Source organism: Mirounga angustirostris, unplaced genomic scaffold (assembly GCF_029215605.1).
Source record: "Mirounga angustirostris isolate CCGP_5_RB_7025 unplaced genomic scaffold, mMirAng1.0.hap1 SCAF_15, whole genome shotgun sequence".
NCBI lineage: Eukaryota > Metazoa > Chordata > Mammalia > Carnivora > Phocidae > Mirounga > Mirounga angustirostris.
Genome location: NW_026991723.1, coordinates 12945377 through 13089555, shown reverse-complemented (window position 1 = coordinate 13089555; position 144179 = coordinate 12945377). Strand labels below are relative to the sequence as shown.

Genomic DNA, 144179 nt, shown 5'->3' with positions numbered 1-144179 from the left:
CAGGTGCCCAGACGGCTGCACCAGGGCATCTGTCTACCAACACTGGAAACTGACAAGATCCTTGTTGGGGGAACTAGACTGGCTTAAGAAGGGTCACAAGAGAGCCCCACCATCTGTAGCACTTTATGTTGCTTTCCTGGCATTCTCTCCTGTGGGAGATCACAGAAATATGTGGTGTCTTGATAAATATAATAGGAAGTCAGAAAAAAGATATAATGCTATCTTGTAATGATGAAAAAAAAATAAATAAAGCCACCAAAATAACCCCTAAAAGTTATTACAGCCCCAATAAGAAGCCCATATGGTGTTGGCCTTTGAGAACCATCTGTGGTCCTACATATTCTCCTTAGAGAGATTTCTAATTATTTTTTTAAAATATATAAGAAAACGCACATGAATCCAATAATGCCCTTCCGGAGACAGAAAATAATACTTCAGGTCAAATTGAATTTTCACCCATCTGTATATGGCTGACAAGATGGTAGATGACAAATATTCTTGATTCTGCTAGCCAAAGCCATGAGATATATAAAGAAGCTTCTAGAAATGTTATTGCTGGACCTGTAGGATCTGTCATGTTGGCACCCAGTGAGATACATCACATGGTTATATAACTAATGAAAGAGGTAATGTCAATTGTCAGGAAAAGAACTGAAAGCAGGAGACAGTAGATGACAGGTTGTCATATAGTTCCAACCTCCTAAAGAGCCCTGCTGAAATTTCTCCAAAGAATTAATAGATGAGGAATTTAGCCGGTTCCCATTTTTTGCCCTCATCACAAAGTCAGCTGGGCTGCTTTTTCTGTCCTCCCTATGTGTCACCTTAGGATCGCAAAGTATTCCTCAGACTGGGAAGGATATGTCAGTCATGATCCAAGAAGCCTTGGTTGAGTTCCTGACTCATATTTAACAATTTCCTTACTGTGACATGACTGAACATGCTGAAGAGCAAAAAAACAAAAAAAGAGTAAGTCTCCAAAGCTCATGTTCACCAAATGATTTCATTTGCACCTTCCAGTTATTTAAGCCAGCACTGCCCTGAGACCAAGGCAGCAAGCTAAGAGCTAAAGGAAACATCAGGAAAGGGAAAGTAGGAGAAAGTGATGAGGTCATTTTGTTTTTCAAGACCCCTTTTCCTACAAACAAGAGCCGGTTGTTGGTAGTGTTGCAAAAAGAGGGCAGACAAGAGCTGATCCCGCTCAGAGCTCCTGTGTCTCCAGATCAGAAGGCTGCGCTGTGAACATGGAGGGTGTGGGTTTCCCATTGCCACTTTGTACAACGAGCTTGGTGAGAGTTGTCTCCCTCTGTCCAGCACCTTCACTGACTGGGTTGGATGCCATTTCAGCAAATCTGGTTCAAGAACAACACGAGTGCTTTTTGTTGTTTTGTTTTGGGTTTGGGGGTTTTGGTTTTTGTTTCTGTTTTACTTCAACTCCCTTATGTACTGAAATACTCATTTCTAGCTGTGAGACAATTTGTGACAAGGGATCCAAGCTTTTGGCAATCTATCCTGAGGACAGAATGCCACATACAGATCAGGTTGTTTTTTTTGTTTTTTTTTTTTAAGATTTTATTTATTTATTTGAGAGAGAGAATGATAGAGAGCACATGAGAGGGGGGAGGGTCAGAGGGAGAAGCAGACTCCCCGCTGAGCAGGGAGCCCGATGCGGGACTCGATCCCGGGACTCCAGGATCATGACCTGAGCCAAAGGCAGTCGCTTAATCAACTGAGCCACCCAGGCGCCCCAGATCAGGTTTTAAATGATATTCATCCCATTGTTATTTATATTAGACATTTAGACACAATATAAATGTCCAACAAAGAAGGTATTGATTAAGTGAGCTATTCACATCTATTGGACAGAATATTCTATAGATACTGGACATTATGCTTTTAGAAGAGTTCCCAATAATACAGGAAAGTGCTTAGTTATCAGGCTAATGGAAAAGAAAATGAGAATACAAACTAGTACTTCACAAATATGCCCACCCCCCAACATACACCCACATATATACTGTGCCTATATGAAATATACCAAGGTATCATTAGTAGTTATCTTTGGGTAGAACTTGGGATTTTGGAAATTATTTCTCATTTGACTTTTTCTAAACTTTCTATAATTTTTCATGACAGTCATGCATGGTCATGCAATGCTTCTATAATAAGAAAAAGATTATTTCTCATATTGGCACCAGTGGGCTTCTGACCTCTGAATTGTATTTCTTAAAGGGAGAAACAAACACTAGTGTTCTTAATTACAGTGGGAAAAAGAGAAAGGGGAGTCAAGGGTTAGAGTCAAAAGAGCAAAACCTCCTCCATTCTCTGGCACTCAGGTAATTGCCCAGTTGTGCATGCATGAAGGTCCCTTGAGAGAGCATGGCGTTATGGTAATGTGGGTATGCTTTAATCTACTAAAAGCAACCTAAACTGAATTGTGTCCCAAAAGTAGAGAGAACACACCCTTAAAATAAACTGGCAAATCAAATCAATCAATACACTGGCAAATCCAATGTGTAATAAAATATCCTTTCAAAAGTCAAATAATCGCATATTTTATTTGATGTGTAAATTCATACATCTGAGTGTTTTGAAAGTAGGGCATCCTAGACTTACAGTAATTCATCCAATTTCTATCTCCATAACATTGCTTTTTATTCAGCCACTTCAATATGAGACTGTGAATCTTTTCCAAAAATATTACATGGAGAGTCAATATATAGTTTATATGGAACTCCATAACAAATAAGTATACTTACTTGATATTAATTTTCTCACAAAAATTTTGACTCACTTTCCGCTGATCTTTGGTTTGCTCATTTCCAGATGTGTTTGAATTTCCTCTGATTTCCTCCTCTCCTCCATATAAATCAGCATGTGCGTTTCCAGGCCAGCACCTTTGGCACAATATTACATTTAAGAACTTTGTCAACCAGGAACGCCTAAGTGGCTCAGTCGGTTAAGTGTCTAACTCCTGATTTCGGCTCAGGTCATGATCTCAGGGTCCTGAGATTGAGCCCTGTGTCAGCCCTGTGGTCAACACAGAGTCAGCTTGAAGATTCTATCCCTCTTCCCCTCCCCCTGTTCACTCTCTCTCTCTCTTTCTCAAAAAAATAAATCTTTAAAAAAAGAAAGGAAAAAAATTTTGTCAACCAAGAGGAGTTCTTTTTTGCAGATGGTGGAAATAAAATGGGAGTATGTTTTAGGTGCATAGGATCCTATTCATCAAGTTGCATTGTTGTCTTCCCTGTCCCAAGTGACCTTTAGTTGTGCCAAAGTGAAAACTGAAGCCAGTGTCTGCTCAAAGGCCCTTTGTTACCCACCACAATTCCTGTTTAGATCCTTATTAGGGGTCTTGTATCATTCTGCATCTTGATGAACATAGATTTTTGCATTTCCTATTAATCACTCAATTGTTTCAAATTATTTTGAATATTAATATTTCATCAGGGAACTAGTCTGCTTAGCTGGTGATTTTCTTAAAGATTTATTTATTTTAGAGAGAGAGAGCGTGCACGCGAGCGGGGTGGGGTGGGTGGGCAGAGGGAGAGAATTTCAAACAGACTTCCTGCTGAGCAAGAAGCCCCACTCAGCGCTCAATCTCATAACCCAGAGATCATGACCTGAGCTGAAATCAAGAGTCCACCACTTTACTGACTGAGCCACCCAGGTGCCCCCTTGCTGGTGGTTTTTAAAAGTCACCACGTTGTGATGATTGAATGACTTCTGGGTCTAATCATCTCCCTCTCTCCCTACTCCTGTCCTCAGGAGACACATCTCCAGATTTTATTAAGAAATTGAATGAGTAAATAGGAAACATTTCAGAGACAGTTCTTTTAAGGAAGTTTCAGATGTAGCATGTTAATGTCCTCAAAGCTATTGGTTAACATTATTATAGGTGAACTCTTCTAAATTCCTACAGAATCATAAAAATGTTGCTGATTATCTATTGTGTAGCTTTGGTGTTTCTCTAAAATTCTCTGACATGTTCCAAACCACTTGTCAAACCCAAGTATCGTCTCTTACATAGCTAACACAGCATGAAATGATTGTGGAATGTTCCTTTCTATTTTTGATAGATGGAGCCAAAGTGTCCTTGCAACTTACAGATATTTTTCAGCTTAATATCATGGTTATTTTCATTTTCAAAAGCTTGCCTCAATCTCCATGTCAATTTCGACAGACTGATTGCCTGCTCCCACATAAATACAAATCACAAATTAAGCTAATTAATAGACACCTTGAAAAGGAGTCAGTTTAATTTTTCCAGTATGTTTTTCTGTACCTTCATCTTGTTCCACTCCAGGACCTGCTGGGTTTTAGAAGGGGAAAGTCCATGATTAATTCAGCCACATATACTCTATTTTATTATTTAAGTGGTGAATATACTTGTTTGTTGCCCAGAAGATGAACCAGACCATCTTCAAATATAAAATTACTTCTCCCAAATCATTTTTATACTTCTGGGATTTTGTCATTTTTCTATAATACATTCCTGCTTTGAATCTTTTTCTATACATGGTCTAATCTACATGGCACCAAAGTTTCAGACACTTTGGTGAAACATACTTCTGGGTTAATCGGTGTTACGTGTATCTCAAAAATGTCACATTCATAATAAGCCTCAAACAATTTCTAAAACTCGGGCAGCCCAGTTTCTATCACATAATGTTTGACTAAGTGCTTAGCAATAATACAGTGTCCAGTAGACTCTTAATTAAACTGACAGTTAACACTTGAAATATGCGCTTGGTGTATAGCCTAACATGGCCATTCACTTTAGCTATGTTACCATCCCATGTGAACTGTGCTACTTTTTCACTTACCAGTTTCCTTAACACAGTGATTTGGTAACAATCCATCCGCTCAGCAAACAATACTGAGCAAGGACAAGCTAGTGATCCTGTCTGCAAACAGACTTCTCTTTTATACAGAGACAAGAGACGTGTACAAATAAGGGGAAGGGAGGGCTAAAGCCGAGTGCTGGATAGCTTCACAGAGTGTGCAAGAGGCACGGGGAGAAGTGAGGGTTCTATCCCCGTTCTACAAAGGCTTCCTCAGTGGCACGTGTCAGATGAAAGGCTTGTGGTTTGTTCTGCAAGCAGAGGGAAGGGCACTCCAAAAAAAAAAAGGGGGGGGGAACTGAATAGACGAAGGCTAAGAGGATAGAAACAACGCTGGGGGTCCTTAAAGGAGCAAGTTGCTCATCACAACCGGGGCATGAGGTGTTTGGGGCTGTGGCTGTGGTGCATCAGCAAGAGATAAAACTAAAGAACTAGACAGGCGTGTGATACTGGCATTCCTTGAATACCCTGCTAAGAATTTTTAGCAATGGGGGTGCCTAGGTGGCTCAGTCGGTGAAGCGTCTGACTTCGGCTCAGATCGTGATCTCAGCGTACTGGGATGGAGCCCTGTTGTCCTCAAGCCCCCTGCTCAGTGGGGAGTCTGCCTCTCCCTCTTCCTCTCCCTCTGCCCCTCCCCAACGCATGCTCACGCACTCTCTCTCTTTCTCTCAAATAAGTAAGTAAAATCTTTTTTTTTTTTTTTTTAACATTTTTAGCAATGGAAGCCACTAAAAATTTTTGGAAAGGAGGGTGATATAATCAGGAAGATTGCTTGGGTAGCAGCATGGGGAATAGAAATGGAAGGACCAGCATGGGGAGGACCAGTAAAGAAATTCCTGAATAGTTCCGAGTCTGCAGGCTGAGTAATGGCTGTGACAGTGAGGACTGAGAAGGAGGAGGAGGCCGTGAGGCACCTGGACATACCATATACTTACTCACTTCCCTCTGCCTCTCCTGTATAGAATGCACTAGAAGGAGGTAGGCTCTGGGAAGGCAGGAATTGTTTGTCAGCTCTGTTCACTGCTCTGTTCCCAGCATCTCCATGGTGCCTGGCACAGAGACACTTGATGAATCTGTGTTCCACAACTCCCTCGTTTGCAGGGGGTGCGGATGACAGATACGACACCCTGACTCCCGAACTTTGAATGGGGTGCAAAGTGAGAGCGAGAACCTAAGCAGAAGAGCTGCTTGGCAGGCAAGTTCAAGGGCGGAGAATACGGGCATCTTGTCATTTGGAAAGACTTAGCCTCCCTTCAGTCTGAGAATCAGAATTGCATCTGGGCTAAGGCCATTTGTCCACAAGTGAGCTGAAGATAGAAAATGTCAGCCTGAATTTGGGGGAACATTGTGTTTTTTAACAAAATATTTGAGGTTCTTTCAAATCTTGAAGAACTTTTTTTTTTAAGATTTATTTATTTATTTGACAGATAAAGAGACATAGCGAGAGAGGGAACACAAGAAGGGGAGTGGGAGAGGGAGAAGCAGGCTCCCCACCAAGCAGGGATCCCGATGTGGGGCTCGATCCCAGGACCCTGGGATCATGACCTGAGCCAAAGGCAGACGTTTAACCAACTGAGCCACCCAGGCATCCCCAATCTTGAAGAACATTTAATCTTCCTATATTTCATAGCGTTTTGACAAAATAAGCAACCATGTCAAACAAATCCAAGAGTTACTTTTAGGGTACATGTTGAAAATACCAATTTTATGATAAAGGAAAAACAAGCTTTATTTACTAAATCAATCAATCAAAATAACTAAATAACTTCTACATAATTAAATTTTTTTTTCTATTAAAGGCTACATTGATGAGATTTGATAGAATGAGTGTATGTGCATCTCTCCCTTCCTGCCCCTCAAATACAAAAAAAGGCAAAAATAACAAAATATATATATATTTTTGAAACAAATCCCTATCAATGCTTAGCACAGAAAAAGATGAAAAAAGATACCATGATAGGAGACAAGAAATTTTGAGTAGTTTCTGGAATATTAAAAGCAGGTATAGAAACCAGAATTTGCAAGGGCTCCTGGGTGGCTTAGTTGGTTAAGCATCTGACTTTTGACCTCAGCTCAGGTGTTAATCTCAGGGTCATGAGTTCAAGCCCTGCATTGGGCTCCATGCTGGGTGTGGAGGCTACTTACAAAAACAAAAACAAAAATTAGAGCTTGCAAATTATTTTAGGAGAAAAATATATATACTGTGAAGTTAAAAATTATTTCAATTACCATACAGGATCAGAATAAACAAAGGCAGGAAATAGGAGTGTTCTAAAGATAGACTCAGCCATGTGCATTCCATGTGCATTCCCTGCAATGGTGTTTATCATGACCAAAGATAGGGAGCCACCCCAATGTTCATTAGTAGAAGACTGGTGAAATAAATCATAGTCCATGCATATAATGAAACATTTGGCAGTCAGCAAACAATGAAGCAAGCACTCTTCACGGCTGAGTGGAATGGTCTCCAGGATAGATGGCCAAGGAAAAAAAGTGAAGCATAATAATGTGTAAAGCTCACTACCACTCATGTTAAAAGGGAGAGATGTGTGCCTTTCTGTTTATTTATGTGTAGAACATCTCCAAAACCGGTCACACTGCTTGTCTTTGTTGAGAGGTGCTGGAAAACTGGGGAGACAAATGATACCCTTCATTTTCACCACATATTTCTTGATGCTGTTGGGATTTTTTTTTTTTTTTGCCATGTGCATATATTATCTGAGGAAATATATTTTTAAAGGAAAAGAAAGGTAAAAGGGAAATGATAAAGTCTAGAAAATAGAAAACATAAAATAAGATGGAAAAAAAGATGAAAGAAATCAGTAATCATATTAAACCTAGCTGGATTCTTTTTTACCTTTAAGAGAAAGATATTCTGATTCAGTTAAAAAAAAAAATCTACCTTGCTGTTTATAAGATACACAGCTAAAACAAAATGACCACCAAAAAGTGACCAAAAAACCCCCACAAATGCACAGATAGAATAATATATCAGACACATTCTAATCCCCCCTAAGAGTATATATGGCAATTAAAATATAAATATCAATATTATATTAATTATAATCATATTAATTAATTATATTACTATAAATATTAATATAAAATATAATACAAAGCAACAACATTAAATAGGAAGGGGAGAGATTTTATGTTGATAAAAACTGCAACCCACCAAGAACAGATTGTCAAGAACCTCTATACATTTTTTTAAAGCTTCAAAACATGCAAAGCGAAGACTATTTACTTTGAAGGAATAACTGTGAAGTGTGTACTCATAATAGGAGATTTTAACATGCCTCTCAGAAATAAGTAAATATGTAGAGTATTTGAATAAAAAGTACGTGTAATCTGTACCTAAAACTCTGGACCCAGCAAATAGACACGCTTTTTTTAAAGCAAAATAGCATGTTTACAAAATGTTACAAATACTACACACATTCTAATATTAACAACAATTTTAAAATGAAAGAAAATGACATAATGCATATAAAAACATGTGAGATACATAATCTTAAATGCATTTATTAGGAAACAAGAAAGAATAAAAATAACGTGACCACCACATCAACTTAAAATTCTAGAAAAAGAATGGCTAAGGAAGCAAAAACAGAAGAAATGAATGGATAATGATAAAAGCAGAAAATAATCAAATTATAAATAATAATATTGATCAAGAAAATGAAAACCTGGTTCTTTGAAATGATCATGATTTTGATTAAGTTAAAAATAAAGAATAAAAAAATCCATATAATTCTAGACATAAAGGAGATTTTTAAAATAATAAGAGAATTCTGGGGGCAGCTGGGTGGCTTAGTTGTTAAGCATCTGCCTTTGGCTCAGGTCATGATCCCGGGGTCCTGGGATCGAGCCCCACATCGGGCTCTCTGCTCAGCGGGAAGCCTGCTTCTCCTCCCACTCCCCCTGCTTGTGTTCCCTCTCTCGCTGTCTCTCTCTCTGTCAAATAAATAAATAAAATCTTAAAAAAAAAAAAAAGAGAGAGAGCAAATTCTGCATATAACTGTGTACCCATGAACTTGAAAATCTAGATGAAGTATTTGATTACACAGGAAAATACATGAAACTGACTCAGGGAAAGGCAGAAAATCTAAATTGATCAATAATTGCTGGAAAATTTATAAAGGTGATCAGGGATCTATTCTTTTGTTATATAAACTGTTCTGGGGCATAAGTAAATAAAAAAAGACTTTCCAATTCATACTGAAAAGTTAGTGCAACTCTAATACTAAAATGAGGCAAGATTGATGACATGTACCAACCTCATTTCCAAACATAGTTATAAAAACCCTAAATAAAATATTAGTGTTGTTAAAGAATCATACATCAATACCAATGAATTTTTTATCAACCTATCACACTCCAAAACTATTCTTTTGATTCACACCCCACAAAGAATATTTAAGAATACCTGATTTTCTGCATCTTTGCCAAACTTGGGGTTGGTAGAATGGCTCTGATTTTATTTTATTTGACCTTTTTCCCCCTGAGGTTAGCTATATACATGGTGTAATTGAGATTTTAAAATGTTTTAAATTTCAAATAAAAAAGTTTTAGAGTAGTGATGGGAATAGGTATCTCAGGTCAGCTCAAGGCAAAATTATGAGATAAATTTTCGTTTTGGATCCTCCAGCCTCTTCTTAGTACTTCCTTCTCATCTTGAATAGAGGCATGGACAGATGGACAGCCATTCCCTCCACATCAGTTTCCCAGAAAAACTATGAAGCCCTGGCATACAATTCCACTTCAGGCTCCTTGACAAATAAAAACACAGGGGGGCGCCTGGGTGGCTCCTGGGTGGTTCCATCCATTAAACATCCAACTCGATTTTGGCTCAGGTCCTCATCTTAGGGTCATTGGATCAAGCCCCGTGTCCAGCTCTGCACTCAGCGTTGAATCTGCTTGAGATTCTCTCTCTCCCTCCCCATCGGCCTCTTCCCTCTCTCTCTCTCAAATAAATAAATAAATCTTAAAAAAAAATAAACACAGATCTATGTCTCCACTGCCTCTTGTCCCAAATCCTTTAGAAACCCTACACTATACACCTTCCTTCCCCCCTCCTCAAATCTCTTCCTAGGAAGGCTTGATAATGTTATATTTCAGGGTAAATTTTTCTATTTCCTGCCTCAGAAAAATTTGCATAAGAAATATGTTCTCTAATTAGGCAATAAAACGAAGGCATCTACAGAACAAGTAGGTCCCGTGTTTAAGGAACTCTGATGCCTAAGTTTTAAATTCTTCTAAAACAATGAGCTCACATATTATCCTGATTCTCCTCGGCTTGCTCCCAGCTAAGGACACAATGATACCTTTCAGACTATAGCTGGCCTGCTCAGAGTTAATCTGTAGGGTTGGCCAAGTTCCACTTCTGCTCCCTGGTTCTTAATCCTGTGGACCTCAGATTGTCTTCCCAATTCACGCACCTGTTCCTGAGTTCAGAACCGCGAAGAGATGCCTCTCTTCTTCCAAGTAGATTTTGTGGCGGCATCAATAGCCATTTGGGAGGATGTTCTGTTGGCCCTTCAGCCAAACCTATAGCCATGCAGAAGCAGATTTCAGTGCAAATCTAATGGAGCTGGGGCACGCCTCCACCCAATGGTCCTTACCAGAGACCACAACTTTGGCCCATGAGCCAAACACAGTGTGTAGATAGATTTTGTTTGGCTCTCTCTATTTTTCATGTTTTTAAGTTCAAATGCCTACGAAGGCATTTCAGTCTACAGTCTCTGCTTTATACTCATTGCACATTCTGACCTCAGGACGTAAACAATCAGGATACGAAAGAATTAAGCAGCTCACAAATCAGATGTTTGTATGATCTTTCTTCCCCTCTCTTTGTCCCTGTGTTTAAGGCACAAGACAAGAACGTGAGAGCTCTTGAGTTCTAATCACAACTCTCCTAACTAACTCATTTTGTGACCTTAAGCAAGTTACTTTGGGTAGTGGACTAGATTTCTAAGGCAACTGATAGTTTAACAGTCTCTGAGTCTGTCTATTCTCTCCCTCAAACGGGCAAAACTTAGAATTATACATTAGCAAATGCTATAAAGTTTACTTCCTAGGTAGTTGGAAACAGGCAAGCACTATTATTTTCTCATTTTACAGCTAGAGAAACCTGAAGCCTAAAGCAGCTGAGAAAAATAGTAATTCCGTATAGATATTCAAATAACCTTTTGGCTTCCCTCTGACTTGGAGAAGAGATCTTTGTTATTGTTCCACATTATTATTAATCCTTCTTTGCTCTATCTTTACTCTCCTTCCTGTTATTCATCCCTGGAGAATACTTTTCTCCCCTGGATTACCAAAAGGAAAAGATGTTGTTGTATTATCTGCTTTCCCCTTCTTACAACCTGGAAATAATTGCTAAGTTATTTTCAAGGGAGTTCAAGGTTATTTTTTTTTTATTTAAATTCAATTTTATTAACATATAGTGTATTATCAGTTTCAGAGGTAGAATTTAGAGATTCATCAGTTGTATATAACACCCAGTGCTCATTCTATCATGTGTCCTCCTTAATGCCCATCACCCAGATATCCCATCCCCCCACCGACCTCCCCTCCAGCAACCCTCAGTTTGTTCCCTAGAGTTCAACATCTCTTATGGTTTGTCTCCCTCTCTGTTTTCCTCTTATTTCATTTTTCCTTCCCTTCCCTTATGTTCATCTGTTTTGTTTCTTAAATTCCACATATGAGTGAAATCATATAATTGCCTTTCTCTGACTGACATATTTCGCTGAGCATAATACCCTCTAGTTCTAATCACAGTTGCAAATGGCAAGATTTCATTCTTTTTGATGGCTGCATAATATTCCATTATATATATATATATATATATATATATATATATATATATATATATATATATACCACATCTTCTTTATCCATTCATCTGTCGATGGACATCTGGGCTCTTTCCATAGTTTGGCTATTATGGACATTGCTGCTATAAACATTGGGGTGCACGTGCTCCTTTGGATCACTGTGTTTGTGTCCTTTGGGTAAATACCCAGTAGTGCAATTGTTGGGTCATATGGTAGCTCTATTTGCAACTTTTTGAGGAACCTCCATACTGTGTTCCAGAGTGGCTGCACCAGCTTGCATTCCCACCAGCAGTGTAAGAGGGCTCAAGGGGGTTCAAGGTTAGTGAGAGGACAGAAGGATCTAGAGCCGTCACAATGTCGAAACCCTTCGTAAATATTGCTGAGGAGTAAGTGTGGTGATGGTTTTATCGTACGCATGCACACACACACACACACGTGCACACACACATACACAGACAGACACGGTAGGACCACTTACTGAAGGGCATACTAAACTAGCTACTTTTAAACAATTTCTCAACTCACAGTTTACATCACAGCTTACACATTTTTTGTAAATCCAGCAAGTTTTAATTTTCAAACTGAAACGATAGAAGAGGACATTTTCCTTCATTGTTTCTCGTCATTGTAAACATAATCAATGCAATTATGTGAGGTGGTCTCTGTTAGGAGGCTATGAGACATCTTCCTCTTAATGAACTGCAGAACCCTCTAGCCGAATTCTGGCTCTGTCTGCTTTCCCTGTGGTGAAGAATCTACCTTGTAGATATTAAGATAGTCTGTGTTCAGATATGGTCTCTTTGACTGAATTTCTCTTGGGGAAAAACATGCATTGCTAATGGTCACCTTGTCTCAAATTGCAGATTACGGTATTTCGGATGGGATCAGAAGGACACCAGGACATTGATTTAGCTATCCTGACAGCTTTGCTCAAAGGTAAAAGAATTTTTCTGTGTCGAGAGAGTGCAAAAATAATTTAAATGGGTTAACACAGCAACTTTGTCTCCTAACAGTAGATATAATCCCAAATGATACTGTGACATCCAGTTATTAATAACATAAGGACTTCTCCTGGAAGACATTGTTCCTGCTATGAAATTCTTCTATGATAGATAGAGCTGTCAAAGTATGACTCAATTTCATAAAGTTTAAATATATTACAATTTGGTCATGTCCATTGAGTCATAAAAATATACAAAGTAAAAGGCTAATGTAATATGTAAGACACTAAGTTACTGAAGTTATTTAATAATTATTACCCTGTCTACTTTCAAAAACCATTTAATATGGCATAGATGATAGATATAGAGATATCATAATGCATTAAAAATGGAAAATCAAAATCATTGAGAGGAAAGGAGGAAGAAATAAACAAACAAAAAAATAGGCTACTATACTTGTTGTAATGGAACATTAAATTTAGCTCTAAGTTTCCTTGAAATCCAGGCAAAAATAGAAATGCTTCAGGATTTTCCTTGAAGGTGGATGTTTGTCCTGTTCTCTAGTCCCCTTGCTGTCAAGAGGTGTCACTATATGTGCTCATCCTTGGAGCTATATTCAAGAGAAGAGCAGTTTCCCCTGGGCTCCACAGATCAAATTCTGCCCTTAATGTCCCTTAATAGGTCTATACATTTGACCCATAGCATTCAGCATTAAATAAACAAAAGGAAGTTATCTCTTTTAAGCACTGAACTGAAAACTAGAACTATAAGATGAAACCAAACCACAAATCTTGTTGAATGTGGTTCTGAGTTCGAGATGTCACCCTCGTTCTCCCGAGCCCCATGCTTTACCTGCTGCCCCATTTATCACAAGGTTGGTGACTGCCTGTTGGCAAGCCTTCCTGGATCGTAAGCTCTGTGAGGACGGAGAATGTGTCTTTTCCATTCGTGGATAAGACACACCTCAGCACCTCACATAATCCCTTACACATGGCAGCATTCAGTCAATTTTTGTTGAATAAATGAAGGAGTGGATTACTGAATGAATGATTACTTAATGATTCAGTGATAGACTTAACATTCCAAAGTTGAAATTCAGAATAGCAACCGTTGTGTTCTATTTTCCAGTCTCCCTACCCTTTTTCCACTATTAATACTTCCTTGAATACCCATTCTGTGGCAGCCATTATGCCTGATCCTAAGCTTTGTACAAATACTATAAACATTAATTATTACAGCAACTGGGGTGCCTGGGTGGCTCAGTTGGTTAAGCGACTGCCTTCGGCTCAGGTCATGATCCTGGAGTCCCGGGATCGAGTCCTGCGTCGGGCTCCCTGCTCAGTGGGGGGTCTGCTTCTCCCTCTGACCCTCCTCCCTCTCATGCTCTCTGTCTCTCATTCTCTATCTCTCAAATAAAAAAAAAGAAATTTAGAAAAAAAAAATTATTACAGCAACTGTATTGTGTACCCATTCTACAGACAGGTAAGTGGAGCTACAAGATTTAAGTAACTTACTCAGGGTTACCGTGCTAATTAATAAGCCTGAACTTAGATCTAGGCCCATCTAACTCTTTACTGCACCTCATATGGGCCCCCGTGATGCTGGCAGCCATTGATCCCCTCCATGTATCCCCCAAGGGTGTATTTGCACATTCGTTCAAAATCCCAATCACATCTCAGAAATTCACAATACTGCAAGGTGTATCATGTGTCCCAGGTTGAGAACCTTTGCTCTGAAGCATTTCATTCCAGTGAACTGACAAAGACATGAAGAAGAGTTCATGCATGGGACCATGCGTGGGAGGAACCACAAAGCGCACTTTGGCCTCCATTCTCCAATTGTCAGAGAGAAAATTAAAAGTTTGAGGCAAGAAATTCTCTAAAGCTGGCTATTCTTACACGAATATAAGAAAAAGTAATAAAGCCACTAACTAACACTTATTGAAGACTTGCTAAGTGCCAAACGCTGTGTTAGATACATTCTGTGTATAAATTCATGTAATCTTTACAAATTTGATGACCAGTTCATTACAAGGCTCATCTTATCAGTAAGGAAATCGAGACACAGAACAATTCAGTTACATGCCCAAGATAAGCTGACCAGGAAGTAGTAGAGAGAGGCTGCCCCCATAGCCCTCACTTACGTAAACCACCAAGGCATCCCTAATTGCATTGATAATAAGAAGTAGAACTCCACATTTATCACCTTGAACCAGAACTCAGCAAATGGAGAAGTGGCCCCATTATTTGGTTAAACACATAGAAGCCATCACAATATCTTCTACTGTAAATATTTTCTTCTGTCTTCACCAATTTGTGACTTAAATTTGTGTTTCATCTTTAGATCATAGAATTTATTTGTTATAATATAGGATAATTGTGTCCTGACTGCATGACAGACCATATGAAATACATTTTATATTGTAACCAAGTAGTTATACTTATGTTTTTAGAAAGCTGAAATTAAAGCACATGAAATTATATTTACATTGTATGCAATGAAATTGGATATTTTCTATTCTATTCTATTCTCTTTAATGCTGATTATATCCCACTAAATTGATTTCATGACCCACTAATGGGTCATAACCTGGGGTTTAAAAACACTGCCATAGTAGATTAAAGGAAATTATGATTGCTCTAAGAAATTAACATTTCTAATCACTATAACTGATGCTAATGGGAATTTCTGCCATTAAAAGATTATGATGTGTCATCTCTGTTTTGCAAAGGCTTTTAAATGCTCTCTGATTTTGACCCAGTTGATGTGTGAAGGATGTCAAGCTTAATCCTTTTGCTGACTTTCTTGGAGGCCAAGAGCATACTTCTATCAGTTTCAAATTCTTTAGTTTGTTAAATTATGCTTTAGTTTGTTAAATTATGCTTATGTTAAATTATGCTAAATTATGTTAAATAATGCTTATGTATTTTTTTAAATTATGCCAGGGCACGTAACGTGGTTTAACACTTAACTTTTACAATTATACTTAGTTTTCAATTATCCCATGCATGAGGGATTTTTTATAGTCAAGTTTTTATTCTTGCCATCATCTGAAAAAACTAGAAATTAGACAGGCCGAGGGGGAGAAAGCCATGAGACTAAACACTGGTCCATAAATCCAGAGCCCCGCAAAGAAAAAAAAAAAGGATGTGTTAGGAACCAGGTGGCCGTAGGGAAATTCTACCTTTGCTGACCCCTTGTTTCTGATCCCACTGGGTTCAATTTTCTTCAGTATCTGTATATATTAAAGAATAATGTTTATAGGACACAGACTTATTGGGTATCTGTTCAAAAATGAAGAAAGAAGGAGATAAAAAGAATGTTGTTCCAGAGGTCTTAGAGGCTCACAGGTTCTTCAAAGGCTGACCTGGGGTAGCTTTTGAGAATACACAATATCACATCTGTCTTTCATGTTAAGGTAACTGCTCTCTGAGATTGGTGGTCTGAGGCTAGAAACTGTCCAACCTACAACGCTTCTCCTTTTCTGCCCTCTCCTCTCCCCCGCCACACATACCCAAGGGGACCCAAGGAAAATGCAGAGAAAATGCAGGATGTTGACTATTCAGATAAACAACAAATACATTTTTAGCATAAGCATGTCCCAAACATTGCCTGGGACATACTTATACTGAAAAAACTGTTTATTATTTATCTGAAATTCAACCTTAACTGGGAGTCTTGTATTTTTATTGCTAAATCAGGCTTCCCTACTCAGAGGAGGCCTGGTGCCATGAATATTTTTGGATTTCAGACCCTTTGAGTGGTTCTAGGGGAAAAAGTACTAAAAAATCTAGGGAAGTCACCTAGTTCCCTTCTGTCTGCCTCCTTCTCAGCCTGGCCTTGCCCAAGTCATAGCAACCAGAGGCTTCACTGGAAACAAACCCAGACTTACCTTCGTAAACGATCCAGTGTTTACCAACCTGCTCTGAGTCACCTTTTCCTAGCCAACGTGCTCATGCCCCTTGCTTCAGCGACCCCTGCTCCAGGCTCATAAAGCCAGAAAACATCTGCTCATAGCAGGGTCCCTTGACCCTCTCTGTGGATATAATTACTTCCAATTTTTAAGTCCTCTCTTGTGCACCTCAGAAGTCAAATCATGTGGGTGTGTACCCTTTCATTTCTATGCATGTACTAAAGTAGAGTATGTGGCTGGCGATCGCTATCCTCCATAAGCAAGACATTCTTTTTCTTTGGGTTTAACCTGCACTGGTAAAGACGTTCTTCTGTGGCACAGGAAAAGACATTTATTGCTTACTTCTTTTTTCTTGAAAGCATTTTTTAAAAGCTCCAAGGGCCTGCAAAACTCTATGTTCCTCCTCAAAACTGCCAAGGTCATCAAAAACAAGAGTAGTTTGAGAAATTGTCACAGGCTAGAGGAGCCTAAGGAGGCATAATGACCACATGTAATGTGGCTTCCTGGATGGGATCCTCAAGCGGAAAAAAAGGAAGAATATTAGGTTTAAAACTAAGAAAATCTGAATGAAGTATGGACTTTCATGGTTTTTTTTTTAAGGTTTTAAGGAAAAATTAGGATAGCTGTGCTATCATATATTTTGGAGCTGAGCAGGAAACATACTGTCACCAAGAAAACCTTTCATGTCATGTCAAATGACAAAAAAGGAGAAAGCATCTTATGGAATTAGCTGTGAAAGTCAGGTACATATGTAATCAAAGTACTGGACTAGGTACAGGCAGTATTTAATATATAAAGTGTCTGTATAAATCAGATAGGCGTGGATAATAGCTGATCACTATAAGAAATGATTAGAAATCTCACTGGGGAATCTAAGCAGGAGATATTTGAATGCAGGACTAATACGAAGCAATTTGTATGAAATCCAATTTCCCTATGGACTTACACAGTCATTTCAGAGAAAATTATCTAGTTCTTCCCTTTTTTTTATGTTTCGACTCTTCAGACAAAATTAATCCTATCGATAATTAATAAACTAATTAATTACTTATGATACTTGTAAGTGGAGGGCGACAACTTCTTTTTAAGATACACATCTGTAATTTTCTTGAAACTATGAGGGCAGGAGTTTGAAAAAATGAAATGCCAAACAAAGAGCCAGTATGTTCTAACTTTAGAACATTCTCAAGAATGCTGTTGATTAGATCGTACAAAACAATGAAAATCACTATGTTCTGAACCATTTTCCCTTAAAATTATACCTTTACAAACAACTAGACTTGAAATGGAAGTGGATAAAATATAAAAAAAAAACACCAATATATTTTAATGTTTTGAAACTACTTCTGAGTGCATGCCCCTCTGACTCTATTAACCAGAAAATCAATTATTATCACAAACTAGCCCTGACATCAAAAGGCAATTAGGCTTGCTAAATAACTCATCTTAGTTTTTAAATGACTTAATTAATCCTAGTAAAACAAAATTGTGGCATTATTCTGAAGTAGTATATGTCCAATAATTCTATGTACCCGGTAGATCGCAAAAGCAACTAAGCATCCAGAAGTGTTTACTGAGAAGCTACCTTGCTTGATCTCAGATGATTAATGAATAGGTTTAATGGGAATTAATTATGGCCTTGCTTTAAGGATAAAAAATTATTTCTGATTAAATGTTCAATCTGTCCCATCCCTCTTTCTTGTGTGTAGGCAGCTTAAAACAACATATGCATGATTGCTTTCCCCTTTTTTTTATTGCTTTCCTTTTAATAATATTTTTTTAACCTAGAATTGTTTAGATAGCCTTAATATGGCCAAAAAAAAAAAAAAAGAGAGAGAGAGAGACATTCATGTTGACACTTTCATCATTTATATGAGATGCAAAGTTACCATAGTTATTAAATATTACACAAATGGAAGTAGATAAAATTTTATCCAAAGAGATTGACAAGGTCAAAATGTGTGGCATGGTCACTATATTTTAAGCTTAAAAGGGCATGGGGGGGAGGTACACAAGGGAGAGCAGTGAAATATATCAGTTAGAGACAAAAGTCACGAGGTAATTTTTACAATGAAGATTCTTTCCAAAGTGTTCAATCCTTCTCTGTGTGAGGCCACGTTTGGTCTTCCTTCTGTCCTTTGACTTGTCAGTCAGGCTTCCCCATGGGCACCTGTTTCCTGATGGCTCATTTTGCCCCCTTTTGTCAAATCTTTAACTTAGATGTCACAGAGCAGATTGACCAGAAGCAGGTAGAGTCCTGGCATGGGCCCCCCAAACCCTTTATAGATCAAGACATCTGCTTCCTTAAAACTCTCTGAGCACTTAGCTGCCAGATGACCTTGGCTGCCCACACAATATGTTAGTGACAAAACCAGAATGCCCACAATTTCTCCAAATGTGATGGCAAGAATCAGTGTGATCTGACCCTTGTCTTATTTTTAAAGATTAGACCACCAGTGGAATAGGGTTTCAACCAGGAAGCTTTTTGGTGACAAGTCACAGAAACACAATTCAAATGAGCTCAAGCAAAAATAAATAAGATGGGTTTGTGGGTTTACATGACATGGAAGTTGAAGGGTAAACTGAGTTCAGGCAAAGTGGGATCCAGGGCTCAAATGATGTTATCAGGGTCTGTCCTCCATCTCTCAGACATGAGTCTGTTTACCTGTTGCATAGAATGGCCATCAGCAGTGCAAGGCTCATACCCAACCAACTAAGTAAATCCCCGTTAAATTCCGGGTAATTAGAGCAGAAGGGACCCAGGGAGGACTTGCAGATGCTTGCCTTAGATCAGTGCCCCTCCCCGAATTCATCCCTGTGGCAAAGGCCATGGGAGAATGCCTGTAACCATGAAATGGGAGGTGGGATCAGCTCCACCCAAGTCACAGAATTATGGGTCCCCTCCCCCACCCCTCAAAAGATTCTGTAGCCACGAAGTAGAGAAGGAGAGTGCCAGTAAGCCAAAAGCAACTAAAAATATATATACTTCTCTGAAGTTGTATGAAAAGAAGTACTGAGGGTCAAAGTGTGTCAGATTTGCCTCAAATGCAAATGCCTCAAAATCTGTGTATCAGGAATAAATTCTTCATTCCGGAGGCAAAAAATAGAAACTAGGTTGAATGAATACTAATTAGGGTCCAGACATTCACCCAAGCCATACTCATAAGGTTTAGTTCAGGTAGACCTAAATATATAGCTTATTAATATTTTTTACTACACAATGATTATGTATTATTATAATCACTATTACCTTTTTCAATTTTCATAGTCTATACTTGAGTCTATCTGCCAAAAATTTTAAAGGAAATTACATTCTTTTTTTTTAAAGATTTTATTTATTTATTTGACAGAGAGAGACACAGCGAGAGAGGGAACACAAGCAGGGGGAGTGGGAGAGGGAGAAGCAGGCTTCCCGCCGAGCAGGGAGCCTGATGCAGGGCTCGATCCCAGGACCCTGGGATCATGACCTGAACCGAAGGCAGACGTTTAACGACTGAGCCACCCAGGTGCCCCAAGGAAATTACATTCTTACCATTTTTTCCCAAGACTAAAGTCTATTCCCTAGAAAAAATGATTCCATAAAGGCCAGGTAGCCCCAGGCTTTCCCCACTGGGCTCCTGCACTGCCACCCCAGCCCCTCAGTGGGCTACCGGCCACAGCAGGACTGCCCAGCAAAGGTCCTGATCATAGTGACAATGACACCCATATGCAAACCATCACTCTTCCCTGTTGATCAAACAGCTTCCCCTCATTGAAGCTCGGTTTCCTAATCTCTAAAACCCAAAGGATTATATAATCTCTCTCTTACAGCTGTTGTCACCATTTTCATTGATAATGGAAGTAAAGCATAGAACCCAGTACCTGGAAAGATCTGTTTAATAAATGATGGTCTGACTGATGATGATGATGCCAAGCTAGATATGAGAACAAAGACCAGCTCTGTTTTACTCACCACCATGAACACACCAACACAGCGCCTCGCACGTCATCAGTATTCAAAAACTAAAAAAAAAAAAAAAAAAACTATTGTTAAACTCATGAAGGAATGATCAACAGGCTTTAGAATCAGATTAGATATATACTTAGATCCTAGCGCTTTCCTGGCTGTGGTATTTATTAACTAGGTTACTTAACCTCTATATATGTGCCTCAGTTCCCTTCCCTGTGCAAAAGAAAATCACAGCCCTGTCATGTGGAGGGACATAAGGGACACCCGAGACATTGACACTGGGAGCTCGTTGAGGGCAGGCACTCTGCCTTCTTTATGGTAAACACCTAACAACTAGTATTTTTATACCTTTTCCTTCTCAAAGAGGCTTTAAAAATTCCTAGGGAACTGGCATGTCCCTATGTCCAAAATGCAACAGAATCAGAAAATGTTAAATTCGAAAGGACCCATAAATCTGCAAACAACAAGCAACCAATAAATAAACCTCAAGCATACATGTAAGGATCTAAAACAATCCACAAACAGGAGTTTCATCTTGAAACTGGTTGAGAACGTGCTAAGCTGCCTTAAAATGAAATTAATTTTCTGGCAAGTTTATTTTCTTACAAATCCAAGTAGATCTTAGAGCAGTAACAGAGAGCAAGGTAGAGAGCAATTGTAGACATTTTTGGCTCAGTAGGAGAATGAAATAAAAGAATTTAAATCTTTTCATCCTGTTATTTGTACATTTTACAATTCGCAAAGCATTTTCACATAAATTTTATCATCTAATCTTTGCAACAACTCTGTGGAATGGTTATCAGATAATTTATCTCCAAACTGAGACTTTCTTGGCCATGAAAGTGAGCAGTATTAATAATTATGCGAGAAAAAACAGAATAAACCAAGAATATCCAGGTAAACTGGGAAGTGTGATCATCCTGATTACAGACCCACCTTCCATAGGAAGTTTCTGGAGCAAAAGGATTACGTCTTCCTTGTCTTTGTATCCTAACACCTAGAAAAATGCTTGACATATGGTAGGCATCTTATATATGTATATGTGTATATATCTGTGAATATATGTGAATATCTAAGAATATATGTGAATATGTATATGAAAATATATATGATGATTATATAATCATCAATGCAATAATTCCAGAAAATGTCCCAGAACTCTGGAACACACATTTCTAGATTATAAGGTCCCATTGAATGCCCAGAACAATGGTGAAAATAAACCCCTATCAAGTTGTATTGTAATATTGCAGAACATGGGAAACCAAATACATATATATATTATATTACATATAGTTTAATATATTATAAATATTATATTTATAAATTATATTTAATATATTGTAATATAATATTTATATAGTTCATAAGTTATATTACAGAATATTATATGGTATTATAAATATATATAATTTTATATGTACATATATAAAACATATACATACATAATACATATATATACACATACATACATATATAGATACACATATATACATATATGTACATATATATAAAATTCTCCTGTGAGCTTCCAAAGAGAAAAACAGGTCTCATGCAAAGGAGCCAGAATGCTTTAGACTTCTTTTTTTTTTTTTTTTTTAAGATTTTATTTATTTATTTGAGAGAGAGAATGAGAGACAGAGAGCATGAGAGGGAGGAGGGTCAGAGGGAGAAGCAGACTCCCTGCTGAGCAGGGAGCCCGATGTGGGACTCGATCCCGGGACTCCAGGATCATGACCTGAGCCGAAGGCAGTCGCTCAACCAACTGAGCCACCCAGGCGCCCTAGACTTCTAAACAACAATGTAGAAATCGATTGTGCAACGCCTTAAGAATTCTGAAGAACATTTATTTGCAGTCTAGAATTCCCTGCGTAATCTACCAGCCACTTGCGAAGGTAGAATAGACATTGTTGGACAGGAGTTATCCAAACGTTTACTACCCATGAACTATTTCTTTGGAAATTGCTGGAGGGTACGCACCCCCAAAATGAAAGAGGAAACCAAAAACAACAACAACCGAAAGAGGAGACGTGGAATATGGGAAGTGGGTGCTATAGCACAAGAGGGAAGTGTTGGCAATCCCTGGAGGACCAGACTCGGGGATACCTTGTGCACCCAACACAGCAGGCAAAAGCAGGAGCTACCAGACCGTCTTCCTAAGACTCAGTCAAGCCTGGAATCGGCATCGTGTCATTTCTGCTGCATTCCATGGGCACATGCCTTTGCAAGAGCAGCCCAGATTCAGTGTGAATGCTGGGAGATATCTCGTTCTTCAAAGACTAGCTACGGTGGAGGACCAAAAGAATCAGCTACAAGAAGGGAAGTGCTTGCCTTTGGGTAAAGAGGCCTGGGATGATGAGATTTGTGATTTTATAACAAATCTTGTTGGAATAGATGACTCTAAAATCTGTGCATGTATAACCTTAGTAAAAATGAAGTACAAAATAGATTACCTGGTTCTCAACGAAAGAGACAGAATGAGTTAAAGACAAAGGAAGAGAGAACAGAAGATAGGAAATCATCAATGCAGTAATTCCAGAAAATTTGCCAGAACTCCAGAGTGTACATTTCTATATAATCCTGCTAAAAATCACAATATGGAAGATGCAAATATTTTACTTACTCATCCATGTAAATGAATTCATTTTTGTCATATCACAAGCAAGCAGGATAACCCAGTAGAATTTTTTTTCTTTTATTCCCTCTGTCTTAAGTTGATAACGTTTCTCAGTTTTGCATATTGTGCATAACACAGGAACACTTTTATAAAAAAATTTTTTAACATGTTAATGGGAGACTTTGTGAAGTATTGGCTTCTTTCATTGCAGAAAGGGCACAATAAAGAGGACTCATCCATTTAGCTAGGTTGACAAAAGGAAGGAAATAGCGTAGTGCTCCGCAATGTTATTAATCATAAGCCATATAATTTCATTTGTCCTTTTTGCTTGCATATGTTATTAGGACACAAAGAAATAGTAGCAATATTTCCTGTAGAAACTCTTGGCAAATATCATCACATAGACAAGCAGACTTTGTAAGGTTTTGGTGGAGTGTTGGTCCATGAAAGTCTTGCACCCTAACTCTGAAATGAAACGAACCGTTTTTCAAAGTGAATGAGACCTCACACGGAAAACACAGACCCAATAAATTGGAGAAAAACAAAACAAAGTTTAATCACCACCTCCTCCCACCGCTAGATTCAGTGTCTAGGAAATGTAGGGACCCAGGGGAGAAAGAGTTCAGCTTTTCCTCCAGGCAGGGAACAAGGTTGAGAGAAGTCAGTCCCCACAGAGCCTCAGGTCACCTCTGACGGGCCAGAGAAGGTGCAGGAACCCCGCAGCAGGTTGCAGCAAGTGTCATGCACAGGAGTGATGTTCTGTTACACCAGGCAGCCTGGGGAAGGGCCAGAGGCACTTTCCTAATTGAATGTGGTTATAGATTATATGGAAAACACCCAGTATCTCAGTTTACATTCCTACAAAACCATCGCCCATGCTTACATTTCAAAGAGATCATTTCTATCTAAACTCAGCCTCTTGCTGAGTTGTAACAAACGGACCTCTTGTTTATATCAGCACCTACAAGCTTCCGCTCACCTAAGGGAATGTCTGAAGAGAAAACCTCAGTAGAAGGTAGCATTTGATTGATTCCCCAAGCTCTATCAGAGGACCACTCCCCAAGCCCTGCAGCGATTCTGACATGCGCCTAAGCCCTGGGTAATTTAGGGAGTGTCAGCACTTAATTCTGAGAATTCCTGTTTTACTACGTAGTAAGTATTCCTTTTAAAAAATTCAGTGACGCCTGATCACTCACATTGACCACAGTAGAAACTGTAGTAATAGTCTGGCTGATAATTGTTCTCCATCAAGGAGCGTCTGCCTGCCGATGGCATTATGACTGGATAGATTTATTAAATTATTATTAATCTGGCAACTTCAGTGTTGGGAATAGTAAGATACTGAAAATATTTGCACAGTGCTTTAATTTAAGAAAGCAGTTTTTCCATCTACTTTTCTATTTAACCTGCAAAGCAATCCCTGGAGGGAGATATTGTTAACCTCATTTTATGTAAGAAGCAGCTAAGTCTGACGATTAAGTAACCTCCCCAAGGCCCCACAGGAACTAAATAAGCCCTTTCTCTTCAATGCAAAAAAAAGTCCTTAGGGCCCCTACTTCACACTTACCCCACCCCTACCCCCAAAGGGTAACCTGACACAGTTAAGAATTGAACCAAGAAGCTGCTGCCAGGCTAGTAACTCATTCAAGAGGCCACTGTGTGTCAGTCTTAGTATCAGAAGTTAATCCCCGGAACACCTACAAGGCATTATCTTGTACAAGTTGTACAAGTCTTCAGAGTCTTAAAATATGGTAGAAGTACACATCATAATAAAAAGTAAATAAAACACTAAAAAGGTGCAAACCAAGGGGACCCCCGGTTTCCGGGAAAATTTTATTATAGAGGCAGCATTTGAAATGCCTCTCAGAATGCCAACCTGTGATGTCAAATAAACAGCCTGAAGAAAGACAAATAAATAGTATGCCAATTACTTTTTCAGAGGAATTTAAAGTTAAGAAGATAACAAAAAATAAAATAAGATGGATACTTTTTAAAAATCTTATTAATCCTTAGATTCCACATATGAATGAAATCCTATGGTATTTGTCTTTCTCTGACTTACGTCATTTAGCATGATACTCTCTAGCTCCTGCCATATCATTGCAAATGGCAAGATTTCATTCTTTTTTTAAGGCTGAGTAAGAGTCCATCGTATATTTATACCACATCTTCTTTATCCATTCATCTATCAATGGACACTTGAGCTCCTTCCATAATTTGGCCATTGTACATAATGCTACAATAAGCATTAGGGTGCATGTATCCTTTCAAATTAGTGTTTTTGTATTCTTTGGGTCAATACCCAATAGTGTGATTACTGGATCATAGGGTAGTTCTATTTTTAATTTTTTGAGGAACCTCCATACAGTTTTCCACAGTGGCTGCACCAGTTTGCATTCCCACTTTAAACTTCATTAAGTTTAAAAACTTAATAAAAATCTTATCAATCATGAAAATCAGAACCTTCAAATAAACAGGATCTAGGAATATCCAGACAGGGCTCATATTGCCCAAACAGGTGTACATCATTGTATCCAATCAATAAGTTCCTTAAAGTTTATCGACAAACTGTATCTTTTGAACTGCATCCTAATTTAGATGCACTTATAAATGTTTTTAAATAATAAAACCAGATAAATCAATCAATCAATCGATCTCCAAGCCCAAATGGCTTGGCTGACAAAAAATAAAGATAAAAAATGATTAAGCTGATAAGTGAATTTTAGATCTCATTTTATCAATTTTGGCCCTAATGATAGGGCATTAGAGAATATTCTGGCTTCCTTCATTCATGCAATGTGGGTTGTTTTATGATAGAGAACACAAAAGCCTGTTTGCCTACTTCCCTTTGTTTGTATCATGAGTTCAGTAAAATTTTCTAAGTTCCTATGAATTAAAAAAGAAAAAAATTCAGCTCTAAAATCAGACTGCCTTCGTTTGAAGCTTGCCTCTGGCCCTTCCTGGCTACTTTACCTTGGACAGGTTTCTGTGCTTCAGTTTCCTTGTTTGCAAAACGAGGGTAATGTCACCTCATAGTTTGTCGTGAGAATTTAATACATGAGCACTTAGAAGCAGTGCCTGCCACAAGCTAAGCATGAAAGAAATATTAGTTTTATTATCTTATTTCCTAAAGATAAACCGAGAAAGAAAACCCTATCCTCCTGCAAAGGGCTCTTTCCACTCAGTGCCTGTTTTGTCTCTTACAAACCAAATGTGAATTTCTTCCAGCTAAAGTTAATCCAATTTTTCCTGATTCCTTTTAACTTTCTCCTGGGAATCTACCTAAAGTTATTTTTTACCAAAAGGAGATAGTTATCATTCAGGGCAAGAAAATAGAGCAAAGAATAAATTATACACAGACCTCATCTACTTTTTTATGTGCATGTTTCAAGCCTTTAATTTGGTTTTTCTCGATGTAGCAGCCACATCCCTAAGAGAGGCTCACCGGGGTAGGTGGGCGGCTCTGTTCTAGGGGACCACTGAAGCTGTCTCCTAGCAACCCAGTCACGTGACAGGGCCCTTCAGCTAGTTCCTTTCCACCTTTGTGGTTTTCAAATAGGAAGAGAATGTGATGTCTTTAAATGAATGGATGGTGAGGTCTTCATTGACTGAGACCCTATCGCATTTCGACGCAACATCTACAAACAAAGTAAATTGATGGAAATGAGCAGAATCCCTAGGATGCATATATAATCCAGACAAGATTCCTCAGATAAAACACGGAAAGGTCCAAAGACCCCCACAAAAAGAAATGTTTCTCAACTAATATAGAGATAGGTGGTATCATCCTACGGATCAGACGATCATGGCACCACTACGGACATTGCAAGGTCTGCAAATCCTGCCCCCTCCACCACCCCAGTCCATCACGCAGGATCATACTTGAACTATCAAGGTCAGATGACACACCTGACATTTTTATTTAGCAGCTCTCTCAAAGAGAGTCCACAACTCCATTTACAAGCCACCGAAGTATTTAGTGACCCTCAGGGTATTAAAAAAATAAAACCAAAACAAAAAAATCTTTCCTCAAACACTGAATCTCAGGTCCCTAAATAAACGTTCCCTGCAATATGTGCCTTTGGTGCTATGTCATATTGGGAGGTCTTACTTCACGTGGACCCCCTCCTTCTTAAGGCCTCAGCCTGTGGCACGTTCTCCACGTTCCTCCTTTCTCTTCAGCTCCTCACTCCTGCTTACTCTCAGCAGGTGGTAACCTTTCTTACTTCACTTTCAATATTTAGCTTCATCCAGGCTCCCTTTTTTCCGCCCCCTCAGGAATATTAGTTTCTCCACTGAGCCTCACATCTCTTCTTTGCTGGCTGACTGCTCCCTGGCCTCCGGGCTTCAGGATCTTATCCACCATATACTTGTACTTCCCTCTCTGATTGCTCTTTCCCTTCCGCTCTCAACATAGGCAGGCTCTCTGTCACAGGAAACGTTGGCCCCTCTCCACCAAGACCCTCCAGGAAGCATCTGCTTTTCCCCTCTTAACCTCCCGGCTCTGAAAGGCGGTCTGCCTTTCCCCCAACTGTCCTTACCGTCCACCTACTCTGACTTCTGGGCTCACTGGCTCACTCTGCAAAGTTTTGTATTCCCCGTTTGACCCCGTCCACTTTTCGCACACAGCTTTCAGTACTCCTGAAGACCCCAAATATTCTTCTAATCCCAATGATTATTATTATTCTTGAACATTCAGAAACTTTTGACAGTGTTGACTTTATCTTCTTTTTTTTAAAGATTTTTATTTATTTATTTGAGATAGAGCAAGAGAGAGCAAGCGTGGCAGGGAAGGGCACGGGGAGAGGAAGAAGCAGGCTCCCCACTGAGCAGGGAGCCTGATGTGGGGCTCCATCCCAGGACCCTGGGATCATGACCTGAGCTGAAGGCAGACGCCCAACTGACTGAGCCACTCAGGCGCCCCGACTTTATCTCCTTCTTACTGCAATTCTTTTCTAGCCTGAGAGAAGGCCTCAGTTTAAAGCCTGGTTCTACAGGTTACTCCATCTCTCTGAGCCTCTGTTTTCTGATCCTCAAAGTGGGGATAAAGATACTCACTGTACAGGGTTTTTGTGAGTATTAAATGAGATAATAAATGTAAAATACCTAGTATGCGATTGGCTTTCAATAAATGACAGTAATCGTATTTATTTTTACCTTTCCTTGGTGTCAGAGGTACTGAGTGTTCTACATTTCTGACTCCTCCTTTGTCTCCTTCATCAGACATTCTTAGTTCTCAACTCTGCCCTCTGTCAAAATTATAAAATACCGTGGCTTTAATATCATGTCTGTACGAATGACCTCCAGTTGTATCTCCAGCTCCCTCTTCCCTCCCTGCCCCCTTTTCTAATTGCCTACTGGACAGCTCCCTTGGGTGTCACTATGCACCCCAAATTCAAACAAATTATCTTTAAATCTACATATATTTAAAAAAAAAAAGTCATCTTTCCCCAAAAAGTTGATTTCTACCTGAGTTCCCCAGTTATGTTCATACAGCCCCTGTCTGTGGAGTTCTCCAGCCTCGAAATCTCCATCACATTTTTCCTCCCTTTGTTCAAGCAAATTCTTACTAATTTGGGGTATTTTTGCCCCACAGTATCTCACACGTCTATCCCTTCTTTTTCTCCTTGCTTAGCACCAGTAGACCCTTCAGGACGTTTGACCTGATTAATTGCAGTGGCTTCTTACAGGATCTTCCCTGCTTCTTATTGGTGTATCCCTGTCCATCCTCAATACTTCAATTAGAGCAACACTACTAATGAAAAGGTCTGATCAAAAACACTCTACCACCTACAGAATCCTTCAGGATGTCCAGTGCAAACATGGCAACACAAATTCATCAGTCTCTTCTTCTAGAAAGCTTCAAAAACCAATAATGAAAAGGGAAGGAAAAAAACAAGAAAACTCTATTTTTGGTAAAAACTGGGAAATATTCCAAAATATTTGTAAATGCAAGAACTCTGTGGGAGGAAAGAGTAAAAGCTAAGGAGAGACAAACTAGCAGCAGCAATCCTCAGAAAGCACCGAAATGTAATTCCTAGATATGAGGAAGGCCGTAAGGTGCAAAGTTCTCTCCTTTGCCTGGAACAGCATGTGCAAGAATCAGAGTGAGTTCGATGGTGAACCCTGATCCTGACTTTGTACCTAGAAATAGAGGCAGTTGACTACATATAGAATTATATAGTTAAGTCCTGTTTGCAGCATGGAGCTTGTCTTTGTGGGAGCTGAGAAGCCTTCCAGTTGTGAATAATAAGTAGCCTGGAAAGCTATCCTGGGCCCATTGTAACCCAACTCACTAGATGATAAATAATAAAAAAACAATTAGCATATAGATACATTCTAATAAAAAAATAACAAAAGGGCAAAATGTAGGCCCAGAAGAATACTCTGTAAAAATGTTTCCAGAGAACAGATGAATGTTATGAATAAATATTTTACTGTGAACTTTAAAAAAAAATTAAATCTCAGTGAAGCACTTAATCTATGAGGTAATACTTCCAAATTGGAATACCAAAATTCAGGTAAGACTAGGTGAGGCAGCAAGAGGAGATAAAATGTGCGTAGCACTCAGGAATGAAGTCAAGGGGGAAACTGAAATCAGCACAAAATTGCAGACTTGAGAAAGGGTGCAAGATCAAACATGCATTGTGAAAAACCTAGTGCAGGGCACAGAGGATAGAAATGAGGAAAGTGAACAGAAATAAAATTGAAACATAAATAAAGAGTTAATTAGGATTAAGGAGAAATTATATTTATAGAAGACTGAAAATGGAGATCCAACATAAGCATAACTGGTATCTCCAAAGAAGAAAAGCAAAGTAATGGATCAGAACACATAACTTAAGAATTTTTTCATCAAACAAGTTTTGAAACTTTGATCTAAATATTAAAAGGGCCACCTTGTGCCAGGTTAAACTGATTCAGAATCTTCAACACCTAGAAACATCCTAGTAAAGTTACTGAACCTCAAAGAAAAATAAAGACTACTTTGGGCCACCAGGCAAAAATGATCAAGTCTTTCATGAGATTAAAAAATCAAGTTGTCTACAGACCTTCTCACAGTAACATTCAATGCCAGGAGATGATAGATCAACAGATTTTTATATTGAGACAATGTCATTCAACTATAATGACTACTTAAACAGTTTAGAACATTCTAGAACTCTGACAATATTGTTCCCATGAGTTCCTCTTGGAAAAACTACTAGAGAAGATGCAACCTACCAACCAAGAGATGCTTGGGTACATTCTGGCAAAATTACTAATTGTAAGCATTGATACTAGAATCTAACAGAACTAAGAGAAAAACAAAAATGGGACTTTGAGTAACAGAAAGGAATTTAAGTGTTTCCTGTGTTCCAAGGTAGAAATAACATAACAACAAAAAGCAATTAAGAGGAGAAAGGATGGAGATAGAGGTGGTAGGCTTTTTGACTCATTATAACATCTGTACCTTTTGCCTAAAATAAGGAATATAATTTAAGACTGACAATTCAAATATTAGTAATAGAAATGTAAGCATATTTAACAGAACCAAGTGAAACGCTAAAAATATAATCGTATATTCTAAAATCGAATGGTGGAGGAGAGAAAAGGGAGCAAGGGTACATGCACAAGATTAATCATTGCTCACGGTAGTAATGAGTGCTGTCTAAAGAAATAGAAATAGGAGTCCCACCCCAGACCAACTGAATCAGAGGCACCATTTAAGCAAGATTCCCAAATGAATCATAGGCACATTAAAGTTTGAGAATCCTACACTGCACTACAGCCAACATGTTAAATACTCCTGCTTTCTCAACTCCATTTTACCTTCTTGTCTTGATGGTTTACCTACAATACTATTTTTAATGGCTAATAGTGTTAGTTTTCTTTTACTTAGAAATTACCACAAACTTTGTGGCTTAAAACAAAAGAAAAAAAAATTCATTCTCTTAAAACTTTAGAGGCTGGAAGCCTAAAATTAAGGTGTCCACAAGGTTATATTCCTTCTGAAACTTCAGGGGAGAATCATTTCCTTGCCTTTTTCAGCTTCTGGAGGTTGTCCACATTCCTTGATTTGTGGCTCCTTGCTTGCATTGGTCCGACCGATGCTTTCATCTTCACATGTCCTAGGACTACTTTGAATCCCTTTGTCTCCCCCTTATAAGGACCCTTGTGATTATATTGCATTGAGCCCACCAGATAAACCAGTATAACCTCCTTGTCTCAAAATTCTTAATCGCATTTGCAAAGTCTCCTTTGCCATATAAAGTAACATCTTCACTGGTTCCCAGGATCAAGACATGCACAACTTTGAGGGGTGGGGGCATCATTCAGCCTACCACACACTCCATTTGTTCAAATCTCCACCATCCTTCCCTACTAGAATCAAAGGCTATTTCCTCCTCAAAGTGACATAGCTGACAAGGAAATGTTCTGGGCTTATGCACATAGCTTCTATAGCACTTAACCACTTTGTTCTTTGATAGAGTGATTTGTAGACTTGTCCTAGCTCTCCCTTTACCCATACCATCTCCATTCTTATTAGATCGCATTTTCCTTGAGGGAAGAGATTGCAGACATGCTTTTATTCTCATACTCTACTAAAGGTGCACACACTAACATTGTCAAAGACTTCTTAATTGCCAAATCCAATGCACACTTTGGGGTTCATTCATTCATTTAACAAATGGTTATTGAGCACCCATTATGTGTCAGGCACTGTTCTGAACTCTCAGAATACAACAGTGAATAAAGTAGACTAACTCCCTGGCCTCTTGAGATTTACACTCTGGAGAAGGAAATAAATAATAAACTAATAGATACATAAGCTGGTCCCTTGTAATAAAAAGAGTTGTAAAGAAGGAAAGCCAATTGGGGCGCCTGGATGGTTCAGTTGGTTAAGCGTCCAGCTCTTGATTTTGGCTCAGGTCATGATCTTGGGGTCCTGGGATCTAGCCCCAGCATCCAGGGCTCTGCACTAGGTGTGGAGTCTGCTTGAGATTCTCTCTCTCCCTTGCCCTCTGCCCCTTCCCCCCACCCCACCCCCGCTCTCTCTCTCTCTTTCTAAAATAAGTAATCTTAAAAAAAAAAAAAAAAGAAGGAAAGCCTATCTTTTTTACTTGCCGTCTTTGCAGCTTTGGACCTAATAAGCACCCCCTCTTTCTTAAAAGTCTCTCTTCCCATAGTTTAGGGCACCATGATCTCCAGGTTCTCTTCCTATCTCTCTATTTTCTGTATGTGTTTGTGTGTGATTGCTTTCTAAAGATTTGCCTTACTTTCATAGCTTTTAAATATTGGTGGTATTCAATGATCCATCCTCTGCTCTCTTCTTATCACCTTCATGGTAATATTTTCCAAATCTCTGTCTCCAGACTCACCCTTCCTCTGCCCCACATCTCAATATCCAGTGGCCTCTGGTCATTCCCACTGGGATGGATATACCACAGGCATTTTAAGCTCAATATATTCAAGAATGCAATTTTCCTGTCCCCCAAAACTTGTTTTTATCTTGCATTGCCAATCTCAGTTGGTCATTATGTACCTGGGTTCCCAACCTAGAGTTAGGAGACCACTTTTGACTTCTCTTGCTCCCCACTTTAAATCTCTTACCCAAAGCTATCAACTGTGCTTTCTAAATATCCCTCCATCCCAGCTGCCCTTTCAGATCATTATCCCTTTCCTAGAATATGGCAAAACTTTCCATATTGCTCTTCCTCCCTCCAGTCCAATGTCCCTCCCTACCTACCCTTCACACTGCTGCCAGAGGAATTTTTCTAAGAATGCATCTGACTGCATTATTTCCTTTTTTTTTTTTAAACATATAATGTATTATTTGTTTCAGGGGTACAGGTCTGTGATTCATCAGTCTTACACAATTCACAGCGCTCACCATAGCACATACCCTCCCCAATGTCCATCACCCAGCTACCCCATCCCTCCCACCCCCCACCACTCCAGCAACCCTCAGTTTGTTTCCTGAGATTAAGAGTCTCTTATGGTTTGTCTCGCTCTCTGGTTTCATCTTGTTTCATTTTTCCCTCCCTTCCCCTATGATCCTCTGCCTTGTTTGTCAATTCCACATATCAGTGAGATCATATGATAATTGTCTTTCTCTGATTGACTTATTTCACTTAGCATAATACCCTCTAGTTCCATCCACATTGTTGCAAATGGCAAGATTTCATTTTTTGATGGCTGCATAATATTCCATTGTGTATATATACACCACATCTTCTTTATCCATTCATCTGTCGATGGACATGTAGGTTCTTTCCATAGTTTGGCTATTGTGGACATTGCTGCTATAAACATTGGGGTGCCCGTGACCCTTCAGATCACTACATTTGTATCTTTGTGGTGAATACCCAGTAGTACAATTGCTGCTCTATTTTCAACTTTCTGTAAGGCAAGGTACAGTTCAAACAACTGTAAGGCAGCTCTATTTTCAACTTTCTGAGGAACCTCCATACTGTTTTCCAGAGTGGCTGTACCAGCTTGCATTCCCACCAACAGTGTAGGAGGGTTCCCCTTTCTCCGCATCCCCGCCAACATCTGTCATTTCCTGACTTGTTAATTTTAGCCATTCTGACTGGTGTGAGGTGGTATCTCATTGAGGTTTTGATTTGGATTTCCCTGATGCCGAGTGATGTTGAGCACTTTTTCCTGTGTCTGTTGGCCATTTGGATGTCTTCTTTGCAGAAATGTCTGTTCATGTCTTCTGCCCGTTTCTTGATTGGATTATTTGTTCTTTGGGTGTTGAGTTTGGTAAGTTCTTTATAGATTTTGGATACTAGCCCTTTATCTGATATGTCATTTGACTGCATTATTTCTGAAATGAGGTGTACCAGTGGTTTCCCCACATCTGCAGAATAAAGGGAAACTCCTCCAACATCATGTACAAGTCCTTCCATTCTGGTTTCATCTCTCTCTGCTTCTAACTCACATATACCTCAAGCACTGATTCTCCCTCAGTGTCTTCCCATGAATTTCCCAAACTCACTGGGCTATTTAACTCTCCCAATCCTTGCATAGGCTGTTCCTTTTGCTACAATGCTTTTCTTCATCTCATTTGCCTAGTGAACTAATCCCTCCCTTAAAACCAGTATCTATGCACTTAAATCTTCCCTGACCTCCTGCAAAAAGAGGAAATATTAAAACTCTGTTTTTTTATGTCTTATACCTATTTGTATTCATTCCCACATCAGGGCCTTTATATTTGATGTTCCCTCTTCCTGGAATGCTCCCCCACTCCTGCCCCCTGCCCAGATCTTCACATGATGGCTTCTTCTAATTGTTTAGGTCCCAGGTCAAATGTTATTCTCAGGGAGGACTCCTGTCCATTCATCCTAACAGAGCAGCTCCACCCCTACCCGGGTCATTATCCGTACCACCATGAAGCTAGTACTTTAAAAGGCCTTCTCCATGCCCACCTGGGATCTGGCATCAGCCAGGGCCACAGTGCCATATGGATGGTGTACCCTTAGCCCAAACCAGGATCTTCATGGATTCCCAGACCCATTTCAATACTTCAGGGCATTTTCCAACCCTCTCTTTGCCTCACAGGACCAACCAGATGCCCCAAAGGACACCCAGACTTGTACCTATGATGTTATCCAATGGCTTCGTATCCAGCCCTGGTTTCAGGAGGGCATCCTGGCCAGCAGATCACTCCAGCTGATTGGATCATGTGAGGCTGGGTAGCCAGAATGGTGCCGCCACATTGAGTTGGAATGACTCAAAGTGTTCCTCTAGACACAGGTCCCACGTCTCTCAGGAAAGACTCTGCTCCTTCACAGCACTTACACAATCAGAAAGTACACAGTTCCTTAGTTTGCTTATTCCTTTACTTTCTGAGTGCTGCCCCTCCATGGGTAGAAGTAAGTAGTAAGCTCTGTACAGAGTGACCTTAGCTATCTTTCTCACCACTGGATGGATGTTCAATGATAAAACAATTCCTGCCATAGAAGGTATTCAATATCTGTTGAGCAGATAAATGAATGACTACATGCGATGATGTATTTACTTACTGACCTAGCTCTTCCTCTAGAATGTAAGCTCTCAAGACAATGGACTCTGTCCTACTCACCTTGGTCCTCAGACTGGCATAGTGCCTGCCATAAGAGAAGGCATGAAATCTGGATTTTTTTAATGTGTAAATAAATGAATAACCAGGGGAATAAGTGAATGATATATTATCTATCATATTATGTTATTATCATATATTATCTAGATTCAAGGTTCTTCGCCTTGTCTTCATGATTCTAATGTGAAGATAAGGTTAGGGACCTCTTGTTCTTAAAAGCTCTTGGGGAGCTTTTAAAAACTGCAATGCCCAGGACCAGTGAAACCAGAATCTCTGCGATGGCTCCCAAGCACAAGTATATTTCAAGCTCTTCAGGCAAATTCCAGCATGCAACCACAGTGTCACATAGGGTGACCAGCCATCCAGGTTGGTGCAGGACTGACAGGTCTTCCAGGACTGACAGTGCTAACAGCCTGACTCTCCTGGGCAGCTGGGATGGTTGGTCACCCAAGTTGAGAACCTCTGATCCAAACTGTCACCCAGGATCACTTTTGAGTGGTGTATTTTCAATTTTTGAGAAGTCAAGACACACTGGCTTTGTGATTTCACTTGACACTTAATGTAATTACATTCAGGTAGCTCACATTGACCCCAATAACTGCTTCCTGCTTTGTTCTTGTTCATATTTGTGCTGCTACCTTTGACTGGGTGACATACAAATTTGTGGCATATAATGGCAAAGTGAATGATTAAACCATTACAGCAGGTCAGCAATGACCAATAGAGCTGCTAAGGGAGCAAAGTATAAAGTGCTAGCTTTCCGAACGCATCCCCAGTGAGCCTTCCCTTTCTTCCCTTAAAAAAAAAAAAAAAAAATCAAAATGATGACAGTACGTTTTGACATGTTCCTATTTATCACTTGTTTACACCAGTTACCCTGGTATTTGTGGTTTCTGATGTTATCACCTGAGGTGATAAATAATTTTTAAAAGAAAAATCCTTATGTAAACTGAATTAATATTCATCATCCCAAACACTAATTAATTTACTACAAGTATGTGGTTCATACCGAACCCATCAATGTGTAGACACCAGAATCAAAATGCCCTTTGCCCTGTGAGGAAAAAGTGGCACACAGCTCTCTAGGGTCTTTGTTATTCAAATGAAAGTTTCAGATCATCAGCACCAGCACCACCTGGGAGATTAGAAATGCAGAAACTTGGGTCCCACCCCAGACCTACTAAATCTGATCCTCTGGAGGTAAGGCCCAAGACTCTGTGTTTTAAAAAGCTCTCCGGGTTATTCCTATGCATGCTCAAATTTGAGAGGTGCTGTCTAGAGAGCATTTTGCTCACCCAATTCTTAACTTTAAATGTCTCAGAGCCAAGAAGGAAGAGTCAAGGGGAGGCAGCAGACGGAATCATGTAGCACAATGGTTCCCAAGCTCTGGGGCACATTGAAAACACCTGGAGACTTTTAAAGCTATCAAAACCTGGCTCCCACGCTACCAATGGGATGTGGTTGTTTTGGGGTGCAATCTGGGCATAGGGATGTTTTAAAAGCTGCCCAGCTGATTCTAATGTGCAACAGACTTTGTGAATCCCTGCTTCATCACCAGCAACCCTATCTGCAGCTCATTGCTTCGAGCCTCCACTGCTGAAGAATCCAGAAAGATGGGCAGTACTAGCATTTGCTAGCCACCCCTCCCTCACAAACATCGGAATCAGCAGAGGTGGAATGAAGGGAAAACCCTGGGGCTGAATCTCACGTCTGGCATGATAAATGCCTCTTCTGTTTCCCTTCTGTTAGTAGCTGTTTGGTTTTTAACCTCTCTGGACCTCAGTATCTTCATCTGTCAAACGGAGACAATAAGACCCATTTCCCAGGATTGTTTGGGACATTACATATGATAACATGTGCAAGTGCCTAATATGTTGCCTAGCACACAGTAGATGTCCAAAAACTCTAAGGCAGGTAAGAGCGCTGTCTCTATACCCTGCTCCCCTGCTGGTGGGACATCTAGCAGCATCGGGTCAGGCAAATATTTAGGGATGGCTCCTGGTCAGGGTAACAAGGGTGTTAACTGCAAAAACCCAGTTCACATGTGAATTCATTTATATGATCTCATTCTAGTTTCGCATCCCAGCCAGTAAACAGGATCATTCTTATTGCCCCCATTTCACAAGGTGACAGAACAGTGGTACAGAGAGGACCAAAGTCACACAGCTGTAAAATGGCAGACTTGGGTCCCCTGACTGTAGCCCAGTGTTCTTCCCACCTCCCGTTCTCAGGCCTCACACCCAGCTGCTTGGCAGGTCACATTTATTGACAGGATGCATTGATCTAGACCAGCCCCTTTCCAACAGAACCTTCGATGGTGATGGAACTGTTCTGAATCTGCACTCTCCAAGTCAGAGACCACCAGCCGCATACGGCTCCTGAGCATTCGAAACGTGGCTAGTGTGACGGGAGAATTAAAGTTTTTGTTGTATTTCATTTTGATTAATTTAGATTTAAATAGCCACCCATGAACCACACAGATCTAGCCAGAGAGTCTGGAGAATAACAGGAAACTGAAAATTTATTCCAGTGGCTTCTACCCACCAATCAAAAAAAACCTAAGCCACTTGTTTGCCTTTCTCTTAAAAGATCTTAACTCTTTTTCAATAGACTGGCCAAGCTGGCTCACTAGTTGACGAGGGCATAGCCCCGTGCAACATACAATTGGAACAACGCTTCGCACCACTGATCAGCCAGCAGAAACAACATGTGTTACAGAGTCCTGCTTCTCAAACTTGAATGCACGCATGAACCATCTGAGACCTTGTTAAAATACAGATTCTGATTTAGCAGATCTAGGGTGGGGCCTGAGCATCTGCATTTCTAGCAAGCGCCCAGGTGCTGCTGCACCTTCAGCTCCACGGGCCACATGTGGATGAGCAACAGTGCTGAGCAGTGGTCTTCAGTGAGCTGATTTTGTCTCTTTCCTTCCTCCTGGAGGCATCTGGCAATGTCTGGAGACATTCTGGATTGTCATGACTTGGGTCTGGGTGTCATGGGCATCTACTGGGTTGGGTTCAGGGATGCTGCTAAATAATCCACAATGTGCAGGACAGCCCCCACAGGAGAGAATTATCCTGGCCCCAAATGCCAGCAGTGCCCTGTCTGAGAAACCCTGTTGCCCAGCTGAGTCTACTCTTCAGGAAGAGGGAGTGTTGATGGGAGAGTCGTGGAGTAGGTCTTCTTGGTATAATAACTCATCGTTGCTTTCTCTCTCCCACTCTTTCCTCCTCCTTGTCTGCACAGGAACAAATGCCTCGGCCCCAGACCAGCTGAGCTTAGCTCTAGCCTGGAACAGAGTGGACATCGCTCGCAGCCAGATCTTTATTTATGGGCAGCAGTGGCCGGTAGAGTATATGTCACCACCCCTGCAAAGCCCACTTGCTTGGGCAAGGGTATTTGCTTAAGAAGTCTCCGTCCGTCTCCGTCCGAGAGCAGCTCGGAGAAGCTGCTGCCTCTTCTCTAGGATGCAGATGTTCCCTCCCTGGTAGCCCTCCTCGGGCTCGGGGCCCCTTTCTCATATTTAGGAAAACACTGCCACCTGGTTGACGCCATGACAAAGCACAACTGCAAACATTCCAGACAGTTCCCATCTCCGGGTGGCCTCTGATGGCAACGTTCAGCTGCAAATGATGCCATCTCTTCCATACGTCTGAGAAAACACAGAAGACAAAAGTGTGTTCGTGCAAGTGAACTAGTGTAGCGTAGAGCTAGCGGTTTGTTTCTGGTTGTCTCTGAGGTTGCTGCGCCCGAGCGGCGGTGCCCCCTGCTAGCGTATGGCCCTGTCACACCCCAGGACGCAGGATTAGCAAGCCTCCGCATGTGGGTACCATCTGGTCTTGGTGGCTGAGCACAGGTCCTCCCTATTCCCAAGCACCACAGAGAGGGAACCAAAGCTTTATATAACTGTTCTTGGTTTGTTTCCCTCGACCGACACTACCAAAATTAAAAACTTGGAAAATTGGCTATTGGGTGGTTGGTGCCTGGATCCCTAGGAGGCAGCCAGCAGTCTGAGATTTGATTTCTGTGCTGGAATAACTAAAGGGCAATACCCACACGGACAGGTCTTCTTTAACCCTGTCTTTCCCGCAGAGAGCTGCTGCCCCCCCCCCCACAACCCCCCAAGAAGCCCCTGTCTTTATTTAGTGCTGCTAGTGGATGGCTAGTGTGGAAAGATTTGTCAAGGAGTCTAGACACTGGGAAATTTTCGTGAAATGAATTGAATAAAACCGTGGTAAACAGACCAAAGAACCCAAATAGTTGCTGCATCTCTGCATAGAAATGGGTGAGGCAGAAGCAAGGTAGTCTAACACTTAATTAAAATAAAGAAGGGCCTACTGTATATTTTTTGCTGGGGTCCCTCTTTTCAAGGTAGCAGGGATCTAATTCAGAGCCTCAGGAAGATGAAAAGGAGGACAGCAAAGCACCCACCTTGGCACTTCACTAGTATTGCAGAAGTTTGGTCAGAGAATACAAGGAAAATTCTTGTATACCCTTCGTCTTCCTAGGATCCAGAAGAGAAAAAAGGAGTCAAGGAGGAAATAGCTTTTGGAACTAGAAAACTTTGAATTCTATTTGCAAAGACGGGTCCCAAAACACAAGCGAGATTGTGGCTGTCCCAAAAGTGGAGTTGGGAACAGTCTTGCTAGCATGTTCTTGGATGTGCTGAAGGTTTACCAGATGTCAAAGGCATGTCTAAACTGTTCAGGTGAACACCAACGAACTGCATCCCTAGAACCTGGGGCAGACTAACTCAGTGACTTGATTTGCAGGTGGGGTCTTTGGAGCAAGCCATGTTGGATGCCCTAGTTCTGGACAGAGTGGATTTTGTGAAATTACTCATAGAGAATGGAGTAAGCATGCACCGCTTTCTCACCATCTCCAGACTAGAGGAATTGTACAATACGGTAGGACCAAGCTAAGGCACTTTTTATTTCCTCTGTGGTTTTTTTTGTTTGTTTGTTTTACCTTCTCCTGCCCACCCCCTCCCCCCCACATGCCTGTGAGTCTCTTCCCTCCCTTCCAAATGCATGGATCATTTTTCACAAATGTTCCCTTAGACCTTTAGACAACAATGCCAAGTCACCAAGATTCCACTTGTTTTAACTGCTCAGTTGTCAGCATCTAAGGGGGAGAGTTACACGATCACACCAAAAGCTAACATTCTCAGATTCTTACACAAACCCACGAGGCTCTGAAAATTAGAACACAGTGTATGCTGTAAGCCCAGAGGGCGTTTGAGGCAATCAGCAGAGGAGAATTGATTTAATTCAAAGTATCAAAGGAGACCGATTAACTATCCCGCACCATCTTGTTATCCTCAGAGCTATGACATTCATTCCTTTTCCTCTATAATAGAATAAAATGTACAATACCCCTTGCTTGGAGTTACCCCAAAATATGTTTTGTGTTGTTTTGTAATAATTTGCTACTTCATTACTAGGGATACCAAGGAGTAATCATAAAGAAAAACTACTATTTAGGAAGTTGTTTATAGTATTCAGTGAGTTAAGTATGTTGGCTCTGAGCTGATACTCACTAAAATCCAATGACGTTTAAAGAGTAGATATTGGAAACTTCAAGAGGGAACAGGCTGCTTGGAGAGTACAATTCAGGAAAGTTAAGAAATCTTTCTTCCCAAAGGTTCTGGACCTACCTCAATAGCATTCGCTGCTTGTTCTTTTGTTTTGAATTCCACAAAGGCACATCCCTTTGGATCTCCAGTAGACTATAATGTGGTTTATACTTACATAAAAACAACATTGCTACATTTCCCAAATACTCTTTCAGTCCAGCTGTGATTAGCATTTTTGGGAAGTAATTCCTATGATACATTAGAAGCAGTATTAAATATGTAAGACTTCTTAATCAAGATCAATAAATTTTTACTTGGAATATTAAAAGAAAGAGTAGGTATTGTTTTCCTGCATTTTACAGGTAAGAAAACAAAGGCCAAGAAGTGAATTGGTTTATTCAAGTTCACAAAACTCCTAAGTAAAGAAGAAAGCCAGTACTGAACCAACACTTCTGTCATAGAGGTTATTCTTCCCCTCATTTGTCACTGCTTCTCTGTCCGCCACCCACAGCTCTAATGAGATAGAGCTTATTGACCTTTCCTCCAGCCAGTGGTGGGTGTTAGGTGGTACCACACTGGCTCTCTCTCCTTCCTGCTGCTGGAACTAGAAAACAGTTTAGCAGAGCAGCTCCAGGTGTCTGTTTCCTCTGCAGATTTTTCTTGCTTCTGCATAGTGACACTTTCAGTACGAATAGACTAAAAATGATAGAGTAGGAGATCCTAGTTTCTATCCCCACCAAAAGATCAATAATTAGCCCTAGGTGAAATGGATAAATTCCCAGAAACATGCAACTGACCAAATCTGAATCATGAAGAAATAGAAAAATTGTAACAGACCAATAACAAGTAAGGAGATGGAATCAGTAATCAGAAACCTCCTGACAAGAAAAGCCCAGGAGTAGGTGGCTTCACAGAGGAATCTTACCAAACATTTAAAGAACTAACCCCAATTCTTGTCCAACTTTTCAAAAAACTTGAAGAGGCAATACTCCCAAATTTATTTTAGGAGGCCAGCATTACACCAACACCAAAGTGAGACACTATGAGAAAATAAAACTACAGGCCAATATCCCTGATGAATATAGGTACAAAAATTCTCAACCAAATACTAGCAATTGAAATTCAACAGCACATTGGAAAGATCATACACCATGACCAAATGGGATTCCATCCCTAAATGCAAGGATGGCTCAATATATGCAAATCAATAAATGCACATCACATTAATAGAATGAAAGACAACTCAAATCATCTCAATAGGGAGGGAGGCAGGGAAAAACAGGCACCCAATTTGGAAAAGAAGAAGTAAAATTGTCTTTGCTGATAACATGATTTTGTATATAGAAAATCCTAAAGACTTCACACACACACACACGCAAAACTGTTAGAACTAATAAATGAATCCAGTAGAGTTTCATGATACAAAATCAACATATGAAAAGCAGTTGAACGTCTATACACTAACAATAAACAATCTGAAAAAAGAATAAAACAATCCCATTTATGAAAGCATCAAAAACTATAAAATACTTACAGATAAATTTCACCAAGAAGTAAAAATCTATAAAGCAAAAATTATAAGACATTGATTAAAGAAATTGAAGAAGACACAAATAAATGGAAAGATATCCCATGTTCATGGATTAGAAGTGTTAATAATGTTAACTTGTCCATATCACCCAAAGCCTTTTATAGATTCAATACAATCCCTTTCAAAATGCCAGTGGCATTTTTTCATGGAAATAGAAAACACAATCCTAAGATTCACATGGAACCACAAAGGACTCTAAATATCCAAAGCAATATTGAGAAAGAACAAAGGTAGAGGTGTCACCTTTCCTGATTTCAAACTACTTCACAAAGCTATAGTAATCAAGACAGTATTGGCATAAAAATAGTCACATAGACCAATAGAACAGAGTCAGAAGCTCAGCAATAAACACATGGTATACGGTCAACTAATATTTGAAAAGGGAGCCAGATATAAAAACACAGTTTGGAGGATCCTCAAAATATTTGGGGCTGAAGGGTGGGGAAAATGGGAGATGTTAGCCAAAGGGTATAAACTTTCAGTTACAAGACTAATAAATTCCAGGGATCTAACATACAGCATGGAGACTATAGTTAACAACACCGTATTGTATAATTGAAAGTTGCTATGAGATTAGAGCTTTAATGTTTTCACCATAATCAACAACAAAATGGTAATTATGTTAAGTGAAGGATGTGTTAACTAACCTAATTGTGATAAACAAATCACATTGTACACCTTCAACTTACACAATGTCTTAATCAATTATATCTCAATAAAGCTAGGGAAAATGGGGTTTTCAGTAAAATAAATAAAACAAAACACAGAGTTTAGTGACTTGCATATCAGTTAGAGAATCAAGGTAATGTATTTATTCCAATGATTGGAAAGAAGGAAGTAGGAAAGTTCTAGATCAAGAAAGGTCAATAGATTTCATCACCCAAATCAACTGGTGGTGGTTCCCCAGAGAACTCTGTCAAGAAGGATTATGGGACTGCAAATGGTCTCAGTAATAATAAGGAGCTTGCACATGGTCATAGCTGGTAGGCAGCAGAGCCGGGTGTGGATCCAGGCATTCTGACTCCAGAGTTTGTGTGTTCAATCCCTATATCAGACTGCATTCCTCAGTGGAAAAAGAATTCTGAGAAGGATGTCTCATGAATGGGCAGGGAGTTGAGGTGATACCCAGGATTCGTCTCCATACCTGAATGTGTTCCCACACTGCTGAAGGATTTGCCATCCCTATTTGAGATTCTCCAATAGGGTCACCAGATTTTGCAAATAAAAATACAGGATGCCCAGTTAAATTTGAATCCCAGGTAGACAATGAGTAATTTCTAATATGAGCATGTCCCATGAAATATTTGGGATATACTCATACCAAAAATTATTTCTTATTTATCTGAAATTCAAATTTAACTGGGTATCCTGTATTTTATCTAGCATTCCTATTCCCGAAAGATGACAGGGATAGCAAGTCATTTCACCTTAGCCTCTCTTTTCCTTCCAAGAGCCTGTGGCTTTTTCTTTAGACTTTGATTTTGTTTAGATTTGAACAAACTGCTACCAAAGAGTCAAATCCAGCCCACTGCCTGTTCTTGTATGGCCTGCAAGCTAAAAAGGTTTCTTAAACATTTTTTAATGATTGCAAAAAATCAATAGGAGAATGATATTTTGCGATGTATTAAAATTATATGACATTTGATTCTCTTTTGGTGTCCATAAATAAAGTTTTATTGATACACGGTCAGGCTCACTGTTGACATATTGTCTCCAGCTGCTTTTGCACAATGGCAGAGTCGAACGGTTGCAGTGAAAAGTATATGACCCACAAAGTCTAAAATATTGACACTTTGGCCATTCACAGAAAACTTTGCCAACCTGTTTTAGACAATTTCTCATTTGTTATGGGTAATAAACAGGTTGCGATCAGCCGTGTGCCAAAGTGTATTTCCAGTGCTCTAAATTGGCCCCTTTTATCTCCGCCGTGCCTCAAAACTAGCCCCTTTCATGATGTTTGGGCCCAGCTGTCCACAGGTTGACAACCTCCTTTACAAAGTTTGAACCTAGAACCTCAAACGCTTTTTCTCAAGGAACCACAATCCAAAAATCTGCCAGCGTGTTGGTTTAGAAAAGACAGGTACAACTGAGCAACTACAACAAGGTTCATCTTAAAGAACTGTCCCTCCACCGGCCAGAACCCTTCCTTCCAGATCCTTCTTGCCTTACCAATGAGAGCCCCTGACCAGCAAAACCATTTGATTCTTCTTTATTGTTTTCAGAGACATGGGCCCTCAAACACATTGTACCACTTGGTCAGGGATGTCAAAAAGGTAAGAACCCTCTCGACTGCAGGTCGGAGGCCCTGTCTTGACTGCTTCCTGTGATTAGAAAGCGCCTCTGTTTTGCATGAGCTGCCAGAGCGTTCCTGTCTCCCCGAGCTCCCTCATTTCAGGACACTGTGTGTATGTCGCCTTTTAACGATGACTCTGCTTACAATGCAGCTGCGGTTTTACCTCCCGTCTCTGTGGTTTTAGATGCTTTCATGGGACATAATGCTTTTGGATAGCAGAATGCGTAATGTTTTTGGATAGCTTTGCGCCACGCTGCGTGGATTTCTGCCATTGCCCGTTTTCTTCCATATGCCCCTCACTGTTTGGGGGGCTAGTTTCCATGTTGTCTGACTAACCGTAGGAGGTATCTTCATGTCCTAGCTCCTGATGCCATGCGTCACTGTCACTTCTAACATTAATGCAGAGCGCAGGAAGTGTAGCTCAAAAAGTCTCAGGGTATCAGAGACAAAAACACGTGCGTGCATTCCATTCTTCTAACACTTTATTTTTTCCAGTAGGTTTTTTCACGTTATCATCTAATTGATGGGGTGGGGGGGGGGAGGCAAGAGGTTTGGATCAAGGAGAATTATTCCCATTTTACAGATACAGAGGCTGAAATGTAAGGAGGTGAGAACTGTAGTACGTGGTTAGGGAAGAGGCAGAATTCAAACTCAGATCCTTTGATTAACAATAATAAAATTTTAGTGACGACCAGGTGCATGGCACTAATCTAAGCCTGCTGTATGTCGCAGCTCATTTCATCTTCATGACAATTCTATGAAGTTGAATTACTATTTTATTATCATTATTATATAGTATGATTCCCATTTATAGATGAGAAGAGTGAGGTGCAGGGAAGCTGTTTAATCTTAGCTAAGTGCTTGTTTTTTTGCTCCATTTGATCTCTCTCAGAGGTAACTTCATTCCAAATCCTTGACAGCATTCCCAGAGACTGCTGTTTTTAACTCCAAAGGAGGAAATAGATGGGGGCATTTTTCCCACCCCCTACACATACGTATGCACACCCACCCACCACTCACCAAAGCCTGTAGGACCTACTCAGAGGAAGCTACAAAGTAAGGTCAAAAATAGAGTACGATTCCTTCATCTCATATGGAGTCATTGTCTAGAACTTCCCTTAGGTGTTTCCCTTGAAAGGCCAAGTAAAAGTCCCGGGGCTGCTTAGAATGTTCCTACTAACCAACTAGACCTTTACTAGTAATGAGTAAAGGGTACAAAAAAACAAACAAAAACCTTCTGTTGGCTCTTGGAAACTTTCCTCTCATCTCTACACAACCTTACTGAAGGATTTTTCATCTGTGTGAGCGAGTGAAGCCTGGTGTTCTTTCAAAGCAAGAGAAACAAATGCTGTGCAATCTATACCTCCAACCCAACCACCACTTTACCAAGATCTCCTCTTTCCCTGATCGGCCCTATTTCGAGCCAGAAGCACATCTGCCCTCAACAGAGCCCTTTCCCTTACCCTCAAACCTTCCAATATTGTGTAATTTATCCTGACTTAGAATTGCCTGGAAACTAGGGGGAAGGATCTCGAAAGATTAAGTGTGTACATCTACTGTGTATTCTTTGCCATGATATTTGTTGCTCGTGTACAATAAAATGTCCTGAGAGTTTTTAAATGATAAAGAAGATATTATCCCCTCCCCCATCACCTTGAGCTAGTCTGTGTCACTGCAGGAATTGTGAGGCTTGCTGAGGAGACAACTATGCCTTTGTCCCTCAATCTCAGCCAGTGGCCAATTCGAGCCTTCAAATAAAGTCACTGATTCACCTTCATCCCCTAGTTTCTCAATATCTTGCCTGATTTTCAAAGGGATTTTTGCAGTTAGATTTCATTGAATATAAATGATCAAAATCCCTCCTCTTAGGTTCTCTTCCTTGTACAGCTCTGCTTTGCAACATCATCTTCTCCCTTCTGAAATCCCCTTCGCCTGCCTCTTACATTGGCTCATGTCACTTGCATTAGAAGGCATGTATTTTTAAAGTAGGGTTTTTTTTTTAAACTTCTTAGCTAAAGATGTACTTCAAAAGTAATATAAACTAATGAGAAAGAATGGGATGGTAAGGATTTGGGAGGAAATAAGGATTTCTTTCAAGTGTGATCCAAATATTGGAACAGAAATACATAAGGATTCACTTAGGTACTGAATTAGTAACTGGAAAAAGTGATTACAGATGACCCAGTATAGTTCTGAACTGGCTTAGGAACAATTTATCCTTTTACCTGGGAAAAGAGACTGCCAATAAGGTGGGGAGAAACAGACAGCCTGTTTTTCGTTTCTTCCCTTGGGAAGAGAGAGGAACAGGAAAAGCAGACTCCTGTTTACTTCTATGATAAAGGTGAGCCTCTGACTTGGACAACAAAAAGGTATAACAATGGGAGCCAAAGGAGCTGGAAGTCTCTAGGTTTTATGTAATATGGATGAAGGGAGCTAAAAATGAGGGGGTTTTGTGTTTTCTCAAGAAGTAAATGGGAGAGGGGTGCCTAGGTGGCTCAGTCAGTTAAGTGACTGCCTTTGGCTCAGGTCATGATCTCAGGGTCCTGGGATCGAGCCCTGAGTTGGGCTCCCCGCTCAGCGGGGAGCTGCTTCTCCCTCTCCATCTGCCTCTCCCCCCACTCATGCTCTCTCTCGCTCTCTCTCTCTCAAATAAAAAAATAAAACTTAAAAACAAAAAAGTAAATGAGAGAAATTAACATTGGTTCTCATCTTCCTCAGGTGGTTTCAGATGACTTCCAGAAATTTAAGCCAATGCGATACGCAAAGTCTACAAAAGCTAGGTTTAAAATGCTAAGAAAATCTTGGGCAGCTTAACCAATTTTCAAAATTAAGGAACTTGATAATTAGCATGTGCTTTGTGCTTTATGATTGTAGGACTTTATGTTACCTATTAGTTGATGTGATCTGTGACAAAAAACTATTAACCAGTAAGTGATAAGCCCTGGTACAAAATGCTACTCCTATGTTAGGATCATAGTTCTGAACCTTAAACATAGTGTTCGATGATATATCCGGAAAATCAAATGCAAGTAACTCTTAGGAATCCAGGCAATGCATTTAGGAATCATCAAACGGTCCCACGTTAACCGCATGATTATCTCCAAGTCCAACTCTCCCTTGATATCAACAGAACTAAGTTTGGAGAACTGAATCTCAAATTAGTAATTTCAAGGGAACAATCTAGGAGCAAGGAGGTAAAAAGTTGGTTATACAGCATCAATCAGAAATTTAAAATGATAGAGTCCAGCCCAGTTCCTGGAACTGCTTTCCTGCATAAATCCATTGGATGCACCAACGCGACATTAATCCAGAGCGGCCCGAGTCTGTCTGCTTTTCCGTGAAATCTAACTTGCTATTTTTAGAAGCTAACTGTCTGCTCGATTTGTGCCTCTATATGTTTTAAAGTACTAGTTTTTCTTTCTTAACTTAAATGTGCTAATACTTCACATGACCTGTACTATCATTTCCCACCAAGGGAGGGTGATAGTTGAGTATTATATAGAAATAGTTGTGAAGTTATGGTAGTTTAAAATTCATTCACATGGGAATTAAGACCCAGAGCTTTGGCAGAATGAAAGGGTGGGGGAAGAATTTAAGACACTCTTTGGATAAAGAAAGGACATTTTGATAATCCCATCTGCCAAATTCATGCAGATTTGCAAAAGCATTTTTATTTTTTAAAAGATTGCCTGGTCTATAACCAAGCTGAACATTGCGGAATGTCCTCTTTTCCTTGAACTTTCACCAAAATAGACTTTTGCCCACCCTTCCTTGGTAAACCCAACAACCAGCAATCATTTTACACCCTACATACACCGGAAGGAAGCAATTTTGTTTTGAAGTCTTGTTAATAAGTTTCCACAAAATGTGTTTCCTAAACAGCTGAAATTTGATAGTGATATCATGAGCTGACTTCTGAAAAAGAGTATATTCAGAAGAGCAGATCCAATACATGCATTTAAACTACTCTTTTAATTAAAAGTCATCTTTAGGATGGCATGGATTAAAACTTAGCATCAGAGAAGTAGCTCATGGCATGAGAAAAGGGGACAACATTTTCATGTTGTCAGTTTGTATCTACGGATGGAGCCAAAGTTCTCTGTTTCACTCTGTGGATCAAATGGTTTGAGTCACATGGCTTGCAATGTGTTGTTGAGGCATGAAAGGGGACATAAGTGTTCAGGCATTACCAATTACCAAAGTAATTACCAAAAGAGGGAGGAGGGAAGAACAGAAATGACAGAAGGAGCATTACTCCAGTGTCGTCGTTGGCTTCCTATTTGAAAAGCACCCAAGCGAAGGAAGACTCCTCCAGAAGGTTTTTGGACATTACCTGTGGTATGTGAGGTGCTGTTCACTTTCTCTGCTTTTTCCAAAGGAGGTGGATGTGATGTGCACAACACCATTCCCGTCTAGCCCTTTACCCATCCCTGTCTCTGAGCCCTCAGCTCCACTAACCACATTTCAGGGGCGATGAGTAGAAACTATGTCAACCCTGCACACTCTGGACAACAATCTTTGCCCAGTGCCCAGGCAGCATAGAAATAAGAGCAGCCTGCCAGGTAGTGGTCAGACCATTGGACCTTTAGAAATAGACATGATCTTTCGAAGTAACTCTGTCCAAAGTGCCTGTTTTCAGAGTGTAAACTGAGGCACAGAGTAAAGAAATGATCTGCCCAGGGTCACAGAAAGGCAGAGCTAGGACCACAGTGGAGCCCAGTGCTGTTTCCACTGCGGGGTCATACTGCAGGCTGTTCTCTGCGTCTTTGACATCTAAGGTCACAGGTAGCCAAGGCCGTCAGTCTGGCACGTCAGACATACCCCAATGCTCCCAACCCCTTCAGAGTCATCCAGGACACAGATATCACAAGAGGCTCAAATTGTACCTGATTTTATTAATTTTATGAAATCTATTTCTTCCTCCCCAAAAGATTTCCATTCTTCCTAGTAAAAATTGTGAAACTAATTTCCCTTAATTTCTGTGCTTTCAAAGCCTCTGGGGGGTAAAAAAAAAAAACAGACGCAATCAGTCTTGCAGGCTTTCAAACACATTACTTGGTAAAGTAAGCTCTCCCTCCTCCAGATATCACTTTAACAAGGGCATCTGACTCTGACTCTCTCCTGATTTCCAAATCCTCCAATCTGCTATATTCATTTACATCGCTTTCTTCCACATATAAAACAGAACAGGCAGGTAAATGCTGGCGGAACCGCCATTGGCTTTGGTCAGGTGAACATCGTCCCCTTGTGGTCAAACAGAAGGCAGGCCAGTTCCTTTAAGGCCTTCGCTCCAAGCTGGGCAGAACCCAGAAGGTTCATTGAATCCCTTCTCTGGCTTGAGACCAGATCCTGTATAAGTCACTTCAAAATAAGCTTTACATGAGAAGTTCCTACAAAAAAAGATTCCAGCATCTTCTTTGGTAGTATATAAACCTAATAGCCCTTTATGAATAAAATCATTTGCAAAAAACATTTTCTTTGCCCCTCTCAAATTTTTATTATTTTGCATTTTACCATGATCACTTTCCTGATAACCCCCACTCCTATAGACAATGCAAAAGCAAAATTATCGCCACTCACTATTGGTCTTCAGGCAATATTGGTGTCTTGTTCTTAGAATTCAAACTGATGTTCACACATTGGTGTCTCAAAAGAAAATATATAGGGGTTAGGTTCGCTGTTACTCGTGTGTTTTAAATTTAGAAAATTCTTACAGGATTGAAAATGGGCACAAATTCGTGGACTTGCTATCCTGCTTTTCAATAGCATCACACTAAATCTTGTAGGGATGTTTCTGCAACCTGGTACTTGAGCATCATAGACCATAGAGGCCATCGAGCTCCACCCCTTGTACAGGGAAGAAAACTGAGGCTTTGAGGGAAACTGGTTGATTTATGAAGGACAGACAGAAAGAAGCCCAGGGCAGTTGATTCTTGGCCAGTGTTCTTTCCCCTGCCTGCCTCACAGTGCCCAGGAGAATAACACAAATGCAGGGCCTCCTCTGCAGGTCATCCTTATGGGAGCCAAATGCAGAAGAGAGGAGGCCGACCCATGCGTGTCCAGCCTCTCAGGCTCCTCTACTCTTGAAATACGAGGCCTGCCTAACCGTCGGGTACAGCCCATCGAGACAGAAACTCGCAGCCTTGTTCACCTGCCCCCAAACAGTGGAGAAAAGCAGTTGCATGAGGAATGTTTTTAAACTGTTTCATGTTTATGGAAAGGGCAATCCATGAACAGTTACCATCTTCAGACTTTCTCTAAGTTCCCTTTTCTCTGTTTTTGCCACGCTTTGCATAAAGAGGTCAGGCAGGTGGCCTTTTCTGATGGCCCACAGGGAGCTTCCCCTTGCCAGTTCCATTAGACTGATGAGCTGGTCCTCAGAGGAGATTGTGAAATTCTGAGCATGGCGGGCAGGAGAATAAGGCCATTTTTATGAAAGGACGTTTCGGTGGGGGTTCTGATGAGCCAAGCTCAAGGATGGGAGGGGTTCTCTGCCTCAAGGTGCTTCCACCGCAAATGCGACCGACCGCCTTCCCACTGTCCCATTGTGCTCAGCTGGCTCAAATAAGGTCCCCCGAGCCTGCTTTGTGCCCCAAGCCAAGGGAGAGGTAGAACCTGATGGGTAGGAACTGGTCAGGGGCAGCAAGCAAGTCTAGAGGGTAGCACTAGGATCTCCTATGTTTAGGCTGGTGCATGAACTGCTATCCCTTCGTTCCTACCCCACTGAAAATACCGACAGAGCGATCGGCATATTTCAAGTCAAGTTTCCACAGTGACATGGGGCTATCCCAAACATGACAACTCATAGACTGTGGCTAGTTAGTTGTGTGACTGACAAGAAAACAGTACTGAGAAACCTGAAACTGAGACTTGATCCCAGCCACATCAATGAATGGCACTGTTTTACTCATTCACATCCTGAATGCCTACCACACACCAGTCACCATAAAAGGCGCCTGGGAATACAAAGATCAGTAACACCATCAAAGCTATAGGTTTGATGGAAGGATACAGTGGGCCTCCTCTAACCCTGAATCCCCTTCAAATGGATGCTGTTGGCCATAGCAAAGCTGAGTAAGGATAACTGAAAACCTACCCTCGGTTCCGCAAAAACAAGTGAAGCTCATTTCCTAATGACAATGTTTATACACCATGAATTTTCCGATTCTGCCATGTGAGCCCACCTGACCCACCTTGTTTAGTACAAACTTCATCGTATCTCAGAATCACCTGGGGAGCTGATAAAGCCCGTAGAAGCCCACATTGAAGCCAGTCTTTTGTGCTGTCACCAAGTTCGCCGGGTGATTCTGATGCCACCAAAGGTGGAAAGCCACCACATGGCTATGAGCCGCTTCTGTGAAGTGGCAGAGATCTCACACAGCATCGGGGTGGGTCCTGCATCAGGGACAAAAGTAGACAGAGCCCTCATGCCTCTCCAAAATATATATAAGGACACAGTGTGCAGTACCCTTGTTATTCATGGTATAGAGCGCGCTCCTGCATCAGAAAACTAAACCAGACGGTGAGTTAACTATTCGCACCCTTTGGAACTCGTGGTGCGCTCAGAACTTCCCGCAGATGGAATTAACTCTTCCTTGACCTAGCAGAGCAGGTATTTTCCTTAGACCATACAGAGCGCCCTTTTGATGTCGAAACCAGTAATGAGTAGACAATGTTAAAACCTCTTGTGTTTTTGCATCTATATATGCAAGCAGCTAAAACTTACCCTATCACTCTCTTAAACACAATAGTGTTTAAGAAACACTATTCTCTTTGAAAGAAAATATCCAAAACCTCCTTAATTCCAGGAAAACAAATATTCCCTCAATAAAATCTCTTCTCATGCCACCTCCTTTCTCTTTAACCACAAGGGGTGCTCATAAATGACTTCACCCTGACATCCCATCCACTCTCCTTTTATGAAAAAGTGCTCGTTTGGTTTTTTTCATTGTTAATAGAGGTTTTGCCAAGGAACTCTAAGCATATCCCACCTGATGTAGGTCCTGGTAATAACAATCATCTTCTGGAAGGAGTCTTCGTTTAGTGAGTGGGAAGAAGTAAATGATCAGCAGGAGAGTGGTAACAAGCCTGGGTCAGAGGCAGAGCAGAGCTGGGAGGGGGCCCAGGGAACGCTTGGGGAACCGAGTTGCTAGCGGCTGGGACTCAGAGCATTTGCCATGTCAGGCCTTGTGTTTTTTCTGCTACACTGGTGTTTTTTTCTCCCCAGCTGAAGACTTGAATAAATATTTTGATTTTCTGTTATTGCCGACGATTACTGCATCTTCTTATTTAACTTATGTCTTCTTTCCAAGCGAGAATATCCAGGTTTCGGTTGGATCTATTTTAAGGTGAATTAATTAACCAGCATAATACTACATTCATATGTTTCTTAATTCATTTTTTTTTTTACTCTAAAATAGTTACAGAACACATGGCATCGAATCCCTAGTAAACCACGCTGTCTTTTGGATTTGTTTGTGTGTGTGTGTGTTTCGTTCTTCCCTCATAGGGGAACCTGCCCCCAGACTATAGAATCAGCCTGATTGACATCGGCCTGGTGATCGAGTACCTGATGGGTGGGGCTTATCGCTGCAACTACACGCGCAAGCGCTTCCGGACGCTCTATCACAATCTCTTTGGCCCCAAGAGGGTGAGTTTTGCAGCAAGTTCCCTTTTCTTGACTCCTGGAAGGACTAGGGCGGGACACATTGGGGAGGTGCCCTCCTTATCTCCAAGGGGGAGATCAGATAAGAAGGCAACTGGCCCACCCACCTCTTCCTTCCACCATCAAATCCATTAAGAAAAAAAAAAAAAAGCAATGTATTGGGTGATACACCCTTTCTTTTCTTCACTAGGTCCAGTTAAAATCAGAAACTGGCACTGGGAGTGAGCCTTAATGATCAGGGAATAATAATTAAATTCAAATTAATCTTATCTACCTCAGTCGTTTTCAAGGTTTTTGGTATTGGGATCTATTTATACTTTTAAAAAATTATTGACGACCCCAAAAAGCTCTTATTTATGGGAGTTCTATCGATCACTATTATCGTGTTAGAAATTAAAGACTTAACAATATTTATTAATTAATATTAATCCATTTTAAATTAACTGCAAGAAGCCCATTACATGTTAACATAAATGACATGTTTATGAAAAATAACTATATTTTCAAAAAAAAAATTGGTGGTAAGAGTATCATTGTTCTACATTTTTTGCATATTTCTGTAATATCTGGCTTAATGGAAGAAAGCTAGATTCTCATATCTACTTCTGCACTCAGTCTGCCAGATGTTTTGGTTGAAATATACAAAGAAAATCTGACTTCACACAAATATGTGACAAATATGACATATATGTGTCATATATACGTCATATTTATATAAAGGAAGGAGTATTTTAATAAAATCTTTACAGATAATTATAGATACTCTTTTTTGATGCTATATACATCAAAACTCAGTTAGCAATTTCTTAAAGATTAGTTGCAACACAAAATCTGAAATAACGTCAATGAACTCTTTATACTCTGCTACTTTAAAATGCATTGATTGAGCTCACACTTTGTATGGATCTTGGAACATGGTAGACTGGTCATTGTAGAATACTGGTTTGTTGAGTTATGTAGATCTGATGGTTGACAAATTTCATTAAACAATTTCAAAAACTCACCTTCATTAATCTCACCTCCAATTTCATCAGAAAAGTCTTTAACTTCTGAAAAACTGTCCAGGTCGTGGGGGAAAGGATATGCAAGTTTCCAAAAATTTTAATTTTTTCTAATTTCTGCTTGGAAAATGTTGTCATTGGCAACAGATACCACCAGTTATTTTCCTTGAAACAACAGCCTCACTTCGGCCATTTCCAAAAATGTCTGCCAAATGTCCAAGTCTAAGTAAACCATGGTTTGTCTGCCAGTCGTTCCTTCAGGTCGATCGCCCATGAAACAGTGTGGCCATAATCCAAATAACTGCATGTTTGTCCTCAGGACAACCCGTCCCGGTTCAGTATGTAGCAGAAGTGCTTTATGCACATTTCCCATTTCATCCCTCAAAATAGTCAAAAGACTTTTTTTAGTATTGAGGGTAGAGATTTAATAAAGTTAATATTTTTTCTTAGGCCTCATCAAAGGCTTCTTAAGTATAACTGGATTTTTGTTTGTCTTTAAACTTCAAATGCCTAACGGTGGAATCTAACGACAACTAGTAAAGTTTGGTGTCCCTGCCTTCTTCTTTCCTGCTAAGGCCCCCAGCAGTTTGCTCACCACTGTCTTTTCGCACCATCACTGCAAAATGTTAACACGGTGTCAAAACCAAAGAGCATCTTAGTAGTCTTAGGAAAACACCCTTGACTTCACAGAGCCCCAGAAAGAATCACATGGTTCCTGGACCACATTTTGAGAACTGTTACTCTAGCTGGTGGTGGGCATGATTTCTACTTTTAACACAGCTGATCTTCTGATGATGAAAGTATTTGATGGGGCTCGAAGACCACTTTGAAAACACCAAAAAGTATAAATCAGGAGAAAAAAAATCACACAAATTTCAAACTGGTGGTCACTTTAGAAGCTAAAAGGGAAAGAAAGGGAGAGAGACAAGGTTCAGGCTATTCCTACTTTTGTTTTATTCCAAAATAAAATTTGGAGGAATGGTGAGTGCTGTAACCTTATTAGTTACCCGAACAACTTCCAAGATAGCACTCCACCATTCTGTAACGCTTAGAACACAGCACTGGAATTCCTGACCCCTGAGATGTAATTTCGTATCTCCGCTTCTTAGATATAAATCAAGTTCTGTAATTCGCTGAGTTGCCTTCTCTCTCCGTCTTGGCCTGTGGCTATTTTTCACATTCCCAGCATGACCAATGATGCCACTGTATGTGCTGACACTTTCCGTGTCATTGAGCACCTTCTGCCACGGTCAGCACATGCCCCTGTAGCCCCACACACCCTTGCTTTACTGGACAGCTACATAGGGAGATGGCCGGCATGAAGCCTCTGAACACATACTCTGAATAGTCGTATTCCAAGTCTCCAGGTAGTAGAGGCCTTTCAGAGGTTTGAGAAACATCTTATGGTTTGACTGAACATTTTATGGCTCAGCCAAGTGCTGGAGGTCATGGAGATGTCAGCCAACCAGGACATTTCTGGAAAGATGGAAGAAATTTTGGTCCATAAAAGAGATTACAAACCTGCAGGCTCTACCCTTCGCAATCTCATTATGCCTCTCTGGAGTTCTGATTCTCTGTGATTCACCAAAATCACCAAATCCCTAATTCTCCTAGAATTTCTATAAATGGGTTCCCCTTGTGGTGTTCTATTTAGTGAAATGAATAAATGCTGTATGGTACAATAGAGTTCTTCTATTACCTGGTTAAGATATAATAGGATTCTTTTCTTACCTCTATAAAGAAAGATCTAACTTTATGTATAACATTTTTTTTAAACAGCCCAAAGCCTTGAAACTACTGGGAATGGAGGTAAGTTTATGCCCAAATTATTAATGTCAATTATTTGTTCTCTTTATTTTACATTTTAAATATATATATGTATATACATATATATGTTCATTTAATTGGTAAGGCTTAGTACATGATTCTAAAATAAAGAAGGGAATTTTTTTCCAGTATTGAAGGGGGGGGACAAGTTACAGTAGCTTTGAAAATTCCACCATGAGGTTGCATTAGCATTACAAGTAAGAAAATAAATCTTATTTGAAATACTAACTTGAAAACCAAGAAAGCACATAAATTCCAGTGAGTGAAATCTATTCATGGGTGTTTACAACTGGCAACAGATCCAAAGGCCAGAAATACTTCACAAATGCACCTAAGAGGTATGTAGAAACTGGAGATAGATCATCTGTTTCCCATTTTCCATCTTTTGTTTGTGTGGGTATTGTTTATGCACCTGCAAGAATAGGATGTCCTTGTCCTTTCCGAGAAAAGGGCAGCTCTATCCATCATGAGGCACAAATAGCCTTACCTGTAGGAAAAAAATGGACAAAAGTGAAAGGAGGGAGGGAGGGAGGGAGGGAGGAAGGAAAGAAAAAAAAAGAAAGAAGAGAAGAGAGGAAGGGAATGACCCATCAAAAATACTTTTTAAAAAATTAAGTATAACACTGGCATGTTCCTATAGGGCTGTGCTTATACATTCATTATAACTTGTTTTAAAGTTAGGCATGAGGGCTTTTGGGATAGGAGAGCTGGGATAGGCTAGTTCATTTCTCTGTCAATCCCAGAACAGGACCCATAATAGATATACAATAAATAACCGTTTTAAAAATTTAACTGATTCATTTCTAACTCCACCTCTATGTTTTTTCCCTAAAATTACAGGATGATGTCCCCTTAAGGCGAGGAAGAAAGACCACCAAGAAGCGAGAAGAAGAGGTGGACATTGACTTGGATGACCCTGAGATCAACCACTTCCCTTTCCCTTTCCATGAGCTGATGGTGTGGGCCGTCCTGATGAAGAGGCAGAAGATGGCCCTGTTCTTCTGGCAGCATGGTGAGGAGGCCATGGCCAAGGCCCTGGTGGCCTGTAAGCTCTGCAAAGCCATGGCTCACGAGGCTTCGGAGAATGACATGGTGGACGACATCTCCCAGGAGCTGAACCACAACTCCAGGTTGGCCAGCCCAGCAGGTGGGGTGGTCGGGGGACCAGGAGAGAAGGCGGGCCTCAAATACTGGAGGGTCCTAGCTACCCAAACCCGTAAGTGGAGGTAATATCGCCTCACACAGAGGGTGGGCACGAATAATTAGCATTTGTGGCACCCGGTGCTAGATACAGAAGTACACAGAGATACATAGATTTTTCTTTCATCCTCTCAACTGCCTCAAGAGGTAGGTCCTCTTACTGTGCATATTTTAAAGCTGAAGAAAATGAGACTGGGAGAATTAAATAACTTGTCCAAGATCACACACTTGGGGTTGATAAAGCTCCAATATGAACCGAGGTCTGTCCCAGTTAAGAAGACCTACTGCACTCTAATCGTTGGTATTTTTAGTCTGCCTCCCCCATCCATAGCCTTGAACTGGGGGCCTTGAGTACCAGGACCAGGTCCTGCTTGACTTACGCCCCCAGCACATAGTAGATGCTTAGTCGATGTCGACTAGCTGAACGAAAGAACAGACTAGACCCTGTACGAAACAACGAGACCGCACAGTAACCACCTCCCGTGGCTTGGCCACTGGGTCCCCGCTTTCATCATCTAAGTCTCCAAGATGGCCAAAAGACTCCTCCTCGCATTCTGTCTTCCAGGGACTTCGGCCAGCTGGCTGTGGAGCTCCTAGACCAGTCCTACAAGCAGGATGAGCAGCTGGCCATGAAGCTGCTGACGTATGAACTGAAGAACTGGAGCAACGCCACCTGCCTGCAGCTAGCTGTGGCCGCCAAGCACCGCGACTTCATTGCGCACACGTGCAGCCAGATGCTGCTCACAGATATGTGGATGGGCCGGCTCCGGATGCGCAAGAACTCAGGCCTCAAGGTCAGCATGCTCAGAAGGCCCCATTGGCTAGGAGGACCAGAGGGTTGGTTTGGAGCTTGCCAAGCCAAGTCTGCAGCGGGACTGGGCATTCTCTTTTCTCAGGAGGCTGGTTTTAAGCCCCAACTATGTATCAGAATCTTCTCTAGAGTCTCTAGAGTGGGTTGTTGTTTTTTTTTTTTTTTCATATAGAGACTAGGGCCTACCCCAAATTCTGCTAAGTCAGAACCTCTAGAGATGGCATGCCCAGACATTAGTATTTTGCAGAAGATCCAGAGGTGATGGGCACACCAAGGTACTGTAGGGGGTACGATTTGCTCTGGCATAAGCCATGCTGCACTGAGAACCCCTTACTGGGCAACCCATCACCACCGCCTGAGCCTGAATGTCTTGGCCCTCCTTTGTACCTTGTTGTAGAGACACTGGCTCTTAGCAGCTATGCTTGAGAAATGTTTTAAACTGAAATAAAAAGGAGATGGATTTATACGTAAAGATGTTGCTAGATCATCCCAATCTTAAGTGAAGAAAAACAAGTTGTAGACCAGTTATATAGAGGCTGAGCCCATATTGGTTTTTTTAAGCATGTACGTGCATAGTTATATTTGTACATAATTTTGTTAAGTAACCAGGAAGGATACACCATAAGTTGTAGTGGTCACCTCTGGGCTCGAAAGTACAAGACTTAGGATGACATGTGGCTTTGCTTCTTTGTTTTCTGTAGTGTTTCACAAGGAAGACATTAAACTGAAAGAAGTACAGAGAAAGAAAAAAATGGGAGGGAAAGATTGAAAGAATGTTTGCAAATGCTTTCTCTGTCTAGAGTTTGTGGCTCTGACAACGGAAGTCAAGCTCATATTACCTGGAGCTACCTGATCTAGGTAACTCTGAGGTCAGCCCAAAGCAGAAGGGCCATCAGACCAGAGCATTTTGCTGAGGCCACCCTGATGGAACCAGCACCCCTCCCCCATGCCACCCTTCCATGGGCTCTTGGCCCAGAGTCACAGAAGGGCTCCATGACGTGGGTCGTGGGCGCTCCACAGCCACACCACTAGTGACCGCCAAGCCTGGCTCTCAGCTCCGAGGACAGGGTGTCATGTCCCCTGAAGGCTGCCAGCATGCCACCTGAGCCTTCCCAGGCCTGCCAGGCACCCCGACTTCAGGGTCACCACCCTCCCTTTTCTCTTGGCTGCTCCCGAGTCCCCGTGGGCATTCAAGCACAGGCTGTCCCTGCCTCATTACTTGGGGATCATTTTCACTTACTGTTCAGGATCTCTCTGAGCCCCTCACCTTGATGCAGTTTCTTCAAGGAGGCTCGCATTCAGAAGCCTTGTATAGCAGAACCATTTTAGTGACTGAGAGGAGAGGCAGGAGAAGATCGAGAGGGCGCAAGTCACATGCCTGAATTATCATTCAAAGGCAGAATGAGATTGTCCTCTCAGGAGAAGGGCCCATGGAGGTGGAAGCATGTCGTTTATACATGAGAGGAACACAGTGCTGAGCCTCCTGGAGTCTTTGTGTAGGGGGGTTCTCATGGCGAATACTGAACCCACGGGTGTGTGTGTCTGTGTGTGCGCGCCATAGTAACAGATGCCAGGGGAGTCATCGGCAATGAAAACATGCTTTCCCACATGGACTTTCTCAAGGTGAACTGGGGACAGCATTTTTTACAGAGATAACAAGATGATGCATAATCGGCTCCACTTGACATGTTAGCAAATAAATGCCAGCGGACATACGTATGAATTGATTTCGCAAAGCCAAGTGCTAATGGCTAAAGGAGAATCTGAGTTCTTTCCCACTTTTGCCTCGGTCAGGGTCTGTCACTTGCCTCAGTTTCCCCCATGCCAAGTGGACGTTAACTGAGTAAGATGTATTTGAGCAAGATGCTCTGTTTCTCCAAAATCGGGCTGAGCTACTGCTGTGACAGTTCTCAGACGGGCAAGAGTGACCCCCTGGGCAGTAACATATGCAGGTCCTCGCTTGGGGCACACGCATGCGTACACACACACCCCACCCTAGGCCACTCTGATTCTAAAAAAAACCCCGCCCTAATCTTAATCCTTTAAATGTGATTATTATTATTATCATTATTATTACTTTAGGTAATTCTGGGAATTCTACTTCCTCCTTCAATTCTCAGCTTGGAGTTCAAGAACAAAGACGACATGCCCTATATGTCTCAGGCCCAGGAAATCCACCTTCAAGAGAAGGAGCCGGAAGAGCCGGAGAAGCCCACGAAGGAAAAAGATGAAGAGGACATGGAACTGACAGTAAGGAAAACTACACGGTCATGGTCCACGGGCAGCAACCCTAACCCACTTGTCCCAATGCTACGGCTTAAGTGTCAGTCACTCCCGAGCTCACCCTCCAACCGGGTGCTTCGTTGAAGTACTGAGACCCGGGTATTATAAAAGTGTCTTCTCTGTGCATAAATAGCATAACCATAGGGCCTATTTCTGTGCAGAATCCTTCAGCAGAGTCTGTGGCACAGGACAACCCAGGGAAATTCAAAAGCAAGGCACCCTCAGCTTTCCAAACAGGCAATGCTTTATACGCAAGCAGGTGAGAGGGCAGGCTGGGCCTACGAAGGAGGCAAAGGCATTTATGTGGTGGGAGGAGCCAGCTTCCCTGGGCTCGAACTGTGCTGGGGATCAGATGCTATGCCTTTTTCTGTCTTCAGGGTCAGGCTCACAAACACAGGATTAATTGAATTTTGAGGTTTGTATGGAAGGCTTTTATTAGCTCTCCCTGGTGTAATTATAGAACGTGGATGCTTTGTTCTGCAGGGAGAACGGGGCAGCTGGGCATGGGACAGCTTCCCACAGCCCCTGCCTGAGCAGCATGACTGCTACTGGATTGTACCCAAAGTCTAAAAATATCACATGCCATTAAAGGGACAGACAGGGCTTCAGAGTTTTGGAGACATCAAGTAACAACTCCATAGGCCTTCCTCGATATCCCCCACCTTCCCCACCGTGACTGTGATGACCCAAAAAGCCTGTGAGGAGAGAAAACAAAAATTGGTTTTGCCCCGGTGACAAAAGGCTCTTCGCATTATTATCCCAGTGGGACCACCCTGTGAATTGTTTTTCTTCCAGATCAACAATATTTCCTTCCTAGAGGAAACAATCCCAACCCCAAGTACAGCAGGGCATAGGCATTTGACGACTCTTTTGATTGATTAATCATTCACAGTGTTTGACTCACAGAGTTAAGTTTGTTCTCCATTTCAGGATTCTTTTTTTTTTTTTTAAAGATTTTATTTATTTATCTGAGAGAGAGAGAATGAGAGAGAGCACATGAGAGGGGGGAGGGTCAGAGGGAGAAGCAGACTCCCTGCTGAGCAGGGAGCCCGATGCGGGACTCGATCCAGGGACTCCAGGATCATGACCTGAGCCGAAGGCAGTCGCTTAACCAACTGAGCCACCCAGGCGCCCCTCCATTTCAGGATTCTTATAAAAATGAGTGGACAAGTCCGCTTGCCTCTGTGATAGGATCAGATGACTGTCTTCTGTAAAGATTTTACCATAGTGTTGGCCTCTGAATCCTTCAAGGATAGGGAATGATATTTTAAGCATTAACAGAAACATTAGTAGTCATAATACCAAATCTTTACTGAACACTTCAGTAGAGGGTAAAGAGTATACACCCTGGAGCTAGAATCCTGCCCCGAGCCTCCTGCCACTCATGGTGGGACCTGGGGCACAGTTGCTTAACCTCTGTCGTGGGAACAAGAACATTGTCTAGCTCACAGGTGGTTTTTCAGTTTAAAAAGTGTACATGTAAATTCTCTAGACCAGGGCCTGGCACACTTGTAAGCCTTGATAAATGTTTGCAAATATTGTGAAAATAGTGACAAATGTTTGACGTGTGCTTACTCATGGAATCCTCACACTATCCCATGAGGTAGGTACTATTATTATCATCCCATTTTACAGATGAGGAAGCTGAGACTCAGAGAAGTTAAATCGCCCAAGGTTACCCAGCTAATTAGTTGCAAGGCCAGGATTAGAACCCAGGCATGGAGATCCCACTGGTCATGCTTGGAGGCCTGTAGGCTCAGGGATGCAGAGAATTCCTTCTTGGTCTCAAATGTAGGTATTCAGTTGGTTCTGTCTACCATATAGCAGAAAGAAGCCAAAAATAATGCATGGGCCTCCTACGTCAAGTATAACATGGCTTTAAGGCTCAGGAAGGATCCTATGAAGGCGGCCTGGTGCTGAATCAGCATTCTTTCTGGTTGGGTCTCAAGCAAGAAAACAAAGGAAGCAGCTCCTTCTCCTGCTCTGGGTAGAGCTTTGAGGATCTGGTCCAAAGTCTGCTTCCCAGAGAGTCAGCCCTGCTGTTGTTCACTGAGAACCCAAGTGAAAGCCAGCCCATGAGCAGTGCTGCCTGGCCTTCTTCCCCACAGGCAGAAAGAACTAGGAGGAATGGAAGAAGGGACTTGTGCGCTGATAAAGTCAGGGCTGGACAGCAGATATCTTTAAGGTGGAGCTTCCTTTGACCCCAGTGACAATTCTGTCACTGCTGGATCACTGGTCTTCACTCACCCCAGGGAGGATTGGAGAATGCAGCCCGTTGACACCTCCACTCTTTTCACAGGAACGATATCTGGACGTCCGTGTTAAGCCAACATCTCCTTTCTTGGACTGGGATGTTTTCCCGTGGCCCTTCCAAAGTTATATACAAAATATGAGTCTCAGTTTCATCTTGATAGCCTTTCATAGATCTTTCCCAGACTTGACATCTGTGTCCAGCCAGCAAAAAATTCTCCAATCCATATTGCACAGTTTTGCCTGTATTTGACCCTATTACATTCTGCTAAAGGAATGTAGTCAAAGGAAATGTTTGGCTACTGGGAAGAGAAATCAAGAAAATCAGTGAGTTAAGCTGCTTAGGCTGGAATTAATGAAATTTTAAAAATGCTTTCCTTAAACCCACGAAAGAAAAGCTTTTAAAAAAAAAGCATTCACTTGGGAATGTATCAGAATTATAAAGGCAAAACAGGCTGTGGTGTTTTTGTTTTTGTGTTACGCATTGCCAGATAAGTGTGTTTGCACTCTGCCTCCTAAAGTCTCAGCCTGTCCATGGACCCAGGGCATTGTTTCAACTTTGTTGGGGAAGCCGCTGTCCCTAGAGGTTACCCCAAGATGTCACTCTCCAAGATGCCTAAAACTCCCCAAGCTGCCTTTACTAACATCCTATTATGTCCCCAAATGGTACTGTATTATTGAGCAGATGAAGAAGTAGAACAGAAGCAGGATAATTATGTTACATAAATTATAAATTATAGAAGGATAAATACCATGGAACTTCAGAGTTTCTTGAGGTCAGTGGTCAATATTTATAGAAGTCTAATGTGCTGTATCCATCATGAAGGTTGACCCAGCTCACTGATCAAAAGGAAGACGTGGATAGGCCATCAAATGGGATCTTACCTATTCATTAAGTCAAGGTAACTGTCTAGCCAGAGAGTCCATATAGGAATGGAAATTACCTTGTTACCATCTCCAGAAATCCCAAGGATTACAGGGTTCATCATTTGTGATTGTTATGTATTTGAGTAGGTGGATAGTTGAGGCAATGACAAAAGTAGTTGAAACTTATATATGTATGTCTTGAGTAAGGTGGTTTGAAACCAGAATTATCTGTTCTCAAATTCAAGATAAACAAATTATTTCTATAGTTAGATCTCTCAACTGTAAACCTGTATCCCAGTCCTTTTTCTTGTCCCAAATCCTTGTCAGTCTCTGAGCAGTTAGAGGGATTTGCCCTGTTCTTACACTTAATAAAAATCTCATTTCCCTCAAAAAAAAAAAAAAAAAAGTCTTACCATTTGCAACGATATAGTTGGCACTAGAGGGTATTATGCTAAGTGAAATAAGTCAATCAGAGAAAGACAATTATTATATTATTTCATTCATATGTGGAATTTAAGAAACAAAACAGCGGATCATAGGGGAAGGGAAGGAAAAATAAAATAAGACAAAAACAGAGGGAAGTAAAACATAAGAGCCTTAACTATAGGGAACAAACTGAGGGTTGCTGGAGGGGAGGTAAGTGGGGGATGGGGTAACTGGGTGATGGGCATTAAGGAGGGCACTTGATGTAATGAGCACTGGGTGTTACACACAACTGACGAATCACTGAACTCTACCTCTGAAACTAATAATACACTATATGTTAACAAATTGAATTTAAATAAAATAAAATAATAAAAATAAATAAAATCTCCCAAACATTGTAGAACTAACCTTGCTTTAGAGTAATATTGAAAGAATTAAAGCCAGCACACCTGAGTGGCTCAGTCGGTTAAGCATCCAACTCTTGATCTCAGCTCAGGTCTTGATCTCAGGGTTGTGAGTTTGGGCCCCATGTTGGGCTCCATGCTGGGCATGGAACCTAATGAAAGAAAAGAAAAGAAAAGAAAAGAAAAGAAAAGAAAAGAAAAGAAAAGAAAAGAAAAGAAAAGAAAAGAAAAGAAAAGAAAAGAAAAGAAAAGAAAAGAAAAGAAAAGAAAAGAAAAGAAAAGAAAAGAAAAGAAAAGAAAAGAAAAGAAAGAAAAAGAAAGAAAGAAAGAAAGAAAGAAAAGAAAGAAAGAAAGAAAGAAAGAAAGAAAGAAAGAAAGAAAGAAAGAAGGAAGGAAGGAAGGGAAGGAAGGAGGGAGAGGGGGAGGAAGGAGGGAGAGGGGGAGGAAGGAAGGAAGGAAGGAAGGGAAGGACAGCCAATAAATTATGCTATATTAGACCCCTGATAACACTTTTCTTTTTTCTGGTGAGAGATTCCCAACTAGATCATTTCAGTCAAGAATATCCAAGGAAGTCTCAGTTCATTGTAAACACTAGCTAGAATATACTGAGCACTTATTAAGTGCCAGATGCTTATTGATTTATGGACCAATCCTATAAAAGATGTTATTATTACCTCCAATTTAAAGATAATTCAGAGAGGTTAAAAGATTTTCCCAAGGTGCCATGGATTCTGAGTATCCAAGAGAGGATTCAGTCATCCTTCTGAGTGACCCAAAGTCTGGAACTCTTCACCAATAGGATCTTCAGCCATCTTTGGGACACTTATCCTGTCACTTGCTGCCCAGACAGGCGTGCATTTGCCTTTCCTCAAATTCTGCCTTTTTTGTGATGTTTAATCACTGGTTTTGCTGCTGCTGTTGCCATGAGTGAGAAGGAAACAATTCTGTCTGTAAAGAAACTTCCAACAGCTTGGAGATGAGGCCTCTCCAGGTCAGGCCCTGCTTCTCCTAGTCCCACTTGGCTGACTGTCCCACACAGAGGAAGGTGGTATGCCTAGGAATTGCCATGAAACTAATACCAGCAGTAATTCAGGATTTATGGGGTTTGAAATCAAGGAACCAAGGTTTATGCCTAAGGGTTGAGGAGATGTTTCTCACCTAACTAAGCTCTAGGCACTTCAGATAACTTAGCCTCTGGAACACTCATAACATTTGGGTAAGTTAGATATTACTGGTCCAGTGTAATTTTTACTTAAGGGTCATTAGCATGAGTGAAGACAGAATTCGTATCCAGATCTTCCTGTCTCATTACATATATGGGGAGAGGGGCTGGAAAGAAAAGACAGATTCTTGGCCTTTCCAGGCTGTAATTTTTCTCCCTCTCAGAACTCTGGGTATCTTCCATCATGGACATCTTCCAGAGCTCCCAGGGTAGAAGAAAAGAGTGTAATCAAGAGCTAGCCCTAAGGCCTTCCATCCCAGGCAAAAACCTTTGATTCTATATATAATGCAAATGCACCCTTAGGGAAGGCACAGCCTCTGAATCTCTGGGGAACTTGGACAAAACTCTCTAGTTCCATGAGCATGCCTTCCTGATTTGTAAAATGAGCACAATTAAACTACCTGTTCCCTAGAGCGCTGCCATGATGGTATTGATTCTCTTCCACTGTAGGCAATGTTGGGACGAAACAATGGGGAGTCTTCCAGAAAGAAGGATGAAGAGGAAGTTCAGAGCAGACACCGGCTAATCCCCCTGGGCAGAAAAATCTATGAATTCTACAATGCACCCATCGTGAAGTTCTGGTTCTACACGGTAAGCATCTTCCTTTTTCGTCTTCCTCATGGATGACCACAGAGAGTCAAGGTCAGGTTCTCGTGCACCTACCCGGTTTCCTCTGTGAGTCACAATGTAAGGATCGCACAGGCAGGAATGAAAGCTTTTCCCAATGTTCTGCAAGATGTGTGGAATTTGCGAGGCAGCTTCCACAGTGTCTGCGTTTCTCCTCCTTGCAGAAAATAAAGGAAATGGTAGAAGTGAGAACTGACAGAAATAGAGGTGAGATGAGTATGAGTCTAGTCTAGCAGGAAAATAGATGTCATTTTCTAAAACACTTCTGTGTTCTGGATGGATGAGCGCTGGATCAGAGTTGCCCATTTTTGATGCCAATCCTGAGTTTGGGGAACACGTGAAAGGTAAGGGCTGAGCAGAGTGTTAAAAGTAACACCACTAAAGGGGGGGTAGCCTAAGTGTGACTACTGCCAACCTGGGAGTGTCATCAAACAACCTTTCTTGCTCAGACACAATTAAACAACATGCCAACCAAAGCAGCAAAAACCACTCACAGTAACCTACAGTCACAGCAAAGACAGTGCAGTGCCCACCACGCAAGAGTTTTCTGCCCTCGAGATGAAAGATGGTCCCTGAAATAGCCTCTGGATATAGTAGAAATGGCTCGACTGTTGGTTTTCTACTTCTGCGTTTCATGGTATTTTAAGCCGAAGGTGAGCTCGGGCCCAGGTCAGCTCTGTTCTCCCAGCCACGGTGGCACTGTCCCAGGGAAGGACGGGCGTCTGTATTTTTGGCCTTTCTCACAACCAGCTACATACACACCAGTCACCTGAGTCGGCAAAGGAAAATCCGAGTCTGAGGCCAAGATGACTCAGATGACTAGCTGAGGTCTTGTTCTGTGTGGTTCTGTATGCTAACACTTATCGCCGGCTTTTAATCAGGCTTTTGTAACCTCAGCGCTATGGACGTGTTGGACAGAATGGTTCCTGGTGAAGGAGGACTGTCCTATGCATCATGGCATGTTCAGCAGCAGACTTGGCCTCTGTCCACTAGATGCCAGTAGCAGTCTCCAGCCCCCGAGCGTAACAACCACAATGTCTCCGGATATGGCCACATGTCCCCTTATGGGCTGACGTTGCCACCAGCTGAAAACTACTGCTTTCAACTATGGTCTTAGAAGAGGATATAATCAAAATATAATTATCAGATTTTTTCAGTGAAGTAAAAACTCAAATATATGAATATTACAAAAAAAATACTCCTCAGAAAGAATTAAGACTTGTAAAAATAATTTTGATTTATATATTTTACATATATATGATTTTTACCTTGCAGTAAACAGGTTAGTGGTGACCAGCATGGACTTTGGGGTAAGACAGGCTGAACAGAAATCCTGTCTGTGCCTCTCAGTATTATTGTGTGACCTCAAACTAGCTACTTGAGCACTCTGTGCCCAGATTCCCTAAGATAGGGATAATAATAGTACCTAATTTGTAGGATTTGGGAAAGATTAAATGTGTTAAAATATGTAAAGCACTTAGAACAGTGCTTGGAACATGTAAGCACAATATAAATGTAACTGTTTTTATTCCGAGGCTAGTCACATTGCACAGTGATAGTGTTTTTTATTCATCCATCCACTCAACAATGATAATATCCCATTCTTTGAACACCTCCTGTGAGGCACTGTTATAAGTGCTTTACATATACTTTCCTTAAACTAACAGTTTTATCAAGACAATAATTTTACTGCATTTTACACCCATTCCTGTCCTTCCTCTTATACCAGGCTGCCTCAATTGTCCCCGCCTAGAACAGGACTCCGCAAACTACATTCCCACAGGGCGAATCCAGTCCCAAATCCAGGCCCATTATTGTGGACTGTGATCTACAAATGGTTTTTACATTTTTAAAGAATTGAAAATAAAATCAACGAAGAACACTTTATGACACATGAAAATTATATGAAATTCACACTGCAGTGTCCATAAAGTTTTATTGGAACACAACCAATTTCACTTGTTTACCTATAATCTGGCTGCTTTTGTGCTACAAGGGTTGAGTCGATTACTTGCCATAAAGATTGTCAGGCCCACAAAGTCTCAAAAATTGACTTTCTGGTCGTTTACAGAAGACGTTTGCTAACTCCTGACGTAGAGCGTAAAGGAACCAGGAGAAGCAATAGTATCGAGAATTATCTATCACTTTTACAAATACAGGACTCCCTTCTCTTATCCTTCCAAAACATCTCTTTTTTCCCTTGATCTTCGTTCAGTATTAACTTTATTTCCTTGATTCCCTTGGTCCCCATTTATTCAGCTGTAGCAATTCGTTAGCCAAGGATGCTTTTATTGTTGTTGTTGTTGTTTTTTTTAAGATTTCATTTATTCATTTTGACAGAGAGACAGAGAGAGAGGGAACACAGCAGGGGGAGTGGGAGAGGGGGAAGCAGGCCTCCCGCTGAGCAGGGAGCCTGATGCGGGCCTCCATCCCAGGACCCTGGCCGGGATCATGACCTGAGCCGAAGGCAGACACTCAACGACTGAGCCACCCAGGCACCCCAAGGATGCTTTTAAACCAATGCCCTGGACAGTGGTTTTCAGTCTCGGCTACACATTGGAACCACCTGGAGTACTTTAAAAAGAAAAAAACACCTGGGTTCTATTTAATCTCTATCTTCATCTATTTTTGTAAAGGCACCTGGGTTCTCTTCGCAGCGATTCTGACATCATTTGTCTGGGGCACAGCCCAAGCATCGGGATATTTCAAAGCTCCTAGGTAGTTGTAATGGGTAGCCAGGGTTGAGAACCACTGCCCCAGACAGAGGGCTGAGTTTTTAGCCCAGTATTTTCCCAAAATTCTATGATGATAAAGAATCTTGTTAGAAATGCAAATCCTGGCCCCATCACAGACCCATTAAATCAAATCTCCAAGGAGGAGATGAGGAGGCTCTAGGTTTAACAAGCTGCCCGAGTGAGTCCTGTGGTTCGGAAAGCTTGGGACACACTGCTTTCCTTGTATCGTTAGTCACAGGTCGTGAAGCTGCCTCTGAGAAGGGGAGCCTGTGTGTCCAGCTCCCTTCTGCACAGCTGATTGTATACAGGACGCCCCAGTCCTGTTCAGTTGTGTTTACATGACTTTCAGAAATCCACGTTTATGCATTTGCAAAGCCCAGGCCTCAAGGAAGTACGCCGAGATGAGGAGCACCCAATTTTTAAGTCCCCAGAGAGGCTTAACAGTAGAATTCAGCTTTAGAGCAAAGGTCCCCTTGGCTTGCGGTTGTGTTCTTTTCTGTAAGATTATTTCCCACTCTGATTTCAAAAAATATCCCCTTCTATGCTCCCAAGTTTCTGAAAGATAGGACACACCTCAATTCCGCATAACCTCACTTCTAATATCTTAGCAAGCTTCCGGAAGAGCAGGTTGGGTCCTCTTCTGTTCCAAGAAGAAAGGAGGCAGGGATCCAACTGGCTCCCAGACCTGGTTTGCGATGAAAGCCATTTCAAGTGCCCAGTTGGAGAGGATGCCAATTCAAGGTATAAAAGAGGACCCAAGTCAGAGCGCAAGGGACGTGCTCTGAGCTCCTCTGGCAGTGACAGACTCCTTCCTCCATTTCAATGCCACGTGTCCCCTCCACTCTCCAGCAGCTGTGGGAAAAGGCCCCCCAGGGATCCATGCAACCTGCCTCGGGCTGTGGGGCTTGCATTGCATAGTTTAGGAGTTGTGCATCTTGGTCAATGGAAAATTTATACAAAGACTATAGAAGCCAATAAAATACAAACCCTTATAGGATTCCCACTGGCTTCAATAAGAGTCATAAGGTTATGTTTCTGTTCAAAGCTTTGACATTCTACCCAGAGCTTGTTAAAGCTCACAGAAGATATGTGTGTACGTGTCTACACACACACACACACACAACATGAAAGCATGTCACATTAAGGTAATCTGCAGCAAAGACCCCATGAATGTTGGTGAGTTCTAAGATAGGTTGCCTCCCAGACAGCCGCCAGTCCTCTGTCGTGCCATTTAAACACGTTTAAAGCCGTATTTTTGGAAGTCCATATTTTGAGAGTTGTCCCAAAATGTTATATTGTAGCCTGATTATGGAAGGAAAAGCATTATAGAGTAACTGGGATTTAAAGAACAGGCTGATCATGGAAGAAGCATAAACAATAAGGAGGGCAGTTTAGAAAAGGAGAGGTATGACTAGTTAATGGGATCAAAAGGAAGCAAGGAGTGAGGTTAAGAAGAGACAAGAGGAATAGAAGTTTCTTGGAAAAAAGAGGCAAATAATAACAGTAGCCACCATTCATTGGGCCTCTACTGTCAGGAAGGAGATACACATTGTTCCCCCAACTCTCCCCCGAGTCCTTCCCAAAGCTCTGTAAGGTCAGTAGCTATCATCACAGGATTGGAGGCCCAGGCAGGTGACGTGATTTACACAAAATGATACATCTTGGAAGGACCTGAGCTAGGATTTAAATCCCAATTTCACTGACTTGGGTGTCTACATTCCTTCCACCAAACGAATACGCTAGACCCGTATTCGGAGGACAGAGGCAGGTTGGAGGAGTTAAATGCTAAAATGCCGAGGTTCTGGGAGAATATGTGGGTGTCACTGGGCCTACATGTGACAAGAGAAGATAATGCTTTGGAATGTGTTGCAATGAATTGGGTAAAATAATAAATACCAGGGCAGTTAAGGAGACTGGTTTCTCCTAGAAGCAATGCAATGGGATCTTTTTGTTTAAAAAGAAGCAACCAGAAAGAAGGATTTCAGGCCGGAAGGAGGCTGAGAATATGTTTTAGAGTTTAGCCATCAAAGTCCACTGTGTCTTGAGAAATACTCACGGGGACCAGAGAGTGGGATGCCAGTGTATAATGGAAAACAGGAACCACATGAACCAAGTTAGATTTTAAACACCATCCTACATGATTTTAAGTAGAGCTGACTTCTCAAGTGAGGTTTGCAGAGGGTGCTAATGATCCTGAAGGGGCGGAGTGGGACCTGAGGTGTGGAACAGAATGACAGTCCCTGAAGGGGTGGGCGTACAAAAGTGCATCCGTGAGGTGGAGAATGAGCCCTCCTGGCCCTCCGGCCTCTCCACAGCTTCTGCACCTAATCTCGTGGAACTCTGACATCTGTTCACCTTGCCAGAGATGAGAAATTATAGGGTTGTGTCTATAAATGCACCAACGTTGATAGGGTCTTTAAAAATACCTTTGACTCCTATTTAGAATCTACATATCCCTTTTATTGAAAAAGGAAAGAAAGGAAGAGAGAGTGAGTGGCCCCATTAGCAGAGAACGCAGCTTGTCTTTAGCTCTGTAGGGCTGCCAGTTCCCCTTCTGTCTCCCAGCCAGGCTGCGCCTTTCTCCACCTGCTAAGCTGCCCACCAGGGCGCCAAAGCTACACCGTACCTCCAAGGCCTCAACCTCTTTGCCCACATCGTGTCCTGTTCTTTGCTATGTGGGCTCTGAAGAGTGCAGATAGGAATAAATTCACTCTCAGTTCCCACTCACAGCCCCGAAGGCCCCCAAAGCCAGCAGGCGCCTTAGTCAGCTCGAGGCATTGCCTAGAAAAGGTTGAGCTTATATGCCATTTCCCTGAGGGGGCCTTTTTCTCCAGAGGTTCCTCGGTCCCCTGTGCAAGAACCTCACCAGCCCTCCTCCACTCCACCCTACTCGTCGAGACATAGCTGAATCTTCCAGTGACAGTCACCAAACGTGAGCCCTGAGTTTTCCTCAGACACCTAGCACTTCAGCCAGTCCTGTCAGCATTCAACCAGGATTCGAGCCTCATGAGGATTACACCCCACTCCAAGCCACGGTTGGCCACACAGACCCATTCCTTTCTATACATCGCTTTATCTTCTCTTGTATTCTTTCGAAGAAGCAGAAACCAGGGAGGAATATCCCAACTTGGATAGGGTGAGGAGGTGATGCAATGGAAAATAGATAAAACCCTCCCAGGGTCCCACCAAGCCAAACACATTAAGGTAGGAGGAAAAAAAAAAAAAGAAGACATGATATCAGAAAAGAATTCAAGTGGGACTTCGAGATAAAGTCCAGTCTATTTTTACGTTGGTTTGACCAGTTTACAAGTACAGAATGTGTCTTCCTTTCCTTCCTACAGATATTTAATCTACCTGGTGGCCATTAGGCACAAATCCACTGTGTGCCCTAGTTCAGGAACCTGAGGCTCAGGCATGAGCAAGAACTGCCCTGAGAAAAGAGGTTCCCTTTTTAGCCAGAAAGACACAAGAAACTGGGTAATTGTGAAACAAAATGATGCATCATGACACAGAGGTATAAGCAAAGTACTGGGACCCAGAGACACATGTAAGGGTCAAAAGGAAGACAGCGTATCATATGATTTCTATTATTACAGTCTTTTTAAAATTATTATTTGACTAGTTGAAAGCTTTGAGGTTAATTCCGTCGTGAATTCTGCGTCCTGCTTGCTGACCTTGTTCTGTCCTGCAGGGCGGTGGCCTTGCCCGAGTGCAGGGCCCCTGGGTCTTCGGAGCCAGAGTGTGCTATTTATTGTGTTTCCTTACAGCTGGCGTACATCGGATACTTGATGCTCTTCAACTATATCGTGTTAGTGAAGATGGAGCGCTGGCCTTCCACGCAGGAATGGATCGTCATTTCCTATATATTCACCCTGGGAATAGAAAAGATGAGAGAGGTAACTACTTTTGTAAAAGAGAACATTGGAGAAAGACGGTGGTTAGTTACACTTGTGGGTGGAAGGGAGAGGTGGCTGCTAGGGATCCAAATTAAGCCAGAAACTGGGTTGTCTAATGCCATAGAAATAACAGACTTGGCCTTGAGGGCCGCTGACAACCTGGGGAAGCATCACAGGGTGTGCGTCTAGAGGTTGCCACTCTGTGTATGCTTAGGGTTTGCTCTAGCTTTTGCCCAGAGAGCTCTTGCCCCAAGAAACCCTCCAGTTGTCTTCGACACTGTTTACGCCTCTCTTTCGTCAACTCTATAAACAGGACTTCTCAAATTGTTCCATTTTCCCACTTTTAACTCCCACTGCAACCCTTTACTCTGGGTCTCTTTGGACACTGTCAAATGTACGCCTCTGATTCTTCAAATGCGTTTCAGCAGCTCTGGGAGGAGGAACTATGCTCTCATTCATTAATTTATCCTCTGCTTTATTCCTTCTCAACATTTATTATGTACCTGTTCAGCACCAGCCTTTCCACCAGCGCTGGGCATCACTGAGGTGAAATGAAGAGATTTCTTGTCCTTCAGGTTGAGGGCATGGGTACCCCTCTTCTCCCCCTAATCCCCATCTTGTAAAAGGAGCCATCATAACCCCACTCCCGTAGGACTTGCTTGAAGTCAAAGCCAGTCTCAGGGGCCTTCAGAATGTGAGCTGCTAAAATGAATGTGCTCAAGCAATGGTCCACCAGAGGGCTCTGCAACCCTGCTCAACGTGCCCCACAAACTCCCATTCCCTAGGCTGGAGGGAAGGCTGGCTCGTGCTGTGTGATGATTCTTTTGCATTTCCCCCTGGAACTACAGTCAGCAGGCAAGGTCTTTTCTGGAAGAATTACTCTCCGTCAAGTCCACTGCACCCTCAGGAGCTCTGGAACAATCCTACTCATTATACTACAGTGAGTGGGAAAATATGTATCGGGCTCCACAGAAAAAAAGGATTCCTACAAATTCATAAATTCACCCTTGCCTTCATTACCAAGACAGGTGAAAAGACCCTCAGTATCTTAGGTTATAGCTCTCGAATGTTCTCTTCCAGAAAAAAAGGGATGCAGTATCTATTAGATGCCATCATATGGGGATCACCCCCCAAAAAAATCTCTTAAATATATTTAGAGCCCTTCTTTTGGGCTTTTAAACTGCTTTGGGGATACTTAACTTCTAATCGGCATGCCCCCATCCTGAGAGTTTGGAGGGGTACACTAGTCCCATTCTATGAGACTGGATTTTATTTATTTATTTATTTATTTTTTAATGGATGATGCCTTGCTTGGCCTTGTTCTACTTGATCGTCCACTCTTAGGTCTTCCTATTCACAGCGCCTTCTACTTCCTGACCAGGGCTGTGGACTTCCCATTTGTGAACTCAACCACTGTAATAAATTTGCTGTGGTCTTTGCGTCGCTCTCTGAGAACTGAGACCTTCTGCTGCTAAGGGCTCTGCGCTGCTCAGTAGGAGCTCCTCTCCCGCGATTTAACGCCCTGATGCATGTTCCTTCCCCATGATAAGCAGAAAAGGGAAAAGACTTGGGCAGGGAGACTGGAATCCCTCCAGGGGCCAGACTGGAAGAAGACAGGGAGCAGTCTGTACTCCACGGACTGTTCTGGAAGAGGCTGCCAAGCAGTCGGGCTGCCAGGAACCTCCCGGCCTGGATATCCATTTCTCCTGAGGCTGCGGCATGTAACAGCGGACAGGGCAGGGCTCTGCAGGCTCGGGTCAGCAGGGGGTCAGCCCCAGAGTCCCGGCACCTTCCTATCCGACCTGTTCCTCCTCGGCCTGGCGAGGCGGCCGCCCCGCCCGGCGTCCCTGGACGCAGCCCAGATGCTCAACCGCCCCGAGGCTGAGGACCCCACAGGTCCCGCCTCCGCGCCTCCCGCAGCGCGCGGGCACGCAGGATCCTGGAAACGTGGAAAAGTCTGTAGGCTTCCCGGCCCTCCCATACACAAGTAGGGCTTTGTGGTTTCACACGCGGCCCTCCCATTCCCAGCACCACATAGTTCTGCGCGCGGTCACCAAAGCAAGCCGCGGGGACCCCTCAAGAGCCCGGAACTGTTTACAGCGCGCGTGGGCGGACGTCCTCCCGCCCGGACCCTCCTGCCTGCAACCCCGCGAGGGCGCGGCGGGGCCTTGGCTCGCCGCCACGCCCCCTCCCGCCGCCACGCCCCCTCCCGCCGCCACGCCCCCTCCCGCCGCCACGCCCCCTCCCGCCGCCACGCCCCCTCCCGCCGCCACGCCCCCTCCCGCCGCCACGCCCCCTCAGGGCCTGTTGGAGAAGTTTTCGCGCTGGGGTCTCTGTGCTTCTGTTTCGCCGCAGCCGCTCAGCCGCCATCTCTTTTATGCTGAGATTTCACAAAAATATTTCTGCCGGTTACAAGATGAAGCTATCAACCTCTGTGTTGTCCAGTGAGGTGTAGGAAAGTGTGGACTCAGGGTTAGAAAAACTCCCAAGTCATTTCCCATCCCCCCCTTTGCCCACACACACGGAGTTTTTCCTCCTAAAGATGGACCCCGGTGAGAAGCCACCAGGACGGCAGCAGGTGCGGAAATCCCTGACGGCTAGGACAGTGGCCCTCAACCTGTTGTCACCAGCTTTACCTGGGAACTCGTTAGAAATGTAAACTCTCGAGCCCCACACCAGGCACACCGAAGCAGACTCTCCAGATGTAGGGCGCAGCCATCTGTGCTTTCGCCAGCCCTCCAGGTGATTCTGATGCATGCTCAAGTTCAAGAAACCATGGGCTAGGGTTTAGGAATACAGCAGTGCAGACGAGGAAGCATGAGGCTACCAGCTGGCTCTGGTATCTTGGGCAGCACTCCAACCCCTCGTCCTAAGACCTCCCTTCCTTAATATTTCAGGCCAAGGTAAGCCAGGAGAGGCGACACGAGGATTCAAATAAATAGCTGCAGATTAGATCTGCCCCCTGTCCTTGCTTTCCTCTCCTTTGAGAGGAGGTCCTGGGCTGGGAAAGGGGGGCTGGTGATGGCTCGAAGGGACGGAAGTCTCAGGGTAAACACAGAGGATTCGTGAAGGTAGCCCAGCTATACAGTCTCACTAGGCCTTCCTCCTAGCCTTCCTGGCTCCTCACATCCACCCAGCAAGCTGCGCTGTGGGACGGGTGGTAACTCCCACCATCCAACTGTGCACTTCGTAGAGCCTATGTGTGGCAGCAGAAAAGCCCCTCTAGATTTAAGGTCAGTCAGAGCCCCACCCAGCAGCTTATGATAGAGGAGGGAGAGGAGAATTCCTGTGAGGTAGGTGTCTATGTAGCAGTCAGTCAACAAACATTTATTGAGAATCTATTATGTCACAGGCCCTGAGGAACAAAGGGTCTGCCCTCAGAGTTTACAATCCAGTGGAGATGATAATTAGGTAGACAGACACATACAACATATTTACGTGCATACAGAAGTTGATTTCATATAGTGATAAAATCTTCAAAACAGGGTGCCTGGGTGGCTCAGTTGGTTAGGCGACTGCCTTCGGCTCAGGTCATGATCCTGGAGTCCCGGGATCGAGTCCTGCATCGGGCTCCCTGCTCGGCGGGGAGTGTGCTTCTCCCTCTGACCCTCCTCCCTCTCATGCTCTCTGTCTCAAATAAATAAATAAAATCTTTAAAAAAAAAAAAATCTTCAAAACATAAGGGTATTATATTAGTTGGGGATGGGGAGGCCCTGCATGTAGGTTAATTAAAGAAGGTCTTCCTAAGAAGGGGACATTAGAGCAGAGAGCTTGAGGATGAGGCGGAGCCAAACATGTAAAAATCTGGGAGAAGAAAATGCCCAAGAGAAGGAACAAGTGCAAATATCCTGAGGATAGAATGGACTTGTTATGCTGAACTGTACACCATTGTGTCGGCAGGTGTGGAATGGCAAGAATATGGTGGGATGGGAAATGAGGCCACAGGAAGGAGTTTGGATCTTTCTCTATTTGCATTAGAAGCCATCGGACGATGTAAATATTCACTTACCACAATGTGCTTTAGTTTTGTTGTTGTTATGGTTGCTCATGCATCTCTCAGGTCTCTCGCTTTTTTAGATGTGGTATAATTTACCCGTAAGAAAATGAACAACTCATAAGGGTCCAGCTTGATGAGTTTCTGTCTACCTGTACACCTGGGTGATCACCACCCAGATCATGACTTCAGTTCTTAAAGATCATTCTGTGTACTGCTCAGAGAATGGATTGAGGAAGGGTGGGCAACAGAGGTGGCAGAGATACCAGTTAGAAGATGTTGCAATCATCTGGTTGACGTGATAGGACTTAGAATAGAGTAGCAGCAGTGGGTAGTGGTGAGAAGTGGTTGGATCAGATTGTATTTAGAAATAGAGGTGATATTGATGCAATTCTCTGGATGTGAAGAGAAGACTGAAGTAGTCCTCCCTGGGGATCTGAGGAACTCAATATGGTGGCACCGAGATGGAGCAGAATTGCAGAGATTTACGGCATATTAGGAGCAGTAATTTTATAGCAAAACCCTAATGCGTGTCTTAGAATGATAAGGCAACCCAAAGGAGCAAACTTCTTGCTTATATTTGCCTCCGGAATGTTTGTATCTACGTGGCCTAAGTTTAGCTCAGTTGTATATTCCTAGCATGCACGTATTCAAGTAGGCCCAGCTAAACAAAACAAGCTACTGAGGTCAGCTAACAGGCCAGGCACTTTCCAACTGGACTGAAAACATAGACTGAAATCAGACCTAAGCCCGTTCTCTTTCCTGCCTTACAGATTCTGATGTCAGAACCAGGGAAGTTGCTACAGAAAGTGAAGGTGTGGCTGCAGGAATACTGGAATGTCACAGACCTAATAGCCATCCTTTTGTTCTCTGTCGGAATGATCCTTCGTCTCCAAGACCAGCCCTTCAGGAGTGACGGGAGGGTCATCTATTGTGTGAACATCATTTATTGGTACATCCGTCTACTAGACATCTTCGGCGTGAACAAGTATTTGGGCCCATATGTAATGATGATTGGAAAAATGGTAAGCAGGGTCCTCTGATTCCAAGTGATAAATTTGTAGAGGAGGAGTGGCAATAACAGGAAGAGGAAAATAATTCATTTGGGCCTGCTGTGATGGTCTGAGATGGCCCTGGGGGTGCTTTATTTTTTTTCATTCCTTTTGAGTGTTTGGGAGTTTGACTACATCTATATACATCACTGGAAAATCAACCATCACTCACCCATTTACTTACTGAAAAACAATCACAGATCATCTATTTTGTGCTAAGCATTGGAGTAGGAGTTGGGTATATAAAGGAGCTCATTCCATGCCATCAAAGATGAGAGAAAGAGAAGTAATTACCATACGGTGTGAGAATGCTGTGATAGAGATGCATATAAAGTATAAAGGAGCATAGAAAAGACAGTGTAGGTCAGGGAAGGCTTCCCATGGAGGTTACATTTTAGCTGGATCTTAGAGGAGGAGTGGGTGTCCATTCCAAATTTTTAACAGATTTTTCCATTTGTAACATTGCTTCTTCTTCTTTTTTTTAATAAAGTGCTTGAAAAATGCCTTTCCCTACACAAAGGAAAGAAAAAGAATCTACTTTAGCTGAGTTGAGCTAAGTTGAATTTGAGTAAGTGTCCCTTACTTCACCTTTACAGGGCAGACGTGGAAAAGCCAAATACCTCCCTCCTACCATGGTAACTCTTACTGAAAAACCTCTGGGCTAATAACCTCCCCTCCACTTCTACTTGTGAGCTGTTGAAAACCAACCATTAGTCAATAGATGTCCTTTATCATTCTCAGTCAAGTTTTACTATATACATCATCGCTGCTGACCTTTAGGTCAGCAAATCAGTATTTGTTATTATTATTAGTGTGTATGTGCATATATAACTCTACTGAAATGAATCTTAAATAATCAGGACTCTTCCTACAAAAGCACTGACAAACACATGCCAAGAGGAGAATTTGAATCCAAAAGGAAGGGGTTGTGAGACCTTGAGCAATTTATTTGACCTCTTTAAGACTTAGTTTACTCATTTAAAGTAATTATAATAAATGCAAGGTTGTATCTTGCAAGGTTGTTGTGATGATTAGAAATAACATGCTAAATAGCTAATAGTAGGCTCATAGTAGGTAGTTAATAAATGGCATCTGTTATATTTATGTATTTATGTTCGAACAGTTTTATGTTTGTTAAAGTATAATAAAAAAGGGGTGGGGGGATTGGTGAGCTCGGTTAGTCTGCTCTATTCTTAACCCTTTTGTACAAGAGCTTGAGATTTATAACACCAGTATTGCTAAGGGAAATATCACCAAGCCCATTCTAGAGAGGAAAATTTGAATTCAACAAGCCTGAATTATTTACCCAAAACCGAATCCCAGTTCAATTGGGATTTTTGACTAGATAAAAAAATGTGTATCTTACTCTGTTGAACAGCCTGTTAAATAATCTTCTCTGTGTTTTAGTAATGAATTTGAGATTGTGGTGAAGATTTGGATGTCTAAAAGCAGAGACTTTCAACTTAGAGTCTTTGGGAGAGATTTAGGAGAAAGGATTCGTGGACCCTCCACCCAATTTATATATAAAAAATACATGAGTGTATGAATTTCCTGGACAGTTAGGACAAGCTTCCATGAGATTCCCAAATGCATTTTCAAATGAAAATACAATGAAAGTGAAGAATTATAACAGTTGCAAAATTAGGCTAAGTTTTCTCAACCTGGACCCTACTGATATTTCAGATTAGATAATTCTTTGTTGTGGGGGGCATCCTATTCATCATAGGATATTTAACAGCATCACTGACTTCTACCCACTAATGCCAGTAGGGTGGATGCACATACACACACACGCACACACACACTCACGACAACAAAAACATCTCCAGACATTTCCATAGGTCCCCTGAGGACGCAATTGCTCTCTGTTGGGAACCACCACAGTAGACAATTACATAATCTGATGGCTTGTTTTTTCTAATTGATTGGTTGCCTTGTTTTGCTTCAATAAATAAGATCTGAAGTCTCAAGCCAGCCAAATATATTACTTGAAAAAGGTTGGGTGGCATTGAAATACTTGAAATATCTAAAGTCAAACTAAAACAGCAAGCTTATTGTAAAATCCCCGTCTATCATTTTAATAATGGCATAATTATCCCCAGTTTTGACTTGAATGAAACCTTACTATGGAGTGAGCAAGAGAGATGTACTGCATTTTCTCTACCTTCCAACTTATGAATGACTTCACTTATCAGTCAAGAATCAGTAGAAAATGAGTGTATTTGGTGGCTTTGTTCTCTTTCATGGAACTTTTAAGATACTTAGTTCAATAATTGAGTCACTGATCCAGAAGGTAGGTAAAATATGCCTATAGAATTTATCAGTGAGCCAGATGGACTGCCAGGCAGGAAACTTAACAAAATATGCCCAGATGTGATTATTCTGAAAGCCCCACAACATTAGAGAGTCCCTATTCGGTACTAAACAGCTAAGTAACTCACTGTGCCCTGTGGTAAGGGATAGACAGACAGCTGCTAAGATACCTGGACACAATGCTGATCCACTAGGATTCCAAATGATCGTTAAATCCAGGATCAGTTACTGGAATCCTGACCCCTTTCCTCCATATTTCACTTCTCAACGCAATTCCTAGTACTCAATGCAATGCCTAGTACTAAGCTCACTTATATAATGCAGAATAAAAACAACAATAATAATAGCTATCATTTACTCTGTGCCAAACAGCATGTCAGACATGTCATCATCACTACAACCCCATGAAATGGCTTTTAGTATCTTCGTTTGGCAATTGAATAAACTGAAACTGGGCAAAGAACAAAGGCAGGATTCCAGCTTGTATGGGTCTGACTTCACAAGCTGACCACCCAATGCTAAAAATAACAATACATTAACATTTGCAGAGCTCTACCCACATTGCTTCACGTATTACCGCATTTAATCCTTACAAAATTAACATGCATTGTTATTGTCTTTATTATCCGCATTTTGAAAATGAAGAAGAAGAAAAAAAAAAAAACAAGATTAAGTAACTTGCGCATGACCACCTAAGCTATTTTTACTGGCAGAGTCAAGATAAAAACTCTGGTGGTCTAACACCTGTACAGGACACAACCAATGGGTATTTACAAGAGTGAGACAGAATCAGCTCTCTCCATATTGAACCAACTGGATGACTTAGCTATAAAAACAGAGGTCCCCAGCCCTAGTTTTTACTAATAATGTTCTGTTTCTGCACTCTAGGAGATTTTAGTATTTGTGTGGAAGACTTTTTTGAAATCTATGAAGTTGAGTGGGAAGAATCTTTCTTTTTTTTTTAAGATTTTATTTATTTGACAGAGAGAGAGACAGTGAGAGAGGGAACACAAGCAGGGGGAGTGGGAGAGGGAGAGGCAGGCTTTCCACGGAGCAGAGAGCCCGATGTGGGACTCGATCCCAGGACCCTGGGACCATGACCTGAGCTGAAGGCAGTTGCTTAACGACTGAGCCACCCAGGCGCCCAAAAGAACTAGATATTCTTTAAAGAAATGTTTGAAGATTTAAAAAAAGAGGTATTTTGAAAATGACAGAACCCAGTACAAAAAAATAGAGCTTCACACATATATCAACCTGCTGATTTTGCTTATTAAGAAAAAGATGTAACTCTACAGCCACATAGCTTAAAAAATACTGCTGGATTTTTTTTTTTTTTTAAGGATTTTATCTATTTATTTATCTGACAGAGAGAGACACAGCGAGAGAGGGAACACAAGCAGGGGGAGTGGGAGAGGGAGAAGCAGGCTTCCCGCTGAGCAGGGAGCCCCATGCGGGGCTCGATCCCAGGACGCTGGGATCATGACCTGAGCCGAAGGCAGACACTTAACGACTGAGCCACCCAGGCGCCCCGGGAAGAATCTTTCTTGTCTTTGGTTGTTTTGGCCCTTTGGGTGGATAGCAGACTCAATCTGAATGAAAACAGCCCTGAGAAACTAAATTATAGCAGTTGCTGTGTGTACTGGCTGAGTTTGCTTGGGTCAGACTGGCTCCTAAATTTCATGAGTACATACCTTCCTCTTCCCACCCACCTTTTAATCAATCCAAATGCACAGCATGAAGGACCCATTAGTGTTTTTTCATTGATAAAACTTTCTGTAAATAGGGCGCCTGGGTGGCTCAGATGGTTAAGCGTCTGCCTTCGGCTCAGGTCATGATCCCAGGGTCCTGGGATCGAGTTCCGCATCGGGCTCTCTGCTCCTTAGGAGCCTGCTTCTCCCTCTGCCTCTCTCTCTCTCTGTCTCTCATGAATAAATAAATAAAATCTTTAAAAAAAAAAAAAAACAACTTTCTGTAAATAAAGGATGAAAGAATTTTACAAAATAGAGGATGATCAACAGGCCTATGTTTCCTGTAAAACTGTTTCAACACAGCTGGCTTACTCACTTTTAAGAGAGTTCTGAGGCCGCTATGCTGTGAAAGGAATAACCAGCTAAGTAGCATATATTTTTAAGAACAGTGAACAAATATGAATGAACGTCAAGTTTTGAGAGATTCCTCTTGAGTCTCAAGGTCAGACGATACTTGCCAGCTGGGTTTCGAAGTTGCCTTGACGATTGATTAATTGACCTAAAATATAGTGAGCCCCCCAGTGTCCTCAGACAAACAAGAAGGCTCTGGTGTTTTAATTCTAATAACAGGCACCGTGGAATATATTCTTTTAAAATTAAATTCTAAAGCAAATTTAAAGCCTTTATCATCATTGATAAAATTATCATTAGTGTTTCTTCGTGAACGGGTATCCCTTCAGGAAGTTTGATATCCAAGAGAAGGTCGTCTTTTGTATTAGATGGTTTGATATGAGGGATAGAAGCCAGTCTCCAACTAGCTTAAGCACAGGAGGGATATATTGACTTCTAGAAGGGCAAAATGAAACCGCCCTTAAGGGCTGTTGCAATCAGGCCCTCAACCACTGTCAGGACATACTCTCTCTCTGGAATACCTGCTTCATTCACTCATCAGTTTCACTAGTGGAAGCCTCAGCCTCAGACACTCTGAATTCATATCATTACGGAAAAAGAAAGGGAGCTTCTCTCTCCCAGCTTCAGTTGAAAAAAAAATCCAAAGAAAGGATTCTGATTGGCCCGTCTTATGTCACATGCCTACCTCCTATCACTGTTGCCAGAGGGTGAGGTACCATGATTAACCTAGCCTGGAAAAGACACCTATCTTTGTGGCCAAAATGGGTGGGAACTGCTTCTAAAAGAAGGAGGCAATGGGTTCTGGCCAGGCAAAATAATAGTTATTACATCCCCATCTATTTTTGGTGATAAAAGGAAAGTAATTTGGCATATGAGAAACAGATCCCAGATAATATGTATCATGAAAACAAGCAAAAAAGAAAGGAATCAAGAGGAACGTTATGCTCAAATGCAGTCAAGAGAATTTTATAAACATGTCAAGATGAAAATCCAACATTTCAACAGCAGACACAGAAATGGGCCATTAGACAACCTGATTATACTGCCCACAAAAACACCATCCATAACTGATAGGATATGCTACAAGAGAATTAAATACAGAAAGAATGGTTCTCTGAGGGACTGGTTTGTGGTAGAACACCAGACGATGAGGTGGCGCCACAAGAATAAGAAGGTATATGATGGATATTTGGGTTGTCCTAGCTTTGTTCGCAAATGATTATTTTCTTGAGCGTTCCAACTCTTCATTAGCCCTTCCAACTTAGGGAATTTACAGCATTGCAATAATTCTTGAAATAGTTCAATTATCCCAATTTCAATTTTGCTAAGAAGAAAGAGACCCAAGGAGGACATTTGCCCTTCCCAGGAACAGAGACAAAGTTAGTACTGGATTCGTAGCGAGACCCGAGCTTCATGTGACTCCCATGCCTATTCTTGACTAGGTGGCACAGACAACAATGAAAAATGAGGGGGTTCCATACTATGTGTGCTTTCTTAAAAATGATTTTTGAGTTACTGATTAAGTTCTGTGGAAATTGCTTCAACAGACCAAGTGTTCTCTTTCTTACTTGGACCCAGCTGTCTATCTGTATATCCCTTAGCAGTAATATTAAAACTGATCCTCCTTCAAAGGTCTCCATCAATGTTGGTGTCATAGGAACATTCAGTCATATGGATTTTCTTTTGTTTCTCCCTCTGCTTCCCCACCCTTCCAGATGATAGACATGATGTACTTTGTCATCATTATGCTGGTGGTACTGATGAGCTTTGGGGTCGCCAGGCAAGCCATTCTCTTTCCCAATGAAGAGCCATCATGGAAATTGGCCAAGAACATCTTCTACATGCCCTATTGGATGATTTATGGGGAAGTGTTTGCAGACCAGATAGACCGTAAGCAAGTTTATGATTCTCATACACCAAAGTCAGGTATTGAACTTCAATTGGGTCATGTCTTTTCCGAGTTCATTTGTTTGTTCTCAATAAATGGCTCAAGATAGAGGACCGATTCCTAGCTTGCTATCTTGGAAGAAAAAAAACAATTACAGAAGGCGAATATACAATTTTCATAAAGTAGTCCTCAGGTGTTTCTGCAGGTATGTCCTTTCTGTGACACAAATCGATATCTGACGTCCCAAATTTGATCAAGAACCATATAAAAAGATCTAAATTATTTGGGGATTCTAAATCCTAGGGCCATGTGTTGAATATTTCAATATTATTAAAATATTATGTCATTACTCCCCACCCTACCCTAGCCCCCAGCCTGTAAAAACTAAATTCCTTGGGTTTGACTTCAGAACAAATAAACAATTCTCTATTTTGCCGTCAGAATTCAAGAGGGCAAACATCTGCATGGTGTTTTCCTTGCAATGGAAACTATTCTTCAGCTCCTTTTCCCACTGTCTTAAATTATGTGCTATTGAGACTCAAAAGAAACTAGTATTCATTGCCTGGAAGTATGGAAAATGCCTTAGGTTATAAACTGAGTTACTTGCTGTAAACACCAGAAAAAAAAAAATAGTATCTATATCATGAAATGATTCAGTGTGAGGAGCGAGCACCAGCAGGCCCCCCAGTGTTTCATGCCCTAATAGATGCCAATTCTCTATAATAAACACCCTCTTATACAGAGTTTGGAGGTAGTTGTATCCATGGAGTCTATTCCAGCATTTTATTTGGACCAAATGTCAGGGCGCGCCAGGCTTTGGGAAATTATTTGGGAAGAAAGCATCAGGAAAGAAGTACCTTCCAGTATGGAAGAGCTAAATCCCTAAAGCAACTATTTCTCATTTTCCCCGAGGAGTTTAGCTCTAGAAATAACATCCCTCCAACATTGTCGAATTAACATTTTTGAAACATTTTTTGCTGACAAGCCAGCCATCTGAGCCCTGGACTGTGGTCACGGATCGGGGTTACATAACCAGGGAGTATAGTTTGTGAAGCACAGCAGCAGAGACCAGTCAGGACCCACCTCCTCCCCAGCCAACCCCAGGTAGGACTGACACCAAGGAAATAAGGAGCAAGCACCACAGAGCATGAGCCCTCTGGACCTGTGAGGAGTATGTGTATACTGGCAACAGGACACATTAATATGTCATTTTCCCTCCTGTGATGGATTCTGAACAACTACCTTTCTTAAAATGAGTCATCTGAGGCAAGAAGGCTTTTTGGAACACCTAATTGGAACAAATACTCATTTCAGGAGACTTGGCCAACCTCACTGAGGAAGAATTTTAACTCCATCTCCTGGTTGTAAGATCTTTGGTTGGCAATGTGCAGCCTTCACCGAGACAGCTTTCCAGGGCCTGGGGAAAACCCTTTGGGGATCGTTCTTTCAAATGGTCCCTAAAGGCAAAACAAACTTAAAAGCCCATCTACGATCATTCTCCTCAGAGATTAAATGTATTATTTCCCCCCAAGAAATTGCTTTCCATGTACATTATTTTGCCTTTTTTAGTTTTCCTTTCTTCCCCAAAATGAGATTAAGCCCCCATGGGTGTTTGACAGTGCAACATTTTGGGAGGGGATAACGCAGGAAGTGTAGGTGTGTTTTATAAATGGGATTCTGTCTGTCCCTCTACAAGTGGCCATTTATTGATGTTGTACTATGAGCCCAACCTAGTGCAACAGACACCACCATCTGGCTGAATAAGAGGATTTATTATTGTTATTTTAAAAGAAGGGCTGATTGTAGTTTAGAACTGGAACCCCACCTCCACCCCCAGAGATGGAAGAGAGGTGTTTTGTGTGAGTAAAGTATGAAAATAGATACCCCTTATTGTTCATTAGATCTGTGGTGCTCTATGTGTGTGAGAATAAATTTCTACCCCAAATCTCAATATAGAACTGACCCAGCCTTGGATGGATGCAACCTTCGTGACACCCTTCCCCCACTTACCTTCCTTCTTGACTTTCCGAAATTGGCTGCAATGGTAGCCACTGTTCTAAGCTAAATCAGCCAGTTTGCTGTTTAGAGTGCTAAAGAGCATTTGTCCTTTCTCAAATGGGTATAGGAGGCTGCCCCCAAATCTGTCATTACATTTGGCCAAGGTCATTGAACATCCATCCCTATCTTGGAAATAATTTGATTTCATGTTATGGCACTGGACAAGCCCAAGGGCCATTAGGTGACTGCCCCACCTAGCCACACAGAATTGCCTGGGAGACCCAAGAACCGAGCTGTTTGAGAAAGGTACAAATCATTGACGCGGCCCTATGGTGTCTTGCCTCCTTTCTGTGCGGTGTCCGGGCTGGTTTGTGAAGCATGTGTTCAGGCTGATGGGATCTCATATCCACCTGGACCCTCGGCCCTGCCCAGGGTCTGCCAGTCCCATCCTGTGGATGTGGCCCTGTGGGGGCCTCTTCGGTGCTGCTCATTCACACACACCTTCTCAGAGCGACTCATTTCTAATGTGATGCACGTGCTCCATATCGAACTCTTTCTGTTTTGAACTGCAAAACTGCTGAACCCATTTCATGTTTGGGGAAATAATCTTTCTTGGGATGAATGTACATGGATGGGTAACAGGGCCCAAGGGGTGGGTTCATAACATCTGTCTTCCACCTCAGACGGGAGGACAGCTATAATGCCCTCGCTTCCGGGAGGCAGTGTTAACTGAACGACAGATTTTTTATATACACTCCCCATTTTTTTTCTTGTAGTTTGTCCTAAACCCAGAGACTTTCAATAAGGCCAAAAAAGCTGGAATGAGACTTCTGAGGTTACTTTCCAAATGTGCTTAAAGACTGAAAGCCAAAGAAATAAGAAAGAATGGAGTCACTGTAAAATCACAAAATAGTTTAGGGGGTTTTCACCTCTAAACTAGGTTAGATTAACACAAATGATAGTCTGGCATGAGTCTCGAGGCTAAAAGATTTGCTTTGTGTCAGGAGCAGATGTGAGTGCAAGATCGTGATTGGCAGCAGCGTATGATGAAACTGGGAAGGGACAGTCATGGTCTGCTCTGCCGGGATGTTTTGCCTAGCACCCTGATGAGCTAATGAGAAATGACCTTGCCGTTGTCGTTGGATTGATGTTTAAGTTATATATAACAGCAGCCCTCTACAGCCTAATCTATGGGTTACTGTTCAGTGACTTGGGCCCCAGCTTGCTAAATGCATTGCTACCAAATGATGACATCCTTTTAAGTGTCTCATTAAGGTGACCCATGTTGCATGGCATCTGAGAGATGGTCAGGATCCCACTGGAGCCTGAGTGAGGAAAAAACCATTTAGAGAAAAGGAGCAACAGAATAAATTTCCAGCACACTCATGCCAAGGCCAGAGCAAAGCTAAAATTAGAGGGCCTCTCTCCAGTTGAGAAATGTGGTTCCATGGTGGATGAGGTACCTAGATATACACCTTTGTTGGCCGAGAAGATGGGGTGTCTCTAGCTTCCTTGAGCCTCTGAATGAATGAGACTTCCCTTTATTCACAGGGCATCCTTGTGTTTCCTGCCATACACGCAGATTACCCAGGCTGTACCGGGACAGGGGAAAAATGAATCACGCTCTTGAATGCATTAAATCAGGGTCTAAATTTAGTCCTTCTTTCTGCTGCTCTGAGTATTTTTACAAGTTTGGGTACTAATATGAAAGCAGAATGTCCAAAACTTACTTTCTACCATAACCACTTAATATTATTTGGTTGTTCCCCCTTGGCCCAAATTAACTATCCAATCTGCTTAATGCATGGGTCAATTTTTTTTTTCTCTTACTACCTATAGGGCTTTCCATCTGAAATTAATATGTAATTTGGAGTGAGAGGGCTTACTTTTGTTGCAGTTTGGTTTGGTGTTGTTCTATTTTATTTCTTTATTTAGTACAAAAGTTTTGCTATTTAAAAAACAAACAAACAAAAACCTTGCTCTTTCATACCCTTAAGGTGTCTGTGATGTTGACTGGATCGGAAGCATTGTTTTTGTCAGGAAACAAGGAGCCTGTATGTACATGTAAAGCTAAAACATTGCCTCGTATTATTTTTCTGTCTCAAATTATTTGTTCCTCACTTCACGTGTGGAAGTTAAGATAGCTCAAGGCCGGTCTCTAAAATGTGCCTGCGTATGGCAAAGCTTAGAACAGCACGAACAGAGAAGCTGGCTATTGTTACGTCTTTCGATCCTTAGACTCCTGGAAACTCGGGGCTCTGCAGCTGTTTGGTATTCAGGACTGACCTTCTCTAATGGATTCCGAGCACACTAATGCCTAACAGCCATAGCGTGGGGAGTGTTGCCTGACCAAAAAAAGTATTTTGGAAGAGAAAAACTTGAGCCAGGGCCAACTTTTGGGAAATGGAGAATTGTTTTTGCTGGGTTTTGTTTTCGCAGATTGCTAAGGAAGCAAGCCAGCAGAAGGCACCACCCCCTTTTTTCCGTCCCTGGAAGTCAGCTTACATTCTAGAGAATACCCACCCAACTTGTTTGCTAATGCAAACTGAGACTTAGTGAGTTTACAAACAGCAGAGCTATCTGCAGACAAGCCTTTGTGATGATTCAATACGCTATAGTGATCAACATTTGTTTCACTGTCACAATATTCATTTAGCCTTTGCTCATAGGTTGGGCTCCATTTTTAATCCATTCAGTCTTCATTCAGCAGATATTTATTTTGATCCTACTATGAGACAGGCATGAGGTAAAGAGATGCACATGTCAGAGATATTGTCTTTGAGGAAGTTTACAGTCCAATAGAGGCAAACTGACATTGACAATAGGTATGTGGAGATGGAGCCCCCAAAGAAAAGTAATCGGTTCTTAGGGGCACAACAGATGAAGTCTCGCAAAGAATGGGAAGGTTGAACTGAGACCTGAAATATGAGCAGATATTTGCTGGGCAGATGGGAGCAGGGGGTGTAAAGGAGAAGAATGGCATTCCAAACTGAGACTCAGCATGGACAGTTCCAGGCACAGCAGGTAGTTTAATATGGCTGACTGTAGGGTGAGAGGCAGGAAGCAGGAAGCAGGGACAGATGGGTCTGAAGAGAGAGGAGTATAGACCTTGGAAGACTTATGCTCCATGTTCAGGGTAGTACCATGATCTGACATGTTTTAGTCAGAGCTCTCAAACAAAAATACAAAGATTGGAGGTGAGAGCGCACTAGCTAATGCAGTAGCAGTTGGGATGGAGAAGATAGGCAGCCTGAGACTTTAAGAAGATTAAATCAGAAGGACCAGGGCAGAAGTCAGATGGTGCACAGGGTGGTAATGGGGAAGTGGATAAGGATTTGAGATGGAGAAGTTGAAGGTCACTCTAAGGTTTCTGGCTCAGTTGAAAGAATGATGTCATTTAGTGAGATAGAGAACCTAGGAAGAAGAACTGTGAGGAGAGGTGGATTTATTCAGTTGGGGTCGGATGAAGTTTGAGGTTCCCATGGGAATTCCAGGAAAACCATGAAGGAGGCTATTTTATGCGTGGATCTCTGGAGCTAAGTAGAAAGACCTGGCCTGGAGATACAGATCTGGGGATCAAAAATATACTTCCAGCCACACAAGTGGGTGAGCTTGCCAGGGAGCACAAGTAGAGAGAGAAGGCCAGAGCAGAACAGTAGAATGGAGGAATCAACAGTATCAAAAGCAAGAAAGAACTACAATTAGCTGAATATTTAGAAAAAGTTCATTCAGCTAGACCTTTAGGAAGTCAGCGGTCATGTTGGCCAGAGAATTTTCATTTCAGGAGTGAATGCAAAAACAAACTACAGTGATTTAAGAGTAAATGAGCAGCTGATGAATCACAGATCTGTACCTTTGAAACAAATAATACATTATATATTTTTAAAAAAGAAGAAGATAGTAGGAAGGGGAAAATGAAGGGGGGGAATCGGAGGGGGAGATGAACCATGAGAGACTATGGACTCTGAGAAACAAACTGAGGGTTCTAGAGGGGCGGGGGGTGGGAGGATGGGTTAGCCTGGTGATGGGTGTTAAAGAGGGCATGTACTGAATGGAGCACTGGGTGTTATAAGCAAACAATGAATCATGGAACACTACATCAAAAACTAATGATGTAATGTATGGTGATTAACATAACATAATAAAATAAAATTTTTTAAAAAAGAGTAAATGAGCAGCAAGGCAAAGCATTTACTAGGGAAGAGAGAGAGAGAGGTGTTGTGTCCATGTGATGGTGGCAAGGGCAGGAGGAGGATCAATGAAACGGGGCTTTAAGAGAAAGAGTAATGTTTTGTAATCACCACTCAGGGAAGTCACTAAGTACGCATCAAAGGATTGCTTAGCGGCCACCTATTTGCATAGTTGGGTTTCCTGTTTTCTCAGTCAAGACTCAGCAGCCCAGATCAAGAACAAATAGTTGGATTAATCCAAGATTGAGGCGTTGCTGTGCCGGTATGGCAGAAAGAAAGGAGAGTAGGTCTTTTGAAGATGCTTACAGGGGTTTAAAGTTACGCATTAGGAGGTCTGAGAAGGAAGGAGAAGAAAATTAAGGTATAATATTGGTAAGTGCCTAGGAGGAAGAAGGAACAATCAAAGGATGAGAGTCCTGGCCTGAGCACCAAATGCTTTGAGAACTAAGGATCCCGAGAGGTGTGATGACAAGATGTTGTGGTCAGAGAATGATAAATTGATATTCGGAGTGCAGAGGTAGAACAACTTAGGAGAATGATAAGGTCCAGAATGATAAGGTCCAGAATCCAGGAATGCTGGATTCCAGGATATGCTGGAATTGAGGTCAAGCGTCTTGAAGCTAGGTTCTTCTGTGTTTGTCGCTGCAGCTATCGAAGTGTCTGTAGTGACAGGAGAGAGAGCGGACAGAAAGACTTTGATCAGAATTACCTGAAACTCAAAGGAGAAAGGGCTTCTTGTACAAGAGTGAAAAGCAAGAGGTCGGAAGAGGCAAAGTATCAGTGACAATGCAGACATTACTTATGGGAACCGCAATGGTGGATGTACAAGAATGTGCAGTTTTCATTTGAGAAGGTTACAGGGAAGGGGTGTCTTTCTGCAAAGTGGGATTTAGTTAAGGCAAGAGAATGGGGACTGGGCTTGTAGAAGTCTGAGAAAGTAGAGGAGTGTGTGTTTCGATGACAAGGGTGTTCCAGAAGGCTCCGGGGAAAGGGAGGGAAGGGAGAAATGGGAAAATTCAGTGGGCAGAGAGCCCAACATGACATGAGGACAGGAGCATAGGGGAGGATAGTTGACCAGAGGAACTTGCACTGTAGGAATCGAGGATGGTAGGTAAGAGAAGTAGGATGGGAATAACTATGTAGAGTTTTGAGGCAGCTGAAGACTAGAGCCCTAGTAGTATAAGGGCCCAAATTAGCCTAATGGCAGCTTGGCCTCATAGGCAGTCTAGAGCAACTTTTGCTCAGGTTTCCAAGATTGTGTTGAAGACAAATTGTTCGGATACTCTCAATGGATGAAAGTGGAAACTTCATGTAGTGACGCAGAACAACCAGATTCTAAAGAGGAACCACCCCAGATGGCTTGGAGAATTCTCCTGTCTTGGGGGAGGCCCTCCTTTTGAAATTAGCAGTCGCCTGTGATACGAGGGAAGCATCATCATTCGTTACCTTTCACAAGAATGAGCTCTTATTTTCACCCTGGAGTATTCCATTTTTCTTGCCTATAATTAAATGTAGTGCTTGGCCCGTCCTGGCCATTTTCAGCCTCTGTTGTAACAGAGTTGTAACTCTGTTAAAACAGAGTGCCTTTGGTACATGGTAGGTTTGCATGACTCCAAAGCCCATGCTTTTTCTACTCTACCACAAATACTCCAAGCAGTCCTACATAACCCCGTGGAAAATAAAGCATCAGCAGATGGGATATATTTAAAATTTTTGAAACTTTCTCAAAAAAGCTCTAAACCATTTCCTAAAAAGTTTACTTGGGAGAGAAAAGTTAGCTTCCCATCTAGCTGTTGAGACTATTTTGTCACCTATGGGGAGCTGACTTATCACTGGGGACAAGAGATATAAAAAGTATGTATCCCTCCTCATAGAAGCAGATCAGTAGGGTTTTCTTTAAACCTCTGGTGGAATTTGTCCTCTTTAGCACATGCAAAAATAGAAGGGGATTCTGTAAGATACAGAGAAAAAACTAGTCTCTGGCAATGCTGAATAGTAAGCCAACAGTGAAGGACAGAAAGAGTTCATGTTTTGTGCCAGCAGAAAAGTAGCAGAAAGGTTTACTAAGAGCATGTTTAAGATGAAAATAGTCATTAAAAACCAGTAATAGTCTGGGGCACCTGGCTGGTTCAGTGGGAAGAGCATACAACTCTTGATCCTGGGGTTGTGAGTTCAAGCCCCATGTTGGGTGTAGAGATTACTTAAAAATAAAATATTTTTTAAAAAATTAAAAAATTAAAAAAATAAAAACGAACAAAAAACCAATAATAGTCTGTCCTCTAGCCAGATGCAATTGACTACAGGTAGGAAAAGGTAATCACTGTAGATTGAATACTGGAGACACCTGCGTGGTGTATAACTCAACACAAGGCGATGCTGAACGTTGTCTAGAATAGCATTAAAAGCAAAAAAAGGGAGGCTATTTTTACCTGATCTGGAGCTGTGGCAAATCTGTACCTGGACACTGAGGATGGTGCTGGTCACTGTCTCTCAAGAAAGACATACATGCATTGAGCCAGAGAAGAGCAGCCAGACTTATCGAGGGAGTGAATGAAAAGCTGTAATTTGAGGACAGATCAGGAAGATGAGGACTCTTTGCTCCGAAAGATGAAAGCAACTATGTCTGGAGTCTGTGAACTCCCCAAATGAATCTCTCTACAGAGAAAGTGCATATGACATGGGTCCCCAAATCCCAGTGTACACAAGCCAAGGATCCATTGAAGTATGAAAGTTGTACACTTGGGTCAAATAAAAGAAATGCCATTCTACAGAGTGGGTAGAGAACTTCAGGGATTTATTTCCCCTTGGAGATGTTACAGGAGAAATAATACAGTCTTAAAGTGAATTTTGAACATTTTATCTTTTTAATCATAACAAGGGAGACCCTGAACAAAAAGTGGCTTTTTTGTTTGTTTCCCCCTCCAAAATTTCTTTTGAAGAAAAAGGAAAAGGATGAGGGAAAAGAGGAAGAAGATTCTGCTATATACTGGAGGGCCCATATCATAGAAATGGCATGGATGATTCAAAATGGCATATAATCCCAAATCACATGTAAGCATTTGTGGAGAAGACATGCAGTCTGGCAAGTAGCAAATACTGTTAGTCCCCTTACCCAGATCCCCCCGCTTCCCCTTTACCAAAGTTCTGTTCGTATCGTCTGGTTTCTGTGTGCTTTGATGCTAAGGGCTCTTAGCTATGAACTTCACCCTTGAGCTGCAGGTGCCTCTTCACCACCCAAAGAGCCTAAAGTGCCTGAGAGTTTTTGTACCTCCAGGGCCTCCATACTCTCATGCTGCCTGCTGGGGAAGAAAGGATGACAGGGCATAAAAGCCCAGTTCCCTTGACTCTTGGCTTTAGTGGAAAAGCTACTATCTTTAGGACTACATAGTCGCTTCTTGAATGTGAAGTGCAATTCGTACTCCAAAGATCCCAGAAGGATCAGGCTAAGGCTTGGACTTCATCTGAAATTGCACCTTGGTTTTTTTTTTTTCTTTTTTTCCCCACTACTTATTGTGTTTCCTCCCCTTTCTTCTGTCTGGTTTCTCTTTTGGAGCACGGCCTTAACAAATCACTTTCGCGTGAATCCTTTGCAGAGGGTCGCTCCTGGAAGAACTCCACCTAAGAAAGGCACACAGGCCATGTGTATTGGAGGCTTCAGGACCCTGCCTTGCAGGGCAGAGCAGGAGACCATGGGCACCCAGATTATATACAAAGCAGACAGTCGATCTGGTCATCTGTTGTAACAAGGCAACAAGATTATCTCTCTCATTACAGATGACAGAGACTGATTTCCACCTTGTCCTTCTTTAACACTTGAAGTTGATGCTGTAACTCAAGGAATTATGTTCCCAGGAGTCCATTAAGGAGGTCATTCTTGAAGCAGGAAAGTTTATTTCAGTCTTAGAATCTTTTCCACCATATTTCTCAGATCCCTGCTCTGCACCTGCTCCTCCACCAGGCAGGCTCTGCCAGGAAACAGGAGATGTATAGACACTGTCTTAGTCTTTCAGGAGGTTGTAATCTGAGCCAAAGGGTCAGCAGACTTTTTCTATAAAAGGTCAGGTGGTACTGAGAGCCGTACAGTCTACATTGTAACTCCACAACGCAACAATAAATAAACTAATGGGTGTGGCTATGCTCCAATAAAACTTTATTTACCAAAACAGGAGGCAAGCCAGATTTGGCCTGTGGGCAATAGTTTGCTAACTCTTCATTGAAACCATCCAGTTCTGCGATGGCTTTGGCTTCCTTCCCCCTTACTTCCGTGGATGAACTTGTGAAACCAGAGCTCCAGGATGGAATCAATTTCCTATTTGACGTTTTATCCAAATACAGAAGGTGACACTGCTTTGTGCCTTTATTTCTTCCAGGAGAAATGTTACCTTTCCAAATCAAGTACAACAGACCAAAGGGGATGAGGTCTGTGGTTGTTGAGTTAGTGTACAAGGAAACCACACTGTTTTAGGAGTGGGTATGGCTCCCAGACCACAGATGCAGATGCTGCCAGAAAATCAGCTTTATTTTTTATTATAACTCCACTGATTTCTGTTTTGAACATGCATCCCCATAAGCCGGAGGAAAATCACAACCTGAGGCTCAACCCTCATTACCTTCCCAGAGGCGGGTTAAGGTGGGAGTGGGGACAGGACGTAGTGGAATTAGCACATAGTTAGCTGCTAAAATGTCCATCGTCCCAGTCAGTTTGACCCTTCAGGTCTAGTGGATTTATGATGTCTCCCCGCTGTCCCAAATCCTAGACACTGTATCCCTCTGGGATCCCGCTGTCCACAACAGAATGGCCAGGAAAACCATGCAGCCTGAGCCCACAATGCACATGCAAGTTGGCATTCCCTCTCAAACCCCCTCACCTGTGTGCACAGACAAACATTTCTCCCTCCTCTCCTCCAGTCCTGCTTCTGCCAAGACATTTTTACCTGTTCCCCAAATCCTCCTTTCTGTTGCCCCTTCTACAAATGCTTGAAGGTCCTGAGCTTGTACATTTGGACCATAAAAGCAGCCAGAGACTCAAAGGCTATTTCTGGATTCTGACCTACAGCCCCTCCTTCCCTGATACAGAGCCAATACCTGCTTGAAAGACAAGAGGGAAAAAATGAGTATTTCAAAAGGCTATTCCGCCACACTGATTTAGCTGTCTTGTAAGTAAAACAGGATGCTCAAAATAAAAATAAACTCACTGGCTCCAGACATGCAGGGCATAAGCTCCATGTTTCAAAGGGTGGGTTGTATATAAAGGAATCGTGATCTGGTATCATAATAAATCATCTCATAGTATTGCTATGGGGATTTCTTGGTAGTGGGTCTGGCAAATTCCTCCAGAATAGCCTTGTTCAGTAGAGTCTTCTGCAGTGATGGGACTGGTCTAGATCGGCGCTGTCCACTACCTAGTTGCTAGTCACGTGTTGTTAGCGAGCCCTTGAAATGTGGCTAGTACGAAGACAGTGAATATTAAATTTTATTTAATTTTAATTAATTTAAATAGCTGCATGCTGTTAGTGGCTACCACACTGGACAGCTCAGTTCTAGAATACAAAAACCCTTTAAAATGCCAGCCCCATGAGAAAAGAGACCACCTCTGCCTCACTCCCTGCTGTAGCCTCAGCATCTCAGATTGTATCTGTCCCATAGTAGATGCTCAGAAAATCGTACACGAATTAAACCCCGTGAAGCAAGGAATAGAAAAAGATAAGGTTGTTATCTGCTTTACCCCAAAAATTGTTTTGAGTTAAGTTAAATACAGTGATAGTGGATTCATGCATCACACACACACACACACACACACAAGGAAAAGTGAAATTAGCTGAATTTATGTTCAAGAAAAGAATTATAGCCAGCCTCAAGGAATATTTACTGAACAAGTTCTTATTCTAGTCTGTGTATAGGAATTATTGCTGGACAGCTGTAAGGAAGGGAAGAAAGGAAGGAAGGAAAAGGGAAAGGGAGGGATAAAGGGAAAGAGGAGGAATGGAAGAAGGCAGGCCGGCCGGCCCTTGTTCGCTGAGGGCAGCTGGGGAAGGAAGAGAGGGCTGGGCGGCCCCGCAGTGGGGCTGGATGAGCCCCGTGCAGACAGCCCTGGCAGCTTGGAGCTGTGCTGTGTGGAAGGGGGTTGCCATGCCTCCTGGAACTGCAGTCCTTCCCAAAGGCACAGTGTTCTGACCAAATGCAGTGAGGCAGATGGCTGCTTTCTACTCAAAGCAGAGCAGAGTACACCCCTTCTGATAACATGGCCAGATTTTAGTTGATCCGTATTAACAGCCACCAAAAAATAGACTGATCTCCATGCAGGTTAACTATTAGCAGATAGGCTCACATGTTCATTGTTTTTTCCCAGATGTGACAGAGTCCAAATAAACCTGCAGCCTCGATATGTAGGGGGAGAATAAGGTGCTCAAGATCTAGTACAAGATACTGTCCAGTGGAGCGAATAGCTTCCTCTGGCTAGATTTCAGGCCATGTGTGCCAAGTGATGTTTGACTGAACTGCTTGGCTTTTAGCCAAGTTTGTGGTATCTGGAATCTCAGGCCTGAGGTTCAAGCTGAGGACATGCTCTGCAGGAGACCCCAATAACTGCAGGTCAGATACAGAATTTTGAGTCCTTGTCTTCGTGACACACTCAATTGGAGTAGATGACACCCACTGAGGAGTTAAGAATAGAGGGGAGCAATTTCTTGACCCGGGTTGTGGTTACATGGGTTTTCATTTTATACCAGACATATATGTTTTATGGACTCTTCTGTATAGAAATCTCACGATGTAAGATAAAAGAATAAAACAGGCAACCTGCAGTCACATCTTCCAGATTCTAGTTTGAATGAGCTCATTCACACAGTGACGTTTACTGAGACTTTCTGTGTGCCAGGCACTGTGCTAGGAGCTGGGGGTTAAAAAGAGATACACTTCGTTGCCTCAGCTTTGAAAAAAGTGTACTGGGGAAGACGGACAAGTAAACACATCATTGCAAATCACCATGATACGTATTTCCATAGAATGGATGTTTAAGCTTAAAGAAAAGAACACATTTGAGGGTGAGCAGGGGGAGACATGGCAAAGCAAAGCAAAGCCAGAGAGGACAAAGTATGGTCAGAGAAGTTCTCCTGGGGGTAGCAGATAAGCTGGATCATGACGAGTTTTCCAGACAGGAGAGGGGAGGGCATTTAGACAGAGGGACTGTCAGGTATAAAGCTAGAAAGAGGTAACAAGGTGTGTTCAATACAGGCATACTGAGATAGCTGAGAGACTCCCTCCCTGGACCAGCCACTGGGGCGAGTACCCCCTGCATGGTGCTCCCAGGCCTCCTTGACCTAACCTGGGCCAACACGTGACATTATATCGTTTTTGTCTGGTTTGCTTTGTATAGCCCCCACTGGACAATATGCATTTTTGGAGAGTTGGGTACCAGGATCTGTGTCCCATCTTTTTCACCAAGTTTGAGTAAATGAATGGAGAAGAGGTTAGAAAGGGGGATTGTAAAGGGCTTTGTTGGCCAGGCTCAGGAATTTGGGTCATTTTTTTGATGGGAAACTCACAGCTCACCTTGTGTGGAGCCCCTGTGTAAGTTAATTCTCCAGTTTATGGATTGTGTAGGCTGTGCTCACCAGGCGGGGAGACTGTGGCTGGGAAAAGACACAAGCAGGATGCTCATTTCAGGGAAACTAGAGGAGCCACGGGAAAGTCTTTTGTTTCCAAGTGTCTTCTAGAAGGGGAGTAGCAAGCTTCAACGAATCAGTAGGTTAAACCTACTGACTCTTCTCCCCTTAGTGTGAGGTATTTGAGTCTTTAATCTTAACCCCCGAAGTAGCTGAAATCAGCATCCGGGTAAGGAGAGTTAGAATGGGGGCAGGTAATAAAGCAGATGACTCAGGCCGGGCGAGGCCGACTTTGACGACTTTGAACAGCCAGAGGACCCCGCAGGCTCAGGCGACTGTGTGCCTGGAGGGCAGAGAAAGTGAGACAGGGCATGGGGGAGGTTCACAAAGAGAGGTGGTGGCAAAAACAGCTTTGCCTACACGGCAGTTTTGCCAAGGGCCCCGGCCGATGCCAGGCCTGCCTCCAGAAACTGTCTTTCACCCTGCCGGCAGTAAATCGCTGATGCCCGGCTTGAAGTTCGAAAATCCTCAGGCCCTCCCCATTTAGTCTGCAGGCACTGGGTTCCCCAGCTCCAGCTTGTCCAGTTCGGCCAGCGTGCCCCTCATCTGCGCCACCCCCCCCACCCTTCACTGCTAGAAGACTAACAGGTGCAGACGAGAGGAAAGAAGAGAGAGAAGAGGAATCAAGTGCATTCGGGTACCACCCTCTCAAACCTTTTCCTTTAGTTCCTCCTTTGCCTGTCTGCAGGTCTATCAGAAATCTATTTTCCAGGAAACTCAAAGGTCTTAAAGCCCCAGGACAGCCAAGAGAAGCTGGAATATTCCAAGTTTTCATGTGACCATGCAAATCTCCCACAGCGAAGGTCTACCCCACAGGTTCTCCACCAGGGGCAGTTTCACCCCGCCCCCTGCCCTCAGGGGACATTCGGCTGCCTAGAAGTATTTTCAGTTGTCACAACTTGGAGGGGCTAGCAGCATCTAATGATAGAGGCCAGGGATGCTACTACATATCTTGGGATGCACAGGATGGCCCTCCCAAGAAAGAATTAGCCAACCCAAAATGTCAGGAGTGCTGAGCTTGAGCAAACCTTGTCTATCAGAATCCAAAATTCAACTTCTTATTGCTTCTCAAAAAAAAAAAAAAAATGTCACAAGAGAGTTGCTCTCAACATCTGCAAAGTCCTCGAAAACAAATCCGAAAAGATCCCGAGTCCTCACAACCTGAAGCCAGGAACAAAGTGCACCGGCCCCCATGTGCCATCCCTTACAGAGTTTCACATCCCCCTCTGCTCTGCTCATTCTCTTCAGGCCAAAGACCAAGTTGGACATCACGGAGTGATGGCATCACAATGACCAACGTGACAAACCACCTTTGGCAAGCACCCGTAGGTCCCATCTCCTCCTCTTGGGCACCAGTTTTGGATAGAATAAAGCCAACTGCCATTGCAGTGAAGAATGAGAAGAACCCAGAGGCCTGACTGATCATTCAGAATTCACCAAAAATGTTGCTGATCTAGGCGAGGTCTAGCAAACTTCAACTCTTCCCTTCCCAAGTATATATCTGAGAAAAGTCAATGACTTTTTTTAAAAAAACAGGAAAGCACCATCCTGCACTAACAGAAAAAGTGGTTTGCGTGACCTCAGATGTCCTGTGACATTGTCCAGTTCAATCAGTCCAGATCATCATCTGGGACGAAGCGGGAAGGAGAACCACACTGCCCGTGATCGGACTCCATAGTGAGAGTTACTGACCAACTTGAGCACCACTGGACCCACTTCAAAACCATCTTTAAACATTTGCTGGAGCCAGTGACCCTCTCCTGAGTAGACCACGGAGTCCAACTTTACAAAATCACAGTCCTTGAAGCAAAGGAATGAAGTCTGCTGCGTGCCCTTTTTAATATTCTGAACAAGGGCTTCCGAAGCAAAATGTCACTGGGAACTGAGTAGTTGCAGTACGCTTCCAGGAAAGCCAGTTGCTGACAGGTACTTCAAAGTCATTTGTGCCACCTGAGGAACATAGTGTTCAGCTACCAAACTATATGTGGTGCATACGGTTCTATTATACAGCAAGTAATTGAATATACAGGGGAGGGACACCTCTCTCAAATAGGTCATGCACTAAAAGACTTGCTTCTTTTCAGTGGATCTAAGGCTCTACCCCTCTCAGGAGTCTGCATAAGATAACCAAGTATCGAAAATGTCACTGCTTTGTGAGAAATGTATGGTGGTTGTACTTACGTCGATTGTACCAAACGTAAGGACGCCCGAGTTCTTTATTAGCTGTCAAGTGCGTTACAAGGGCTGTCATGAGTTTCATGGGTTTCTTCTGGCATTTGTAAGGGAAGGGAAGTCAGTTAACATTTGTTGAGATCCCAGTACCGGGGTTGGCACAGGCCCAGGCACATGATCTCCGGGAGCAGCGTGCTGAATCCTGGTTTACCACAGATGCGCGTGAAGAGCCGAAATGAAATAACTTGCTGCTGGCACACGGCCAGGGAGACAGAGGTGGAACTGGAGCCCAGGCCTGTTGAACTCCTAAGTCTGTGTTCTTATTTCTCCATGAAAACAGAAGGCTGCATCCAGCTGATCCCACAGTCCTTCCTTTTCCCTGCATCTTACTGTGGGGACGAAGCGGGAAGGAGAACCACACTGCCCGTGATCGGACTCCATAGTGAGAGTTACTGACCAACTTGAGCACCACTGGACCCACTTCAAAACCATCTTTAAACATTTGCTGGAGCCAGTGACCCTCTCCTGAGTCCCAGTCCCGAGTTTATGTACTTACCAACAACCTATCGAGTGCCTTAGTTGGCACTGGAGAGAAAGTAGTAAGCAAGAGATCTCTTCTTTTGTGGGACTTATATCCTACTGGGGGCAAGAGGGAGATGGGCCATTAGTAAACAAATAAATAAGCTATTTGGGGGGTCATAATAAATCCCATAAAGAAAGTAAGTCCAAGTGATAGACAAGGGGGTCATTGGTGTGAGGAGTTGAGGGTGCAGTTTCACATAGGATGGTCAGGGAAAGGCCTTGAAGAGGTAAGATTGAGTTGAAACATGAATGATGACAATAGGTTTGGCAAGAACTGGGGAGGGAGTGTTCCAGTCGGAGGGAACAGCAAGGACGCATGCCATGTGGTTGGAATTACGTAGATGCATTCAGCGAGGATCAGAAAGAATACCAGTGTGATTGGAGTTTAAGGTCGAGAGCAGCTCAAGTCGGTGTAACATGTCATGGTGGAATTCCTGGGATCCAGCGTGTGACTTAATTCTAAATTGTGGACTGAATTTGAAAACAGGATCAGCAGCTCTGCCATAGTTTAGGGAACAGCATACCACCATATGCTGACAGGAGGGCAGGGAATCTTCCAGAAGTCAGTGGCTTCCAGAGTCAGGAGGGGAGCTCCCTCCAGTGTTGGATCCATCCTGGGGCCTCACTGAAGGTTTCCTATGGCCCTGGAATGGTGATGCCGCCTTGACCACTCTCAGAAGCCCCATCACGGATGAATTAGACACTCACATGAAAAATACATCATCCCTCCCAAGAGGAGATTTACCTGAGTCCTATGAGGATGTGAGGATAGCATTCATCATCAAAACTGTGAACATCCCAGTAATGTAAATAAGAAGAATGAAGCATTTGTAAATGAGACGTGGCTCACAGATGGCTCAGAATTTTACCAATTGGGAAGAGCCAGCTAAAAGGTGTTGACTCCCCAGGTACCAGCAGCATGTACTGGATATGACATTCTCAGGGGAAAAGCCTGACAGAAGAGTCTGCTTTGAGGAGTGATCATTAGTCCCATCACAGTTCACATTTATGGAGTGCCTGGTGTGTGCGGAGAACTCAGTTAAGAATGGTTTGAGTTCATGTGACAGGGACAGCCCAGGACAGAGACGGGAGCCAGACACTCTGAATCCCAGTTCTGTCAGCGCTGATAACTCTGTGACCTTGAACAAGTCTGCAGACCTCTCTGTTCATCAGGATTCTTAGCAAATTAAGGACAGTAAGGACGTCTGCTTTGGTGTGCCTCCCCCACAGGAACACGGTGAAGAAAAAGAGCAATCCTTCCCAAATGAATATAACAAGGCCCAGCAATACAGGATTTTATGCATATTAGTGTGTGTTTTGAAGCTAAAATCTGCATCAATGTCAGGGCGTGATGGGTTCAAAGAAAAACATTAATAAATAATAGCACTGGTGATGTGCAGATGTGCCAAATTAATGAAAGCGATGCCCAAAGGACTGAAGTTTGGGGAAGAATGAACCAAAACTTGCACTTTAAAAGGCACGATATCAAGGACTATTCAGAGATAGGATGATATTGGTAATACCAGGGGAAGGAAGAAGTGTACCAGGGGTACCTGTAGAGTTGAGTCTTATAAAGCCGAAGCTTGCAAAGCTATTGGTTGAACCTCCAGTTCCTTCTAGCAGGGAAGCTAGCTCCAGATAGATGCAGGAGCTTTGAGTTATCTAAACAGAGGTACCTCCCAGGCTCCTCTATGCGATGGTGTCCTTTTGAAACCAAGCCCATTGAAACAATGAAGCCAAAAGAAATGGTCTCAAATAGCATGCCTCTCTGTCTTCCCCGCAAAGCAGAACCAAGGTTCCATTGCTACTGCCCGTCATGAAAAGCCATGATTTTGTGTGCCCTATTGTGTCTGCCTTCTAGCCAACCCGAGAGTCATTCTACACACCTAATGCAATTATTTGTCCCTTCATGAGTTTGCAAAGATTTAGAACCTCCTCTGTTCCAGGCCCTAGGCTATGTGCTGGGACTACAATAATGAGGAAGGCCAGTGAAGCTCCTGCCTCTTGGGGAGCCTAGTGGAGGCATCAGATTCAAACACAGAATTACACAAATACTTAATCGTAAGCTCTGATCAGTGTATGTTCAAGAAATAGAAGAAACTAGAACATCTAAACAAGGAGACTCAGGGAAGGGCTTTCTGAATAAGTGACTTTTAAGCTATGCTATGCAGAATAAGAAGGAGTTTGCCAGGCAACAAGTAGGAAAGGAGCCAGGGAGTGGGGGATAGTATGTGCCAAGGCCCCCTGTAGCAGGAAGGAATTAACTCTTGCCAGTAACTGAGAGAAGACCAGCATGGTAGAAGCTTAACATGCAAGGGGGAAGAAATTACATGAAATAAAGCTGAAGGGGCAGATGAGGGTCAAGTTGAGCAAGGCCTTTTCAGTCAATGTAAAGAAATGAATATTCTCCAATATTTAATGGAAAGTCTATGAAGGGTTAGGTGAGTTGTAGTGATGATGGTGGGGTGCGTGTAGGCATGCGTGTCGGCGTGTGCATAGGTGTGTGTGTAGGTGATGTGAGTTGCATGATTTGATCAACCAGCATCAATCCAGGAGTTACCAGTGCGTCCTGTTGGGGGTTCAACAAGCACCAGATTATGCAGGTTAGGAACTGGCAGACCTGACTTCCAGGCTAAGTTTTGCCCTCCTGTGCTGGCTACACGGACCCGAGCCCAGCTCCTAGGTATGAATAGAAGCCATTGAACATCGACTATCGGTGGTGGTCTTAAATGGGGCAACATGGCCCCCATAGTTTGGAAATTTTATCTTGAAATTTGAGGAGTGTGTCTCTTTGCCCTCTCTGATTTGGGTACACCACTGGCATGTGGTAGGGGGAGTCCGAGGAAGGCCCGTGTCCTACAACGCACAGGACATTTCCACAATCGAGCATTGTTCTCTGCCCCACACAGCTTTGCACTGTTCCAGCACGCACACATGTAAGTGGAAAACCTGGTTATGATTATCGGAGCCTAACTCCATTGTACTTTTGAGGGCACGATATTTTTGCATGGTTTTCGTAAGCAGTGAATTTTCCCAGGAATGAAACACCATGAAAATTGAGGGGGATGGTTATCTTGTTGGCTTTGGAGCTTTCCTGAGGGTGGTTTACCCCTTGAGAAAATCAGCTCACCAATAACAGTGCCACTCATTGCCCTTGAGTCCTTGATCAGTCTATACATTTGTGTCTGTCTCATTTGTGAATGGCCTTCATATAGGTGTAAGCATCTGACCACATTATACTAGGGCTTGTAGAATAGTCAGACCTGAGCACTTATGTATGGAAATGTTTATTATTTTATTACATGTCATTTTCCTTGTATTGTCCCTTTATATTAAAATTAGGACATTATGTTGATTTTTCTGTACTCATTGATCATGAGTACAGATAAATTATACATCTATAAATTTTTTTTCTCAGAATAGTAAACAAGGCATTTGAAAATATTTATTATTTAAAAAAAGGTGTTGGGTCTGATAAGGTTGAGAACAACCAAACAAGCCTGTTCAGTGCTTCAACATGCTATGATTTTGGCAATGTAGCTACTTACTATGAGTGTTTGGTTGGTCTCTCAGTAACTTTAACATGCAGAATTCTATGTAAAAATTGTAGACCCACAGAGGTATCAAGGTTGACATCACCAATGAGAAGTCATGTTGGTATCATATATTCCCAAAATAATATGAGAAGGACATTTGACGTTTCTGGTGTTCCTCCCAAAAGTCCATAACCCCAGTCTAATCATTAGGGGGGAAGAAAACAGATAAACTGAAATCAAGTGACACTCTGCAAAATGCTGGACTGGGATTCCTCAAGACTGTCAAGGTCATGAAAAACAAGGAAGACTAAGAACTGTCACAAACCAGAGGAGACTAAGGGGACAGAATGACCAAATGCAACATAGGGTCCTGAATAAGATTCTGTGAGAGAGAAAGGACTTCAGTGGAAAACAAGTAAAATGTTGGATCAAGTCTGAAGTTTGGTTAATAGAAGTGGACCCACGTAGATGTCTTCGTTTTGGCAAATGTAAAATGGTTGCAGACGATTTTAACATTAGAGGACACTGGGTAAAGGGCATTTGGGAATTCTCCGTACTAGCTTTGCAACTTTTCTGTAAGTCTAAAGTTATTTAAATTATGTTTTTAAGTCTGTTTAAAAAAACACACATATAGGACAACTCTAGGAGGTCCCACACTTGGATAGAATGGAAGGATTTTTTCTAAAGATAGAAAATGATCACCCCTTGGAAAGACACAACGTAGAAGAAATGTCATGTCCTCCCTAGACCCTCACACCCCAGGGTCAATATGTGAAGAAGACAAAGATACCATGGGAAACACAGGTGGCTAATGGGAAACCATCACGTCCTGGGTAAGATACAAATGCCAGAAGGCGTGGTAGCAATGGAGGGAATGGGGGGCACAGGGCAGTTGGACGGACTGAGACCAAGCCTTGAAGGACAAGATGGGCATTGCACAAGAGCCAGAAAGGTGGAGTGACAGAAGCAAAAAGAATGATTACTAAGCAGGCTCTTCTTGGGGACTAGTTTGTGTCAAGCGGTAATGAGATGTGAGGGTAACACAAATAATAAGAGCACATACTTAAGGAAGCTCTCTATATATCAAGCACTGTCCCACATGTTTGTGAATGCACCCTCCTTTACTCCCCATAATAACCCTAGGAGGTGGGGTGATGGCCCCTGATTTTAATGGACAAGTGAACTGAGGCACAAAGAATATCTTGCACATACTAGATTGAACCCTGTGACATTGCCATTTCTGTAGAAACCGGTCACATGGCTTGACCTAATAAGTAACTTGCCTCAGGTGCACAGCTACTCGAGAGTTGGAGCTGGACTTTGAGACCTGGCAGCTGGCTCAGGAGCCTGGGCTGGGGGCCTCTCAGCCAGAGGGCCTCTTACAGAAATGGCTGACATTTACTGAGTGCTCACTATGTATTGGGCACTATCTAAAGCTCTCCGTGGACCAACAACTCATGTCCCTTTGCAGCAATGCTCTTGAGGTAGGTGTGACTATCACCCAACTTACAGTAGAGGAAAGTGAGGCCCAGAGAGCCTCAGTGGCCTGCTATTGTTGCCCAGCTAACAAATGGCAAAGCTGGGATTTGAACCCAGGCTGCTGGGTCCAGAGCATGGGTCCAGGGCCCTCTGCCTCTCGTGTGTTTCTAGATGCAGTATGGCAGCATTGACAGAGACAAGCTTTCACAACAGTTTGAGAATCTGGAGAGAAGAGGCTTTCCCTGTCAAACCTCAAAGCAGATGTCAAGGGCTTTGCATTTGCTAGGACATGCGGGAGGGGGACATTGGATCTTCTGGCCAGCTCAAAACAAATGGCATTGTTATTCTGGGGGAACAGAAAATTGACCTCAGAATCTCTTCAAAAAATCAGCATGGAAATAAAAGAGAATAAAAGACAATGGAGCAAAAGAGGAGAATGTTGAGAGACTGGAAGCAGCATTGCTGTGCTGGAGCTATTTGGAATCCAGTACTTTATTTGCAATCAGCTGGCTTCTCTCTACTCTTAAATGACTTGCTGGACATCCCATGGACATTTGGTGCTTGGATCTACTATATCCAACAGTGAGGTGGTCATGTCAGAATGGCCCAATACTTAATCAACTTAATTTACACCAGGATTCTCTTAGGCGGAGAAGAAAGAAAATAGCCAAATGTTGCCTGTCTGGCAAATTAACTTTTTACAATGTCATTGCATAATATGACCTAAACCTTTACTAATATGAACTGCCAACTGAATCCAAATTAGCAACAACAACAACAACAAAAATCTGTACTACATAATTTTAAGAAATGTAATTCCATTATTTCTACATGTATACCATATGTTAAATTAAGCTAGCTGTGGATTGCCTAGCAAGAAGATTCTACACAAATGAAGGGTTCCAAACTCTAAAGTAACTCCAGTCTTGAGCACTAAGTAATTCAGACTGCCAGATTTACACAAAGATGGAAACCTCCTTGGTTTTACCTCTTCAAATCTCAAAATAGAACAAATTAAGTACCATTGTTCATGGATCAATATTCTGGGTCAGTTGTGTGGAAATACAACTTAGACTAGAGACAGACCTGAACAAGGCACAGGTACCCAAAAAATCCATTCATTCATATGAAAACTTAATCAAATGAAAAGAGCACCACAATGAATATATTATTGGCACCACTCTGCCCACTGGGCCCTGTATACCTGTCATAATGATGGCAATTCTCTCCGATCCTGAAACACAAAACATGACTGTGAACATCTCAATTGAACTCAGATGCTCCCACACTTCCACCGGTTGGTAAAGCCAGATCCCTTTGCTTGATATTCCTCAACTCCACATCACAGTGTGATCTGGGATCAGTTGGAGCAGTGCCTATCCATGGCAACCATGGATATAACCAGTTCCTTCGCTCACCTAGTAACGTGAAGGAATAGGCTAATTGTTCATGACACACAGCAAAACAAGATTTGGCTTTGTTCATTGATCATACGTTATTTGAGGCCCTTCCTCGGCCTCTTCCCAACAGAGATCCTACTCCACACCCAAGACCATGATGCTAAATGAAGCCATCGGTCACAGTGGGTGCGAACAGCTATGCCTAAGCCCAGTGCTTATGCTTGGGCCCATCTGCACCTCCTAGTGAAGTGGGGAGATCTCTGTGTCCAGGGGTTAAAAACAGCCTGTGTACACAGGTGACTGGGATAAGGGAGACCTGAAGAGGACTGAAATCGAGTCTTCAAGCCTACAAGATGAAGCAGCTTGTCCAACACTCTATGAATGGCACATCCTGGCCAGGAATTAATTGTTCATGCCTCTTGCAAAAAAATATCAGTTTATTCATTTCCAAAAGCAACAGTGGACAGTCAATAAAATGAAAACTGGGCTTTGTAATTTCTTGCACTATATTTGTGGTGATCAATCTACATTTTCCATTTACATTGAATGTATTATCCACAGAGATGTGGTTCTAAAGTAAGCATGTTGGCCAAAAATTACTTATGCTCAAACTTACTCTCAGAAGTCTTTATACAGAGTATTCCCTATGGACATCACCCTTTGGGGCCCCTGACCCAGATAAAAGAATGAAACACAAGGAAAGTCTATATGAAGATGTCTGGACATTCAACTTTAACATAGCTGTCAACTCCCTCATCATGAGAAATGAAACAGTATGGTAGCTAAGATGATGGAATGTCTTAGGTTTGAATACAGGCTCTGAGGCCTCTTACTAGCCATGTGCCATTGAGCAAGTGACTTCCTATTTGTGTCTCAGTTTACTTATCTGTAAAATGGACATAATAGTACCTACCTGTTATGGACCTAATTATTTCTCCCAAAATGTTTGTGTTGAATCCCTAACCCCCAGCATGACTGTGAGGAGACCTTCAGAAGGTAATTAGATTTAGAGATGAGAGGGACCCTCATGATGAGATTAGTGCCCATTTAATAAGAGACAGGGGAAGGCTTGCTTCCTCTCTACCATTTGAGGACACGATGAGAAAATGGCCATCTGCAAACCAGAGAGAGGGCTCTCACTGGAGAACTGATTCACCTGGCACCTCGGTCTTAGGCTTCCCAGCCTCCAGAGTTGGGAGAAGTTAATATCTGTTGTGTAAGCACCCCCCAATCCGTGGCATTTTGTTAGGACAGTTTGACCTCACTAAGACACTACTTTATATATTTTTTTCTCATATTTTTTTAGGAGCTGAAATCTATAAAGCATGCAGAATAATTCCTGGGATATAGCAATCCCAATGTCAAATATAGTTTTATTAATTGTCAAATGGAATTTTAAAAAGTAAATGAACAGATGAGAAATCCTCAAGTGTTTCTTGGAGGATTTTCACCGTGTTGTCTTAACGTTCAGCCTCTGTAACCTTAATATTTTTTTATAAACATATTTGTTATTACGATGATTAAATGAGCTAATATATGTGAAAGCATTTGGCATAGAATCTGACATAGAATCTCCGAGATGGTTGTAACTACAGTTTGTTTGCTATATAATTCTAAATCCTTGTTGTACCTGAGTTTGAAACTTGTTTCATCAGACCCATATCAACCCTGTTCTTTGAAAGGCCATAGATGAACATCCACCTTATGTCTGTGCACGTTGGCGTATCCTCTTGTGGCCCCATGGAACAATGATTGCTCTCATTCCATCGGACATTGGTTTTCTCTTGCCTTAAGTAGCACTACATCTCACGCTGGGTTTTGATTGTAGCCAGGTCAGACATTAATGCACACGGGGGCAGCTCCTCTGTATCTTGCTAGCTAACTTAGCAGTCAAGCTGAACTTGACCCCACCACTCTCTTTTAGCTCCCCTCACTCCTCTGTTCCCGGGCGTGGCTGCACTCCCACACACGTGTGTATGTGTCATCACCGAGCGTGCAGAACAGAGCCTGCATGTTAATCATTCTCCTTTGACTCAGTGGTGTACAATATATGCGGAAAGAAAGAACATTCAGTTATAAACTCCCCACGTTTGTAGCCCACAAGCTCGTCCACCAGAAAGCCCAGAGAACAGCCTTTGCTTCATCGTTAGGCAAGGGATAGAGTGGGGAAGCCCAACTCCGCTTGTAATTTAACGTTCAGATTCTCCCGAAGGTCTGGCTACAGGAAATGCCACCACCCGGCGTTATTTGGAGTGGAGCTGCGAGAAGCATAAACTTGTTAAAAAATGGGGTGGCCGTGTTTTTTTAAAAAAACACAAATACAGGTTAGCTGTCACATCAGTGGTGGTTTGTGCTTTGTGCAGTGACAAAGTGAAGTCATCTTATCCTCCAGCACGCTAAGCAACATGGTCAACTCAGCAGTTCATTTGCGAAAACAGCCCCATCCGTGGGTGGGGTGGGGAGTACCCAGGTCTGAGAGGAAAATACAGTCGCTGCAAAACCCTCTCTTTCACTTACAAAAGCAATCACAACCTTCCTGTCTTTGGGAACTGTGAACTTAAATCCACCCTTTCTCTTCATAAACCTTGCGAGAGCTGCGCACTCTGCTGAGTACAGCTGTCCACACATCTTTCAGACTAACCGCTGGCCACGGCTTTTGGTTGGGAGTCCTGCGCCAGGAAAGGTTAAGACGCTTGAGGAACCGAGGGGGTCCGCCTGTCCCTGAGCTTGTTGGGGGGTACAGCCATTGGCACTAAGCAGCTGCGGCTAAGGGGTTTCACTGCGACCAGAAAAGGCGGGTTTGTGTTCCAAAGCCATCGGTGGGAACCCTGTTCCCTCCCCCAGGCTCACAACGTGAACGTTTCTTCTGTCTAGAAAAGGTGATTTCGCTCAAGTCGGATTAGAAATCAGCTCTCCCTAAGCAGGCGGCTGTTTGGTCAGTAAAGGCAGGACAGCTCTTCACGTGGGTGGGATCGTGGGCACGGGTTTTGATGAGCACCCCGTTGCTCTCTGCCAGGGGGGTGCAGAGGGGAGTCCGAGAGTCCGTGTTGCAGAGTGCGCAGGACCAAAATTCAACCGGCTTTAGCGCTCCCACCTGGGGACAGGGGTTTGGTTCCGATTTCATTTAAGGGCATCGGGGAGCTGTTGAGAAAAAAACAGAAGCCATGAAGAGAGGGCTTATTTAGTAGGACAAGAAACCATCAGGCAGGAGCTAAACTGGGTGAAGGGGAATTACTGGTTCTTTAGAGCCAAGAAGGATGACAGTAAGTAATAGCACCTTATCACTCTCTGACTGGATCCTGGGAGGTCCTGCCCAATGCCCCACATAATGCCCTCCCTCTACCCCTCAGGGCTCTTTCTTCTTCTTTGGCTCCAGTCCCCTGCACTACTTCACACACGAGAACACGCATGTGGCTCACAGAATGCAGTAGGCACGCGACGACCCCAGGGCCTTTGCACGGGCTGTGCCTGCTGCCTCAAGCACCCTGTGGCCAGAAAGCCTCTTGGCCAACCCCTCATCTGCTCCCACATCTCCTTCTCAGTATGGCTCCCAGCCACCCACACGCCCTCCTGATCCTTCTTGCCCTGCCCTTGCCTTGCCCTTTTTTCTTCCACATTGCTTATCACCTACACACCACTTCGTTTACTCATTTATTATGCTATTGTTTATTTTCTGCCCCCCCACAGTCCCCCACGCCCCCTTTCCTGGCGCAGGCTGTGGAAAGGCAGGGGTCTCCGGTGTGCCATCACTGGTGTACCCCAAGCCCTCAGAACAGGGTAGAGACTCTGTAAGTGCTTGAATGAATGATGAGGGAAGCTGGACATGCATCATCATTATTAATATTATTTCTACTATTATGACGTCAGGCTTAGACGTGAGGACACTGAGGCTCAGATACAGGAATTGACCTACTCAGTAGTACACTCTGTAGTAAACAGATGGCAAAATACCCGATCTAGGACTCAGACTGAGCCCACCCACGGTCAGTGCCTTGTGTCCAGGGACTGCAGAACATGACTTAGTAAGATGGATCCGTCATAGGTAGATCCCCGAATGGGAAATGTACGCCAATGTGCTTATTTACAATATTCAAACCATGATTAACAGCAAAATGCTTTTCCCATCCTGCACCTCTCTGTACCCCCCACCTTGCGTCTCCACTTGACCCGCACCCAAGTTTCTTATTTTCAACAGATCTCTCGTTTAAGGTGAAAGTGTTGATTGTAACTGGTGTGTGTCAGTGTTGCCCTGGGAGAGGAAAAAGTTGTTAATCTACTATATGTAGGTGTACTGCCCACAACAGTGTACTAGAATCACAATGCTGTTATATGCAGTATACAGCTGGGCTTGTACTCACAACGTGGAAGCAAGCGATGGGAACCGGTGAGCCCGCCCGCGGGGAGTTTAAGTTTAAGCAGAACGTGCACCAACTATGATCTGGATTCTCTGCTGTTTGAGGAGCACCCGTAGAAGTGTGAAAAGCTCACGTTTTAACAGTAAACAGAGACAAGGGGGCAGCCTGGCCCTAAGGTAACAGGAGAGGGGGTGGGGTGAACAGAGCCTGGGCAGGAAGGGACCGCGGGCCACACGAGGGAAATGTGCCAGCACACAGAGCCAGGAGCATGATCTATGAGTATAAATGCGTCTCTTGCGTTGTTGCTTACCAGGGAATTCGTAAAGAATGTCAACGGGAACTCGTGTCTGCTTATAAATGCTTTACTGAGTATTAGGGGCCACATTGATTGTTTCCCTTGAAGTCATGTAACTCCGGGGGCACGATCCCATGGGAATCGGCGGGAGCCATGGATCATTTTTGTGGAGCCGGCCTAGCTTCGTGTCCGTGATGTACATCCACACAGAGACATGAACAGTCCGGCTCTCTGGACTGATCCTTCTCGGCACAGAAAGCCCTGCAGGAAGATTGCTGGTTCTTTTGATAAGACACTCCCTCTTGAAGAAGAGCCTGGCTCTTCCCTCTTCAGACACCTTATGAAATAGACGTGTGGGTTTCTGAAAAATCACGCAATCCCTTTTCAAACAAAAACAAGAAGCATATTCCTGTGGCGTGATGGCTACGGTGGGGTGGACCCACTGGGGAAACCTTCCCTGGTTAAGGCAGTGAGAATGGATTCAAGCTCCCCACATCTGTGATGGAAGGGGAGGGGATATTGTTGCCACATGAGGAGCTGGGACAGGAAACGCCCAGTCAAGAATGACAGTGGGCATGGGTGGTGGCACATAGATCTGGGAGAGTAAATCATTTATTTGACTTTTTCTCAGGCTTTTGTTTTGTTTTTGTTTTGGTCTGAAGAAGAAAAAAGCTCATCTAATCCTAGTTTTTTAGGCAAATATCAAAAGGAGTGAGATGAGCCCTCAGTAAAATTGTAAGTTAAATGCTTTTTCTTTCTGTCCTTCCAAACCTTTCCCTGAGCCCCCCCCTAACTGCCATGAATTCCCAGCGCTCTGGATCATTGTCCCCTCTGATGAAACTTCTAGCCCCAGACGCTGATTCTCTCTAAGGTGTTAATGACTGTCCTCAACGAGAGAAAACTGGTAATTGTGAGAAAACAAAACCCACTCAAACTAGAATAAATGGAGAAAGACCAACCATCAGTGTATAAGAGGAAACCTCAGAGACAGTCAAAGACAGGAAACAAAGCATGACGTGAGCTGACTGGAAATGAAACTGGAAGTGGTTTGGGGGAGCGAGACTCTGAAGACATGACCGCTCTCGTCTGCTTTTCTCACCACTTCCCTCCAGCCTCAGTCAGTCAGTCATTCTGCCTGTCTCTCCCCTTTCCTTCCTCCCCTCACTCCTGCTCCTTCTCTTCCGATGGCTTGCTTTCCTTTGACATGATCTAACTTTGGCCTGACTCCAGTGATCTTTCAGTGAAGTCCTGGCATCCTCTCCCTAAAGTTCCTGCACCTCAGTTTAAGTTCTAAAGACAGAGTCTGATTAGTCATTGGTCATTCAGTGAATTTGCTCCTCTTTGGGTAATGATGGGAATGGCCTCAAACTGGGAGGGGTGGGGGGGAGGGGGTGGTAGTGAAGAACTTAGGGCTTTGTCCACCTTGAAAGGCAGGCTGCCTGTCCTAGCTGTGAGCAGTGCAGAGGAAGTTGAGTGTGTGTATCAGGTATATATTGACATTATCTGTTGGCCATGGATATGGACATTACCTATTGATAAAGCTATGGGACACACCACCCCAGACGGTGGTGGCTTAAAGCTGTAAGCATGTATCAAGCATGTGAGTTGGTTGGACAGTTCTCCTCGTCTTGGTTGGGCTTGGTCACGTGCCAGGGACTCAGCTGGCTGTCAGCTGATCCAGAACAGCCTGAGCTCCAACAACAGAAATGACTGGAATCAGAGGCCCCTGTGTTTCATCCTCCAGCAAGCTAGCTAGGGCATGTTCCTCATCGTTATGACGGGGGTGGAAGAGTGGAAACAGAAACACTCAAGGGTTTTTCCTAGATTCTGTATGGATCACATTTGCTAATATCCCATTGGCCAAAGACACTCACATGGGCAAACCCAGAATCAAGGAGCAAAGAAATAATTTCTACCTGCTTAGTGAGAGAAACTTCCAAATCATATGGCAAAGGAGCTTGGATATGGGGGGAGGAGAGAAACTGGAGCTATTAATGCAGTTGATCCAGTGTGTCATGGCAACAAACTCACGGACATGTGTGACAGGCTACATCCTGCCCCAGCAAGACTTGCCCAGAATCTTCCTGATACTAATTCCCAATCCCAAAGAATGAATTGCCAAGGAAGCTTCTCAAATAACAGCAAAAAAATGATGATTTTGTCTCCAGGTAAACCATGTATAGAATAGCAAGACCACAGAACCAAGACAACAGAGGGAATTGAATTTTCCCCCATAATGCATGCCCTGCCCCCACCCACAACTCACACATGACCTACCTAGGCTTGTGACATTCTGCTTTCTAATTCACCAGATGAAAAAATGAGGCGTATTCAGTTTAATAGTGCTTTTTAAGTAGCTCAAGGCTGAACATGTGTGCAAATAGCAAGTAGACCAGAAACCCTGAAGAGTCAAAGACTTTGTCGTTGGTACCCTCCACTCCCCGATGGTGGCTGGGTTCCATGTCAGGCAGTGGGTGCTAATTATTTGATTGCTTTTGTGCCAGGAGTGGAAAGAACAAGTGACCTACAGTTAGCTCCAGGGATAGATGATCCAGTCTGAGAGTTATTCTGGTCTTTTGCTCCTCGTCACAGAAACACAGAGTAATAGAATAACAGGGCTAGATGGGCTTGGAAATCATCTAGTCCAGCATTTTTCAATTGTTAGTCACATAAACCATTCATTGTTTTGTAGGAATGTGTTCTACTCTTTGATGGTTTTAGAGGTATTGGCTTCTTTTTCAAACCTAAATTATTTTTGAAAATGTATTGTCATGGCCATAAGTTGAAAAATCAGTATGATTTGATAGAAACAGAAGATAACCATAAAATAAACAGAATGACAGCCACGTTGTTATGAAATTCTGTCCAGTTGTTTGAGCCTTCAGCCTGCCCAGTTTTCACTAACAAGGGAGTTTAGCAAACACGAAGGAAGTGTTACAGAAATATTATCCTCAAACTGACGTATTCTCTCTGATGGCGTCAAGGAGATCAAAGCGGATTTGAAAAGGTCATCAGTTTCTCACTATCCGATTCAGTGTTATTTAGTGCCCTGCCCCTGTATTCTAAAATCGTCTTGGACTTCCTGAGTTGTCGTGTGTGTCCCATGCTGTAGGGAATAGCCATGGTCCTGGTCCCTCCATTCACAGATGGAGAAACTGAGGCCTCCTCTCGCTCCTTCCTGACGGTTACCTTTGTGCTACGTCACTACCACTTTGCTTCTTACCTAGCAGTTTGGCTAGGGGGAGGGAAAAGAAATGACCCACCAAAGAAGTCAAAGGCAGGTGGTGCTTTTGACTCTACAAAGTTGGAGCTTCCCTGGTTTTCTATTACGCCTGCTCTTCCTGTCCTCCATTACTGGGAGACAAGATGGTGGCCCTCTTGAAAGAAACAGAAAGTTGCCCCACACTTCCATAAAGAAAACTCCTGTCTGGCTCCACCACCATCTAAGACGTTTAGATCAGGAACTTCTAGAAGGATGTAGCCATACGAATGAAGGCATCTCTAGTTATCTTGCCCAAAAAAAAGCGTTGTGTGAGAAAAGAGCAGAGCCATCTAAATCTAATTCATCCTTGGAGTAAGCCATAGGAGCTGAGCTAATGGAATTCTAAATCCTCTGGCAAACTGTATGGATTTTCGAAAGGAGGTGGCGAAATCCTCTTTGTCCTGTTATCTTCTCAAGATGGATTTTTAGTTGAAAATCCTTTCTTTAAAAAAAAATATAGGATAAATGTAGTCATACACTCAGCTAAGCTCTTTATTCCATTGCCTGTGATCTGGAATAAGCTTTTGAGATGTTTCTTCAGACAGGAGGGGAAGGGACAATCTTGGAGAAATATCCTTCTTCATCATATTTTTAAGGATGAAGCTGATTGTATCAAACACTACTTAGTGTTTCATTTTAAATTTCTGTTACTCTTTGGGGAAAAGGTAGTGTGTACATTAAAAAAAAAATGTTTCTTTTCCCCATATATTATAGGATGAAATCAAAAGGGCATGCATCTTAATCTTTGCGACGTGGGTGCCTACATCTGATACCTATAATGTGAAACAAATTTCTTTCTTCACACTCCGAATTTCAGTGTTCGATACATTTGTTACCTCATCCGAATAGCTCAGGCCATTATTCATGTTGATGGAAACAAGAAAAATTCCGATGTCTATCAGCTTGTGTCTGCATTTGTTTATAATAGAAAGACTCCCCTCCACCCTATGTTGGCCCTTTCTTCAGAGGCATAGTGGGAACTGCGTAGTCAAGAAGGCTTCCATGGACTTCCTGACTCTGTTCTTTCTGTCTCTGAGATCCTGACAGGGATCCTAAAGCTCTCTGAGCCTCCATTCTTCGTCTGTAAAATGGGGATAAGTATATCTATTGTGTCAAAATGTTGTCACGATTCAAATAAGGTGATATAAGTAAAGCTCATAGGACAGGGCCTGATATTTAAGCATGCACTAGGTGGTCACTACTATTACTATGTATTACTACCTTGGAAAGGCCACATGAGATAAATCAGAGTACTTACAGGCTGTGGGGCCAGAGAGAAGACAGGACTCACTTCGTCATTCATCACCGCATCTCCAGTTCCAGTTGCGCTGGCCCGTAGCAAGAACTTAGTATTTTTTGGATGAATATTTGAATGGTTCTGGCATTATCCCTCATTAGCTGTGTGATGTTGGGTAAGGCATGTCACCCCTCGTGAAGTGCCCAGAGCAGAGCCTGGTACATGCTATGCTTTCCCCAGTCTCTACTGTCCTTCACTTATGAGTATCCCAGGTAAAGAACTGGGACCAGCATTTCCTGGGGAAGATGGCAAGGGAGATTTTATTCAAGCGGGGGGGGGGGTCAGCTACTACAATGGCGGTTCGCGATAGGAGAGAGAGATCGGCCCCACTCTGAATGCAGCCAGGGAAACTGGAAATCTATGGGTAGGTCAGGAGATGGAAAATCAGGAAGAGGAAATACCAGGGAAAGGGGGATCTGGCCCTACCAGCCGAACCGGCTTCTTGGCGAGGGCTGGCCAAAGGTGATCAAGACACAGGCTGGGGAATGGTGGAGGATGAGAAAATGGACCAGATATTGATGGTGATGAGTTATTAAGGGTGGGAATTCTAGCCAAACTGGCGTAGCAGGATTCTTGCTGAAACTGACAATGAAGAGACAAAAGTCCAGGCCCAGCTGAAAAAGAGCCTGAGCAGAGTTTAGCCAGGCAGAGAGTTTCTGTCAATACGTACCCCAGTCTTGGCTGGAAAGGGCCAGAAAGTGAGCTGGGGTGGGCTCCAGAAAGCTCCAGAGTGAACATTGAAAACTGAACAGGATGTACCCGGGTGGAGCATGGGAGGGGGAGCGAGGTTTCAGAGGGGCCTTCTGGAAGCAAAAGAAGCATGGCTGAAAATCAGGAAGGAAGAGAGAGCATGACATTTCTAGGAACCTCAAGAGACTCAGTCCAGTTTGTTTGCTGAGGGAGGGGTAGGAAGTGGCAAGAGATGGCACGGGGCCAGCCACCGTCAGGGTTCAGACTTCATCCTGAAGCACGTGGTGTCCTCCATCACTGGGTTTTCCTTCCAAGGGAGTAAATGATCAGCGCCTTCCAGAGGACTCTCTTGTTTAGTGCCCCAACCTCCACTAACAACGATGCCTGCTGTTGGAACTCACCTGACTCCAGCACACAATCGCCTTGCAGGCTGATCCAAAGGAAGCATCTTTTCTGGCCATAAAAAACAAGCTCTTAGTGTCCTGACATTATTAAACCCCTCTTAGGCTAAGAACGTGCATTTTTGGACTTGAGAGCATACGCTTGCCAGCCTAAGTCTAGCTCAGTGGGCTCTCCTGAGTGGCACCTGGGAAGTTTTAAAAGAAATATCTACCCTTGCCTGGGCCACCCTCAGAGATTCAGATTCAGTTGTCTGGGAGTGGAACGGGGCATTGGCGTATTTAAAAGCTCCCCAGTGCAGCCAGGGTTGAGAACCATAATGGAGTGCACCGCACAGCAACGTTAGCTCTTGAGAAGAGAATGGACCTCCCTTGCCAGATACTCCAGCCGAGATTCTGGGCCAACATTGCAGACCTTCCTGGCAGATCTTCAAAAGCTGCCTGTGGTGACTGCTGAGACCACAGCATGCCCCACCCGCTTTGCACAGACAGGCCGCCTTCGAAAGCCAACATCTGGCAGCTGGAGAGGGAGAGCGACCTCACCTCTCCCCCGCTCACCTCGGGGCGTGATCTCACCCCCCCCCCGCCCCCGGCCACGTTCTCTGTGCAGCACTAAGGAGCCCTGTCAAGGATTTGCCTTTCCCTGAATTTACCTGGAAACTCCAAGCAGGCCTAATTAGCACATTACTCACCCTCCCCCAGTCCCACACATCACCTCCCTCCTCACCCCCACCTCCAGAAATTTCTTCCCCCGCCCCCCGCCGCTTGCCTATTTATTCAGTGCAGTGGGGTTTCGTGCCCTGGGCCCTTGAAAAGCACATTTTGGGAATGGAAGTGCTACTGGAAGAAGGCAGGTAACTAAGGTCTTCAGGGTCCCAGCTCATCACCTCTCATTGGCCTCCCAGCGAAATGCCATCCATCAGGGGCACTGAGCGACAAGCCCTCCAAATACTTCCCAAGGCGCTGCCCTGTTTTATGCCTTCCACGCTGAGACAGCAGATCGTTAGCTCAGAGCCCCTGGGTTGTTTCCCGCAGCAATTAACTGCTGCCCTGGTGTTAATTCCAATCAATAATCCCCCTGCCGCAGCTCTTACAGCTGCCTGGAGGCTGCGACCTCCATAGCACATTTTGGAAGTAACTTGCTGGGGCAGTGACCCCTAGCCTCTCCAGGAAAGCCCTCACCAGGCTTCCTCATGACAGCAAGTATCCTTCAGTGAGTGTCGGGGGCAAGGGGCAGCATGAGCAAGCAGGGGTCCTAACACCTCTTTCATGTTCCGTGACAACTCGGGAGACAGACCAAACCAGCTCCCCTCTGGTATCCCTTGGGATATTCACAAAGCTTTCATTTTTCTATTTTGGCTTTTTTTTAGAATTCTTTTGTTTTTTTTCTGTTTGTTTTGAGATGGCTGTCTTTTTCCTCCATCTAAAAAAACCCTCTCTCATTCAAATCAGTCCCCCCCCCCTTTTTTTTTTATCACAGAACCACGGTTTCTCATTTCTTGCTTCTGTTGCTTCCTTCAGCTCCCTGTGGACAGAATGAGACCCGGGAGGATGGCAAAATAATCCAGTTGCCTCCCTGCAAGACGGGAGCCTGGATTGTGCCGGCCATCATGGCCTGCTACCTTTTAGTGGCGAACATCCTGCTGGTCAACCTGCTCATCGCGGTCTTTAAGTAAGTGGGTCCTTCCTCAGAGGACTTGGGATGGAGTGGGAGGCTGGGGGAGGGCAGGCTCTGGTGCCTCAGAAAGGAGTGGAGCTTCTCGCTTGATTCTCTCTCATCTCTATTTCAGCAATACATTCTTTGAGGTAAAATCAATATCCAACCAAGTGTGGAAGTTTCAGAGGTATCAGCTCATCATGACTTTCCATGAAAGGCCAGTTCTGCCCCCGCCTCTGATCATCTTTAGCCACATGACCATGATATTCCAGCATCTGTGTTGCCGATGGAGAAAACACGAGAGCGACCCAGATGAGAGGGACTACGGCCTGAGTAAGCTTCGGGTGACAGCCCTGGGCCACCACAAAGTAGGAATTCCTACTACCTCCTGCAGACAGTCATGTAGGACCCCGTGCCCACCTGGTTCCTCTGGCATCCCGCAGACTGCTGACAGCTCTGAACACTCGGGAGGGCCCTGGAGGGTGCGCTTCCATGGGAAACAGTGCTGAAAAGACATGAGAGGCTGAAATGGAGCATTCGTAGCCTCACATCTTTCTTAGGGAATAAAACCAGTCCTCCAGCAGAGCTGTTTTAGCACCTTCACAGGTTCTAAACTTCGTGCCATCCAGAGAGGCCCCACCACAAAATATATGCACCGTATTAATATGCTCCCGATGCTACATTATATATAAGGCAGACATCATTACCTGGGTTGAGTTGGGTTGCAGGTGACTAAGTTTGATTCTCCATGATCATTTCTGGAGCTATCATGTTTTGGGGGTCTTAAACATTCCCCAAGTCTTAGGAAGTCATGTATGACTTCATGAGGAAACCAGCCCTGCTCTCTATTAGTCAAAGGAAAAACAGAAAACGCTCCACCATCCACATTCTACCCAGTGTTTCTAAAAGGAGGCTCTATTGGCTTTGGGGTGGAATAATTCTTCAGTGTGTGGGATTGTCCCACACGTTGCAGAAGATTTAGCACATCCGGCCTCCACACATTGAATACCAGTAGCTCCTGCAGGTCCCTAAATGTCCCTTACTACCCCACCCACAGTTAAGAACCACTGAGAATCAAGCCCCGTACAAGCAAACTCCTGTGGTTTCTCAAAGTGTGTCAGATAGACGGCCTATACTAAATCTACTGAACCAAAGCCTCTGGGATTGTGGCCCAGGAGGTACCTCTCGGTGATCACTAGTGCTCTAAAGCTCAAACCAAAGCCACTTCCTCAACTGCCTCTCGAAGTCTGAAGCTTTTAACAACTTCCCTGACAAAGCAATGCCCAACTTCGTTCTAGACATTAAAACTAGAGAGTTGAAGAGGGCCAGGAATTCCAGAATTCACTGTTTCCACCAAAAACACAAGTCTAGGCAAATAGAAAGCTTCGAGGGAAAAAGGTTCAGATTTCCACTAGGCTCTTTCTACAGTGTATCACTAATGAATTACTCTCCCTGATAGTAACAGAAAACCAGACTAACAACAACACAAATCAATAAAGTTCTATTTTTCTCAAGCAATAAAAAATGAAGAGGGTCCAGAGCTCAGCAATGGCTCCCTGAAGTCAAAGACCCCGAGTCCTGTTTTTAGGCTCCACTATTCATTATTACACTGTCTTACCTCGTGGTAGCAAAATAGCTGCCGTGTTCCCAATCATCACATTCATGTTCAAGGCAGGAAGAGGGGGGAAGGTGAGAAAATGTAGAGAGAAGCAGCTACCTCTGACTAGTTTATCAGGAAAGCAGAACCTCTTCCCAGCACACCACCCCTCCCTGCAGCAGACTTCTTTCTCTGGAGCCGAACTGGGTCCTGTGGCTGTGGCTGCTACCAACTTTAGAGGGGGCTGGAGATGTGGGGATGTGGCTTTCCAGCCTCAGCTGTGTGTGTCTGCCTCACTCCACAAACCAGAAATTGAACTTTTGAGTAACCTGCTTTTTCTTTGATTTAGCTCCTTTCTCAGCCTTACACTATGTATAATTCTAACCAGTCCCTGCAATGAACCAGATACACTGAGGACAACTTCAGGACTCCATAGTGAGTCTAACGCACGGGAGGAGGACAGTGACAGAGGTTGCCCAACTGGGTTTGGATTTAGCCTGCGACTTCGTAAAGAATCTCAGCCCCTTTTCTTAACCTTGATTAAATGAGGAATGTCATTAGGCCCACAGATCTGATGCCATTGCTCATCCTTCCTGTCTTATATCTCTCCCTTTTTTTCCACAGAACTGTTCATAACTGATGATGAGCTCAAGAAAGTACACGATTTCGAAGAACAGTGCATAGAGGAATATTTCAGAGAAAAGGATGATCGATTCAACTCGTCCAACGATGAGAGGATACGGGTGACTTCAGAAAGGTACGTTCCATGGGCACGTGCCTCTCACAAGGATGTTTTTTGTCGTGGCATGCCTTATTGATTGTTTTTGTTTGCACAGTCCCCCAAAACAGAGATCCCCCTTGTGTTTATTCTTATTGTCTAAGCTTATGAGAGAATGGAACATTGTCCGAAGCATTTACAGACCAAAATCCCATACTTATAGATCCTGGACTTCTCCAGGAAGCAGTAGCACCCACTCTCCTGGACACTAGGTTGTTGAGCCTAGGACAGGGCTTGCCGGCTCAGACTAGAAATTGGAATGTTCCAGCCCAGACACCAACCATGAGAGACTCAGCCCAATGCAAGGGTCTCCAGCAGGTTGGTGTTTCATGTAGATCTCTGGGCATCTTTTCAGGAGGAGTAGAACAGTCCTCGTATGTCGTTTATATGGGTGTCCAGTGCCTTCTGAATCAACGGCAGCGAGAGACTTGTGAATTAGTTACAATAACGGGTGAGGAATTTTTTTCAGAATTATTTTGTTTTATTCTTTTTATAGAACAAGATAAAAGCAAAGGAAGAGAAGCAGGTTCTTCTACCCAGTGGTGCTATACTTTTAGATCTCACTGGCCAAATAGTTTTGTGGACCAGTAAGACTATAAGAAAAAAAGAAATCCCAAAATATAAAGAAGAGAATCCTGGAAATGTAACAAATCTAGCTTAATGCCAAGGAATTTACATTTTCTGATTTTTCTCATTTGGCTGTAGACTAATAAAAACTTCATTCTGGGCTGGCATGTTCAAAACCCAGCATTGGGGAACCACTGTGGTAAAGAACGTGCAGACTATTACAAAGCATTGATGTAACTTTAAATTTTAAGCCTTTGAGATATGAAGATGGCACTATTATAAATAGTGGGAAAAGGCATTATATTGATGCCTTCAGTTGATATGATTTAGACTTCTAAGATATGAGTCAGTGACCTCGAGTTTTCAAGAAATGACATTTTATCTGCTCACCCACTTCGTACACTCTCTAGTGACTCTGTAGAAATTACACAAGTGGCATTCTTCTGTCCCTGGCTCTTCATTTCTTTAAAGAATGCAGTCTAGATAAGCAGGTATATACACACATGCCATTGAGTGATTGTGTCCATTGGTACTCAGCCAATATTAACAAAGTTTAAAGCTGTGCACACATTCTATGCACATCTGTCATTGCACAGTAGAGCATTCTAGGGTGATATGATGTGAAGCAATTTTCTGGCAAACAGAGGAAGAGGAGCTATAAATCTAAAAATCTCTCATTCTGAGGCCTTGAAAAAGCTATTTATTAATGGACATATAGCCATGTGTTTTCCAGAAAATTGTGCTACGTGGACACATTGCCTATTGCTCAAACGTATTTCCAAAGCATATGTACGAGAGACTTTGCAATGCTTTTTGACCTCAGAAAGCTACAGACCTGGGAGAAAAGAAAGGTAGGGGGAAGGAGTGTTGAGATGCAAGGAAGCCTTCACCTCTCTGGGGCACTGGAATGAGACATACAGACACCAGCACCTGTGAACGTGTTGTGACCATGTCATCAATTCCTTGGAACTGGATAGAAACAGGAAGGAACTATATATAGCACCTTCACCTGAGCCTCTCACCCCCCACCTGCAAACACTTCCAGGAGACCCCTTTCCCGAGACCCTCTTCCTCTCGGGGTGGTTACAGAGCTATGCCCTCAAGGATGATGACCTAGGTGAGCAATTCCCAGAAATTCTGGACGGATCATAGGCACCCCCTTCCTGTGTCTTCCGCATGAGCTGGCTTTCTGGAGGAACGGGGGGCTGGAGGACCAGGACAAGTTCACAACCAAGCCCAGGTGCCAGAGAAGTGAATCTAAGCTCAGGCGTCATCCTACTTCTGTTGCTTCTGTCTGTGTTTGGGGTTTGATTTTTGTTGTTGGTGGTGGTGGTGGTGGTTTGTTTTGATTTGCAAGTGTACCAAAAAATAAATCTTTAAACACTAGAATTGCACTCCACAAAACAGAAACACCACAAGGTGCATCAGGGAACAAAGATCAACCAATGAAATAGAGGATCCATATTATCCGTCTCACGCATTCTCTAGGACATCTCCTTTCTGAGTGGAGTGTCAGGTGAAATCACCTGTCCTATTTACATTCAATAAATATATAGATAATAGAGATAATAAATGATAGATAATAATAGATAATATACACACACATTTGGATAGGTACATATGTTTAATTTACATAATTAACTATACACATAGTGTATAGGGTATTATATAATTCTCCCTTCATGTTAGACAGCCCCAGTACAGGGATTTGAGATCAGAAAAATTAAGAGCTGGCTCTGCCCTGCTAGAAGACTTGGGAAAAAGGTTTCTTTACATAGCGAGCCCCACGCTCCTCTCTCTACCACTGCGTGTAAAACATAACTTATTTATATAAGTTTTACTTGCAGAAACCTTTTTAGAAATACAAAGATACTTCCATAATTGTCAACTTAAATGCATCATTCCTAAGTCATATTTTTGTACCCAAATGGTATCTAAAGAGCGCAATACAATATTCGGGAGATCATTAACACCTCATAAGAATCGATTCTGAAAAATCCTTCTTTTTCCCATTTTATATACATATTTATCTTTTTCATTTTATCTCAAGACAGAACCAAGACATTGGCATGACTCCAAAAATAGCTTCCATGACAGCATTGGCCCCTGTTCTACCACCTCTCCTTTGGTTAATAACCAGCCAGGTATCCACATTTCTCCCCTCAGCCCAGGGTGTCAACCTCCCTGCTAAAATCATAATGTACTCCATCAAAACATGATGCATGTGCGTTACTGTATTGGTCTGGATTATCAAGATAAGATGAATATTGTGCCCATAAAGTCTCCTGTTAATGAACCTATCTTTTTTTTTTTTTTTAAGATTTTATTTATTTATTTGACAGAGAGAGACATAGTGAGAGAGGGAACACAAGCAGGGGGAGTAGGAGAGGGAGAAGCAGGCTTCCCCGCGGAGCAGGGAGCCCGATGTGGGGCTCAATCCCAGGACTCTGGGATCATGACCTGAGCTGAAGGCAGACGCTTAACGACTGAGCCACCCAGGTGCCCCTGCACCTATCTTTTTAAAGTACTCAAAAGGTACTGAGCTATTCCATAATGCTGTCTAGAATTTACGTCGAACTCATATAATTCCTAGAACTCAGGAACTTCTCATATAAGAAAAACCTTTTCCTATCTCCAGTCTCCTGGCATTTCTTTTTTATTTTCCCACTGGTTTTTAAGGGTTGCCTACGTTTTCTGGTGATCACAGCTGCAAGTTCTTTTCTGGTTTCTTTAACTCATTTAAAGCAGGGTTTGCAAACTGGTGGCTCGTGGGCAACATCTGCCCACAGAGCGCTGTTGGGTTAGGCTCGCAGTGATTGTTAAAATCCATTCTGAATGCCTCTGGCCTGGGCATGTCCTCGGCTGCCACAGAATCCCTGCTTCTGTCCTCACAGGCTTCTCTACTTCACCTACCTCCTCAATCTGCCCTCCCTGTAGGCATTTAGCTCTCAGACCCCTGACTTACAGCTTCCAGATCATCCTCCCCATCACCCCACCTGTCAAGTTCCACTTGTCAGAAGAAGTTGCAGTTTGAATTTTCTTCTCTCCAGGAACAATTTAAGCAAATAGGATATACATTGTTTCTAGCATCGTTTATCTAACATTATCTTTCCTGAGCCAAAGGGCTTTGTGCCCTTTTTGCTCTTCACCTAGATCCAAAAAAAGGAGTAGTCATGTGACTATTAATAGTGTATTCAACTTCTAATTTTCATAACAAAGGGAGACAAGAATAACTTAGGATATATGAGTCTCATAAGTAATCAAAAACAGGCATAAGCCAAAAAAGAACTTCACCCACCTCCCAACCGTATCTTTTTCCAGTGCTGATCTTTGGTATCTCCACTGACTGAGTTGGATTTAAATTGCACTCCCTTTTTCTTCCCAGAATGACGAGGAGAAGGATGACTGGCCCAAAGGGAAGGGAAGGTGACCCTAAGGGACTTAAATAATTCACAAATTAGATACCAGTCTGTGGATAAGCAGGACTTTGCTTTATTTGTTCTGCATCATTGCCTTTCATTTGAAAACCTGTGTAAGCATACCCTGTCCCCCCACAAGAGGCCCTGTGATTGGTTCGTGTGATATGGGATTGTGTTTGCCCTTCCTCCTGTAGTCATCCTATTGCTAGCCCTCCGGGGAATATTTTTTAATTTAAATTCAATTTAATTAACATATAGTATATTATTAGTTTCAGAGGTAGAATTTAGTGATTCATCAGTTGCATATAACACCCGACGCTCATTCCATCATGTGCCCTCCTTACTGCCCATCCCCCAGTTACCCCAGCCCCCCACCCACCTCCCCTCCAGCGACCCTCAGTTTGTTCCCTAGAGTTAAGAGTCTCTTAGGATTTGCCTCCCTCTCAGTTGTCATCTTATTTTATTTGAGATTTAAAACAGGCATGGTGGGGCACCTGGGTGGCTCAGTCAGTTAAGCATCTGCCTTCGGCTCAGGTCATGATCCCGGGGTCCTGGGATTGAGTCCCACATTGGGCTCCCTGCCCAGTAGAGAGCCTGCTTTTCCCTCTCCCTCTGCTGCTCCCCCTGCTTGTGCGTCCTCTCTCTCTTTCTCTCTCTTTATCAAATAAATAAATAAATAAATAAATAAATAAATAAATAAATAAATAAATAAATAAAACAGGCATGGCCTGCCAATCCTCGTTTTTCTTTTACTGCATTCCCTTTAACCACATTTTGAGGTTATCAGGAAAGAAAATGAACTTGTAGAAAATAACAGTTCTTAAGAAATTGCATTTTGGGGGCGCCTGGGTGGCTCAGTCGTTAAGCGTCTGCCTTTGGCTCAGGTCATGATCCTGGAGTCCCTGGATCGAGTCCCGCATCAGGCTCCCTGCTCAGTGGAGAGTCTGCTTCTCCCTCTCCCACTGCCCCCGCTTGTGTTCCCTCCTCGCTGTGTCTCTCTCTGTCAAATAAATAAATAAAATCTTTAAAAAAAAAAAAAAAGAAATTGCATTTTGAAGCTGAAATTTTCTGTGTCATTGGCATCTTCTTGTGAATGCCCTTTTCTTCATCATATTGGCCATTACAGGCTGGCTGTCTTCTTCCCTGGGCTTTTCACCAACCCATTTCGTGCCCTCTGGTGGGGTCCTGGCTGTCCCTTTCTTGGGCATCCAGGGACAGGAGACATCTCACGTCCTTCCAGGACCCCGTTGTGTCCCTCTTGTGCTTGCCTCCTGAGTGATGCTGAATAAGCCCTGTGAAGCCCAGAAACATGAAAAAGGGAAAGAAAAATAGAGTGTTCTTCCCACACAGCATCTTCCTTTCCATGGTCCCTCTTTTTTTCCTTACTTAGTGACTTCCTGTATCTCTCTCCTTGAGACTTCCTATTGATTCATAAATTCTTACCATTCTTACCTCCGTTTTATCTCCTGAGTGGTTTGACCAGAGTCAGCAACTAGTGACTGCAATCGTGACCCAAAACTCTCGGTCGGCTTGTCCCTCACACCTATTTATATCGGTGACGCACACCCATGTACAATCACTTCTCAAAGAAATGTTTTAAGATTAAGGGAGGCACTCTGTTTATCGAAAAAAAACCTATGTAAATTTGATTCCAAGATCTTTTCTTCCTTTATAACTCCTGTATTAAACCTCTACAGTTATATTCATGACCTAAATGATCATACCGTTTGGTGGTTAAACACATCCAGAAATCTGGGAGAAGATGAATGAAACAGCCCATCCCCCCCTCTCCCTACCCCCCCCCCCCCCCCCGCCCAAGTCTTACATTTCAAAACACCTCAGCCCACAGGAGAACCCACTGAGGAGAGATTCGGTGAAGAATTGCTCCTTGGTCCTGTTCTAGCTGTCTTCCCCACCACCTCCCACTGTTCCATTCCCCGGGGCCATGCTCCTTTCCTTTGCTCTTGAGGTTCCCCCTGGGCACCTCTTTGCTTTCCTTGAAAACCCTCTTTCCTCTTGTACCACCTCTCTGTTCTTCCCATCCCGCTGGGCTCCTTAGTTTCTGTCTTGTTTACTATCCACGACCAGCTCCTGACTCTTCCATTGCCTCCTGGTGCCTTAGCTCTACCTCTCATCTGCTACTTTTCTCTGCAGTGTTGGATCCTTGGGCTGAAGGCAGGTGGGACGCAGGGAGGGAGATCCCCACAGAGCAGGGAGATAACTTTATAGTGTTCAGACCCATGATCACAGGCAGTTATGCTAAAAGAGTATCTTTAGCTCTTTCCATACCAACCTTGTATATACCAGGTTCCAGGAAAGGAAGAAGAGGGAGGAAGAAAACGATCCTGCCCTTTTTGACTCTGCCAACTAAACAACTAGAAGGACCCAGTGCCTAGAGCATCCAAAAGGGAAAGTCTCGTTCTACAAAAATGCATCTCTCCTGCTCCTGACTTTAATGAGGATGTATTTTACCCACTTGCCCAAAGCTTATTGCATTGCAAAAAATGAAACTGCAGTACTTGCAAAACCAAATTGCATAGACTACATGGTGACAAAGTGAATCGTGAGTCTATAAGACACACAAACTTACTATTGTTTTTTTTTTTTTTTAAAGATTTTATTTATTTATTTGACAGAGAGAGACACAGCGAGAGAGGGAACACAAGCAAGGGGAGTGGGAGAGGGAGAAGCAGGCTTCCTGCGGAGCAGAGAGCCCGATGCGGGGCTCTATCCCCAGACCCTGGGATCATGACCTGAGCCGAAGGCAGACGCTTAACGACTGAGCCACCCAGGCGCCCCCAAACTTACTATTGTTAAGTAGTTTGTTTCTCAGGCTATGTTTATACCACAAAATGAACTGAAACAGGGGAAAGTTGTATTTTCCTCCTGAATCAGCTGCGTTAGCTGGGTGAAGAGCATTGCGTTTGCCAGCTACAGAATTGCTCTATTTACAAGTCCTTTAGGAATACACCTGGGCGTGGCGGCGGAATGTTCCCGGACCCTGGGAAGTGCTGTGTTCTGGAGCATCAGGAGGACGACTCCAAGGCAGGGCTGATGAGGGCAGTCCAGACCTTGGGCTGGGTGAAGGGAACCTGAAAGATAAAAGAGCAGAGTGGGTGGAGGGAGTTGGGGGGTAGAAGGGCTATTGCTGGTAGAGGCAGAAATGTGGCCCGAGGCCAGAGAATCACACACACCCACTCTGGCTGCAAGAGTGGTTTTGTCTGTTTGTTTTTGTTTTTGTTTTTTAAAGCCTAAAGGTCTCGGGCGCCTGGGTGGCTCAGTCGGTTAAGCGTCTGCCTTCAGCTCAGGTCAGGATCCCAGAGTCCTGGGATCGAGTCCCGCATCGGGCTCCCTGCTCAGTGGGGAGCCTGCTTCTCCCTCTCCCTCTGCCGCTCCCCCCTGTTTATGCTCTCTCTCTCTCTGTCAAATAAATAAATAAAATCTTAAAAAAAAAAAAAGACCTTCAGGTCCTCAGAGAGGGGAACCACATGCCTCTTATTCCTCCTTGGGGCACTGAAACGTGTATTCTTCTCTGATGGAGGTGTTGCTACTTTTAACATATTGCCGCCATCACCCCCCTTGCCCCCATCACAAGAGCTGGGGGGACCCAGCTCCAATTCCCACCATTGTTCCGTTGTTCATAAAGCACATTCTATACCCACCGGCATGTTTCTTTGAAGGGTCAGCTGTCGGGGGCCTTACTGTGCCCACTGGGAGTATTGGAAAAGTGTCTTTATCTTCAGCCTCTCCAGAAAAGTTGTGAATGGATCTCCTGTAGAGCCTCCCAAAGATTTGCCTTGGGGCATTTCACAGTGAAAGTTGAAGGTCAAAGCAAAGCTTGGCTCTGGTTTCTCCTTTCCCAGTCAAGTGAAAGCTGCGGCACAATTTTATTTTATTTTACTTTTATTTATTTTTTATTTTTTTAAAGATTTTATTTATTCGACAGAGAGAGACACAGCGAGAGAGGGAACACAAGCAGGGGGAGTGGGAGAGGGAGAAGCAGGCTTCCCGCGGAGCAGGGAGCCCGATGCAGGGCTCAATCCCAGGACCCTGAGATCATGACCTGAGCCGAAGGCAGTCGCTTAACTGACTGAGCCACCCCAGCGCCCCACAATTTTATTTTAAATATGTGGACTCTGTCTTTGTAAATAAATATCCAGGCAGCCTACTAGACCATTGGAATCAAGTTCATAACCACGATTGTCTAGGTGAACTGTTAGTGACATCTGGCAGCATGGCAATGGAAAAAGGAATATGAGACAGATCACGCCCTTGAGAATTTCCAGTGGGGAGGGTGAAGACATCTAGAAATAACTGTAAAAGAAGGCATCTGTGACCAGCTATCCAGAGAGACACAGAGAGAAAGAGAGAGAAGAGTAGCAAAATTTACTTGTTGATACACACTCTAGGGTTTACCACAAATTACTTTATGTAAACTTGGTTAAATTCCTTGATGTTTGCTTTTCCTTTATTAATGAAAGTCTTGGGCTAAATTAGATCACCTCCAGGTGCCTCAGTGACAGGACTGTATTAATTCCTTTGGAGGCGCTAAATTTTAAAAAGATTATTGTGAACAGCAACAACAAAAAGAAAGATTATTATATAAATGCAAAATAGGGTCACCTGGGTGGCTCAGTTGGTTAAGCTTCTGCCTTTGGCTCAGGTCCTGATTCCAGGGTCCTGAGATCAAGCCCCAAGTCCAGTTCCCTGCTCAGCGGGGACCCTGCTTCTCCCTCTCCCTCTGCCACTCCCCCTGCTTGCACACACTCTCTCTCTCTCTCTGTCAAGTAAATAAATAAATAAAATCTTCTAAAAAGGGCGCCTGGGTGGCTCAGTTGGTTAAGCGACTGCCTTCGGCTCAGGTCATGATCCTGGAGTCCCGGGATCGAGTCCCGCATCGGGCTCCCTGCTTGGCGGGGAGTCTGCTTCTCCCTCTGACCCTCCCCCCTCTCCTGCTCTCTCTCTCTCATTCTCTCTCTCAAATAAATAAATAAATAAAATCTTTAAAAAAAAAAAATCTTCTAAAAAATAAATAAATGCAGGGCGCCTGGGTGGCTCAGATGGTTGAGCGTCTGCCTTCGGCTCGGGTCATGATCCCGGAGTCCTGGGATCGAGTCCCGCATCGGGCTCCCCGCTCTGCGGGAAGTCTGCTTCTCCCTCTGCCTCTCTCTCTCTCTCTCTCATGAATAAGTAAATAAAATCTTAAAAATAAAATAAAATAAAATAAAATAAATAAATAAATGCAAAGTAAAAATAACCCCAGTCCATACTTCAAGTCTTCTTCAGTCTTGTGGACACTGCCACGAGAAAAGCTGCCTTCTGAAATTCTGTTGTGCACTTCTGAGTAAAGCCATCAAAAGGCAACATTCTCATTTTGGTGGTGACTGATTAAGCCGACGCCCTAATCCTTGGTTAGTTCATTAAACCCCGCCCCAAGTCCCAGCTAAGTCATGAGGTGCTTTGGCCCCACTCCACTTCAATAAGAACTAGTCAACTTTGGTGTTTATTGGGATTGTGCATTAAATTTTACTGAGTGGAAAGGGGTTTGGTAGATAAATACCACTGGATTAGATCATCTCTCAGGCCTCTTCCAGCTCAAAATGATTTAGATTCTCCAGAGAGGAACCCGGCCTTGCGTGACCCTCATTCTGTTTCTCTCCCAGGGTGGAGAACATGTCCATGCGGCTGGAGGAAGTCAACGAGAGAGAGCACTGCATGAAGGCCTCGCTCCAGACCGTGGACATCCGGCTGGCACAGCTCGAGGACCTCATCGGGCGCATGGCCACAGCCCTAGAGCGCCTGACAGGTCTGGAGCGGGCTGAGTCCAACAAAATCCGCTCCCGGACCTCGTCCGACTGCACAGACGCCGCCTACATCGTGCGCCAGAGCAGCTTCAACAGCCAGGAGGGGAACACCTTCAAGCTCCAAGAGAGTATAGACCCTGCAGGTGAGGAGACCATGTCCCCAACTTCTCCTACCCTAATGCCCCGTATGAGAAGCCATTCTTTCTATTCAGTCAATTTGAAAGACAAAGGTGGTATAGAAAAGTTGGAGAGTCTTTTTAAAGAAAGGTCCCTGAGCCTACACCGGGCTTCTAGCTCCCACTCGGTAGCAAAAGAGTCCAAAGCTCCTGCAGCCCCTGCCAACACCTTGGCCATCGTTCCTGACTCCAGAAGACCATCTTCGTGTATAGACATCTATGTCTCTGCCATGGATGAACTGCACTGTGATATAGACCCTCTGGACAATTCCATGAACGTCCTTGGGCTGGGTGAGCCCGGCTTTTCGGCTCCAGCACCTTCCACAGCTCCTTCAAGTAGTGCCTATGCAACTCTTGCTCCCACAGACAGACCTCCAAGCCGGAGCATTGACTTTGAGGACATCACCTCCATGGACACTAGATCTTTTTCTTCAGACTACACCCACCTCCCAGAATGCCAGAACCCCTGGGACACTGAGCCTCCGGTGTACCAGAGCATCGAGCGTTCCAAAAGCAGCCGCTACCTAGCCACTACACCCTTTCTTCTAGAAGAGGCCCCCATCGTGAAATCTCATAGCTTTATGTTTTCTCCTTCGAGGAGCTACTACGCCAATTTTGGGGTGCCGGTGAAAACAGCAGAATACACAAGTATTACCGACTGTATCGACACAAGGTGTGTCAATGCCCCTCAAGCGATTGCTGACAGGGCCACCTTCCCTGGCGGTCTTGGAGGCAAAGTGGAGGATTCATCCTGCTGCCATCCCGAGCGAGAAGCAGAACTGAGTCACCCCAGCTCTGACAGCGAGGAGAACGAGGCCAAAGGCCGGAGAGCCACCATCACAATACCCTCCCAGGAGGGTGATAACTCGGACAGAACCCTGTCCAACAACATCACGGTTCCCAAGATAGAGCGTGCCAACAGCTACTCAGCAGAGGAGCCAAGCGTGCCATATGCACACACCAGGAAGAGCTTCTCCATCAGTGACAGACTCGACAGGCAGCGGAACACAGCAAGCCTGCGAAATCCCTTCCAGAGGAGTAAGTCCTCCAAGCCGGAGGGACGAGGGGACAGCCTGTCCATGCGGAGACTGTCCAGAACATCTGCCTTCCACAGCTTTGAAAGCAAGCACAACTAAACCTTCTTAATAAGCATTGCAGGAGGCTCAAGAATCCAGCCCTAAAATTCTCCCCGAACCCCACCTGTTCCCCTTCCTTGAAACGTACCTGCTTTATTCTTAGCTGAGCAAAACAAGCGATGCCTTGGGAGGTGTTAACTCAAAGGTGACTTCTGGGCCACAGATGGAGAAAGCACTTTGCCTAGCCCAGTGCCAAACACAGGGGCTTTAAGTCATGTTCACTCTTGATGGGTAGGGAGGGAAGAGAGGGAGAAGAAGGGCTGTGGTGAATGTGTATGTCTGGTGACTTCAGAAAGCCATGAGCTCTGGGAATGAAGGGGCTTCGAGCACTCTCCATGCCAGGAGGCATCTTTCCATTTCTGACCATTATCAAGAGTTTTAGGATACAGGGCTAAATTGCAAAATAAGATAAAATAAAGTAGCCAGCATACAAATGAGATATTCTAAACTTCAATTCTGTTTTCTTTTCACATTGGCTCCATCACTGGTGACTGATGAAGAGCATCCTTTTTATTCAGTATAAGCCGGCAGCAAGCAGTTCTACCTAACGTCCCACATCCTTCTCATGCCAACACTTCTGTAATTGATCAGTATAAAGAAAAAACAAGGTAACAGTCATAGTTCACCTGTCTCTTATATATTCACTTCTGGTGCCACAACTGTTTATCTTTCTTGAAGAAAATAAAGGGAAAAGAAATGCCTTTTTGTATTGCAATCAAAATGAAAGAAGAATTGAGGCTAAAAACAAATGTCAAGTGGTTTATTATATACGGTGGGCATTCGAGTATAGTCGAGCAAGCTCAGGATGAATGTAATTACATAATTTTATATTTTTTAATTTATTTTGTATCTCACCTGTCATCAATCAAGTCACTCACTGAATATGTGATAGTGAACTAAAAGAAAAAAATATATGCAGTGGGCAGAAGTCACCTAAAATTGCCATGTGGTATACTGTTACATTCTCACCATCCGTGTCATGTGTCATCCTGCTGTGTGATTGTCATCATTTGCATGGCTCCACCATGTCTTCTGAACATCTCCGAGATGTACCTGGAAATTCTTCACACCACTCATCACATGACCATTTTGTATATGAAGATCTGCTCACACGTGGATATTTTCATACCTAGAGTTTTGCCGTTTAATCTGAGCTCAGCATAAATTTCATTGGAGTTTTTCAAGGGCTGGTATCTTTTTTATGGAGATGTTCCAAAGTACTTTTTAAGGAAGTTTCAAATCATAAATAACCTGAGAATTGACTGGGAATTTGGTATCAACCCAAAGCCATCAGTTGCAGTCATACCATGAATATTTTTCTTATATACAGAGCTATAAAAATGATACAGTAGACTCAAGTAGAAAGCAAATAAACTACGTAAAGACTTCTATAGTATATGCTGCTTATATACATATATATGCATTCACATGGAGACATGTTTATATATAGTATATAAACAGGCATACAGAGCTTTCTTAAGATTTCTTTTCTATCACCGTGAGGTATAATCAGGATATTTTCATATTCAAGGAGTTCCATTGAAAGAGTTCATTCTGTCATGTTGGATTTTTGACAGATGTTGAAATTATGTTTTTTTTTTAAATCCATGTGACCTTAACTCTTCCTTGTACCAAACTAAAGTTGCCAAAATGACTGGCTTCTTGCCCTCTGCTTGTTTTCTGTCCGCAAACACTTGCTGCAATGACATCTTATTTAGTCTGGTTTCTTCCGCACAAAGTTGATTATGCTAAGTACAATCTGAATTAGACATGTGATTCTAAACCAGATAGTATTACAGACGCTTTAATACAGATGTCCACTACTAGGTCAGAACCTGGATTTGAAGGGGAATAAAGAAATCTTTAAATCTTTAAATCTTTAAAATTTTGAAGACCCTCAAATCTTCCGATTCCTACTTGCGTCACTGATTTTCAAAAGAATAAAATCTTTAAGGACAATGACCTAATGTTCTTGGCCCCCAAAATACTATGTGGTTCTCCTGTTGAGTTGCCATTGTGAGCTCCAGATTTTCTCATAATGTGAAATCAAGTAAATAACGTGGACAAAAGCTCTAGCCTTTAAGTTTGTTTTTGTTTTTTTCTTAACCCCTCTGCCCCTCTGAACAAGCCTTTTGGATATAGAAATAGTTACGAGGCCACATATAAAGAATTAAAGAATTCCTTTTCACTCTTTGGTATTTGGGTGAATCGGACATAAGCAACCAGACTCCCTCATGTGTAATTGCCCTAGAAATGCTTACATTTTTTATTGAGCCCCACATTGACTGTTTCCCTTTCAGCAAACATGCCTTTGGTCTGAGAATAAATCAGTTGCCCTTAAACTTCCTTGAGTCATGCATCTCAGTGAGAATCTTATGAAAGCTCTGGGCCCTCTCCCCAGAAAAAAAATATACATACATGCAGAGTTGCAATGTAACTTGAAAGGGTTCATGTACCCCTGGTTCCATGTTGCTTGATAATGAGGAAGAGGAACCATGTTTGTTCATAATCAATACAGTTGTAATAGGCACTTTACATTTGAGACCATTTCTCTGTGATTCTCAGGAAGGCCAAGTCTCAGCACCAGAGTTGGAACCAGGATTTTGTTCTTTTCGTCCCTTAGATTATATTTTGCTAGTTTGATGTCCTTGTATCCTAATGTTTGATGATTTAAAAAGGCAGAAGGCTCTCTGAGTGAGTCTGTAGAGGAATCCAAGGAGGAGGTGAAGCCATTATTCTTTGACCACAGAGCAGGACATCACAGCACCTCTAGGGCCCCATTCTGAACCGGACGGAAAGTGAGGGAAAGAAATTATGTGCACAAGTGTTTCCATTCATCATGATTTCTGGAGAGAACAGAACAGGACCATGGAAATGCAGTCCTTACCAGTCCTGACCTTGTGACTGCCTGGTTCTTTGGTTGTACAGGAAAACGAAGCTCTTACATCTTTCGTGAAGTGTGCAAAATATATAAGCCAAATCTAAATGACGTTAAATGTAAACCGTGCAATTCTCGTGAGCCATTTCTTTCCTGTGCACATACATGTGTATTCTCTTTCAACCCATTTCTTCCCATTTCTGGGTTCTCTGCACCCCACTGTGGCCTTGATTCAGTGGCCTTGTGAAGTCAAGCTTATGTTCAGCTCATTTATTCCATCCCGTCCCTGATCAAGGAGACGTTAATTACCTGTCTCTGTGAATTAAGCAGCTCATGAGCAGCACATTATTGAGGAACGTAAATAAAGTCATAGAGAGCTCACAGAAGTAATCGCTTTGGTTCCATCATCTGCTTCTGAGGTGCCAATTTTTACATGCTACTATACATAATGATTCGTTCTAAGTCGCTTGTTCCTTTTGAAAAAAAAAAAATCAAGGGTGTTTTATGAAAATGGCCATGGAAATTCCCTGATTGACCCACATACTTATAGTTAGAAACTTCCTCCTGGATGGATTTGAATGAGGAGCTGGAAATCTTGGACACAGTTGTCATGGCTAGTTCGTATATTTCTCCAAGCCAGAAGGCGTATTAGCAGGCAGAATACAGCACTTTACCAGAACTGGCTTTCCTTTTAAGTCTAAGCTTCCAGGTCTAGGATATATATTTAGCACTTTGAAAGTCCCCCTTAAAAAATATATATAAATATATATATATATATACACACACACATATATATATATGAATAATCCAATGGGAAAAATATACTTGTAAAAACACACAGTGTGTTTCTTCTGAATGTTTCAAATATATTCTAAAAGATGGTTTCTATAGATAATATTATGGTAGATAACTGGATAGTACATTAATTCGACTTTCTGAGGCTATACAGTCTAATCTTCCCGAATGTTTGGGCTGTTTAACTTCTGTCTTGGTAATCAATATTATCCAGTCATCCATCATGTGCTATCTATAGACTGTACCATTCAATGTGTCGAGCAATGCTGTATTATAAAACACATGTACACATATATGTAACCCATGTTTCACCTAGCATAGTTGTAGCATGTGGTTGTATTAATGAACGTTACAGGACAGCTTTATAATCATTGACCAATCTGTAACATTCAATAAAGAAGCACATGTTGCAAGGATTAAGTATGTTCCCAATTCCATGTTATTCAGCATCCTCGCAAAATGAGCACTTTTGTTCCCGATCTGCTTTATGGCTTTCACAGTCCTCTAGCCCATGAGGAAATACCTGTATAAGCCGATGTACATCCTCTAACCAGCCCCATGAGCCATGGTAGGCGAGTTGTGTTTTGCGAAAGACGACCTGGCATGTGATGCAAAAGACTCTCTGACAAATGAACTTAAAATAATATTTTAAACTCCAGTTGAATTAGCTGTCTGTTTACATCTGCTAACCCCCTGCAGAAGCACTGTACAGTATTTTATAAATATGTTCATTTAGTAACGCTGATATGTTTGTTTCTAGATAAAGTGATGCTACTGTGTAGGTGGTTATATATGTTCTAGATATTGCATTATGACTCACTATTCTTTAACAATAGCAATGTAACTTAAACGAAGTAATCCCTCTCCAAATCCAGTCTTAATTTTGTGGCAACAAAATGCATGCACTGCTTTATGCGTTTCTTTTGACTTTTTAAAGGCACTTAACATTTGATTATTGCCTGCTGTAACACTTAACCCAGCTAGGAATTCGCTCACGTCATTGGGCTTCTTACACTGTTTGGGGATTATGTTCGATTTTTAAAAATTAAAAACTAAAAAATAACCGAGGGTTTTTTTTTAATCTTTTTTTAAGCTCCGAACAAATAATATGAAATAAAGTATTAACCACAGGGTGTGTAGCTAGGGGACCCAGAGATGACTGGCTAACACCCATGCAGGTGTTGGTGCAGCTGTGATATAGGAAAGACACGTTTCTGATTCTTTAGGGCCACTGGGTGCAAATTGCAAAACCAGAGAGGAGAGTGAGAAGTCCATTCGGACAGTGCAGAAAGCCACAGATCATTATGAATGAGTGGCCCAATGATGCACGTGACTTCCCTCCTACCTGGTGGCTTTTCTACCTTGTGCGTGAGCCTGGTCCGGGGGAGAGTGAGGAGTGGGTGACTGGGGGTCTGATCAAGAACTGGGTGACTCTGAAGAGCTTGCCCTTTAAAGAAACCACCATGTCATTATCAGAAGCCATTCATTCAACATTTGGAAAAGAGAGGAGCCACTTTGCATAGTCCTATAAATGACTACTCTTCCAACCTGGAGAGAAAACTTCTCTCAGCCTGTGCTGGCCTAAGCTTTCTCTTCCCTTTCCGTGTCAAACATTCTCTTTCCCCAGATCAGAGTCAACCAAAGCAGGGCTTGGTTCTGATTTAAGGAAAACAAGATTTTTTTTCCTTTTCTTTTTTAATTCACTTGAGAAGATCATTTTGTTACCTTTTCTCTGATGAGTTCCTTGTACTGGTCGCTGCTAATGACATCAAGACACGACGATTTCTTTAGGTCCGTCCAAGAAAGGATTTTGGTGGCCACGTAAGCCACCTGGCAGTAAGAGTGAGGTGAATTTTCCCTTCCCTAAGTTCCCTCGTCCGCCAGCCCCCTTAGGCCTCAGCCCCTTGCCTGTTTGCACAGTGTTTATGTGCTGGGAAGTGAAAAGGGCACGTAGGGCCACAAGTCCGTGGGCTATCTGCAGAGCATCGGGACCAACCTTGACCCAGGCGTTCCTCAGGAACAGGCAGGCTGCCCAGAGCATTGGGTCACAGAGGGAAGTTCAGCTTTGCACCTGGATGTGCAGCCTTCTTCACCCCCTTAACTTTCTTCCTTTCTCTTAACCCAGCACAACATGCCTTTTGCCAGACCCACAGACCCTTGGTCCTATGACCTCAGTACCCCACGGGGAGCCTGGCTCAGTAATCTGAAACAGTGGCCCCTTGGAAAAAGTCAAGCTTTCAGACTTTGTCCAGCCCTCGTCTTCCCACAAACCTAGGCTCCTCCCTCCCCGCACTCTACCCCTTACCCCAAACTCAGCTGGTGTTTGTGTCGGCCCTGTCCAATTCTTTGCCTGTCTGAACCCCAAGAGAGTCCCTCATGTCTTCCCCCCAGCTCCCCACGTATCATAAGAACCATCCATCTGCATCTAGATGGGGGGGCTGCAAGCTCAAGTACATGCAGGGGCTGGATCCAGGACACAAATGTGCCCACTGGACTCAGGGAAGACAACAGGAAGAAGTAGGGTTTGTAGGGCATGAGAGAACACGTGTCCCATGACAAAAACGTTCACATTCTGATTTGTAAACACTCTGCTAGCCAAACAAACATGTCTGCCAACAGCATTCAGTCCCAATAGCAATAGTTTGGGACCTCTGATTTAGGGCCAACCAGGATCATGTTCTTGATCCTGACTTAGTGAGTGTATAGAAGAAATACACCGAGAACGGAGGTGGGGGCGGAGAGGAACTCACCCTATTCAGGGTTATTCCTGCTCTCCCGAGTGAGAGATGCATGTGTATTTGCTAGCTGCATCTTTCTGGACCCAAAGGCAGGATCTTTGTGAGGGACATATGGAAGAAGAGTACCATAGCATTGTATCAAGGCTTATCTGCTTCTTGTCACGACAGCGTCTAACTTGAGTTTATATTGCTGTTTCTGCTGTGCAAAACAGTCCACACAGTATACTGTACTCATAGTTATTTCATAATCTAGGACTTAGACTCTCATTTGTAAGCATTCTAACCATAGTTTATAATGGGGGAAATTATTCAAATATCATTTTTAAATGAATTCCTATAAATACAACAATTTTGAAATTGGGTTTGTTAAATATATATATACATCTTTTCCTTCTTTGTGTACGGATAGACCGCAGTTGGCATATCTATCGACATTATAAATATATATAAATCCTTAGAGGAATTGTTCTTTTTTAAAGGTCTATTATTGGATTCACAATGCACTTTGAGCTTGTTTGTTTAGATACATAATTCGAAGCAGAAGTTGGCAGATACCATGGGAAAAACTTTCTGAAATTTCTGTAACAAATGTTTTGCAATAAAAAGAAAAAAATTCAGTAGTTTAAAACATGACTTGGGTCTCCTTGTGCATTTATTTGCCATCACTTGATCTCCATCATCTTCATGCCAAGAAGGGTTGGGGTATGCAGAGATAATTGCCTACAGCCCCGTCAGTTAACTTGCAGAGCAGAAGTTGCAAACCGGTAGCCTGTGGAAAAGGCTACCCTGGGATGTGTCTAAAGAACAGGGAGGGTTTAATAAGACACAAGGAGGAACTTCAGGTAAGGGGAACGCTAATTTGACCAGCCTTCAAACGTTACAGTGCTTCATCCTGGTTAGAACCTCCAGGCAGCTCCATGGAATCTCCAGCATCGACCCCAGTTTTGTGAATGAGGCTTTGCTCCAACTAGTCTCTTCATCTGTACCTTTCCCATTGGCTCTGTCTAGTCAGTTTTTTGAAAATGGAATGGCTGGCATAGGAATTTATCATGTTTATAAATATGCACATTTATGTAACACACAATCTTCAACCACGTGCCCTCAGATTTCTTGGAAAATCAGGCCCACCATCCTTTGCTATCAAAATCTCAGATTTAGAGCTGCATAGAGCTTCCTTGAAGGAGAGATTGAGGAAGGTTGAAAAAGATTAATTCTCTAGGGCTAAATTTAAAAGTTAATTTAGATTTAAAAGTAATTTGTCATTACTTACTTGTTGACATTACCCTATTTGATTAAGAGCCAGAACATGGCTTGTTGTATAAAGGCCTAGATTACACATCCTTAACAGTGGAAAGTTCTCAGGAATTACTCCTTTTGTTCCCCTCCCCTGATCTCTGGTTGTTACCTTGGTCTCTGCCCAACAATCGCCACACTACTTATAGTTTCAGTATCTCTCAGAAGCCTTCTGCCATATCATAGTCATTGTCTTATGACACAATACAGTCACACTAGAAAGGCCTTTACTCAAAATCATGAACCGTTGCACCATTATTCTTCATCTCATGCACTGAACACCAATTTTATTGAAGACTAGTTTAGTTTGCTAGGGCTACCTTAAAAAAAAATACCACAAATTAGGTGGCTTACGTAACAGAAATTTTTTGTCTTATAGTTCTGGAAGCCAGAAGTCCAAGATCAAAGTGTTGGCAGGGTTGGTTCCTTCTGAGGGCTGTGAGAATCTATTCAATGCCTCTCTCCTAGCTTCTGGTGATTTTCTGGCAATCCTTGGCATTCCTTGGCTTATAGAAGCATCACACACTCTCCCTGTGTGCTGTGTCCAAATTTACTCTTTTATGGCACTCACTCTATTCCAGTGCAATCTCATCTGACCTAGTTATATCTGGCATGACCCTATTAACCAAAGTTCACATTCTGAGGTTCAAGGGGCTAGGATTTCAACATAGAAACAGTGGGGGAGACAAAATTCAACCCTTAATACTAGGTGAATTTATGAGTAAGGGTGTGGTGGTCATTTATCTTTTTAATATCTTTCAAAGTAGGGAAATTAGAATTCAGGAATCAGTTGGAAACAATATATGTACTGATCAGTAGGAGAAAAAAATAGACCAATTGTGTCATACCATGGAGCCATTAACAATAATTAAATCTTTGTATATTGACATGAGAAGGTGCCATTGGTATATTGTCAAGTCTTTTTACTTTTTTTTTTTTTTCTATTATGTTCAGTTAGCCACTGTATAGTACAGCATTAGTTTTTGATGCAACGTTCAACGATTAATTAGTTGCGTATAACACCCAGTGCTCATCACAACACGTGCCCTCCTCAATACCCATCACTTGGCTGCCCCATCCCTCCCACACCCCTCCCCTCTGAAACCCTCAGTTTGTTTCCCCAGAGTCCGTAGTCTCTCGTGGTTCATCTCCCTCTCTGATTTCTCCCCCTTCAGTTTTCCCTCCCCACCCCTATGGTCCTCTGTGCTATTGCTTATATTCCACATATAAGTGAAACCATATGATAATTGTCTTTCTCTGCTTGTCAAGTCTTGTTAAAAGGAAATGCAGAGCAACTTATAGGGTCTAATCCCAATTTTTGTCAAAATTAAACCAGGGATATAGATGTGGATATATTCGTATGTGAATAGTAAAGATTGAAAGAATACAGAGGAAGGAGTAGAAGTTGTGTTGCAGAAGTTTTTCTTTTTTTTTTCCAAAAATTCAAATACTGTTGAAGAATAATCTAAAGTGGCCCAAGAAAAGTTGGTTCGAGGATCAACAGACACCTTTGCCTTCTTTCTGCTCAGACATCTGTTCTAGACATCATCACAATAATCACAAGCCCTGGAAAGGCAACATGTCTCCTCCAAGGAATGGTAAATTTGAAAGAAAAGAAAAGTGGTAGCAATAGTTTAACTACTAATGTCGTGAAATTGTCATTTTAGGCAGAAATACAACCAATGTCTTTTGAGCAGCTACTTTGTTCCCCTGGAAGAACTGAAAATTTTATTAAAAGGGCAAGACTGTCATGACTAAAAAGATAATTACATGGTGTAGTTATTTAATTAGAGCTGTTGAAGAAATCGGGATGAGCGGCCCAAATTTAGCTCATCAACACTGAAAGTGTTCACGTGGAAGCAAAATGGCCGCCAGGAAGGCAGTGTGTGGATGGTTTCCCACATTTGGGGAGGAACCTGGACTACATAATCCGCTCTGAGACTGCACAGAACAAACAAGAGTTGCTTTTCAGGTAAGAGTAAAGAATGAACATCTGTAGCCTAGCAGGGCCTAACGGAATAGACGGGGCTGGGGAAGACAGGAGGTGAGAAGCGGGCGTTTATTTCCAAGGCTGTAGGAAAACAAAGCTGTAGCCACGAGAATAATTAAGGCCTGCTTGGAAAACAGTTAGAAGCCAACCTGATCAGGTCAGAGGACTCACACTGGAGATTCGTGGGAAAGTATCACAATCCTTTATATCCACTTCATCTTCTCAACACATCTATGCAATCAGCATTATTATTCTCCTGTCCCAGATGCGGGGGCGGGGGAGTGTTCATCATTTTACACATGAATCCAGATTGGAGTTTGGACTTTATTCTCAAAGTGACTAAAAAATTCTGGGCAAAAATGTGACCTGGCCAGGGAGGGAGAAGTGCCGTGGGACTGACTACAGGATTCCAGGCAAGAGGTAATAAAACTCCATGGATGAAGACACTGAAGAAGTTTTACAACTCAACCTAATCCAGCAAATATTTCATGGAGACTCACTCTTGGAAAAACACTTGACCGAGTGCCAGCACATTCTATTTGAAATGTCACCCTCTTACTCAATTCCCTGGTGAACAACTAGTCATCCTTTATGGAAGACTGTGTTCTAGTGTATACCGAGCTGAGCATCCCTTGAGATGCTTCCTTGCTGGCAGCCATTTTGTACATTGTGGAAGAGCTGTACCCTTTGCCTACCACCACAGTTTTGGCTAGATCTTTGGCAAAGGGTAACATGGACCCAAGAGTGCCAGTCAGAGCTTTTTCCTTAGGAATTTGGAACAAAAATGGGGGTGGCAGTCTCTGGATAGTGAAACCATAACTTACAGGCTCAGGAATTCTTGACAATCAGGTTCCTGCAGATAGCTGAGTTGCAGAGAAAATCAGTCTGCCATGAGAAAGGAATATAGACACAGAGACAGGAGCAGATACGGGAAACAGAAATTCTAGACTCCGTCTGAGACATAACCATAGTCCCGTCATTGGGGTTTAAAAGCATATCAGTATCCTTTAAATAAATACCCCATGTTGTAAGCTAAGTAATGACCTCCCAAAGATGCCCACATCCTCACCCCCAGGACCTGCTACCATATATGGCAAAAGAGACTTTGCAGATGTGATAAATTAAGGTTGTTGAGATAGGTAGATAATCTTGGATTATCCAGGTACACCCAATGTAATTACAAAGGTCTTTATAAGAGGGAGGAGGGGGGTCAGAGTCAGAGAGCAGGTGTTGCGACAAGGGAAGAAAAGATGGAAGTGATTTATGCTGAAGATGAGGGAAGGGACCAGGTGCTGAGGAATGAATGCAGGCAGCCTCCAGAAGCTGAAGAAGACAAGGAATGGATTCCTCACCTGGTCTCTAGAAGGAACCAGACCTGCTGACATCTCGATCTTAGCCCCTCAAGACTCATTTTTACTTCTGGTCTCCAGAACTGTAAGAGAATAAATTTGTGTTGTTGGAAGCCGCTGCATTTGTGGTGATTTCTTAGAGCAGCGAGAGGGAACTCACACACCTCCCATACACACACTTTTATTTAAAATCAGGTTGGTATCTGTTACGTGCAACCACAAGAATCTAAGTACCCTCTCTTAATACTAAGCTGCCACAGACCATAAGACACACTGCCAAATTAATATCGGTGTTGGGGGTGGAAAAGCAACACTGCCACATTATATGTATACATGATCAAAAAACACATTCTGGTTTCAAAATGTGGGGGGACAATGTGTACTCGGAATTAATGAAATAAGGCAATATATCCTTCAAGTCAGAACTCAACCAGCTCTACCTGCAGGAAGCCTTCTCTAATTTACCATAATAAACTCTCCTTTCTTGACCATGTGTCA

At 42.8% G+C, this 144179-nt stretch overlaps 1 protein-coding gene and 1 long non-coding RNA gene across 2 annotated transcripts; one reads left to right on the top strand and one right to left on the bottom strand.

Moving 5' to 3' along the window:
• Window positions 1–56885: 56885 nt before the first annotated feature.
• LOC123849551 (transient receptor potential cation channel subfamily M member 3) lies at window positions 56886–139767 on the top strand. The gene is made up of 11 exons (XM_045882240.3): window positions 56886–57249; window positions 57885–58113; window positions 60213–60380; window positions 66033–66173; window positions 72712–72840; window positions 77608–77859; window positions 84014–84188; window positions 119026–119176; window positions 119295–119494; window positions 121383–121515; window positions 131186–139767. The coding sequence occupies exons 1-11, from the start codon at window positions 57074–57076 to the stop codon at window positions 132636–132638; spliced, it is 3207 nt and encodes a 1068-aa protein (XP_045738196.2). The 5' UTR covers window positions 56886–57073; the 3' UTR covers window positions 132639–139767.
• Window positions 128160–130879, bottom strand: LOC123849552 (uncharacterized). The gene is made up of 3 exons (XR_006792099.3): window positions 130793–130879; window positions 129185–129396; window positions 128160–128614 (listed from the first exon to the last, which is right to left on the bottom strand). It is a non-coding gene; the product is annotated as an uncharacterized LOC123849552 (long non-coding RNA).
• Window positions 139768–144179: the final 4412 nt, after the last annotated feature.

Coding starts and splice junctions, on each gene's coding strand:
- LOC123849551 (XM_045882240.3), top strand. CDS start 57,074: ATGGTGTGGGCCGTCCTGATGAAGAGGCAGAAGATGGCCCTGTTCTTC. Junction 57,250..57,884: donor GAGCTGAACCACAACTCCAG/GTTGGCCAGCCC, acceptor TCTGTCTTCCAG/GGACTTCGGCCAGCTGGCTG. Junction 119,177..119,294: donor CTGCTCATCGCGGTCTTTAA/GTAAGTGGGTCC, acceptor TCTCTATTTCAG/CAATACATTCTTTGAGGTAA.